The following is a 119,479-nucleotide window of genomic DNA, read 5'->3' as shown; positions in this document are numbered from 1 at the left end:
CTCATTCCAAACCCATACCATTGTTTGAACCAAACGCCCCCTTAACATCGACCGAGTAACCCCTTTAACACTAACGAAATAACCTTTGAATCACTAATCAACCACATATAAGAATTTGTGTTCCTATACAGATAAGATGAATAAAGGGTTAGCTACTGTTTATCATCATTATTATTATTATTTTTTTATTTTTTTTGGGTTGGTAAGGAGAAGGGTCCTACCGAGTCGGAACCTCTCACATGTCCTCCCGCCCAGGATAAGTGAGCTAGACAATTTGGAATTGTGGGTGGGGGGGGGGGAAGACAAGGGAATCCCACTCCTCTAAATTATCACTAGTGGGGATTGAACCTCCAACCTCATGGTTGGAAGGTACTCTCCTTTCCACCAGACCAAGCTTGGCTTGGTGTTTATCATAACTAGAGCATACATGTGCAAAGCACGGGATACATTATACATTATTACCTAAAATGATATGTTGGTGGTAATAATAAAATTTTTAAATAGTGGGATGGGTAGGGTAGTTATTGGTGTTTACAATTTTTTTTAAAAAAATAATAATAAAAAAAAATGTGATCAACATAATTTGAGTGATTGTGGTAAAACGACTGTACAATTATATTATACTTCCTCCGTTTCTTTTTACTTGGAACACAGCCTTGTGGCACGTGTTTTGAGGTCGGGTTTATGTAATGTAAACGGATAAATTATTCGTTATAATTTTTACAAATGATACTTAACCCTATTTTAATCTTCGTGTAAAAATTATATTGATAAAATCGCTCATTTACCCTCACTAATCATCTCCTAAAACTGCGTGCCTAAAAGGTGTGTTGCAAGTAAAAGAAAACGGAGGAAGTAGATTATTAGAGTAGTCAAAATTTCCATCAAAATTAATGTACATTAGGGGATAAATGAGCTTCCTCATATAGTTCTAGTTGTTGAAAAAATGAAAAAAAAAAAAAAAAAAAAAAAACTCCATGAAAATGAAGTAGGGGATTACGAAGAGACATGTGGTAACCAAACTACGGAGTACATACATACATAACCTAAAACAAAGAAATTGCCCTAATTACCCAAAAAAAAAAAAAAAAAAAAGAAGCAAAGTCCTATAACCTTCACAAATTCTCTCTCTCTCGGCAAAGAAGGTGGTTCTTCATACGCTTTGTATCCGTTTTTCATTTCTCTGAGAACTGCAATTTCTCTCTTTCTCTCTTTCTCTCTCCTGCCTTCCTTCCTTCCCCTCTTTTATTTTCCCTCAACCTCTTTCTCTCTCCTCTTTCGTTTGCGATACCAAAATCATAAACCAAAAAACAAAAAAACCCTAATTTCATCGTCTTCCTCAAACTTCTGGGTTCTTCCTTCAACTTCTCTTCACTTTTACTTTCGCATTCACAGAGATTTTTCAATCAGACTTTTAACGCTGTTTACTTTCGTCTTTTCGTTTCGATTTCTGCTGCAATTATTCGGCGTTTTTGAGGTTGGGATTTCGGGATTTTCTCTCTTTCTCTCTCCTGCGTTTGTTTTTCGTTTAATTTTTTGAATTTTTAATAATTTCTGGTAATTTCGGATTAATTTGTTAGGGTTTCTGTAATTCGTATGCGTTATTGTTGATTATTTCGGGTTTTGTTATTGGGGCAGTGGTGAATTTTAATAATCTGGGTATTTTGTGGTTTGAGGGTTTATAAAAGTGTGGTATTGACGATACATTTTGTGGCGGATTGAAATTTGTTTGTTGGAGAAAGTGATGAGGGTCTCATAAGTGTGCTTCTTTGTGTTCTGCAAATCCATCTTTTTGTTCTTCAAAGATGGAGGAGTAGAATTGCGTATTGCACCAATTCTCTAATGCCCCATTGTTTCTCTTTCGGCGAATGGCATTTTTGTTTGCGCCTCCATTGATACTCTTGGTGTGGGTCGGTACTTGTCTTCGCCTTTGGTTCCTTTATTGACTGTAGGATCGCCACAATTAGTTTTCAAAACCCTAGTTTTAATTGTACAGGAGGGTAGCTGTCCCAATTCATTTTTGATTTAGCATTGTTCTGGACAATAAACCCAACATCGCATTCGAGTATTAACTGTTAGCTCTGGAGATTGTGATAGAAGAGTTGTTTTGTGGGAATTCATAGCTAAGAGTTATTGACTCTAATTGTAGTTTTGAACCTGGGAATAAAAAATTGAAGTCGAGTAGGATATTTGGTTGGAGATTGTTATTTTAGGTGGTTGAGAAGGGTTGATGGTGCCAGCTTCATATAGGTTAGTATCTACAAAAAGAGATTGACAGAAGAAGAATTAGAAGAAGAAGAGAAGGGAAGTTCATCAGAGATTCCGTTGGTACGTATATTAACATGTTCAGCTCCTGTTATGGACAAAAGTGAACCCAGTTTAGTTCCGGAATGGTTGAGAAGCACTGGAGGTGGGACTTTGAACCACCAAGTTTCATCTTCAAAATCAGGTACTTGTTAGGAAGCTTGTTTGTATATAAGTGTGTTGGTTTTATTTATACACTTGAATGCTTATAACTGATATTCCTTTTATATGTCATGTTTTTCTGCTAGATGGTCCATTGTTAGCACTTCCGAAAAGAAATAGGAATTTGAATAGCAGCAGTTACTTAGATGCACCCCACTCCTCTGTTTTAGAGCGGAGCTCATCAACTAATTCTCGAAGAATTTCGAGCAGCAATGGCTCCATTAAGCAAGATAAGAACCCTTACTCGCCCTCATTCAGAAATTCTGCCAGAAATCACCGTGCCAAAGATAGAGAAAAGTTAGGCAATCCTGATAATTGGGATTCCGAATATTCTGATCCCTTGGCAAGCATTATTGGGGGAAGGTTTGAGAAGGACACTCTTCGACGTTCTCAGTCTATGATCTCTAGAAGGCCAGATGAGCTCATGCAACGCAGATCTGTCCCGGATTTGAGAAATAGAGGCCATAACATGAACGGCAGTGGGAATGGAACCATTGGTAGTCCTTCAGCTGGCACCCAGAAGGTGTCATTTGATAAAGATTTCCCGTTGCTTGGAACTGATGAGAGGCCTTCAACGCCTGATATAGCCAGAGTACCATCACCCGGAATGAGTAGGGCTGTTCAGAGCTTGTCCATTGGCACCTCTCCATTGATTGGCTGTGAAGGTTGGACATCAGCTCTTGCTGAGGTACCTGTGGCACCCAGCACTAGCATTGTCGCTTCCCCTAGCTTGCAGCCAACTCCTTGTGCTGTTGGTGGTCCACCTTCTTCTGCTTCAACCTCAGGTGATGCAGGTACTCCTAATGGTCTGAATATGGCTGAAGCATTGGTGCAGGGTCCTGTGCGGCCTCAAAATGTACCGCAGGTATTAATTTTGTTCATTTCTTGACGGTACTGGTTTCATATTTCATGTAGCATTGCTGAATAGTGATGCTATTAATCTGTTTTGCAGCAAGTTGTTCCGACTCAGAGGTTTGAGGAATTGCCTTCAGTGGGATCCAAGAAGCTGATACCTATGACCTCCTCGATGCCTAAAAGCTCGGTAATACTTTTTTTCTAAGCTTCATATTTTTTTTTTCTATAAAGAATTTGGTACCAGGTGCTCTGCAATAAAATCTGTTCGGCATGCAGCAAAATCATCTTAGTTAGTTTAATGTGGGAAACCTGGTAGCTGTGTCTATTTTCGTTGTATGATAATTTCAGTAATGAATGCCTGTTAAGTTGGCTGCTAAACAAAAATTAAATGGCTGAGAAGGGGCAATAAGCTACAAATGTATACAAGGGTGTAAAGTTAATATAGGTATTTTAGGGCGAATATGAAAAACTATTCTCTTAAATCTATTAGTTTAGTTTCATTGATTTTTCACCTATTGCAATGTTCATTTAAAATACTAATGAAGAAATCCAGCAAAAATACTAATGTTGTGCTGTAGGACAAAGGTTTGCTGTAGTTATCCTTAAGTGCGAAACCTGATTGTTAAGAAGTGTGGCATTTACCAACTTACTGCTTCATTTACTTTGTTTTCTAATAAATCTGTTCTGTATTTTATTTGAATACTATTACTATGTTTATGTTAATGGGCTCTTCAAAGCATGCTGATGTAGATGTTGAAACTTTATTTTCTATTGCCACTCAATCCTATTTGTTGAATTGTATTCAGATGCACATGCTTGTTTGTTTAGAGAAATTTGATGCATGAGGTTTACTATTACGGCCCGTTTGGTAGGTGGCCATAAATGATGGTAATGGGAATGAATTTGTATGTAAATTTGTTAGGAAATTCAAAGTTCATTTTCATGGACTCATGGTAATGCTAGCTCACCCTTAATTGACCATTTTTCAATAGAAGTTTTCATTCCCACCTAATACCTCCTCGGCTCCTCCCAAGTGGTAATGGAAAATAATGAAAAACACGATGAAAACACATGCTTGAGGATGGAATTGCACTACCATGGGAATTACAATGTTAATCACCTAGCTACTTGTTAGGGGTATATGCGTTCAAATATGCTGTGAAGTTAAGCTTTATGTTTTTACTCTCTCCCCCTATCCCCTTTGCCTGATTTTTTTTAGTGGATTACTGCATCTATTATAAATACACAGTTTATGAGATTGCTTGTCACAAGACTCACAACTGTTGTCTCTTTCCATTTTGTTGTCCAGTTCTTATAGAAGTTGGCTTTTAAGCTTAGTTATTTTTCCTTTTTAGTGGCCATAATGCAATGTCAAACTTATGCCTCTAAATAATTTCTGTTAAAGGGTCAGACAGGATCTAGCTTCTAAGATTTGCATGATTAGTTTATAACTTTTGTGAGTTTGAAGTGTCCTGTCTTATAGTACATTAGGCTCATGTGGTACATTAGATAGTACATTAAGCATCTGAGAGTTTAAAGTGTCCACTCGTCCAGTCTAGATTAATTTCATTAACATTTATTTTCTTTATTTTGTATTTTGGTTGGGGTGGAGGAGCTTATGAGGTTTGTTTCACCCTTATAATTACTAATTTAAGGCTAGAGCCTAGAAGAGTCAAGATGTGCTTTAGATTATGGCATTGTGGATTTACAATTTGAATTAGTCTCTTGTGGTCAACCTTGAAACTAGTGGAGTAAAACTGTTTTTTTTTTTCTCCATATAGTACTAGTATGGTAATCCTGCCTGAATATTATCTATTTAGCTATATGACAATCTTTCTTCAAGTTTAAAGATTGATTAAGGCTTTAGTGTTTGTTTTAGACTATCAATCGTCTGTCAACCATACTGGAAGTCTAACTAAGTTTTTTCCGATAGCTGCATTAATTTTTGAATTGAGTTACTGTATGAGTGTTCCTGTCTGGCTATTGTTTACCTCTTAGCATTGCATTGGGTGGTGGCGCTGTATGACCTAACTACATTATTAAGATTTGGTGAGTCTAGATAGTGCTTGGTGTCGTCTTGTTTTGGGTGGGTCCCACCGGTCTGGAAAGACTAAGGAATTTCATAGTTGGAAGGCAAGAGCCTTTATGTTTGCTTGTGTGTGTCTCATATTTCTTGTTTCTGCTCTTGCTTTATATACGATGGTGTGAATTGGACTGACAATACAAATAAGTTTGGGTGGAGGGAGTTTTCTGTTAGGGAACTGTTGTCTACTCGTCTGTTTGATAGTGCCTGTTTCAATACAGTGCTTGCTCATGTCTAATAGAGGAATATGAGTTAACTTGAAATCCCCTTTCCTGCAGGTACTTAACCCATCTGATAAGCTGAAACCTAAGACAGCTGCTAGACCAAATGAAGGTGTGGCTGGTCCTAAGAATGGGCAGCAGCAAATGCCATCATTGCAACCTGGGAGTCAAGTTGTCCGTGGTGGGAGTGGCCGAGCAGATGGTTTAAATCCATCTTCTTCAAAGCTTCTATTGCTTAAACCTGGGCGAGAAAAAGTAGTTTCTCCTGCTTTGAAGGATGTTCCTGCCCAAGCAATGAAGGCGACAACTGCTGTTAATGGTCCATCTACTGGCTCTAATCCAGTTGCATCTCTTCCTTCTAAGAATCCTTCTCACCTGAAACATTCTAACAGTGAGCGTAAGGCACCTGCTTATAACATGAATGGTGCTCAAGCGGTGGACAAGCGGCTGTCCCATGCTCAACTTCAGAGCCGAAATGATTTCTTTAACTTGGTGAGGAAGAAATCTAAAGGTGGTGCTTCATCTGCTGCCGTGGATGCTGCTTCAGTTGTCTCATCTATTGTGCAGAGTTCTGGTGAAGAGAAGGAAGTGGCCTCTGGTCCAACCAGTCCCACTGATAATAACAGTGAGGTGAATTGTAACGGTGGTTCTTGTGACTTGGCCGAGAGCTTTTCAGACCAAAGAGGGAGTGATTTGAGTCATCATGAACTCATCCATCCAGAGGAAGAGTTGGATTTTTTACGTGCTCTTGGTTGGGAGGATGATGGTGGAGATGATGAAGGCCTTACACAGGAAGAGATAAATGCATTTGTCGAAAAGGTAATTTATTTCTGCCTTGTATTAACGTAGCTACAACATTATCCTTTAACACAGTCGATTACAACCCCACCACCTACCCACGAGTTTAACTTGTATGTCAAGTATTGTTAATTTGAGTGTCGTCATCAATTGTATGTCGAATACTTCAAACCACCATCCCTAATTCTGTGAGCAGGCTGATTGTAGAGAACTGCATATAGTTCCTTAAATTGAAATTTCAACAAGCTGACAAAATTTTTAATGGGTTTTTTTACAGTACATGAAATGGAGACCGGAATCGAAGCTGCTTCAAGGCTTGCAGTTAAAGATGGAATTAAATTCTCCAGCTTCATGCTCTACTGGTGCTTCCTCTGATTCTTCGCTGTGAAGACTCAATTTTTGATTACTATACTGCTTCAGAAAAATAGTGAAAGGTAGATTTTTTTGGGTTTCTGCTTTGCTTTGTTTTTGAATGGGAAAGCTGATCTGGTGAGAAGGATATGATAGAAAGAAAGTGGGTGTCTAGTACTGAACTGAGCGAACTTGGTTTTGCCATGCAATAATTTCTGGCGCCTCATTCTGCCATTCTGGAGTTGCTATCTTTTCTTGGCCATGATGACGGAGGGTGGATGATAGGATTTATTTTGTTTTGTGACGGGAGTTCTTAGAAAATGTTCAGAATGTGAAAAGCTTATGGTTTTTGATCAGTTTATGACAAAAAGTACAATACTAAGAGCTTTTGGTTTTTAAATTCTGTACATGCTCATATTCCCATTCTTAGGATGATTTCTAATGCCTTCCTGTTGCAATGATCTAATTGCTTGCACGTGAAAATGAGATGAAGTTTAATTGCTTTCTTGTGCTTGTACCATCATATTGCAGAATAATCAACAGGAAATAAACAATAGAGTGTAAATTCTTTTGGGTTCCTAATATGGGGTTTTCAAAATACTTTGGAATTCCAGGATTTCTAATTGTCATCCACTGTTTGAAAAAAGTCAGTATTCAAAGTATATTCTTTCTCGAAAATACATTATTACCTAATTGGATGGTTAATAGTACTCTGTAATCAATACACAATCATATACTCCGCAGAAAAAAAATGTGAATTTGGAACTTTGCATGAGATTGGAATCAACAGTTGGATGGGGAGGGGAGCAGGTTTAGATAAGTAGAGTTTGCTGTAGCGGTAGATGCGGAAATGATAGAGAAGTTTGTAGATCTCCCATGGCTGACTCCAGTGGGAAAAGAGGGAAGTGACAGTTTGTTTGAGAGAGATAGAGAGAAGCTCCCATGGCAGTGTTGGTGGCGGAGTGGTGGTTATGGTGGATGATAGAACATACGTATAAAAAGGGGGGAAATTTCTTGAGAATTGAAATGACCATTAGGAATTCTGTGTATGTATGTCAATTTCAATTTTCCGGGCCTTTACAAGTCATTCTTGCATTTGTGTCAAATTCTGTGTTTCAAATTCTTGGTTAACCAAAGATTTGACCAATACTAAAATTTGATACGGAGTATGAATTATCTAAGCTGACCATCAGGAAATTTGAATCTGATTTTAGCATGTCTTGTATATCACATCTTTAATTTTCAATTTTTGTTATGTAAGAGAGGATTAATCGGGAGTGCTAGATCAGTTCTTAAGAAAAATCTCAAGCCATATTCACCATGTTTTAGTTTGATTCGTCATTTGTTTTGTTATTGCGCGAAAGGTTTAATTGCTGGTATTGTCTCATGATCTCTCACTACTCACTCGATCATGCTGCCTTCTGTTGTTTATGTTGGTATTCGTCTTTCATGTAAAGCTAGTACCACATTGTTTAACATTCAAAGTGTCTTTGATCCCTCAGGAGGAGCCTAGAATGTTGAATAGTTCTAGTCATTGTGGTCAAAGTTGCCCTATATCTGGGTGAAATTTGTGCCATGTTTGTGGAACTGTGCGCTTACATATTTTCATTTGTTGAATATGGTTTTGTTTGACAGTTGTTTTTATTTGTTGAATTTTCAATGCCAACATTTTAGATCAAGTCTTGAACATTGGAAGTTGCTCAATGTTTACGGTCTGTTTGACATGATACCATACCCTTTCTTAGTCTGTTTGTACACCTTCAAAATAACATACGAACTATTTCAAAAGACGGACATACAGAAGACAAAAGAATCAGAGCAATCGAAAATATTTTTGAAGCCATGGCGAGCTTTTAAGCATCTTCAAAATTAAATTGTCAAGGGATACACAGGTTCCTTGTTTGCGTAATGTAACCCCCAATTTTGCTCAACTCCAACCGCCTTCAAATTCTCATTGAACATAGATGATATGAAGATATCTAGAACAGTTGATACCCAGTCTCAGACACTACTAGTGCTACATTGCTCCCACCAAATCTATCCGAGGCAGCGTAAATTGCATCCACCATAGCCTCAAATAGACTATAGTACTGAGTGACTCCATCCACTATAGGTTGCTTTGCACTGAAAAGTGCATAATCTAAAGTTATGTTGTAAGGATTTAAAGCAAAGACGTAGTAAGGGTGCACATTGATTAGCAGCGGGTTATTTGTACCTGCTAACCATGTGATAATGCCCTGCATATCTGCACTAGCATCGTTACTGAAGCTCGCAGCAGAAGAAGGGGAAGCAACTCCTAAGACTTTGGCAGCATTTACTGCTGTTGAGATTTTGATATTAACAATATTTGCCGAATTAAGGCCACTCAGTATATTGTTCATTGCTTGAGGGATGAATTTAGCCTCAGGGCTTGGCACCATCTCATTGCCTAAAATGATCCATTGAATATCCACATCTTTGATGTAAGGGACAACATTGTCGTAAACCCACTGTGTAGCAGTGTTTACGTTCATTGCAATGTTCGATACATCATCGTTTTTCACTCCTAGGGAAACTTTAATCTTAGACCCTCTTAGAGCATTGAGAACATCTGTATTTGGCTCTAGCATTCTCAAGAGAGGAATGTTTTCTTTCTTGTAGAGTTCTATCACATCATATGCTGTTGGAAGATTGTCTCCTTTGAATCCGTAGTTGACTCCAATAGCAGCACCTATTTGCATAAACAAGTTCAATACCAAACAATATACATTAGTGATGACAATTGACAAGATACATGTGACGTCGACCCAATACTTTGGGCCTGAATATATTTTCCTACTGGGCTTATAGGTATACACATGCAAACGAGTAAACAACCAAGATGCAATTATATGAACGAGATTTGATTACAGGCTATAGCATATAGAACTTCGGTTATTTTATTCATGCTATCTCCTAAATTTGAACTTGAATTTCGAATAGTTTTGGTAACTTACTTGTCATTTGCAGTTGTAGATTGATGATCACAGTAATTGGCATTACCATGAAAAGGATCAAATGAATCCTGAAAAAGAGCTCCATTTCCTATAGTTTGACGAATAGCTTCACCAAATTTATGAATTATAATTTCTTTAACGGAGGAAAGGTGCGCAATTGCTAATAGTGTCCTTACTAATTTACTTTGGCTTATATAATAGAGATATTCGGAGTATACACAATTACATAGAGCCCTATCTGATCTACACCAATAATCACACAATCACATAATTGCTGGAGTAATTAATCATCATTTACACCTAGAATCTTCTTGGATGGTATTCTTCATAAAGTTGCGATTTATTTCCTTATTAACGGAGCATACAGACAATAAAGTATTACTTCTAATTAATTTTTGAGATATACTTTGATTTCTTACTTGTTTATGTCATAAAGTAATAATATTAATTTTTTCCGGAGTACTTAAAAAGAAAGTCCGTTTTCATACTTGTAATTATTTGAATTTTACAACTTTTTTAAATTTTTTTTTATTTGAATTGTAGGCTATATAATCCACGCTTTTGAGAAAATTTTGAGGTTTTGGGGCTCGGTGGCGAAAAGCCTTGAGACCCTAAGGGATACATATCGGGGTCATATAATGCCATTTGAAACCATATATAATCATTATATATTATCATAAACGTCCGTGGTAGGCTTGATTTTATGAAATTGGTGCAAGTTGCGAACGTATAAAATGACCATTTCAGTACATATTGGATGGTTCCACTGACCCAATTAGACTCCCGGAGGGTATTAGGGACCATGGTAAACATCTCAGCAATTTTTATTTCCGGGCGAAAAAAGGTTTAAAAAATTACAAAATTGAAGGCTATAATCCACACTTTTTGAGGAAATTTTGAGGTTTCGGGTAGGGGTGAAAGTTCGGTATTCGGTTTGGATTACACCCCAAACCGAATCCAAACCGAATTATTTCGGTTTCGGATTTTTGAAACCGAATCCAAACCGAATTTGGATTCAATCCAATCCAATCCAAACCGAAATAATTCGGTTTTGAGAAATGAATCCAATCCAAACCGAAATTTTATGGGCTGTTGTATTGGGCTAAAAATCTGGGCTTTTTATTGGACATATAATTTTGGGCCTTTTGAAGGCCTAAATTTTGTACCTGTTCCTGAACAAAAGCATAAATTTTAAGAAACAACTTTCACAACCATAATCATAATGTCTAGGATTAGTGAATTACAACACTCAAGTCTTGACTAAAAAAAATTGTCCAGCCATAGTAATTAAATTACAGACATTGTCCACATTGAGACATAACAACTTAACAAGTCTTAAAAATAATAAAACAGTCCACATGATAATAAAACAGTCCACAAATCAACAAAGTAGTAGGCAGTAGCTAAAAACATGGCAGATTCATTCTTGGGCTCTTGGCAGCAACTTCATTCAACATGGCAGCTTCATTCTTGGCAGCTAACTCTCAATCAAGCTCAACCAAGTCCGGGTTTTGACCACCAATTGTCATATTCCTCAAGTCTAATAACATTAAAAAAAATAAACAAGTTACATAATATATATGAAATAATGAAAAAAATAACATATGATAATTGTTGTTTTATATTACCTTCTTCAGGATCTTCAACTTCTTGTAAACACTCTTCTATATTAGGAAAGGGAGAAGAACGTAGCCAATTTTGAGCACAAACAAGTCCTTCAACGACCCTCGGAGTTAAGGAGCTCCTAAATGGGTCTAGAACCCTACCACCAGTGCTGAATGCACTCTCAGAGGCTACTGTTGAGATAGGGACAACAAGTATATCACGGGCCATTCTTCCCATTGTTGGAAACCTAGCACTATTAAACTTCCACCACCCCAAAATATCAAAATTTTCAGAATCCTCCTCCGTATCCTCTTCTAAATATTTGTCCAACTCAATTTTTACATCTCCATCTTTCTCACACTTGTGTTTCTTATACTTACTCTTCAATACCTCAATCTTCTTGTGTTTGGGAGAAAATAAGGAATTGTCCATACTTGTGGACATTTCCTCCCTAATCACATCACCAGAAGAAGAACCACGATACTCCTCATACAAAGCATTCAAAGACTCTTTCAAATTATTCACCAAAACAGATGCATGCTTAGAATCATAAATTTCAGTTATCATCCACTCAACATAATCTAACTTATAACGAGGATCAAGCACAACAGCTATAAAAATCAGCATGTTCATTTTCTCCGGATCACCCCAATATTTGTCATATTTCTCCTTCATTTTAGAAGCCATAAGACACATCTCCACATCATCATTTGTAATCATATCTTTCAAAAGGACAGCAACACTCACCAATTCATGGAAAAATATATTGGAAGTCACATGCAAAGACCCAGAGACACGCAAAGTAAGATCATAAAAGGCTTGTAAAAATTCAGAAAACCTTCTAACTGTTTCCCAATCCTCAGAAGTAGGGCAGCCCTTCCCCTCCCTCTCATTTAACTCAATCACATAATGAGGGTCCTCCTCAGAGTACCTCTCAAAAGCAAACTCAAACACTAAAGCAGCATCCAACATTAAAAAGGTGGAGTTCCACCTAGTAGGCACATCAAGGCACAATAACTTTTTAGAGTTGATTTTTTCTTCCACAACACATTTTTTAAACCTTACCAACCTAGCGGGGGATTGTTTGATGAATCTTACAGCTTGTCTCACACGAGTAATAGACTCATTTACAATTTTCAAGCCATCAGACACAACCAAATTCACAATATGAGCAACACAACGCATATGAAGGAACCGACCCTTAAGAACCCCAGCTTTCCAACCATTTATTTTCCTTCTCATATATCCTATTGCGGTATCATTTGAGCTAGCATTATCAACAGTTATGCAAAATACTTTCTCAAGTTCCCAATCAAGCAAACATTTCTCAATTTCTTTCCCAATTTCCTCCCCCTTATGACTTGATAAAGGACAAAAATTCAGAATACGTTTTTGCAAATTCCAGTCATTATCAATAAAATGAACAGTCAAGCACATGTAATTAAATTGTTGAATAGATGTCCATGTATCGGTTGTTAATGAAACCCTTGAATTACACTTTTTTAATACTAATTTCAGCTTTCTTTTTTCAATTAAAAAGGTTTCATAACAATCTTTAGCCACAGTAATTCTAGAAGGGACATGAAATCTAGGCTCCATTACATTACAAAAATGTTTAAAGCCTACTCCCTCAACAAACTTAAAAGGCAATTCATCAACTATAACCATGTAAGATAAAGCATTTCTAATTAAAGTCGGATCATATTTCACATAAGACAATCCACTAGTACCACCACTTTCATTTTTACTACTTTTGAAAGACAACAAACTTTGTTTTGAATCTTTAGGAGTATTATAGGGATACTTACGGCATCTATTTATATGAGCCCACAATGGACTAGTGCCATTTCTCTTTGTACCACACTTGTATCTCATACCACAGTACTTGCAACGTGCTTCCATTCCAGTGGGTGTTTCTTCCTTGATAAAGTGCTCCCAAACCTCGGAACGATCCTTCATTCTCTTCCTCTTGGGTTTGGATTTTTCATTGTCAGATTCATGCTCCTCAATAGGGACATTCCCTTCAACATTACCCATATTTGTGGACATTCTGATAATTTGATTTAAAACAGAAAAAAGAAACCATCACCATCAGTCCATCACAACAACCACATTATATTCAACAAGACAAAAACTAGAACAATCAATCTATCAAACAGAGGCTATTAAAAACCAACGATTTTTATGCAAATCTATGAAAAATAATCAATCTATGAAAAATAATCAATCTATCAAAAAGAACAATCAATCTATCAAACAGAGGCTATTAAAATAAGCAATCTATCACAGTATTACCAATTCGAACATAATACTATAATAGAACATCATATATGCATGCTTCTCCAAAATAACAAAGAAACACAACTATTCAAAGGAATATCAGCAATTCAAACATAACAAAACATGAAATTCGCCAAATCGAAAAGAGAAGTGAAATCTGAAATGAGTACCATGAAATTCGAGCATACCTTTGAGGCTTTGACTCACTGAGAACGAACACTGGAACAGAACACAAGTTCACTGAGGTGGAACGGAACACAAGTAGTGGAACGGAACACAAGTAGTGGTGGTGAAGTGGTGGATTGGTGGTGGTGGACGGACAGAGTGAGGTGGTGAGGGAGAGAAGAGGGAAAATCTAGGGTTTTAGTGAGGGAAAGAGAAACGGCTGAAAGGGAAAAAGGAAAAGAGGGGACGAAAATATTTAGGGTTTGAGTATATATATGTAGGAAAATGGGCTAAGATAAGTGGGCTTATAAATTTCGGTTCGGTGTTCGGTTTTCGGTTTTTAGAATCCCAAAACCGAATCCAAACCGATATAATTCGGTTTTCATTTTCTCAAACCGATCCAAACCGAAAACCGAACAAAACCGAACCGAATTGCTTACTCGGTTCGGTTTGGTTCGGTTTTCGGTTTTTATCCAATCTACTTTCACCCCTAGTTTCGGGACCCGGTGGCGAAAATCTTTAAGACCCTAAGGGATACATCTCGGGGTCATATAATGCCGTTTGAAACCATATATAATCATTATATATTGTCATAAACGTCCGTGGTAAGCTTGAGTTTACAAAATCGTTGCAAGTTGCGAATGGGTAAATGACCGTTTAATGGCATATTGGATGGTTCCACAGACCCAATTGGACTCCCGGAAGGTATTAGGGACCATGGTTAACATCTCGCCAATTTTTATTTCGGGCGAAAAAAGGTTAAAAAAATTGCAAAATTGAATGCTATAATCCACACTTTTTGAGGAAATTTTGAGGTTTCGGGACCCGGTGGCGAAAAGTGTTGAGACCCTATAGGATATATCTCGGTGTCATATAATGTCGTTTGCAACCATATATGATCATTATATGTTGTCATAAATGTACGTGGTAGACTTGAGTTTACGAAATCAATGCAAGTTGCGAACGGGTAAAATGACAGTTTCAGTACATATTGGATGGTTCCACCGTCCCAATTGGACTTCCGGAGGTATTAGGGACCATAGTAAACATCTCGGCAATTTTTATTTACAGGCGAAAAAAGGTTAAAAAATTACAAAATTGAAGGCTATAATCCACGTTTTTTGAGGAAATTTTGAGGTTTAGGGGTCCGGTGGCGAAAAGCCTTGAGACTCTAAGGGATACATCTCGGGGTCATATAATGTTGTTTGAAACCATATATGATCATTACATGTTGTCATAAACGTCCGTGGTAGGCTTGAGTTTACAAAATCGTTGCAAGTTGCGAACGGGTAAAATGACCATTTAATGGCATATTGGATGGTTCCACCGACCCAATTGGACTCCCGGAAGGTATTAGGGACCATGGTTAACATCTCGCCAATTTTTATTTCCGGGCGAAAAAAGGTTAAAAAATTACAAAATTGAAGGCTATAATCCACGTTTTTTGAGAAAATTTTAAGGTCTAGGGGTCCGATTACGAAAAGCCTTGGACCCTAAGGGATACATCTCGGGATCATATAATGTCGTTTGAAACCATATTTGATCATTATATGTTGTCATAAACGTTCGTGATATGCTTGAGTTTACAAAATTGGTGCAAGTTACGAACGTGTAAAATGACAGTTTTAGTACATATTGGATGGTTTCACCTACAAAATTGGACTTCCAGAGGGTATTAGGGACCATGGTAAACATTTCGGCAATTTTTATTTTCGGGCGAAAAAAGGTCAAAAAATAAATTGAAGGCTATAATCCACGCTTTTTAAGGAAATTTTGAGGATTTGGGGCCTGGTGGCGAAAAGCCTTGAAACCCTAAGGGATACTTCACGAGGTCATATAATGCCTTTTGAAACCATATATGATCATTATATGTTGTCATAAATGTACGTGGTAGGCTTGAGTTTACGAAATCACTACAAGTTATGAACGGCTAAAATGACCGTTTAAGGGCATATTGGATGGTTTTACTGATCCAATTGGGCTCTCGGAGGATATTAGGGACCATGGTATACATCTCGGAAATTTTTACTTCCCACTAAAAAAGGTTGAAAAATTACAACATTGAAGGCTATAATCCACGTTTTTTTAGGAAATTTTGAAGTTTAGGGGCCCGAAAGCAAAAAGCCTTGAGATCCTAATTGATACATCTCGGGGTCATAATATGCCGTTTGTAACCATATATGATCATTATATGTTGTTATAAACGTCCGTGGTAGGCTTGAGTTTAAAAAATCGATGCAAGTTGCGAACGGGTAAAATGACCGTTTATGGGCATATTGGATGGTTTCACCGACCCAATTAGACTTCCGGAGGGTATTAGGGACCATGGTAAACATCTCGGCAATTTTTATTTACGGGCGAAAAAAGATCAAATAGTTACAAACTTGAAGGCTTTAATCCACGCTTTTTAAGAAAAATTTTAGGTTTTAGGGCCCGGTGGTGAAAAGTGGCAAAATTGAAGGCCATAATCCACCTCGTTGTTCGAGTACAGATTGGGTTCAGATTATTGTCGGTGAAGGTCTGGTCCTCGGGTTCAATTCGTGCCAAATTCAGATCGGATTCAGTTTCAGGTCCGGGTTGTGTGTGAGTCAGGTTTGAGTGGGTTAATAGATGGTACATTCGGGTTCGAGTTAGTTATCAAGATTTTATTAAACCTATATATGAGTAATAGGGAGCAAAAGGTATATAAGCTGAATCGAATTGTGGGTTTACAGATTTGTACTAGTATATAAGCTGAACAAAAGACATATAAATTTTATAAGACCTTCCATGACTCGGGTACAGGTTCTAATTGGGTCGGGTACTAGTTCGGGTTTAGAATGTTGTTGGGTCGGATTAAATCGGTTGACAATTTCTCTCAGGTCGGGTGCAGGTTTGGGTTCAGGTCAAAAAATATTGGATGAAATCGGTTGTTGGTTAACATTAGGTCAAGTTCAGGTCGGGTTATAGGTCGGGTTATAGGTCACTAATTTCACCCCATTGTCTGGGTACATGTTGGGTTCAGATCATTGCCGGTTCAGATCGGGTTCTTGGGTCAAGTCTGTTTTTAACAGCTCTAACTATAACCATGCTAATACAAGTACAATTTTAGACTATAACTTAGATTATAATTCTTATACTTTTACACTATAACCATGATAATTCTTACACTATAACTTATACTTTTTGTTACATGCTTATCTTATCAATGCGTTATTTTAATTTTTAATATAAGTACATTTATTATTATTAAAAAATTAATTTCATATGACTATATATTTCATTAGCCATATTATCAAAGCTAGTGGGGTATATAGATTGTGTAAATGTTAAAGTGCTGCACTCAAAAAAAAAAAAAAAAAAAACTAACAGGAATTTGCAGGATGGAGTATTTATATCAAAGTCTGACTTTCATGATAAACCGGGATGACATGCGACTTACACAATTTCCGTGTTATTAAAAATTCATTGTTACATTTATAATATGATATAAATAAGTTTCATATGAACTGTAATGTACACCTTTTTTTTTTTGTTAGGCAGCTGTAATGTACACCTTATATTAGGCCTTTATGTTTACTTCCCCTTTTAGCTTAATTGTAACGACTTTGTGCATTCTTACCTTGTTAATGAGATTGCTTATTGTTCTTTAACATTTGCTTGATTTTCAGTTGTTTTATATATTTAACAAGAATCGAACCAATTAACAAAGTATAGAAGAAATGGTAAGAAACTAACATTGTGTCATTTCTTATTTGAACATACATAAGAAACACACAAACAAATAAGAATTATTGAAGCCATTGCAGCTTACATAAATTTTCGACGACTTACATAAACTAAACTAATTCTCGTTACAAGAAGTAGAAATTGTTCATGTAAACTTAAAATGTCAATGGATAAACAGGGGTCGCGTTTGGATAATGAAGTCCCCAATTCTGTTCAACCCCTTCCCCCTTTAGATCCTCGTTAAACATAGCAAATATAAAGCAATCTAACAAAGCCGAAGGCCTTCTTGGTGTTCCGGTTGCTTTCACTTTATCAATCAATTTTTGATTATAAGTTTGTGCAATTTGTATATTTGTATAAGGCTCATTTCCTGCAGTAGGCCACCCAGTCTCAGACACGACGACTGCCAAACTTTCTCCTCCATTTTTATCTAAGGCAGCATAGAATGAATCAACCATAGCATCGAATAAGCTAGTGTAAGTGTACGGACCATCAATTACAGGGTTTGTTGCATTGAAAAGAGCATAATTTAATGGTATATCAGTAGGACTAGATGCAAAGGCAAAATAAGGGTACACATTGATGAAAAGAGGGTTGTTAGTACTTTGGAGCCATTGAATTATCGCGATCATAATTTCTTTGGATTCATCCTTGAAGTCCCCTGCAGAGGGCGGGTAAGTAACCCCGAGTACCCTGCCACTAATAGCTGTCGAGACATGAATGCCAGTAAGTTGTGACTCGTTAAGGGCAGCTTGTATGTTGCCCATGGCTTGGGTGATAAGCGCAGCAGTTGGGTCTGCTGACACCAACTCGTTCCCTATCGTGATCCATCCAATGTCCACGTCTTTCACGAAAGGGACAACCAAGGAGTTCACCCATGCCGAAGCACTAACAGCATCCGTAGCAATGATGGGTACATCTGTATTTTTAATTCCTAAGGAAACTTTTAATCCTGACCCTCTAAGGGCATTGAGCACCTCTGGTTTCGCTTCAAATAATCTTAAGAAAGGGATGTTTTCTTGCTTATAGAGGTTCACCACATCGCTTGGTGCTGGAAGATTATCTCCTAGCAGTCCATAGTTAACTCCTACAGCAGCACCTATTTACAAAAAAATCGAAACTAATCAATTCAACACGAAAAATACTCTGATCCAGTAAAGCTGGTAAATTACTAGTATATAAGATAACCAATTCATTTTACAACTTTGTAACAGAATAAAAATAGGTCCAATAAATTTCAGACAAAAGAAATTCAAGTGAAAAAAAATTAGTAACAGATCTCAAGACAAAACATACTAGTTTGAAAAACTTACTTGTGAAATGTGAATGCAGATTGAAGATGATTACAAAAATCATACAAGTAAAATGAAACGAATTCCTCCAGAAGATTTCCATATCAACTTAAAGAGCTAGATTATATCTTCGTTACACTAAACTCGAAAATTTAACTGCGTTACTTTTGATATTGTTTTAACAACTCAATGACATTCATTCATTTAAACATATATTTATACACATCATGCAGCAGGAATAGCTGGAGTTTGTTACTGTAATAATAATAATAATTATCTGAATGCATTGTATTATATGATTCTGTTGATATATTTCCAAATGATGACATTTAACATTTAATTCCTTGTAAAAAGATAGAATTTCTAGTGTATAAAATAAAGACATATAAATGCAAGAGTAGACCAAGTATTATGTATTTATTTGAAGTAGCACGTCATATGGTTAATACAGAGTATAGAAAATACAACTTTATAATGAAGGAAATAAAAATGAAGACAATTATTATCAACATTTATTGGTTGATTTCATATCAATAATAATGATAAATGCGTTATCCAATATTCCCATAATCACTGGATTATAAAGAGAGTTAAAGGAAACGATCCTTGTAATTAAATGACAGAATCATAAGATCTTCATAAGAACATAATTAAGAATTATTGAGGCCATATATAGCAGCTTACACAAATTTTCGACGATTTGCATAAACTAAACTAATCTTCATCACAAGAAGAAAGAAATTGTTCATGTTACTCAGAATGTCAATGGATAAACAGGGTTCGCGTTTGGATAATGAAGCCCCCAATTCTGTTCAGCCCCTTCTTGCTTTAGATCCTCGTTAAACATAGCAAATATAAAGCAATCTAATAAAGCCGAAGGCCTTCTTGGTGTTCCGGTTGCTTTCACTTTATCAATCAGTTTTTGATTATAAGTTTGTGCATTTTGTATATTTGTATAAGGCTCATTTCCTGCAGTAGGCCACCCAGTCTCAGACACGACGACTGCCAAATTTTTTCCTCCATTTTTCTCTAAGGCGGCATAGAATGAATCAACCATAGCATCGAATAAGCTAGTGTAAGTGTACTGCCCATCGATTACAGGTTTTTTGGCATTGAAAAGAGCATAATCTAATGCTATTTTTGTAGGTTTTGCTGCTAACGCAGCATAAGGGTACACATTGATGAAAAGAGGGTTATTACTGCTTTGGAGCCATCCAACTATCGCGCTCATAATTTCCTTGGTTTCATTGCTGAAGTCCCCTATAGAGGGCGGGTAAGATTCCCCCAGTACACTGTTACTAACAACTGTCGAGACATGAATGCCAGTAAGTTGTGCCCTGTTAAGGGCACTCAGAGTGTTGTTCATGGCTTGAGGGATAAGCGCAGCATTGGGTTCTGTTGGCACCATCTCGTTGCCTAGCGTGATCCATCCAATAGTCACATCTTTCGCGTAAGGGACAACGTTGGTGTTCACCCATTCCACGGCAGCATTCACATTCATAGCAATGTTGGTTATATCTACATTTCTCACTCCCAAGGAAACTTTTAATCCTGACCCTCTCAGGGCATTGAGCACTTCCGGGTTCGGTTCAAATAATCTTAAGAGAGGGATGTTTTCTTTCCGATAGAGGTCCACAACATTGCTTGGTGGTGGAAGATTATCTCCTAACAATCCATAGTTAACTCCTATTGCAGCACCTATTTACATAAAATCGAAAATAATAAAGGCTTTGTTTTCTTTACAGCCTTCGACACGAAATTACTCTAGTAAAGCTTGTAAATTTATAGCAAGATAACCAATTCATTTTACAAATATAAAACAGAATAAAAGTAGATCCAATAAATTTCAGACAAAAGGAAATTCAAGTGAAAATAAGTTAGTAAGAAATCTCAAGACAAAACATACTAGTTTGAGAAACTTACTTGTGAAATGTGAATGCAGATTGATGAAGATTACAAAAATCATACATGTAAAATGAAACAAATTCCTCCCGAAGATTTCCATATCACCTTAAAGAGCTAGATTATATCTTCGTTACACTAAACTCGAAAATTTAACTGATATCGTTTTAACAACTCAATGACATTCATTCATTTAAATATATTTTTGTACACATGAAAACAGGAATAGCTGGAGTTTGTTACTGAAATAATAGTTTACACAAGAAGTATTTGATTCTGTTGATATATTTCCAAATTATGACATTTAATTCCTTGTAAAAAGAGAGAATTTCTAGTGTAATAAATAAAGGCATATAAATGCAAGAACAACTTTTTTCCGGAAAGGAATTAGAATGAAGTCAATTATTATCAACATTTATTGATTGATTTCATATCAATAATTATGATAAATGCATTATCCTATATTTCCATAATCACTGGATTATAAAGCGAGTTAAAGGAAATTATCCTTGTAATGAAATGACAGTACAGAATCATAACATCCTAATTAATATCTTTGTAATTCTCAATGTCCTCTATCTAGCTTGTAAATACATTAATTTTAATTGATGTACTGTAAATGCCACGACACGACAATCTTTGACACAATTTCCATGAAGTATGAAGAAAAAAAATGTTTGGTTGACCGTTAAGAGTTGTTACTTGTTAGCCCTTATGAGTATATTCGAAATATGGTATAAACGTACTAGCTTTTCTATTTAGTATTTACATAGTACTTGATACAAATGCTTTATTCGCGATTTTCAAGTGAAATGATACAGTAGAGGGAAATACTTAATACAAACTACACTTGTTTTCTCAATTCAAAACAAGAGCACATGTAATCTACTCTCATGCTTTTCGATACTACAAATCTGTAGCAAAATTTTTGCCTAGCCAAGTAATTGAATTTCTTATAAAAGATATTGAACCTAAAGAATCATGGAGTATCCAAATACAAATAACTTTGGATTATATAGCTGTTCACAATGAAAGGGATAAAGAAGTAAAGAACGATCCTTAATACTGTAAATGACATTATCGTAAGATCATCTTACAATGCCATATTTAATTTATGACACGACATTAATTGAATACAGGCGATACACAAGCAAGCATGTTTGTTAGCGACTTGCATACAATTTTATAAAGATTATATGTCGAGGCTCAGAAAAATATAACAATTATCCCAACCACCTACAATGAGGAATTTTTTTCAGATTTCAATGCTAACAGAGTTGCACACAATTCTGTGAGGCTCATCTTTGTTGCTCACGACCAGTAGCATATTACAGACATTTACACAAGGTGAACTACTTTACTGCACATTCAAGTAAAAGTAAATTATACAAAAGTCTTAAAGCACCTTCAATGTGTAGCCAGCTACTCGGAATGAGAAGTCCAATAGATCAGCCCACTGTCAAAAAAAGAGTATAAATTTGTGAGCAGACTAAAAACTTAATAGGTTTAATGTACCCAACAATTGATGGCAGATATCTAAATGGCATATAAAACCTGCTAGGTGCAGAGCAAGCATGGTAAAAGTATAAATTGGAGTGTTGATCCTCCAAAGCTTTATCTCAGGTGTATTTTATTTTTTATTTTTTTTGAAGGGAATCTCAGGTGTATTTAAAAAGGTCTAAAATCAGAGTCTCAGAAGAGTGGTAGATTCATAGCAATGGGAATGTGAACATTGATAGGGCAGACATGCATGCAGTTACTAGAGCATACTCAAGCAGGCAGTTTAGTAGCCAGAACACACAGGCACATATACCCAACAGTCAAATGGACATACAAGAGCACTTAAATTGGAGCAAGCAAATTGAATCAGACCTTGTTTATTTTCTCATATTTTTACTTATTGAAACCACCTTAAGAAATTACAGGGTTTCCCCAATTATCAAATTACTTATTGTTCATTTACAACTATACATAATAGAGGCATAAATCCATACAACAACAACAACAACAACAACAACAACAACAACAAACAACAACAAAATCTTAGTCCCAAAATGACTTGGGGTCATAAGGAACCATACGATATAGAGGCATAAAGCCATATGACAAGAACATCATATTTCTCCTAGGAGCAACATTGCATAATCCGAATTTCCAACTAACCTTTTCTAACACAAAATTTATAGACCCAAATGAGAAATGAAAAGGAAAGCACTGCAAGTTCCAAATTAATCACCTGCTTGAGAGAAGGGAAGTAAGTCCCTATAGCCTATAGGCAGTGTAGAGCAAGATAATTTTTTTATAAAGCCACGAACCAACCCTAGGCACAAAGAGTTTCTCATGCCAAGGTGTGAACCAAAGGCACATAGACATCAAACATACAAGGTACTTGATGCTTAGGGTGATTATAGATTAATTTGCATATGAGTATTTAGTACTCTCCTCCTCATGTTATTCTATAAAGAAAGGAGATTATTTAGAAGTTTGGGATGAAAGGGTGTAATAGACTAACTTGGAGGGGTAGTATAGGTATTCTAGTTTCATTAGTTTATTAGGGTTAATAGTCCTTAGTATAAATAGAGAGGGAAGGGAAGAAAATAGATAGGCAGAAATTTGGTATGAGCCCTTCAGAGAGTTATGGCCTAAAGCCATTCTGGAGAGTTGTGAGCTAAACTCACTTTCGAAGATTAATAGCCTTAAGCTATTAAATTATCGTTTGTGACCCTTTTACTATTATCAATCAATTTAAAGCTTTCACCTTTATTAGTTTGCTGTTTAAAATCTGAAATCACTGGGTGACCGAACTCAGTTCATTACAAAGGGAGTTAAAAATAAAAATTAACTGAGGAGTGCGCCTCAAGACAACCTCAATGTTCCTAGGATAGCTTGAGGTGATGAGGCTATCAGGTTAGTATGTATTGCCTCCTAGTGCCAATCATCTGGTGCAAACCAAAAAAAAAAAAAAAAAAAAAAAAAATCATATATGAAAAATTTCCCTAATCATTCAATATATTTAATTAATAACTGAAGGTTACGTTCACCAATCTTGCATCAGTAATTTGTTGATTTAAGAATGATTTCCTCTCAATGGTCCCATAGCTGCCTATGAAAACAATAAATATTACAATTATAACCCCAAAGGAAACATGAAGGTTATAATGGAAAGAACAAGAGAGTTTCCCATAACTTTTGATAAAAGATTCTGTGCCTAGAAAAGGTCTGCTACAATGAATTATAGCTTCTTTGAAGATTAATCAATCTTGGGTTTGGTTGGTCTATGGAGGAGCTTCCTATTGAAGACAATTGATTAGTATTCATTAGTCCCTCGAGATGAATGTACAGTAATGAGTGCTATCCTTCAAAACAGAATTTACTTACGCAATTTTATGATAAGCATCATTTTACAATCTACCAATATAAAATGAGCCTTATCCTAGGATGTTAACAGCTGACACAATTAATTTACAAAATAGAAGATGAAAAGTCTACTCTATTGCTATAAAAACAGATTATAAAAATGTTCCTATGATAGTGCCTTTGTAAGAAGATATCAACTTGAGTATGAGTCTAGCCAGTCATGTTGAGCTGCCAAATCATTTTGGTTTTGGGATTAAGAATTAGTTGTAGTTTTTGCTTATCCCTCCAGGCTTTCGCAGACTGCTCATGGAGAGAAATTTCACTCAAGCAATATTACACACCAGTTGACCATTACACCCTCCCGCCCTTTACAAACACACGCATAGAGACCACACACACACACTACATGAATTAAGGGCAAATACTTATTTCAGCCATTCAATGAACTAATATACTTCCCTCCGCCTCACATTGAGATTTTTCTAACTCGAGAACTTTTTTAAAAAAAAAAGTCTCATGCACAAATTGCAGTATGTCTATCAGGGTAATGCACTAATGCTCACCAAGTGTGACCATTTGAAGTTTCTCTAGTATCAAGGAGACTTCTATGCAATTTTGTTGGGAATCACCACGGTCTCCTAAATAAGGTTATTAGGTGGGCTTGAAAACAATTGGAGTACTAGACATATGTCAAACAATGATCACATTATAAGCACACGCTCTCCCTTCGACCCCCTCCCCCCTCCAGTGGAATGATTTATCTATTGAAAATTCCAATAGTATGTCACATTATAAGCACACTCTCTCCCTTCAACCCCCTCCGACCTCCAATGGTTTATTTTTCTCTATTGAAAATTCCATTAGTATCTAATGCATGACTGACTATACCTAATGCAATCAGTTCCCTAGTCAATGGGTCTTAAGAGCATGCTTTCTTCTGATTTCAATTGAGGTTACCTCCAGTTGAAAAGATCACATGAGAGAAATAATTCTTTTAACATGACCTTCAAACAAGTAATATGATTCAAATGACAGAACAATGTTTGCAAAGAATTTGGAAACCTTTCATACAACATTAACTGAGATATCCAACTAGTGTTCACAGAGGGTTCTTGGTCATGAAAGGTAATTGACAAGAGTTATCAATCTTGATTTTCAGACAATCTATGACCTTAAGCTACCATCTAATGCTATGATGCTCATACCCAGATAGGGGTACTGGTATCAGGTAAAACCAAGAGTCAGCATACTCTTATATGAAGTTGAAAAGCCCTCTCTCAAAAATAAAATAAAATAAAAGGTCTATCAGGGCGTCCATTATAAGTATCTAAACTTTATGGATCTTAAACAGTTCCTCATGAAACTAAACTTTTAAAGCTCAAAACATTTCATTATTCCATGACAAGGCACCTCATTCTTGACTCAACTCAAATCACTCAGCCCTTATCTTGTTAATACACTTGGCTGGAATGATCAATCCCTCCATACCAAATATGCATATTCCATAACCTAATAGCTGTTATAAGGTCTTGATAAAACAAAAAAAGCAACTAAGTTCCACGTGATGTATTTGGATTAATAGGAAGAGTGTACAACAATATGAGAATGGTTATAATCACTTTAAATAATGGGACATACATATTGTGTAAAATGCACTTTATTAACACCAAAAAAGACAGAAAAGAAAATTAAAATGAACATCACAAAAATAATACTGACCTGATTAGCACAAATACACACTGCAGGACACCAGCAACCCCTGTCCATGTTGATGGTCCGGAAGGCACCAAGGCATCTTGTATAAGTAACCCAACTGATGCCGCAAGAGATACAAAAGATACAACATAAGCTAGGAAAAGCCAAAGCTTCAATCTGCAATAGCATTCAGTAGAAGATATTAGCATAATAAAATCATGTTGGTTAGCAGCAAAGTTAATATCCAATTTCACATCCAAGCAGTAGTTCTACAGCATTCTGTCAAACAATAGCTGTCAAGAAAACTTATAATAAGCAAACTAGAGAGTGGTTATAAGTGTTCAACCAGATGGGAGGAAAGGCTCTCTAAAAGAGTGTTATGAACCCCTCAATTCATTTCTTTTCTATAACTCATATTTCCTACTTTCTCCGTTTTTTAATACTTACAACACTTCCCTAAAATGGAAATGGCATAATACATGCAACACACTATAATTGGAAGGTATTTTGGGTGAAAAGTTGTCATATTACCTTCATTTAAAACTCATGACCCAATTAATAGTTAATAATACTCCAAACAATCTCTCGACCCCATTTTAAGTGTGTTAAATAATGCGAGCCCTACTTTTCTTAAATACCGTAAAAAAGTGTGTATTGCAAGTATTAAAAAACGGAGGAAGTATTTCCCTTTTATTCCGACCCTATCAAACATGTTACTTTATAAAAAGACTACTCATAGAACTCTCCCAGTTCACTGCAAGATTGCATGCTATTTTCTCGGTATCTATATCCACATCTGTACCATCATTGACTATACCATCCTAGACCAGCCCATAAAAACAAACAATTCATTTGCAAGCAAAGTAAACTTAATCAAACCTCCCTGATCACTATCAAATGGGATATCACCTCAATCACTGTCCACACAATGACGTACCATGATCAAACAAGAAGAGTTCTCAGAATGATGATAAGATAAAGCAGTAACACTTAAACCAATAAAGATGTCACCTTTCCAAGCACAGCTAATAGCTTAATATGCAGATAACATCATATGATCCCAGTGAGCATTTAAATGTACGATCACATTACAAAGCAGTATCCAAGCAAATATGGTGAGAATGTACATAAAAGCAAAAAATATACTCAAAGGAACAATTAAATCATCAAATCAAAAACTTTAGCTTAAAAATTTTACTGCATTACAGAAAGAAAAACAATCAATAAATGAAGGAACAATTAAATCATCAAATCTAAAACTTCAGCTTAAAAATTTTATAAAAAAGAATAACAATCAATCAATCAATCAAAACCCTAAAAGTAATCAAATTGCAAGACAAAAATAAAAAGTCAGAAGCAGAAATTCAAAAAAAACAGACCTCCACTCGCCTTCATCGTAAGGGGAGTAATCAATATCCTCTTTCCTGACACAATTGAACATCAAAGCAGCCAAAGATGCAAAAATCCCTAATAATTAAGAAAAAGCAGAAACCCTAAAATCAGTGATTGTTGAAAGAGAGAGAAAAAAGCGAGGAGAGAGAAAATGAAGAGAGAGAAAGGGTGGATAACCAGGAAGATAGTGGACGAAGGAGACGGCGATGGAACTGCAAACGACGGCGTCGACCCAAAACCACCAACCCGCCCCGAATACGGCGCCGGCGATACCCGGCCCGAATATCGCCAGTAGCTCCGGTACATCCATTTTTTTTGTTCTTTTTCTTTTTTCTTTTCTTTCTCTTTTTTTTAGTGATCGGTTAATTTGTGCTGTTTTTGTTTTTGTTATTGGTGCACTGGAAGAGTGTGGAAGGTGAGAATGATTAGCTCGCCCCAAATACAATGGTCTTGTTTGGCAATTGGCTGTTGGCTGTTGGCTGCTGGCTGTTCAACTTGGCTTGTTTGACTGGCTGTTAGTATTGGCTGTTTGTAGTGGTTGTTTGACTATTTATTGTATGTAAACATGTTTGGTAAAATCAGCTGTTAGATATTGGCTATAACTATGCAAAACAACCTTAAAGGGCATTATTATGTATTCTTATACATTTATTATCAGTATTATTAATTATTAATTACTAATACAAAATATTAACTACTAATTTATAATTACTTATTATTAATTATAAACTACTAGTTATTAAGTACTAATTACTAATTATTAAGCACTTAATATTAATTACATATTACTAACAATTGTTAATTACTAGTTATTAATAATTAAGTACTAATAATTACTAATTACGGAGTACTAACTATTAATTTTTAAGTACTTATAACTACTAATTTACTAATTATTAAATAATAATTATTAATTATTAATTACTAATAATAGATTATTAATTACTAATTATAAATTATTAATTACTAATTTTTTATTACTAATTACTAATTATAAATTATTAATTAATAAGTATTGATTATGAATTAATAAGTATAAATTATTAACTATTGATTATTGATTATTAATTACTATTTATAAATTATTAATTATTAACTATTAATTATTAATTATTAATTATTAATTATTAATTATTAATTATTAATTATTAATTATTAATTATTAATTATTAATTATTAATTATTAATTATTAATTATTAATTATTAATTATTAATTATTAATTATTAATTATTAATTATTAATTATTAATTATTAATTATTAATTATTAATTATTAATTATTAATTATTGATTATTAATTATTAATTATTAATTAATAAGTATTGATTATTTATTAATAAGTATAAATTATTAACTATTGATTATTAATTATTAATTATTAATTATAAATTATTAAGTATTAATTATTAATTATTAATTATTAATTATTAATTATTAATTATTAATTATTAATTATTAATTATTAATTATTAATTATTAATTATTAATTATTAATTATTAATTATTAATTATTAATTATTAATTATTAATTATTAATTATTAATTATTAATTATTAATTATTAATTATTAATTATTAATTATTAATTATTAATTATTAATTATTAATTATTAATTATTAATTATTAATTATTAATTATTAATTATTAATTATTAATTATTAATTATTAATTATTAATTATTAATTATTAATTATTAATTATTAATTATTAATTATTAATTATTAATTATTAATTATTAATTATTAATTATTAATTATTAATTATTAATTATTAATTATTAATTATTAATTATTAATTATTAATTATTAATTATTAATTATTAATTATTAATTATTAATTATTAATTATTAATTATTAATTATTAATTATTAATTATTAATTATTAATTATTAATTATTAATTATTAATTATTAATTATTAATTATTAATTATTAATTATTAATTATTAATTATTAATTATTAATTATTAATTATTAATTATTAATTATTAATTATTAATTATTAATTATTAATTATTAATTATTAATTATTAATTATTAATTATTAATTATTAATTATTAATTATTAATTATTAATTATTAATTATTAATTATTAATTATTAGTTATTAATTATTAATTATTAGTTATTAATTATTAATTATTAGTTATTAATAATTAATAATTAATAATTAATAATTATTAATTAATAATTAAGGATAAAAAGTAATTTGTTTAATGAAAAGCCAAAAGCCAAAACCAAAAAGCTAGTAACACTAGCTTTTTGTTTTTGGCGGAAAAGCCGGCTTTTTCACCTAGCTGAAAAGCCATTTACCAAACAAGTATTTTGGCTGTTTGACCAAAAGAAAAAGCCAAAAGCCAACCAAAAAGCCAACTAAAAGCCAATTACCAAACAAGGCCAATGTCAAGGGTTATCGAGTTTATAACTTTTATAAGTAAAATGTTAAGAGATTTTCACGAGATAGAGTTCTGCGCAATAGTGATTATTCCAAATTTAATTATATCAATTGACATTAACTTAAGACGATGAAATAGCAAAATAAAAAAATAAAAATAAAAAAATAAAAGTTAAAACACCTAGTGGTCATTTGATTTATATAGGAAGTAGAAAGTCCCAAAATCAAATATTATTCACAAGAATTTCTACTTAACTAGTGGGTTTAGGTAAACAAATTCCTATATTTTGTGAGAATATTTGGTTCTCATAAAATTAAAGTTAAATCAAACCTTAATCCCATTTTCCCATTCGAATCCAACAATTTTTTTTTTTTAATAGCAAAAATATTTCATTGATTAAAAGTCATACGACATCTACAATATTGATTCAACGTTAACAAATACGTAAGATATTGAATCAAATAGAATTTTCCTTCATAAAAACTACGGTCATCGAGTAGATCTTGCACTGTGGAGCATCTCCCGCATATATCGCTGAAAACTACAGCCTTGAAAATAACGGCCCTAGTTTGTATTTTGCATCTGAAACGAAATTTCTTAACAAGGTATAAACATGTTTTGTTTAAAAAAAAAAAAATTAATATGTTAGCATTATGCAATGATTTGCCGGCCAAAACCAACGGAAAGACATTTCGCATAGAACTATATGTATATAAGAACATACTCCGTCTTTGTCAAAAAAAAAAAAAAAAACTCCGTATCTTTTATTTCGTACTTCCAAAATGTAGAAGTAATAACGCGCCGAGAATTACGCAGCCAAAGAAGCGCAAAATTCGATAGGAATATGAGAGCACCCTGATCATTCTCAGAAAGAATATGAGAGCACCCTGATCTTTCTCAGAAAGCCTACGCAATGCTCACACAAATGAACTCAGGATTAAGCAATGGAAGACTATAATAAGCAAAATTGAGATAATCGTCACTTAATATCTTCCTGGTATTTCCTAAACAGATAAACCAGACTCGCACCAATTTTCTACATAGGAACAGATTCAAAGAAAAAAGTTAAAAACACTTCTTACCAGAAGCTAATCCCAGCTACTCAGAGAACTGTAATGATCCAAGGAAACTGCAGCAGCTTCTGTGCAACTACTTCAAAATGATAGTAACACAGATTTCATATAAAACCATCAAAAACACCACCATGGGCAACATTCTTCCAATATCAAAAAACGAAAGGTAACATGAAGCAGCTGAGCATCTCCACCGATCTCCAAGTCTGCGTCATTCAACTATAATAGAGGCCTTCAGATCACAATTAGATGACAACCAGCAAATAAAGTTCACAAATTAGCTAGAATGCCAAGATTGAACTTAACTTGCTGATTTTATCAAGATTGAGGCTCCACAAAGATAAAACTGACAGTCTGACACATGGATCAATAGAAAGAGTGCATCAAAATAAATAATTTTTTAAAAAAAATAACATATACAGGTGCAAAGAAATACACGAATGTACTAAGAGCTCGATCAAGAGTGGTCAGAAAAATAATTTAATTTTTGTATTGATCTGATGTCCGAGCGATTACTTCGGAGCACTATAGGATATATACACTAACTTTACAAAACATTAGCAGCAGGTGTATCCTTCTAGCTTGCTTACAGTTACAAAGGCAAAGTAAAAGAAGCATCTTGCTATCAGGAAATATAAAGGAAGGAAGCACTTGAGGCCCCGTAAAACAAATCAAAGATCAAACCCTCACCCACTGTACAATTGCCCTGAGAACGAATATACAACAAATGATGCCAAAATTTCTCTAAACAAACAAGAACTTCATGTCACGAGGTGAAGCCCAAACCTTCTTCCAGGCATCAATTTGAAGCTCATGCTAGGACAAATGCAACCACATGAGCATCAAGAACAGTGTAAGCCATGATATTTCACCCAGAAGCAGAAGCCATGGAGTAAAAACCTCACCAATCTAATCATCTACGTCTTCTCTTTCAACAGAATTGTGCCTGACCGGCTTCCCATTGGAGAGATAATCAATAGGAACATAGATATATCCCTTTGGTAACCGCCTATTTTTCAAAGATGCTTGGTCAGAAGTCATTACCAGCTCCTTCTCAAATGTTTCAAGGTGCTGCATACAGGCATCAAATAGCATACAACATTAAACATAAAGGCAAATTCCTTGAAAAAGTACCAACTAGGCTCCAAGTCTTCCAATAAAAAATATAGCTTTTGAGTTTTGAGGAGGACTACGACGCTAAAGAATATTATGCAGCTTTAACATAAAAGAGGAGATTTCATAATTCAGAATATCCACGGATAGAAATAAAAAGCATCAACCATATTCTTATCAAAAACAACCTCCCAGTATTAAAGTAGTTGTGAGCCAACTGACAGAACTCTACTAAAGTGAGAAAGAACAGTTGGTAGAAGTATAAACAATAAAAGTACAAAACATTAAGTACCTTTCTAGAATTTAATGTATTATCCATGCTTTGTGAGAAATCACGACTTGCCAAGGCTGCTCTAACAGGAATTTGCTTCCCAGCAAACGAACCCCTGTCTGGCGGCTTTGGTACATGATGGCGTGATGTTGAACTAACTTCAGTTTTTTGATCATTATCTATAGACAGCGGAATCCTGATACACCGCTTTGTTGATAATGCACTATCAACAGTTATGTCATCAGATCTTTGCATTGCATCGCTGCATGACCTAGAACCATGCCCCTTAAGGGATGTGGTAGCCGAGTCCGAACTTTCATGAGATGAGAAGGGACGTTGTACAAGCATGGAGAAAACCAAAGAATCTCGTTTCGAAGCAAAAACGTCATGGTTGCAAATAACCAATTCTCGCTGCAATCCATACAACTGGTCAGGAACTCAAAATAAAATAGTCCTGGATTGCCTCTTACAAAAAAATCAAAGAAATAATTGACATCTCCAATAGCTCACACAAAATAAACAAGATTCATATGCAAAACTAGTAACAAAGACAGCAAATGCCAAATACCAATTACTTGCATGAAATGGCTGATATCAAACTGGTAACACCCCACCATCCAATGAGAATTCACTTAGTTTTATAAACTGGACCTACGACCACCATTTATGTAATAACCATACAGCTGCTATCCAAGAAACTAAAATAGTCTAAAGCAAAAACAAAAAAAATAATGATAAAAATTGCAAAGCAACATAAAGGCCCTCCATACTAAATCTCAATTACCTTCAACTTTTCCCGTTTGACAATCCTCTCACAAAGGAGACGTAATTTTTCCAGCTCAACCTGACCAAAACAAACATATTAGTTTCGTTTAAAAATTTACTATGATTATAAAATGAACTGATCTAGTCACATGCATTGAGGCAACATTTTTCAATCGGGATAAGTACAAAAACACAAATGTGCATGAAAAAATCAGCAGTCATTGTTCCATGCCCACAAGTCCACAATGAGAAAATAAAGGAGCACCCTACCAAAAGTTCCACCAGATATTCTAACTGAGAAAATAAAACAATCAAAAATCTATAGAAGTTATCACGTGCACAAATTGGAAGAAAATTTACAACGAACATCTTCAAAGTAACAGGAAGGTTTAGAACCAAAAATTCAGAAACAATACCAATTAACCAGCCTCGAAGTGCAAAGAGCTGTAAAAATGATGCGTCTCAGTAAGCCAGTCAGAGCAGACATCATGACTGACAACAATTACAGGGGTTTTAAAAAAAAAAATTAAGCCGCCTTTATCCACAGTCCAATATTGTGGAAAAAGTGCCGCATTGTATAAAGTTGAATCTGCAAGGTCCTTTACACATTCAATTGTCAAGTGATTCTAAACTGTTGAGACTAAATCACTGACCTATGACAATGACATCATGCAATTATAACCACGACATAGGCAAAAAAACAAAAAAAATCATGTCACAAAACACTTGCAAGAAAAATTCTAAGAGCTAAGGGAACAACAGACAAGGCCCACCCACACAGGAGAGAGAAACTGCAATGTGGTAAATCTAACAGGGTCAACAGATAGTGTATAAGAGCAAATTTACCAAAAAAAAATAAAATTAAATGGGTAAATCTTCAGGAACCAATCAGTTGAGAATAGACAATATCATAACAAGCAACAAGAGCATATGCGATAAACAATGCAAAAAATTTCTCCGACTCACCCGATGTTGCTTAACAATTTTTAGGTCTTCAGCACCATGCTTCTGAGTTTCAGCCTGATTACCAAATAATGAGGAACTAGTCACGACAAAATTAAAGAGAAAAACAAGGAAAAGTCAAGAGAAATATAGGTTAGACTTTACTTTTGTCCTTTGCTCCAAACTATGCTTACTGCAATAAGCTTTATGCTGCATCTTGCCTCCACCAATGTATTTGGTATACATATAGTAGTCAGCAGATCTGGCACATGATGGATGAAATGTAGACTGACAATTGCCATAATTGCACTACACAGCAAGTGTGAAAGGAAAGTCAGATTTTAACAGCCTCCGCATAAGTCAAAGCACAATTTTCTACTTAGAGCATGTTTGGATTGAGAATAATGTATCAAGGGAATAATAGAAGACAAAAACAAGAAAGGGAAGAAGATGGTTCTAGAAGGAACGAGGTTGTAATTGTATAAGAAGGGAGGTATGAGGGAATTATTTCCCTAATTTTGGGGTAAATAGTTACCCACCACCACACTAGGGTAATATAGTACCCCTAAAATGGGGGTAGTAGTTCTCACACCCTCATCAATTATTACCACATACCATCAATCTCAATATTTTGCCTTCATTACACCTTTAATATATTATTCTCAATCCTAGCGTGCCATAAAAACTCATAGACATTCACCTTTATGCAGACACCAAATTTTTTATGACAGACACAGCACATGTCATTCCCCTTCGGCACTGTTTCCTGACATCAAAAGAGTTGCAAATTTATCAAGTGCTAAAAGACAACAAATACAAGGAATAACCTTTTAGACCGTATATTAAACTAAATCATAGGAAACTCGTTATAAAACATAGACACGGAAGATGTCAGTAGAACTGATTTCAAAGAGTCTGGAGACATACCATTCCTATTACAGGAGACACCTGACCTCTTTTGAAGGTTGAATCAAACACCCACTACACCGATATATAGCAATAGCAGAAATCCATTAGAGCCTTGTAAGAGAAACAAGCAAATAACAGCAAAGTTAAGATATTTTACCTCAGCACAGTATGCATGGACCCATTGACCATTGCTTGATTTTCTAAATGCACCATCTGAAGCCCCACATAATCCACATTCTTCGATAGGATTTGAATTCTCCCAAGAATTAATGGTAGCTCTAGAAACCTTGGATGAAAATGATTCTTCACATAATTCGCAATACCAAGGACCGGTAGATTCCTTCACACTGCGATAGCAATTTAAATGAACAGCAACCTGATAAACCCCAAAAAAAAAACAACAAAAAAAAGGAAATATGTCACAACAATTAAATAAGTAGAATACAGTCCACAGGAATAAAATAATTTAAATTAGGCATACCTTACAACTAGAACACACTAATATAGGATTCAGTAAACTCTCAGAGCGTCTGCATATGTCACATGATTTTGGATGTTCCTTTGGTGTCCCAGAAGAAAACTGAAACACATCAGAGTATCCGTCTGATTTTGCCTTGGGAGCATCCAAGGTAGGGTTGGACACCTTTGTGCGGGGGACTGACAGTGATGATAGGCTTCCACGAACCCTGCCACTATCCACCTTCAATAGATTCTGAAAGGGTAAATGATAAGACATCGATAAGTAAACAAGTGAAAGGGAATACTGCAGAACGGCTACTACATGACAACCAACAAATAGAATGGCTTGTAATTTAAAACCTCTTGCTGTGAAGATTCATCAACAATGTCTTTCCTCAAAGACGAAACTCTAGACGAAGCAGCAGCAGCAGCAGTGGCAGCAGCCAGTACAGCTTGGGCTTCCTTGTGCCTTCTCTCCTTTCTACCCTGCTTCCTTGCTTCTTTAAGCTCATATATGTACTGGTTAACATGAACAGAATCCCATCTACGCTTCCTTACTGAATCCATTTCATTTGGCAAACTATTGACAATCTTGCAAACTAGCTGATCTGCACCAAATGATGACCAAATTAAATGACCCAGCAATTGACGAAATGAAAACAAACATTGAAAAGCAGAATCAAAAAAGGACTCGAAAGACAATGTCAATGATGAAACAGTAAATCAGACATCAAATCACCCTCAAAACAATACTACTGGAACAAGGAACTGACCACTCTTATGCTTCAGAGCAACAGTGTTGCATAACAACTGCTTCTGAAAAAAGATTATTTCTCCTTCCAATTCATTTTCCGGGGATAGGTCAGAAACACCCATCTCATCAGTCTTCACTTCTCTTTTCCCACCATCGTCATCACATACTGAAACATTCTTTTCAGCATTTACAGTCTGCTCCATAGCCAAAGACTCCAGTTCTATACAGCCTACAAATACAAGTAAAGTTTACATTCATCCTACTTTCAGAAATTGAGCACAGACAGAAAAATGAAACCCAACCATTAATATCAGGAGTTCTTCGACTAAGCCAACTTTGCACTTCATCTAATTTCTTCTGGATGTAAGGGTGCACAGAAGAATTGATTCCAGGTTCACTATTTCTGCATTGTAAAATGAGATTCACTAAACAATTCACCCCAAATGAAGAGGAAAATACATTCTAAGCCTATAACAAGCACAAAGATTCTCGTAAAGTGAACTCAAAGAGACACAAGAACCATATATGTGATAAACTGAAAATTAATAGTTAGACAAGAAGGCTTACCCATCACAATAGCCAACTGTATAAACAGAAGAGCAGGAAGGAGTATCCTGGTCCAAATCTAATAATGAACTCTTTCCAGAAGAAGTACCATCTTCTGCTCCATTATAATCAACATCACAATGGCTGTTTGGTTTCAATATAATACCTGAACAATATGTGTCAGCCATTAAGCTAGCTAGCAGTCAATACAGCACAAACTATTTTATAAAATACTTATAAAAATTTTAAAAGATTAATGCTACCGAAGTTTAAGAAGCAAGATCAAGAAAACAAAAATACTGGACATACATAGTTTACCAGAAACCAATTAATTATACCTAGTGGTCTTATTCAATAATTTTGACTTATATACCAGAAAATAATTAACAATTACATTTAAAAGAAACAACGTACTATCAGATGTAGGCGAAGCATCTGCCATTGGACGTTCAACACCATTAGTATCAACCATAATCTGCAAAAAGATAATATAGCCAATTTCAACAACAATATACTCATTGAATCTTATAATAATAAAGGTTACCACCAGTTTTAAACATGAAAAGGTGATACTCAACATGCTGAAAACTATAGAGTGTCTTCACGTTTTCTTTAACTTACAACTTGAGATCATGAAACATCTGGACAGGAAGCACATGGGAAACCAATTTTAACTAATGGCAACTATGACGACAACTTTACTTTAATGCCTATAAAGAACGTCCTTCACAGTAAAGAACCAAACATACAAAAGGCGTATCAACAATCTTCCATGCTTTCTTGACCGATTCTTTTGCGTAGTATATTGCTCTTAGGCACTCTCTCTCTTCATTTGACCCTCATACTATTTGTCATAGTCCCAATTACAATACCAACTTCTGACTAAAGGACTCCTATTTCAAGAAAAGGACTGCCTCCAATAACATTTTCATTTCTCTCCACAATATACAATTACCACTTCTCTTTAATTACATGAGTCAAATCTACTTTCTCTCTCAACATACAATTAATTGCTGTCTTTAACCACAGGAATTTACATCTACTTCTCTCTCAATAGAAATTACCTACTATCTACTTTTTCTCTCTAACCCGTACTCTATATAAATTCAATTGTTGTGCAAGCTAAACTTGTAAGCAATAAATTGTTATGGGCTTATCAAATTAATAAAAAAGTACATGTTATAGGAGATAGTGGAAAAAAAGAAATAATTAAATGAGAGAAGGGGTAGAGCCCTAACTTTTGGTGGTGAAAAGAGAGAATTAATGCGGGCGTAAATATTAGTGGGCCGATGCCATAAAATGAAGGGTGACAATTAAATTGGGGCAAAAGGGGGTATAGATTACCCACTATCACCTACATCTACTATTAAGCTTGGATATAAAACATAGACCAACCAAATACTTACTAAAACACTTTAAAATTCTGAATGTGAAAATACTTTACAGTGAAGATATCAAATACCAACTCCATCACAGATCTCAACCCTAATGTCTTTATGAATAAGACAACATAAAGTAGGATGCAGACTTATCAGTGATTCTTGATACAAGAAATAAAAGTAATAATGTTGCAAAGAAAAGGAAACTAACTCAATTGACCCATAATATTAAAAATCAATAGCCAACCAAAACCAGAACATAATACACTTAACATAAAGAAATCGACAGCACAATGATACAAGATGTCACCTCTTCAATGCTATCTGAAATTGAATCTTTACTCGGTTTTTCATGATCATTCATATCTTCATGTTCTGTTGCCTCCTTAGTTGATGCGCCATTCACCAGTCTTTTATCATTGCACAAGGATACTTCTTTGTCCTCATTCAGAATTCTGATATTTCCAACTGTCCTCCTCCTAGGAGGAACTGACTTGACAGGAACATCATCTGAAATATCAAAGTCTCTCAAAGCAACACCATCAGTCCTATCATCAGTATTTAACTCAGCTTCTGATGGCATCAAGCAGCGAAGTTTCTCTCTCCAGTCCTTTGCTGCGGTATCCAGGTAAGAACGACCTTTAAGCCACTTTAATAGCTTGAAGTACAGATCAGGGCTTAACTGATTGTCCTGCAGTAGCAATTTGATTGTCACAGACCCCAATGAGCATTTAATTATAAGTGTAACTTTATAGAATGAAGATAGATAATGTACGTCAAGCTTAATTCATATTCTATCTGATCCATAAATTGTCATAAAAAAGAACTGGAAATTACAGTGAGCCTTGCTGCCAAAGAATCCTCTGAGATGCCAATTTGAGAAGCAATTTGTTCCAAACTAACTTTTCCACGATTTATTAGCTGAAAAGGGGGGGAAAAACATGTTACAACAAATCTATGGAATACAAACAGAACTCCAACAAAGTGCTAATAAAGTGAAACTCATAGCACGCACCTTCTTAAGAACCAAGCCAATATCAAGAAGGCGAGATGTCTTGACATCCTCACATGCACCCCCTAAGCCCATATCACTTGACTTCTCCCCGTCACCTGATCCTGATTCAAGCTTCGTGTTGGAGTTCGCATCTTGTCCCTGGTCCTTCCACTCTCTTTCTCCCAAATTATTAGAATCAGCATCTGCTACTCCAATTTGTAAAGTAACTTTATCTCCATTTTTACAGCCTATTTTGAGTTTCTTAATTTTATTCTCAGGCAATGAAGCTGGTTCAATTGAGGAACCAAGTAAATCACTGCCAACAGCATGCTTCTGTTCATGACTCTCTAAGGCAACACTATCATCAGGATTAAAATTCCCAGAGTGTTTAGCACAAAAAGCCCTTAGTTCAATCTGTCAAGAAAACAAAATAAAGCAGTTTCAGCCATCATCAAATAGGCTGATACTTGTAGTTAAGCAGCAAAAATATATTCTTGACACCAGCACATATACAATTCCAGATTCAAATTTAAAACTTGCTTACATCATCGCAGCCAAACCTTCCCCAGACCTCAAGTTTATGTTTTGCCTCCCTAGCACAAAGAGGATGGAATGCAGTTCTGCATGACCCTGCACAATAAATTGCACCTTCAAAATGTAAAACTGGAATACAATAGACAACAATATGACAGGAAATGTCTATGATGGTAAGACTGCAGATTAGTTACCAATTAATAAATGTGCTATAGAGAGCAACTATTATGCTAAGGAAAACTCAAACCAGCACAATCTAAACAACAGATAACCCAACCTACAACAGTTTATGCAGCTTAGACATACCTCACCAGGAGACATTTTATAGTATTCAAGCATAAAGACTTTGGTACAGAAATAATTGCATTCATTCATTCAAAGCACATTCCAGCCCTAGAAAAGCCTCAAGAAAAACAAGACCTTAGTGGAGAAAAAAACTGTATAGATATTAAAGACGGAAATATCCAAGAATATAGAACACGCGTTGCTCTCTACTACCTATCCTAGCTCTCACCACGTCAGCAGCATGATTTTTCAGTATAAAAAAGCAAAGATAACCTCCCCTCTAAACAGAGCAAAGTACATCCAAAGAACTCACTTGTGCTTTAAGTATCCAATTCTCAATTCAACAATTGAAAGGCTTTTATTTTTTGTAATCAGGAATTTGATCAGAAACATGAAAAAATTAATTAAACAAGGTCAAACAAACTAAAGATCAGTAAGCAAACAGAAAACAGAATCCAAAGAATGACAAGGGCACAATAAATGCCAACCCTCCAAACAGGAAAAACTAAACAAAAGCTCCAGATACTTGGTTTCCATAACATTAAGTATCCATCAAAACGCTCGCCAAACTAGTACATCTTAAGGAATATTTGAGGAATTGAAAGGAAATTATAATACATTAATCCAAAAACCAAGCTTTTTACACGAAGCCAAAAGTATAAGCGCCAAAAAATCAAAATTCCGAGTAAAGGCCTCTCATACAAGTAAAAAACCTTATCAGTAGGAAAAGGTGTCTAACGAGCCTTTAAAGATAACTCTTTCACTGTATGAAGAGTTTTGAGAAGCACACCAACTAAGAAAAGAACCATTTACGTTTATATCACCACTCCTCTCATTCCAAGTCTCCAAGCCCATAAAACTCATCCAGACACAAAATTAAAATGTTGTCTACTTTATCTAAAGATTTATGAACGATGTTGCGCATTATCATATAAGCATGACGATTGTTTAAAGATTAGTTTATTTTACCGCATCAAACTTAGAAGATCGCTAGCATGGCGTTCTCTCTGCATAGTTGAAATAGGTGCTAGATGAAATATAAATACAATTTTCTTTGTCTTTTTTAGGCTTATATCAACACACGCAAGACGGAGTGAATATACAAGTCATCTACTTAGAAGTCTCAAATTCCTCCACATTTACTTGAAAAAGGTTGTGAGGCTTGAGAAAGTATAACATGGCACCAATTCAAGTAGATATGATTCAGTTGAATGAGAAAATATTGCATCAATATGGTTTGCCCAAATCACTGATATAAAATCTGCATTGAAAATAATTCCATACACCATTCTATAAAAGCTTCATTATAGTGAAACAGTAACAGAGCAACATAACTAAGCAAGCTGCTAAACATACCATCACTGCATCGGACACATGAACCGAGCTTCAATTTGCATAGATTACATACTAACTTTCCCCGAACATCCTTCATTCCCTGACATAAAACTGGCTCCATCAGCCTGGTGTCGTCTATGTAAGCCTCTGGCATCCACATACTGCAAAACAGGTGAGTAAACTCAGCAGAGCCGTCGTTTCCCCTCCCTGCATTCTGAATAGCTTTCAAAGCCCCTCCAGTCTTTGGACAAAAAACACATGGTCTATCACTTCCTGGGGCAGGTCCAGCTTGAGCATCAACAATGTTTTTACACCAAGAACACAGCCAAGAGCCATCAGTCTCTCCTAGCACTCCGTAACACTTCTGGTGAACAACAACTTTACATGAATTGCAAGCAACCAACTGGTTCAATTGGTCTCCTGAATCTCCCATACTACAAACATGGCATAAACTGGAGCTTCCTTCACAAGGCTGAGCAACAATAAGTCTTTCCAACCCTGCATTTGCACCCAAAAGCTTTCTTTTCTTAGTAGGACGTGTTGTCGTCAACAATACCCTGTTCCTAGAACCTAAAACCCATTCTATGCTGCTACAAGACGGCAATGTATACTCCGGCGATGGACCCTTCTCAACTACATTCAAACTATCACTATTTCCATCCTCGGTTTTAACATCCGGCAGCTTATCAATATCTTTGTCATCCTCCACCTTATCTTGCAAGCCTCCAGCATCTGGCATTGGAACATCAGCATCCAAAACCACCTCCTCTTCCTCCTCCTTAATCGTAGCAGCTGCAGGAATATCAGCATCCCCATTTTCCACCTTTTTGATATCATCATTATTATTACCACTACTCCTAAAACCATTTCCTAAAGCTGGAATTTTTAAGAGTGAATTACTACTATCCAATAATGAATCAAATGAAGTAGAGAATCGATGCAACCTCTCAATATCTTGCAATGTCAGCTCCCTAAAGTAATCCTCCAGCTCAGTCCACAACGCAGAGTTCTTAGACTTCTCGGTAGACCCTTTTCGAGACGACTTGGCTTCCGAATGTGGCCGCTTATGCTTCTTCTTACTATCAGACTGTTTCGACAACAACCCTGCCAACCCACTAGGGAGTGTGGCAACAGTTTTAGCCAAAACCTCATCAGAATCAAACGGTGACCGCTCCGACAATGCCTTCAAAGCTTGCGAATAAAAGTCTACAACTAAATTAACACCTCCCAACTTTTCCGGCGAAGTCACCGACGCCGACACCGGAGAACTCGCCGGCGGCGAACTCCGACTAACCGGACACGGCTTCTCCTCCGTTCCACAGCCTCCTTCGGCTCCCCTACCCATCATCCTCCTTCGTCCCTGACATCGGCTATTATCGTTCATCAAATTCCACCACCACTCAGAAATTCCATCGACAAACCCTAACCCTAACCCTAATTTTTCGCCACCTTCTCAATAACAAAATACAAAAAAATCGAGATTCCTTCCACAAAAATTGATGAGAGAGAAAGCCAGAAATGAAATCAAAGGAAGAGATTAAACGCGAAGAGGAAGACGAAGAAGAGGATAAGTTTTGCGATTTAGGGTTAGGGTTTCGATTCGATTTGATTTATTTTTATTTTTATTTTTTTTGGGCGGAATATTTTGTTTTTTCTTCAGAGTTCGATTTCGCTGTCGAAAGGAAGGGCGGAGAAAATAGAGAGAGAAAGTGAGTAATTTTAGAGAGAGAAAGTAAAAGCGGGATTGAAGAGAGAGAAAGAACGGTTCGTGTTTTTTTGCGGAGGGCGGGTAGTTTCTCTCAGAGACGTTTTCTTTCAATTTTTTTGGGAATTATTTATTTATTTATTTATTTGGGGTGTGATATGATAGGGTGGGTTTCATGGTAAGATACGGTGTACTTATTTTTATGGGAGAAATAAATTGGAGATGCTAAATTGATACACGTGTCGTCTTTAAATTGGATTAGAGGTCGTCATCTTGTAAGAGCATCTAACAGCTGGCTCTTTTTCTTTTTACAGTCGGTTTTTTTTAGTAACTAACTCATCAAGTGACTATTCCAATTGCGCTATTATAAGCAATTATTTAATAACGTAAGTAATTAAGGTGATGATTATCGTTAAATATTTTTAGTTTCGTAAATTATGAATCTAGCAAGAATCTTGAGTCAATTTGATTATCAATTTAGATCAATAAAATAAGTTTATATCATATGTAATTAAAAGTTACTACATAAATTCAAATCAGATCTGATAGGCTAAAAAAAAGCAACTCCATTTGCATGTACCCGGTGTACAGTATTTTTACTGTACATCGGGTTTTTCTCACGTGCAACTTCTTTATTGTTTTTTTTTTTTTTTTTTAAAATAGCTTAATTTAAAATCACGGAATTTTATCCCTAAATAAAAAAAACGCAGAACAATGGAGGAGAGAGAAAGTGAGAAAACGCAGAACAATGGAGGAGAGAGAAAGTGAGAAATCGCAAAAATTGCAAAAAACGATCATCAATCGAGGAGAAAAAAGGTTAGAAAACGCAAAAATTGCAGAAATCGATCATCAATAAAGGAGAAAAAAGGTGAGAAAACGCACAAATAGAAGAATTCGATCATCAATCGAGGAGAAAAAAGGTGAGAAAACTTACAAATTGCAGAAATCGATCATCAATGGAGAATTCGACTTTCGATACAACAAAATGCAGCAATCTGATTCACGAATTGCTACAAAAACAGAGGCAAGTTGAGACTGAATTTGAAATCGATTTAAATCGATCGATTATAGAAGAAGAAGAAACTTATTGTTTTGGAGATGAATTCGTACCAATATTCAACCATCCAGACAATGCAGAAGCAATTGATAATGCAGAAGACGCAATACACAATGCTGAAAATCAAGTGGTTCCTGATAAATCAATTGATTCAAATTCAGAACAAACAACCAAAACAAATGCAACTGAAGGTAATTTCTATAAATTTTTGAGATTGTATGCTAAAAAGAACCCTTTGAATACATAATTGTTACCCTTTTTATGCATAAACGTGACCCTATTTATGCCTAAATGTTACCCTCAGATTGAATGCAGAACTTTTGAGATTGCATGCAAAAAGTAACCCTTTGATTGCCTAAATGTTACCCTTTTCATGCTTAAAAGTGACCCTATTTATGCACAAATGTTACACTCAGATTGTATGCAAAAAGTAACCCTTTGAATGTCCAAATGTTACCCTTTTCATGCTTAAAAGTTACCCTATTTTCACACGAATGTTACCCTTTTTTATGCTGGCTGTGGTTATTATCTGATTTGTTTGTATTAAATAACAGATACAAATCCAATTGATGCTTCTGGTTTAGATCTTAGAGGATCATTTGTTGGTGTGGTAAGAGAAACTTTTGAAGAAATTTTGGAATTGTATGAAAAACATGCTGCTATACTGGGATTTTCAATAAGAAAACATACAACTAGATTCAAACAACACACAAAAATAGTAACTGAGAAAAACTATGTGTGTTCTGCTGAGGGAAAGAGACATTCAGGTCAGAAGAAAACAAAGTTAGTTGAAATGGTTGATGAAGAGGATGTAAATGTAAAAGCAAGAAAGCCAAGACAAGTAGCCATTACAAGATCAAATTGCAAGGCATGCATAAGAGCAAAAGTGAATAAAGAAGGACAGTTTGAGGTGGTGTCTCATGTTATTCAGCATAACCACGAGCTAACAAAGCCACAGTGGCATTATTTGCATCGTTCTGAAAGAAAAATGACAAAGGAAAAAACTGAAGCAATCAAAACAATGAAATCTTCAGGTTTAACTACAATGGACACTTACTATTACATGGCTACAGAGGCTACTTGCAATTCAGCATCTGCTTTGGCCTTCTTAGATACAATTTTAGACTTCTTAGGAGATGCTTTAACCTTCTGAGACTCTGCTTTGGCCTTCTTAGGAACAGTTTTAGCCTTCACAGTTTTAGCCTTCACAATGTTAGACTTCCCAGTTTTAGACTCTGTTTTGTCCTTCTCAGGAGCTGTCTTGTTCTTTTTAGCAGGCTCTTTACCCATTCCTTTTCCCCTTGAAGGCGATTTATAACGATATCCACCTATTGAACCACCTATATCTAATTAATACAGAGGATAACCATAAATTACAAATTCACAAATTACTCAGGGGAAAATTTAGAATATATGCAAAAAAATCCTTTTAAATGCAAAAAGTGACCCTTTTAAAAGAATAAAGTGACCCTTTTTACTGCATAAAGTCACCCTTAAAATACAACAAGTAACCCTTTTAAATAAAAAAGTAACCCTTTAACAAGCATAAAGTGACCCTTTTAACTATATAAAGTGACCCTTTTCACTGCATAAAGTCACCCTTTAAACTACAACAAGTAACCCTTTTAAATACAAACGTGACCCTTTTGACAGAATAAAGTGACCCTTTTCACAGCATAAAGTGACCCTTTTCAAAGCATAAAATAACCTTTGGCATGCATATAAATAACATATGTATATATTACTCACACACAATGCACAATGCACATATTACTGGTACTCAAACACATATACACAAACACAATGCAGATATGCATACTTTTTTCATAATCTAACTAAAACCTAACATCAAAATTTGAAGAATAATGAATAAAACTTCTGAAAACAAACATGCAAAATTTGTTTAACATGTAACAACACCACAACACATATATATCAAATTTTGAACCAATTATCACAATGAACAATAAAATAAAGCAAAATTAAACATAATAACTTCAAAATTGAAATTCAATTATCATAATATGCATAATAAATCAACAGAAAACAATAAAAAATAACATGCACTACTAATTCGACATATATAAGCGAAAATTCAATTGAAAATTCGAAAAAATGATGAAAAATTAAATAAACACACCTTCTTCAGCATCTACAGCCTTCTTTGTAATCTTCTTCTTCACCATTGCTGAAACTAACAGTACAAAAAACGAAAACAAAATCAAAATCAAAAAACCTAAAAATCGAAGAACCAAAACAATTTAAACTAACAAAAATCTCAAAAAAATAAGTAAACTAACCACAATTAAGCGATAAACAACTTCACAAGTGAAAGAAAAGTGAGAAAAAGCTCGAAAAAGCTCGAAAAGCAACAATGGAGGAGAGAGAAATCGCAGTTAACTGGTTTTTAGAGAGAGAAAAACGAGGAGAGAGAAAGCATAAATGAGTGAATGAGAGAGAAAGTTCTTTTTCTTTAATTTTGGAAATCACGTGCCAGGACAGTTTTTTTGTCCATTAAATCCGCCATTCAATATCATTATTGAACACCCGCTTTTTTTAAAAATTTGTGAAAAAAAAGTGGACTAAACAACCACTAAATTCCTTAATCGTGCATTCTTTATTTTATTTTGTACTTGTAACTTATTTTAATAAAACAATAGAGTTATGTGCACTGGAAGAACGCCGTACCATTTTTTTCTCTTTTTAGATTTAGATTACGGAGTATATGGTAGTTCAAAAATCAAAACAAAATTTATATATATTTGCAAATGTTTTTTTTTTTTTTTTTTGAGGGATTTTGCAAATGTATTTATGGTATAGAATAATTGTATACATTTACACCATAAATTGAAATAAATATGATTTTATTTATTTTTTAAATATGTGTGTTTAAAGATTATGATTTGCTTTTTAAAATAGAAATCTAATTTCCAAATATGTTAAATAGATCAATTGGCTCATTCTTTATCTTTTATAATAACCTCACCAGGTCGCCCATTCTTCACCCTATTGTAATTATTTCATTTTCGTTATTGCTCTATTCATCTTTTTTTCACATTAAAGTCACTAAAAGTGGATGACACTAGCAATTCACCACCATTTTATTATGTTGAAAGCCACCGCTACATACAAAATCAACCCCTCAAACAAATTTCTCTACCACTTCTATATATACAAAATTACATACCGAGTGTGTAAACCTTAAGGGTTGGACAAAACCTACTTTCACATGGCCAAAGGACCATACATGTGCCCTATTGTGCCTGAAGTGCCAAAACTCAAGCCGCCTAAACTCCTAGTGACTGAAGTGCCAAAATCAGAGGTGCCAAAGATACCCAAAGTACCAAAGCCTCCCAAACTTACATCACTATAACTACCTAAGCCATAGTTCCAAAAAGAGTAAGAGAAGGCCGCGATGCCTTAATTAATTGCCTAGACAAAATATTTGCTTATAATTAGCATTGAATGAATTTTTTTAATACTATCGTGTATCTGTTTAGGTATTAAGATGGTCTGATCCATTTTAGCTTAGGATAATCCTACTTTTACAAGTCTAGATAGATTAAATGCCTCCAAAGGTCTAAATAAGCCAAATACACTTCATGGGCCTAGTTTTGCCCATTCACATGCTACTATATATACCCTTATTGGGAGTCATGGTATAGGAAGTCTCACTGTTAGTATCTAAGAGGATCATCCACCACTTTTCTCCCTAAAAGTTATCAAGTTATACATTGTTTGATATCAAATTTCGGTTAGGGACTCAACCCCGGGATCCACTTTGAGGGGGGAATTCATCTTGCATGTTTGTACGCGACCTGAATTCGAGACCCGCAACCAACACTTAATGGTTTAGATAGACAATTTTATTGCCGAACCAATTTGTTGTGTTTGTGAGAGAACAAGCGCATTAACATATGAAAACCACCAATTCACAACTACTCTATTCAACTAGAAAAATGAGTTTAAAATTCTAACAAATTTAGCCCCAACATCTAAATTTCTTTTGCTAATGAAAATACAAACCGGAAAAAATGAATAATGAGATCTCCCTCTAAAGGTAAATAATAAAAGGAGAAAATCCAAGTTAATATCCGTGATAAACGAGTATTGTTTATATCGTGGCAAAATTGTAATAAAAGTCTATTGATTTTCGTGCTAGACCAATAAACAATTGTTTTCTCAACAAAAGCTCTGACATTGGGCACATGGGCTTCAAAGAGAACACTTCACGCCGTTATTGCTCCATCCATCTACCTTAACCCAGCTTTGAGGGTGAGTTAAGTTCACTTTTGCAATTGTCTTCATCTTTGTCATGAGAGAAACAAAAAAACAAGGTCACATAGTACATGAAAATGGCTTTGTAAAACCTTTAATGGAGAAATCGAAAAGCACGAACAACTTTAATGGAGAAGGAAGCAAACCTTGCCCTTAAGGGTTAACCATGCCCCAATTTCTCTAGGGTTTTTCATTTAATTTGACGCAAAGCCATCATTGAAAAGGTGAAAGAGGGTGAAGAAGATAGGGGATACAAGTTACTAGGTAATGTCAAGCATTCAAGCAGGGAGCCATGACGATAGGTGGTTTCATATTGGTGGTTTCGACTTTTCATTTTTTTTTCAGATCGGGAGCTGCAAAATTCCAATTTGTGTACTACTGTTGGAGTTTTTCTAGCCTTGTAAAAGAAATCAGTCAAGTTTTTCCCTCAATTTTGAGGAACAAAATTTTATCTGAATTGAAGAAGAAACTAGTCAAATTGAAGAAGAAGACACTTACGTGTCGCTGAAAGAAATCAATGTTCTTGGGTTTGTGTAGGTGAGAGGCTGACAGCCACTAACTATGGTTAGTTTTATCCCCTTAACGCCCATCTAACAACATAAGTCCATCCAATTAATGTTGACAAAATTACCCTTACTTTTACACGCGAAAAGACAAATTTACCTTGATATAAACAACCCTTTTTTTTTATTAGAAATACCCGGACATGCATTAGAAAAGACACCAGTTTTATCATAAAACAATAAAAATAAATTTTAGGTAATTTTTGAATGACAATACTAAATTTATGCACTAAACTCCCACTTTCATTAAAAAAAAAAAAGAACCAAAGAATAGAAAAATGGTTAGTCCCTTTATCTTCCTATATCGGGGTTAGATTTTGACCCCCACCCCCTCGCGTGAGGGGCACCTTACCGTATTTGTTTTAAAAAAAGTTTACAAACCCAAGACTATTGATTCATTTCTTCTTTTCCTTCTCTCCCGCTAACACTTTTCTCTCAGGAAAAAAATAAAAAAAAACTCCCGCTAACAAGATACGGAGTACTTCGTATTTAGGGTTTTTGGCGTCCAGAAAACCCAGAAATTGTCGCAGGTTAAGAGGAAGAAGAAGACGAAAGATGAGTAGAAGCTTAGGAATTCCGGTGAAATTGATGCATGAATCCACAGGTCATGTGGTTACTGTTGAGCTCAAAAGCGGTGAGCTTTATCGAGGTACCATGATTGAGTGTGAAGATAACTGGAACTGTCAACTTGATACCATTACTTTCACTGCTAGGGTACTTCATTTTCTCTCTCCTAAGTTTTCCCTTTTTAGGGGTTTTTGCAATCTGGGGTTTGTATAATTGGCGGCATTAATTTGTTTAGGGTTCATTGATGTTTTAATTTGATATGTTTTTATGGTTTTGGAATTTGATTATAATGTTATGCTTGATTATGGTGTTTAGAATATGGTTGATTTTCATGAAAATTGAGGGTTTGTACTTGAGTTCAAAGAAATATTGATAATGTGAGAGAATTAAGTTGAAATTGGTTTTATTTTGTACTTACATTATGGTTCTAATGTGATTTGATTAATAATTGTGTGTAGTGTATGCTATGTGATTGATTGGTTTGGCTTTAGATTTTCAATTTTAAGGGTGTTAATCAGATGAAAAGGTAAGTTAAGAGATTTGGAGGCTATAATCTGTAAATTAAGGAGGTTTAGAGACTGGAGACTGAATCATGACTGTGCTAGTTGTTTCGTGGAACGAGGTCTATTGTGTCTGGTATTCTACACTGGTAATCTGTGCTTAGAATAAGAGCTCGCTAATTAATTTCTTTGGAGTTTTGGTTCTGATCACTCCTTCAGGTGGTCAATGTCACCAGCACTTTTAATTTTAAGAATGAAGCTTTCTCTTGGGTTGGAAATGGTTGCAGGGTCAACATTCAAGACACTTAAGACTTAAGAGGAAACTTGGAAGTGTTCAAGAATGAGAGGGTATAATATATTAATATGCATACTCATATTATCCTAAGGTTTGGCAACTTGCTATTCGTAGTGGGCTAGGTCATCAGAGAACTCTTTTAGGACTCCCACTTTATCTCTCTCACTGATGAGGGATTTTTAATTCGTAGGATTAAGATTTAAAAATATGTCATTATCTGGTTGATAGGCCCGTGTAATTGATGCACGGATCATAACAGTCAGGCATAGCTGCTTAGCAATTGGGATAGGGAAAGGTTTGGAGAGTTTATCCTAATAGGTGCACAGATGAGTTATAGGAAATTGAGCTGTAGGCTGTAGCCAGTACATTAAAGGATGTTGGAAAAGATTGGCCATGAAATATGAATATGGACTTTCTTGTGATTTTGTAGGCCAAGGCCTATTGTGGCTTGATTTCTATGAAGTTGTATTCTAGATTTCAAATTTCCTTCTGGGAATTTAGTAGACCAAGGCTTATTGTTGCTGATGAATTTTCCTGCTAAAAGTTTGAGTTGGGTATGTCTGATGTTTACTACTTGCTAGGATCTTCTTTTTTTTTTTTTAAATTTTTTTTTCAATTGATTATTCCTTTGGTAGTCAATATCTCTAGAATTAGAGGTTTAGATTGAAAGCTTTGCTAAAATGCCAATAAAAAAGGCTGGTCAGTATTTAAAGGTAACATTTTTTTGCTTACCAAATAGCAAAATATGCAAGGATGATAAAGTGGCATTTGAAGTTGTGGGTAGTTATCTGTAAAGGTTGCATTCAGGTAGTTTGGTCTAGGTCTATTTTGGTCGATCAATTTCCCAGTCTAGTTCTTGGGGTGGTGGGGAGGGTCGGAGGGATTGCTTTATCTGGGCTCGTCTAAGTAATATATTTTGTAGGCTGGAAGAACTCTTGTAATTTGAAAAAGATGAAAGGAGAATGCTGCTTACTTAAAAAATCAAGGGGGAGATTTCTGAAGTGTATATGCCCAATAACTTGGTCACTTGGAAAATTATCAAGGAATAGACCTGTGATTAGGACTTTTATGACTTGGTTATTTATTGGTGAGAAAGTGTCTAATTATAGATGTGTGAGCTGGTATGAATAGGAGTTTCTGTAATATTTTAATAGCAAAGGATTGGAACTACTATCATGGCATGTTAATTAATTCCATAGGTTTTAATGAATTAAGGTGCACATTATTACAATCTCTATTCATGAGTTCTGGTACCCTAATTTAGCTGGAAATGGTGCTGAAATACTTTCTTCTCACGCCACTTTAATTAGGATAATTATTCCTGTTTGGAATTGTAAATATATTTTCATCTGAAGGATCTTAAGGCTGATGAATCATGGAATTTCTTCTTTCTATCAATGATATCTGTCATTTGATCTGCAGGATGGAAAGGTCTCCCAACTTGAGCATGTATTCATTCGAGGCAGCAGAGTCAGGTGAATAACCTTCACAATTATCCTCCCCTGAGGTTGTGTATTTTATATTGTGAGGCTAATTGTTATCCGGAAATTCTTTCAGGTTTATGATTATACCAGATATGCTGAAGAATGCTCCAATGTTTAAACGTCTAGATGCCAGAATTAAGGTTTTTAGCCAATTCTAGTCTAGCACTCTCCTTTAATCTTAGTAATATCATCAAAAATATATCACATAAATGATTTTCCCTTAAATTTCCCTCAGGGCAAAAGTGCATCACTTGGAGTTGGCCGTGGTCGTGCTGTAGCAATGCGGGCAAAGGTAAGACACTGTTGTTATCCCCTTCCTCCCTCCGCGCAATTATGTTTCCGTATGCTAACGTGTCTGGTCATCTTTTCTAATGTAGACACAGGCTACTGGCCGAGGTACTGCTGGCAGGGGAGTTGTGCCACCAGTGCGGAGGTAAAAAACTGTCGGATAGCAGGTCCAACTAGTCAGCGTTTAGAGTCTTGCTGCATCCCAGTGTAATTATATGAGGATTTTGGTGTTGAGGCTGAAATTTCTGTTTTGTATCTGAATATTCACCTGAACCCGAGATGTAAGGAAATGATTTGATTTCGGAATGGCAATATCTAGCTTTTTTGTTTTCAATGTTCTGAAAGTGTCATGTTGTCTTGTAGGATTAATACATGGATGAAGGTTTTTGGGTAGTTTATATAATGGAATTTGAGTACTCATTTGTATTGATTCATGTTGAAGGTTTCTCTTTTCTATTAACAAAAATTGATGGGTATAATAGCATATTAAATGAGTTGCCATAGGAAAGTATGATAGTGCTGGAACATGCATGTTTGACTCGTGATAAAATGACTACAATCAATTGGTCTGTATTACCTGACCTAAATTGAGGATCATGGAGGTGTCCCTCCACTCTTCCCCAAGAGTGACTTGGGTTTGATTCTCACCCCATCCCTCGTATCTATCCGTGTAAAAGACCTGACTTGAACAAACCTAAAAGCCAATGAATCACAAGCTAATTAACAATGAATCCCAATTAAACCCAATCCTACTGACCCTATATTATTTTATTTTTCGTTTAAATGAATTAACAGAATAAGTAACCCATTATATTACTTCTTTGAATAAATTTGGTAACCAGTAGACCCAGCAAGGCTATTTATATACAGGCAAAAGTTCATGCATGTTGGCTGTTAGTTGCCTTTTGATAGTTAAAAAAATCGGGCAATATATTTAACATAAACACTATACAGAGTCAAATGTCAGGTATTTGAGGCACTGTGATTCAAATGTGCCAAATTCTGTACCCAAAAGGTTTATGGAAGCTCTATACATCATACTTTTCACACCCTCCACAACACAGCAGAAGGAAGGGAACAAAAAGAGAAGCCAGTATCTAATGCAGTATTGTAATATCACTGCAATACATTAGCCAAGGGCTCTGACACAAGAATGTACTAGTGAATAAACCGTCATGTAGACTTATCTCCAACGTTGAGTTCCCGTCCCTCACTAAGTTAACAAGATGGAAAATGGAGCACAAAATTTGTGACACTTTATACATGATAATCAACATCCTCTTGTACATTCTTCAAAGTTAAAAAGTTTTTACTTAACTACTCTTTGACAATCCATGACCATGGATCCGTAGCTTTAATCACCACTGCTCTCACCACCACTTTCACCTGCATAACCTGATTTTTAACAGTGCTTCTGCTTTCTCACTTTGAGGCTCCCATTTAGAGGTGGGTCATTAATATTACAAATCACTCTCCTTTGGGGGTGAAGATGTGATGCAGCTGTCAGCCTTTGTTTTATCTTCAAGAGATATTATTCTATTAGATAAAACCATGATAAACGGCAATACATTCAACGTATTTCAGAGGTTTTCCAACGGCAGAAGACCAGGGAACATGCCAAATACCACGGCATGGGAGGGAAGCAAGATCAATTGTTTATAATCTATATTCGCCAAAGGAACAATGCACAAGCAAAAATGATGATCCAACAAACTTCAATAGTCTCATTAGATCATCTCTTCCACAACCCCTGTAATGCTTCTTTTAAGGTGCAGAGGGGTCCAACAGATAGCAACAAGCCAACAACCTACTACTTAAGTTGCAAGTCGGTGTCACACTTGGTTATCACTGGCACCATCTTCCACCCTTTCTACAGGCTCACCCACATCTCCATCCATCATAAGTTTAATCCCATCTGCCTCATTGATCTGGCTACTGAGGTCCCCACCTAGTCCTTGTGTCTCCAGTTTGGAGATAGAAACAGTCTCTCCATTGACAAAACCATTATTTTCAAGAGCTTCCCCTACAAGATGATCTGTATCATCCAAAATGCTACTGGCAACATTAGTGTCGTCTGCATTTTGCTCCTTGAAAGCTTCAGATCCCTTAGCCTCAGAAGCAAGAGAAATGCTTTGTGTATGTGCATTTGATGCCACATCGCCATATGTGTGCATGTCATTTTGTAGACTAGTTCCATTGACCGCTTCAGAAGCTTCACCATCCTCCTGAGGTTTTACATCAGAGGAATCCACTTCCATGGCGCTTACAAGCTCCGGAGTTTCATAGCTCATTAGTGAAGCCTGATTAGCTACTTTCTCAGCCGACTCTTCCGAGTGTTTCTTAGCCTCTTCTTCCATTTTTCTGTACTGATCCATGAGCTGCCTGATTCTCTCCAGTTCAGCAACACGATCTCCATAACGTTTCTGTAATGTTTTCTCTACCTCTTTCTGCTTTTGGACTTCTTCCCGAAGACCCTTGATCCTAGATGAAGCTGCCACATTTTCCTGTCTCTGCAAAGCTAGGAAGCAATCCAATTCAGTCCCAGCAGTATTCATCTGTTTGAATGTGAGCTCGATTTGTGTCTTCAGTTTATCAGCCCGCATCTGACATAAATGAGCTATCACAGCTTAGTATCATCACGGTTATAGATATTACAAATACTTCAACATCTGCATGTGCTCTGTATAACAAAATAACTTGTACACAAACACAAAGATGAGCACAGGCTGGCTGTGGTCTTGACCTATAGTCAGAATGAACCAGCAAGATAATAACTAATATCGTGAACACCCCATCGGAAAGCAATAAGATATAGAGCCATGAAGAGCATGTTACCTCACATGCAAAACCATTTATATGTGATAAATCTGTTACTATAGACACAAACAAGCTAGACAAGCTTGCCAAAAATTGTACATTCAAATCTTGTCATAGCCATCATATACACAGCTGGATAAATCCACACTAACCCTTCACATCAAACTTTACACATAAAAGTAGCAGCTTCACAAAGAAAGTAATGTCGCTGTCCTAATCTCCCTAATCCATAGTACTTTACTTAGTATAAAAACAATTCTATATACAATATATTTCTTGAAAGGAAACAAAGAAATTGGATTACCCTGTAATTTGTCTCTTTGGTTACAATGTGAAGATACATTGTCCTTTAAGGTAATCTTTTACTTGATTCATTAATATAATACTTTTTTCTTATTTTGAAAAAAGAAATCTATGTATGATCTTTAGATGCATAACGATTTTTTTATTGGTAATCGGAAACCAAACCATTTCAATAAAACCTCAAAATTACAAGGTAAAATGAAGAACTCTGCTGTCATCATAGTAGTTTGACATATGTAACTAAAAAGAAAACATGACATTTCACTAGGCAAGTACTACTCATAAAACAGGTATGGGCTATGGCTTAAGACAGCCAGAAAGTTGATGTTCACTATAAGTACATGAAGTAGAATGTAAGAGGTCAGTGGCTCAATGATGCTGTGTTTCAATCTATATATGATGCCATGCAAATTAAAATATGAAGTTGCTCAACACATGCTGTCCTTACTGAGAAACCCCAACCCCCTAACTTAACACAAAAGATACATATAAATAAATAGTTGATAAACTGAAACAAACTGTGAATACAAAAATATCATTAAATAGAAATATAACATAACAACCAACCTTATAACCATGAGTAAGAACATCAATCTTTTTCTCAAGCCGTTGTGCCTTTTTATTATCATCATCCATCTTCCTCTTAACATTTTCGAATTCATTTTGTAAGGCAGCAAGTTTCTCTACAGTTCCAGCCACACTGGAGAGACCATAAGCATTACGAGAGGGGAAATACATCAAATCATTTAAGCAAGTCTTGTGTGCCTCAACAAAGTCATCTAAGGTCTCTTCCTGATGTCCCATTGCTACACATAGATACTGCGCCTCTTCCTCAATACATGAACCAGCCTGACATAAAAAATACAAATTATTAAAACATAAGAATATGAATTACAATACTCACAACATTTCATCAACAGCACTCTATCTTACTTTATTCAAGGCTATGGCTAGGGAATTCCACGCAAATGAGGAAACTCACGAACTTCAGTAGTATTAGATATATGCAGCAAACAGAATCATTTCACAAAAAATTCACCTACTATATCCAATTTGTTTGAATGTGCACAGTGCATGGAGCACAAAATGTAACTCATGTTTGAGAATTAATAAGAGGGAAGCAAAGGGAGGAATCAGCAATACAAATTCCATCATCATACCTATATATTTTTTTGGAAAGTGATGCACATGGTAATGGTTAAAGCAATGTACTTTGGTCCTGTTTGGCAAAATGTAGTATCACAGGGGTCACTGTTCGTTTCTCTAGTAGCAATTAACTGAGAAAATGATGTTAGCTGGGAAGATTGATAATTAAAGTATGAGTATTCAATAAAGCAGCTATGGACTTGTTGTAAGTTGTTACCGGTAAAAATCATCAACAACTACTCGCCTACTCTTGCTAGATAAAAGCTACTCCATAATAATTTTAGCTTTGATAAAAGCTACCTCCACCACTAAAACTAGTTACACTGCCCCTGCCACTACATTGCTAAACACTCAAATATTTTATCAAGTAATGGTTTGACTTGGTCAAACCACTAAAAACTAGTGCCAAACATGCCCTTAATAGTTTGCACGACTTCCAAGTTGGGTATAATTAGAATACAGATAGGATCCATCCGTGTAGCATCTACAATTTCAATTTGTTGCATTGTGTTTAGCCAATTATCTTGATTGAAAAGTAAACCTACCTCCCACAATCAATTTCAAAACATTAACTTTCTCTTCCTGGGTGATACTAGACTTTCTGTCAGCCATCAATCACTGAGTACTCTTATACAGTAGTCACAAGTGGGATAGCAAAACAACACAAAATGTAGAACTCAATTGAAGTTATCAACAAAACAAAACAAAAAAGGGACCATATAATTCTCTCACAACTGTAATATACGAACATTGTATTGCTCATCACACAAATCATGAAAGGTGGATATTCTCTCATACATATAATGGTATACTGCATATTAAGAAATATTGAGCATCATATCATTTAATAGCCAAGAGGACAGATGAAATGAGCTAAAAGAACACATCAAACCATGGGAAAGGGTTGCCTCATCATTGGTAAAAGCCCTAATGTTCCAATCTATTACCATTCAAGCAGATGGCTAAAAATTTAAGAATGAAGGATTTCAAATCTAAACCCTAGATTTGAGAGTGATATCCAATGTACTATATATCTTCTTTTTCAAATAAAAAATTAAAATAAAATTGTTCCTAGACCAATAAAAGTACTCCGTATAAAACAGAAACAGTACTTTGTCACTTTTTATTAAGTGTGTCTCAATTTAATGAGGTGTACCTAAGAAATCCCTATCACCTTGGTGAGACTTAGCTGATTAGTGCGCCTTCAGCTTTTTTATACATTACCCAAATCATGTACTATCTTAAGCTTTCAGCAGTCAGCACAGGATCCTAGATTATTAGATCCACTATGGGGTTTGGTATAGAGGTTCCTATTTCATTTGTTCCAGAAAAAGTACCACCAATTTCGAAACTTTGCATTGATGAGCTTAGTGACTCAGATATTTTTAGGACAAGTAAAATTCTTCAAAAGACAATGGAAGGAATATTAAAGAAGCTGTCTGGTAGGAAAAAAAAGCTTCATCAAAGTTTGTTGTGGTGGCTAGTAGTTTATGTTATCCTTAAAGATAAAGGTAGAGAATAGTGCTTCTTAATTAATAGATTCTCAATAGCAATTATGAGTATCATCATCTGATTTCCATGTTGCAAAAAAATTTAAATAAAACCATTGTAGATTAAACAATTCAAATGGAAATGAACAAGGAAAACGGTACATGAATAGATATGTACCTCTTTCAGCTCATCCACTTCAAAATCCTCGATGACAGGTACTGTATTAGCACTTCGCTTAGCTGCTTTCTTCTGCTCTTTCTCACTAAGTGGATACTTGGCATTATCATGCTCTAGCAAACTCAGCAACTCTTTTCTTACCATTTCATCTGCCTGCTCAATGTCAGTAGGAGGGACGAATGAGCTCTTGTCTTCACCAGCTCTCATCAATGAATTCTTAATGAGCTCAACAGAGGCAGAAGGAGGCCGAGGAAGCTCCCTTTGCAGCACTTTCGACCTCTTTCTGAGTAACGCCTGCAGTCTTGCTTCTTCTGCAGCCTTCTCACGGGCTAACCTATCTGACATATCTTCTTCAATCATCTCCTCTGGATCCTCGGAATCCTCAGGTTCTGGGCGAACAACTACTTCATACTCATTTTTGGGCTCTGGTAGACCACTTAAACCCATACGCAGGTTCCTTTTCAGTTCAGCTTGTCTGCGAAGTTCAAGTTTTGCACTATCATGCATATCCATTTCTTCATTAATATGAAGTTCATCCCTGATAGGAGTTCCTTTGGGGGTCATGCTGAAAGAATTTACATCCCTGGAAGGAGTCATACCAATTCTTGGAGTAAGACTTGTTCCTCCAGGAGTTGCTGAAGGAGTAAGCATCGGATTAGGAGTTTGAACATCCCTTTTCTTTGGAGTGATGCCAGAAAAATCTGATGGATGCAAATCTGGATTGTCTCCTCCAAGCAATGGTGTTTGAGATTCCCTTAGTCTTGCCAGATTTTCAGCTTCCATCATGATAGCATCACCCTTCCCAGCAGGGGTTCTCTGAGGAGTACGCATGGGTGTCATCCCCTGTCGAGGTGTCTGGGAATAATTTGCAAGAAGAGCATGGGTTGCACCACTCCCATCTGCAAGTTCCTGATTTCCAGCCAAAAGATCAGTAGCATAACCCATTCGTGCAATTTCTTCCAACTCCTGGTCAGAGATCTGTGGAGGAGGAAGCATCAGTTTTGACCTTTTTCTAACTGTCTCTGGATCATTAAGTTTGTTGGCTTGCATTATCGCTCCTGGAGCATCTTGCCTCTCAGCAATCTTATTCTTTGCAATGTCCTGTTTCCTTAATCGGGCTTCCCTATCCACCCTTCTTTCTCCTTCAAGTTCATCAATTGTTGTGGGAAATGAGGGTTGCTCTACAGGTCTTTCTTCTTCAACAACATCATAAAACCCTGGTGGAGGCCTTTTCTCAAAAGGGATCTCGGCATTATAATCTATCCCTTTTCTTTTCCTCTTCCTTTGCCTGACGTCTATACCAGCTGCCTTGAGTTCTCTTCTTTTTTGCAAAGAAGCAAGCCTTCTTGCCTCTTCAAGCTGCTTCTCTCTAGCTTTCCTTTTAGCCTTTTTACCCCTTGTATTGGCTAACCGAGCTCTAGCTTCAGAGAGCATTTCTTTCTCATCTTCATCCATATCAACAGGATCTGGCCGTGCCGGTTTAGACTCTGGATTAGGATCAATTTCTCCAGGACGCAATTTACGTGGGTCATCTCCAGGTTCATAGTTATCATCCTTAGTACAGGCTGCATCAAGAAGCTTCTCATAACGCTCAAGACATTGAGATGGAGTCCGACCAACAATAGGTGCTATAGTTCTCCACTGAGTTGGCATAAGCTTTGCAAGATGAAGTAGCTTTTCATCTTCTTCTCTAGTCCACTCTGTCTACAAGTTTCAGGGAGATTCAAAATCAGAATCACTCCTAAGGCTTGTTCAAGTTATTTTAAAAGAAGGGAAGAACGTAAAAAAGTAAAGAAAAGCTTCACTAAACCCCTCCCAATGTACTCGATACCAAGAATGGCAGAGTAATACTGCATTCAATTTAATAAACAAACAAACTGAAAAAGGCAAACCAGATTGGGGGAGCAAATACAGCAATAACAAAAAGGCTACCAAAAGGTTACCAATATCCCGCGCCTCCAACAACACCCCTGCTTATGAACTACACAAAATGTGGTCACATATTCTCTGGAACATCGCAACAACTAACGTGTAATGATATCCAATAACCACAACAGCTTTTCTAGGTATACAAAGTAAACGTTCGAACATCCATCACTCCCATGAAAGGAGTTCCCCTCACCCTCTCCCTCATTCTCTTTCTCCGCCCTCCATTTAGACAAATTCTTCTATCTAATCACCATCTAACTTCTGCCAGTGTGAATGTGTGATTAGCATGACTAGGATATCAGCAATTCAGCATACATGCAATCTTCGCTACCCACATTTTGAAATGCATATAACTCCAGAATCCAAGATCAAATTTAGTCAAGTAATCACATAATTACACTCATGATAAATAGGATGAACTAAAAATCAATCCTTCAGCTTTGAAAACCTAATGAAGAAGCACATTCCAATCATCATCACCCCAACACTAATTCAACTTCAGAAAGCATAAAAAATCACCAAAAACAACCTTAACTTATATAAAACCAAACCCAATAAACTTGAAAAGCGAAGATAAAATTGATGGAAAAAATCATGATAACACTGAATAATCATTCAAAAATGAAGAGAGATAAAGTAAAGAAGATGAATACCTTCTTAATGGAAGGGTCAAGCCACTCATACCAACGAGCTTTACACTGTTTAGCAGATTTACGAACAAGGAGAGAAGAAATTCGAGCCCATTGATTCTTCCCATATTTCATAACAGCAGCTTTAAGAATTTCATCTTCAGTGTTCTTCCAAACACCTCCTTTGATCATAATCCTCATCTTGAACCCCTTTTATTAATCAAACCACAATCAAAATTGTTTTTTTACTGGTTATTTGTGTTTTGATTCAGCGAAGTTCGAATTGAGAAAAACCCAGAAATTGTTCGCTTTCTTAATGGGATTTTTCTGGGGTTAAAGTGAATTGATGGTGGATTATTTGGGTTAATGAGCTCAGAAATTGACGTCAATGGCGGATTCAGAGGAAAGGGGAAGGAAGGGAAGAGAGAAAAGAAAGGTAATTTTTGGATTTTTCGTTGGTTTTTCTCTCTAGTGGTACCACTTAACAAAAATGGATCATTCAATACGTAGTAATGTAGAATGAGTGTGCAGCGGCCTAGCGCGACATGAATATGGTTTGATCCGGCATTAGTATAAGGCCCTGTTCTTTTGAGTTTCTGGACAGAGCAGATTTCAGCAAAGCAGAACAGAGCAGAGCAGATTTCAGCAAAGTAGAGCAGAGCAGAGTAGATTGAAGCAGAGCAAAGCAGAGCCGAGCCGAGCAGAGCAGATTTCATTATTATTATTATTATTATTATTATTATTATTATTATTATTATTATTATTATCATTATTATTACTAATATTATTAATACTATTATTATTATTATTATTATTATTACAATTATTATTACAATTATTATTATTACTACTACTACTACTACTACTTTTACTACTACTATTATTACTATCATCATAATCATTAAATTTTATTATTAAATATTAATTATTATTAATAATATTAATATTATTAAATATTAATTATATTATTATTATTAATATTAATATTATAAAATATTAATTATATTATTATTATTATTAATATTATTATTATTAAATATTAATTATATTATTATTAATATTATTATTATTATCAAATATTAATTATATTATTATTAATATTATTATTAATATTATTATTATTATCAAATATTAATTATATTATTATTAATATTATTATTATTAAATATTAATTATATATTATTATTATTATTAAATATTAATTATTATTATTAAATATTATTTATTATTATTATTAAATATTAATTATATGTTATTATTATTAAATATGAATTATTATTATTAAATATTATTTATGTATTATTATTATTAAATATTAATTATTATTATCATTAAGTATTAATTATTTATTATTATTAAATATACATTATTATTATAATAATTCAATATTATGTATTAATTTTAAGCAGAGCAGAGCAAAGCAAAGCAGATTTCAGCAGAGCAAAGCAGAGCAGAGCAACTCTAAAGAACGGGGCCTAAGAGGTTTATTGGTAGGTTATGAGTTGCATTTTTCTCTCTAGTTCCGTCAAGCAACATTTCATACATTCTCACCCCCTATGATGTCGTAGACCCATTTCTCAACATTCATGATCGATTTTTCAACCCATATTGTATTCTTACTTGTTCGTCCACAATGTGAATAACGATTTACAAAGATATGACAGCAATTTAAGGGACGACGACACTAATTTTGTGTTTTGACGAAGAAGCGAGAAAGATGTGGTGGCAATTGCTTCATCGACAGAGGAAGGTTCGACATGATGCTTATAACTTAATTGAAGCAATAACAATTTGCAAGCAAATTGCAATGTTGTTGTGGCAGTTACGAAGGCGAGACAATAATAGTCATCATAGCAACGAGCTCATTAGTCACCACAACACCATGTTCTATCCTCCCACAAACCCTTGAGAAATCAGATTATCAAAACCCTTCTCTTAATGAATTATGAAATCATGGAGATTTGGGACCCAAATATTCAATTGTATGCAAATGAACTTGAAGAGTGAACATGTATTATTTTAATACTTACGTTACTAGTTGTGGGCTCGGTCTTCCCATTTATTGCAAATTATTATCTGGTAACAAAGTTTTAAAAAAAAATGTTATCCCCCAATACTCGTACTTCATAATCATTACGAAGTATTTGAGGTGTACATAGTTCATAAATTTAAACTTGAATTTGCATCCAAATAAAAATTAAATAAAGAAATTTCATTTTAGTTTACATTCCATGAAAAACCCTATTTGATCCATACATTACACTACGTGAGGTTTCTATCCGATTCGATCCATACGTTACACGACTCTGTACTAAGTTTGATTTGTTTTTGTTGTGAAAAAAAAGTAAATCACTTTATAAATCCCATAATACCCAAAAAAAAAAAAAAAAAAAAAAAACCTTGAAAAATTATCCAGGCTAATTTTAGAGCGATAAACCGTTTATTCGAGCCTTGACTGAAAGAGGAAAAAGAAAATGGGGTCCTTAGATCCACCCTCAAATGCACAAGGCGGCAAAACCCTAATTCACGACGATGTCGACGATAATCAGCAATCCACCGCCGACGTTCGGTCGGAGCTTTCGCCGGCGGCTAACGAAGATGTCGGAAGTCCACCGGAAAACGACGGCTTGAAGAGAAGGAAGATTGGAGTGCTTCCTTTGGAAGTCGGAACTCGCGTCATGTGCCGTTGGCGCGACTCCAAATACCATCCTGTTAAGGTCATTGAGCGCCGGAAAGTGTCTGGTGGTGGTCCTAATGATTACGAGTACTATGTTCATTATACTGAATGTATGATTTCTCTCTCATTTGCACTTCAATTTTTATTTTGGGCATTAATTTGTTGATTGTGGTTGAAATTAGGGTTTGATGATAGTTGATTGTTTAATTTTCATGATAATTGAGGTTTGTTTGGTTTGGTGCTGAATTTTGTAGTTATTTGAGTGATTTGGGGGTTAGCTTTTGCCAAGATCATCAGTGCTACAATTTTTTATACAAGCAGCTAATCTATTATTGATTTGTTGTTTAGCTTAAGAATATCAAAGAATAGTATCTTGAATGTGAATTTGAGAAAAACTTTGTTTTGACTGCTGAGTTGAAATTGATTAATGTGACTTATATGGATTATTCTCTTAATTAATTTGCTATTGTTTTTTGTATAGGAGAAGCTACTGTGCTTGTTTGTAATGTAAATACGATCATGCATTTGTAATTGCTCATAGTATATGCCCTAAAAAAGAAAAGAATCAAAATGAATATGTTTAAACCATAGAAGCAGATGATAATCACATACTCCTTTCACCAGGAAATAGATATTATGTTGTTTCTATTCTTCATCGATAGGTATACGCTACTCGGCTTAAATAGGCATGCAATCCAATCATTTAAATCACGAATCATAATTATGTGTATGTTCTAGAAAAAGTGATGACATCTTAAAATGGTAGCTATTTTATTTCCAAAATCCATACAGAGAAGCATTTATAAACCTTCCATGGACTGGATCTATGTTTATAACGCTTGGATTTAAACGCTGCTAACAACCTTTTTGGATAGCTTAATGGAAACATTAAAAAGGGAAAGGAATAAAGAGAGGGAATTTGGTCGTTTTGTATTATGTAAAAGTAAGTATGGAGTCTAGTATTCTTTTTCTCTTTTCTTTTTTTTCTTTTCCTAATTGAAAATGAAAGAGATGAAAAATCCGTCCCTACTCTCTGTATACATTCATCCTTCATTCTTCAGTATTATTTCCATATCCCCTTTTCCCCTCTCACCCATCCGCAGTCATTGCCACCCACCTCAATCCTCTTTTCTGCCGCTGACTTATTCCCTTGCTTACATTGGCAAAGATTGGAAATTGAAGTTCATAGGTAGCCTATTGGAGGATAAATTTGACCTAAAGTGCAAACTTTAAAGCATGAATTTGTTTCTCTTCCCTTGGTTTGGTTAGTGGGCAAGTTTTGACTGTTTGTAGGAGGAGGGGAGGAGGGTTGCATGGTAGTTTTGTCTTGGAAATACTTAAGGTGATTGTATTTGTCCTGAGAGGAGTTGAGGTTGTGTTGTTTGTGGCTAAAAATCTATTGACTATTAAACCTGGCTTAATGAAGGAAACATCAAAGCTACCTTATTAGTGGAATTGGTTTTGTGTTGGTGTTGTGAGCAAGGGGGATGAGGTGGAATCCATTGGATGTGTGGGGCTGGGGAATGTGGTTAGGGATTGTATAAAGAGTGCGAAGCACTAACTAAGGAAAATAAGCTGATCCCTGATTATGTCACTTCTAACCAAGTAACCCCTAGTTTGCACTTCCTTTTAGGATTAGGTGGGTGGAGTGGTGGTTGGGTAGGGTGTCGGCAATATATTGTGGAACAAGTATACATGGAATGTGCTTGAAATTGACTGCTTTCAGTGATCATTTCATCACGATTATCATACTGTCTATCTTTGATGAAGGTTGCTAATAGCATGGTCTTTTGTCATTCTTGTCAGTTAACAGGAGGCTCGATGAGTGGGTTAAGCTTGATCAACTTGATCTTGATTCAGTGGAGGCTGTTGTTGATGAGAAGGTAGAAGATAAGGTAAGTCTATTTGGATACCTCTATTATGTACTTTCGCTGTAATAGAATGATGAAATTGGCAAACCTAAAGCTTCTTAAGCCTTGCATAAGCTCTTTTTGTGCTTAATGTTCTTTAGTCCTATGAAGGGTTATGTCATATTAAAAGACCATCTTTAACTAATTATTTCCTTGCAATCCCCCATCTTTTTCCGCTGAATTTTCTTTATCTATACATGCTATTCTTGCCCTTTCTACTTTCTGGTTTTCTCCCCTTTTATTGTTCTTCTCTCTGTAAAATGTTCTTTAATCGCATGTAATATATTTTGGCTTGGAATCTATTGCCTGCCCTCCCCTTTTAACCTGTTGAGTGGATGTTCTGACAAAGGGTTTCTCCTAGGTTACAAGCTTGAAGATGACTCGCCATCAGAAACGTAAAATTGATGAGATCCATGTGGAGGTATGTTTGATTACTGTATCTGCTAAACTCTTCATGTTATCTATGTTTAGTAGAATTGACTTGTTCACATTTGATTACGATGGAGAAGTTGAACTTAGTGAGGATATGAACATGACTGAAGTGCAACAACATTGTTATAACTCTTTTCATGTCCATATTTCTGCAAATACTGCTGCTTTGATGGCAAACTTTGTGTTCTCTGTAGCAATGATATCTTATGTCTACGTAAAAATAGGCAACCTAGAGGGAGTAGTGATAGGTGAACTTGTTTTGGTTATATTTTCCTCGTTATTTTCTGTTTTGTTATGATATGTGTATATCTGTTAAACTTACCGTTGCCTTGAATTTTGAATGAAATGTGAAGTTTATTTATATCTTGATATCGTTAGGAAAAGCTTATAAATGGGTTATGCTATATATTACATTTACTCATGTGGGAGGTTCCATATCAAGTTGGGTTTTACTTGTGGTGGTTGTGACCGAGGCTTTATCAGCTTGTGCTGAGTTATTTCTCACTTTGATGGCTAGACGTGGTAGGATGGCTTGGCTTTGGGATGTTCTTGGATTAGTAGGAGGTGTTTTGAGGGCTGTTCCATACTGTCAATTGTGGCTTTGGCCTTTTGGGTGAGTTTCTGTCAAATCAGTGGCTATGGAGAACCAATAGGCCACAAGGGTTTTTGTTTCAATCAGTCTGAACTGACGTTTTGTGGCTGTGCTTGTTTACTTGTTACCAGTCTTGGTCAACCCATAGTAATCAAATTTGGCCTTTTAAACCTGAACATGGGTGTTTGTGTTCAAAGTTTATTTATCTGCCACTTGAATTTCTTTGAAAACATTACAGATGGGCTCCTCCCTATATATATATATTTATATGCTTTTAAAACTATTGTGTTGCTATTTTTCGTTCATCAAAATATGTGACATTGTTGGACTTGTTAGTTGGACTTTATGATTAAAATCTACTTTGTACTTTACCAGTTTTCTTGTATTATTATAGCTATCCCATACAATTTGCTCTTTTGGTTTACTCCTATTTTCTTTTAAAACCACATAATTACGTCAAGGCCCCCTCATGTGTATTACATTTTACATGAGATGTGATAGTGTGATACTACATGCAATATCCTTCAGACTTTTCATCTTCGTGCTTGTCAACGTTAAGGAATTGATATGTCTGTTGGGTTTAGTTTATATAGTATGCAATTTATCTTACTATGTAGTTTATATAATGTGTGATTTATCTCACTATGTTTATGGGATAATCTACAACTTAACAACGTGATGAAGTTGTTGTAGTGACCAGTACTGAAATCTACCTTTAAATAATGTGCTTTGATGGCCTGTCCTGTATAGGTCTGTACTTGATACTAGCCAGTGAGTGTTAGAATTGTTTGGAGGAATTGAATTTTACCAGCTCAGCATATAAAATCTTGAGCAGTGAGTATTATCAGTAGTTATGAAATGACATGTATTCAGATTTTTTTTTTTTTTTTTTTTTATCTCCACCATTGGTCAGTGGAGTTTAGGATGAATTGTTTGCCTTAATAAGGATTTTTTCCTAGTGATTTAGATGTAAGCTCTCATGCCTAGATTTTAATATTTTCTGTTCAAGGTATGTTGTGCTTATGAGGTTTTCAATACTTAATGTTCAGGGTCATGAGGAGCTTGATGCGGCAAGTTTACGTGAGCATGAGGAATTTACAAAAGTAAAAAATATAGCAACTATTGAACTTGGTAGATATGAGATTGAGACTTGGTACTTTTCTCCCTTTCCACCGGAGTACAATGATTGCGTGAAGCTGTTCTTTTGTGAATTCTGCCTCAATTTCATGAAGCATAAAGAACAATTACAGAGGCACATGGTAAGCTTTATCCTACTCGCTTTTTTATGTCGCTAGAGAAGTGATTGCAGGATTGGAATTGATTTGTTTATTTTACTTTGGTGTCTAATAATTTTGAAGAATTGTGCATTTATACCCATGACCTTACACGGGTATGGTCGTTTGGAAAGATAAATGAAGGTATACAACAACATAATTGTGTGTCAATTTTGTTATGCTTTTGAGAGGTCATGGTCACCATGATAATCAATGTAGAATGTGTTTGATGACTGACTGGTCTGTAGTTTTTGAATTTATGATTGGTTTGGTTCTGCAACCTTTTTTTTTTTTTGTCTTTTTTTGGGTCCAATTTACTCTGTGGTTTGTTTATGATCATTTTCAGTCATGTATTTATCAGTAATTCAGTATCTAATTTGTTGCTGTTTTTATCTGAGATACATATATGAATGTTAATGTATAATTTCCCCTAAAATTGCCATTCCTTAATGTTTTTCTATCAGACCTTTTTTTTTTCTGGTAATATCAATCTTGTGCTCTAAATGTCCAATATTTATTTCTGATTGCAGAGAAAATGTGATCTTAAGCACCCCCCTGGCGATGAGATTTACCGGAGTGGAACTTTGTCAATGTTTGAGGTCTCTTTCTCTCTCCCTCTCCTCTGTAGTCTCCGCTTCTGCCCCTGTTTTGGTTTCCTTCTCTTGGGTAAGGGAGAGTGGATTGCAATTAAGAACATTGGTTAAATGAGATTTTAGTATGTCAATTCTTTCAACACAACTTGTGTTCTGATTTCCACATCATTTTCGATGCTTTATACAGATTGATGGCAAGAAAAACAAGGTTTATGGGCAGAATCTTTGTTATCTGGCAAAGTTATTTCTTGATCACAAGACGCTTTATTATGATGTCGACCTTTTTCTATTTTATGTTCTCTGTGAATGTGATGATCGAGGTTGTCACATGGTTGGCTATTTTTCGAAGGTAATGCTTTGCTATTTTATTTGTAACTGTTAGGAAGCTTCTTCTTTTGAGACCCTCTAGTCTGGCTTCGCTTGTTTGACAACTTATCTTTGGCTTCACTTGTTAATTATGCAGGAAAAACACTCCGAGGAATCCTATAATTTGGCTTGTATTCTTACTCTTCCTCCTTACCAGAGGAAAGGCTACGGCAAATTTCTTATTGCATTTTGTAAGCCTCTGCCCTTGTCAATTTTCTCTAGTAATTTTTGCTTTTTTAGTCATATCAGTTCAGTGCTTCTAAAGATGCAATGCAGGAAGGGCTGTTACAGTCTTACACAATAGGGAATCTATACTTGGCATTTTGCTAATATATGCATAGCCATTTTTTCGCTTTGTTGCTAACATCAGCTGTGGATGCAACAGCTTATGAACTTTCCAAGAAAGAAGGTAAAGTGGGCACACCTGAAAGGCCACTCTCAGATCTGGGGCTGTTGAGCTACAGGGGATACTGGACACGTGTTCTTCTGGACATCTTGAAGAAGCACAAGGGAAACATATCTATCAAGGTTTGTAGATTGTGAAACCTTTTTCTATCTCATTGTTTTGTAGACTTGAAACTTCTTAGGATCCCTGTACCTATTATAGTGATTTTGGCTAAAACTTTTGCACTTTGTTTTCCTGCTCAATTTTGACGGATATGCGGTTTCTTGTTCTGCAGGAGCTCAGTGACATGACAGCCATCAAAGCAGAGGATATTTTATCTACTCTCCAAAGTCTGGAGCTGATCCAATATCGCAAAGGGCAACATGTTATATGTGCAGATCCAAAGGTTTTGGATCGTCATTTAAAAGCTGCTGGGCGCGGTGGTTTGGATGTGGATGTTTCCAAGCTGATCTGGACTCCTTATAAGGAGCAAGGCTGATGACTTCTCTTCATTGCCCACCCCAAAAACGTCAGCTAGCTAATTGTAAATGTTCAATTAAAGTACAACTAGTAGGAACTTAGAGATCGAGCTTAGTTGTTTTACTACTGACCCATGTAATATAATTTCGAATAATGTAAAATTGTATGTTGCTGATAATCCATCTGTCGCATTGCTTTCAGATTCAATATAATCTGTTTGCCCGAGGTCCATTTTTTATTTTAGATTAGACTATATCAATCATTACTTGATTAAACTGTTTCAGAGTGCTAATGTTTATTTCAGATCAGTCATTTTTTCCACTGATTATGCTATTACCTTGTGCAATCTATTTCCCAACAGATTTGCAGATCTGCATTTCATAACAATGATAACATATTTGAAAAATACAAATGGTACAAATTAAAGAGCACTGCATTACAAAAAAAAAACTTGAACCAGTACTTTCGTGTAACACTATATATTGCATAAGAGCAAAGCCTTTTCAAATTAAAGGGAGAAAAAATCAATCAACTATTGCATTTACAACTTTATCCAGTCAAATTTTTTTCTTAATTATTTTCTTTTTCTTAGAAGTCATACAGTAGTTGATTGAAGTAACAAAGCACAACTCTGTTGAGTAACTTGAAGCTGTAAACCCTTCAATGGAACTCCACCTGATCTTCTCTTCCACAAACTCGTGTTATCGCCATTATCATTCTCCTGCTGCTGCTGCTTCTGCTTCACTACTGGCAGTGGCGGATCCAACTCTACCAAATTTACCAAACAACCCTTATCATTCTCATTATTATTACCACCACAATTCCCTTCATTCTTGGATCTAGATATCATAATACCATGATCATCTCTTACACTTCTAGTATTTAACCTTGTTCCTCTACTCCTAACACTATTACTACTACTATTACTATTTTTTGTACTTCTTCCTGCAATGATCTTCCCTTGGTGAGTCCCATTCCTAGGCACGGCGGCAGCAGCGGCGATGACGGTTTTTGGACTACTACTGAGGCTTTTGGTAGAGAAGAATCTTATAAGGTTATGATACTTGACAATGCTATTGCTGCTGTAGTTGCTGCTGATCTGATCACTTTTGATGTTGTTACAAGGACTAGTAGTATTACTAGTAGTAAAACCACTAACAAAACTCATACTTGGAAATCCAACCACTTTGTTGTTCCTCTTGACTTGGCCCATGCACCCAACTCTAGGAGACAAAGGCTCATCGGAGACGGTGGAGGAGGAGGAGGAAGAGGTGGAGGCGGTACGACGGTGCGAAAGCTTAATGACTTGTTTGGTTGATGAGGAGCATAACATTGGTAAGAATTTGCTCCTTTGATGGTGGTGGTGTTGTTGTTCATGTTCTTGTTGAAGTTGTTGGTGTTGGTTGTATTTGTTTCTCATTATGCTTCAAAATGATTTTTTTTTTTTTTTTTTTTTTTTTTTTTTTTTTTTTTGAATGTTATCAAACAAATTGGAAAAACCCAATAATCCAATATATATATATATATGAATATATTGATGAAGATTTTTGTCAAATTTTTTGTAATCTATGAACAAGAGAGGAAGAAAGAAGGAAAAATAAAAAAGAGGGTAGAGAGAACAATATGGGGAAGATTGTGAAAATGGTGGGATTTGAAGAAAAGGGTGTAAAGGTGAGTGAATTAGATGTGAAACAGTGAATGGAAAAGTGGGGGCCAGCTGATATAGGGTGAGACAAGGTAGCCCATTTATTAATGCAATGAATTAGTCAATCTCACTAATCTCTAACGGCCACTGTTACATTGCTGTTAATTAATTGGGCTGACCCCCTGACCGCGTTCATTTTTCAAATCATAATCAACCATTAATGAATACGAGTAACGATTAGTTGATTGCCTCCTTGTTTAATGTTTGTCCCATTTGTATCGTTTTCAAATACTTCGTATGAAGAGAGTGAGGAGTAGCTCAAGTGGTTAGAGCTCCCCTCCCGATTCTAGGTGATTTTAGGATCGATTCTCATCACCTGTCCTTACGGCTCACTAATAACCAAAAAAAAAAAAAAAAAAAAAAAAAAAAAAAAACAACTCCATATGAAACTTAGATACAGTAAACTAAGTATTTTAAGTCTTTTGAATGGCAGATCTCAAGATGTTACTCTTTAAACATTAAAGATTATAACTATCTGACTAATCATTATTGATCTTATAAAATACAAGTAATTTTTTTTTTTTTAATTTTTTATCATACAAAATTTATCTCTTAAAAGTTTTGGACACGACACCAATTTACTAATTATCAAAAATGATGAAAGAGTAGCCATGAAGGCCCATGATCCATGATCTAATTAAAGAAAATTAGAAACAGAGAATGGTGCATTAGTAATAATCCATGATCTAATTAAACAGACATGGTAAAAGTAAAAATATCAAGGGTAAAAAATGAAAGTAAGGGACCATAACATTGGAGACTGCATTAATTTGCCTGAATGCCAAATACTTGTGGCAATTAGCACATGGTAAAAATGTAGCATCCCCCTAAAAGTTCTTTTTTCCAGAGATTAACATGACATGAAGCAATCAAATTTTAATAATGTCATTAATGCTTGAAATAAATACTCAATTAAATAGTGTAACAGCAAAGGTAAAATTTGTTTTACATAAAATTGGAAAAAAAGATTAATTTTTTACTTTGTAGTGTTTTTTTACTGCTCTGTGCTCTTTGTTGCAGGGAACGTACGCATGGCCTGCAGCATGATGCCATGACAAATAATTTAATATACTGGCCTACTGGAGTAGTACTACTATTATGCTAAATTATATGCCATCAAAATTTGATAAAATTTAAAAAAATTCAAAGTTTTTGGGAAATTGTAATGGAATGCCAAGCCCACCTTATGAGAAGTGTTAATCATAGCGTTAAGTTTTGTGTGTTTGATTTTATGGGGCATGCGTCATTATGTAAGACCAATCTCCAATGTTACTACTACGAGTATTTAAAACAAAATCATGGACTATACTACGAATTACATTTATGTAAGAACAATCTAAATAAGATTCATGTTTCTTCAAAAAAAAAAAAAAAAAAAAAGAGATTCATGTTAATTTAGAATTCTAATTTATTTTTTTAAGGGCAATTTAATTCTTGTAATAGTAAACATGGAAACTCATCCTTGTTATTGTTTTACCAATGATTGATACGTGAGTTGAACATAGATTATCGCTCTTAAATCCTCATTGAATAAGTTGTGATGATTTAGCTTAGCTACCTATAAAAGTTTAAAGTTTAACTCTTATGACAATTGTTTTTTCTTAGTTAATTGTATCAAATGTTATAGACTTATGAAGGGTGTATTTTTTCGTCCTTATCATCCTCGTTAGTTAATTGAAAAAAAGGCGACTTAATTTGAATTTAGAAGTTGAATTTATTACAATGATATTAAAAGATCTCGTGTCTATCTTAGAATAGTGTAGCATAAATGTAGAACAGTAAAAACAGTAGACAACAATTACATATAGGAGAAAATCAAGGGAAGAAGAGAGAAAGAGATTCGATCATTAGAAGTCAATACACTTCATATGTCAATTTTAGCAAGTCTAGCCGTTTCTCATCACTAACCTTAATTGGTTGCTTATTCATACATAATTAATAAATAGTATGATAAAATTTCGTAAAGTAGGTGAATACCTGCCCTTTCCGACTTTGGTTAGTCTACGATAATGATATATATTTGCCTTGATTGTTGACTGTATGGAGCAAATTACACGTTTTCAAATTTATTTCTTGTTTTTGGTGAATATATATATATATGTTTAGTGATTCATGAGTTTGCTGAAAATGATAGAAGTCATGAAAATGTTCAAGAGTAAATAAGGGGTTTATTTCAAATGACTTGAATGATTCATAAGCAATAATTTCGACCAAATTTTTTTTAATAAAGTATGTGTTTGTATCTAAATTAAACAACAAATAAGTGCGTCCAATTGATTGATTTAGGATAATGATTATCAGTATTAGTAAGTCTCTCTTAACAAGTCCTGTACGTTGTCTTATCTATCTTTTGTGAATTAGTAGTTAGGTCAATAAATATAATCTTTACTTTGTACAGTGTAGTTTGATGGAAATAGCTTTGTAATTAGGGAAAAAAGTAAGGGTGTACATCCATTCCTTAAACTAGGTAAATAGTTAATCTATAGCTTGTTACTTTGTTAATTAGTTATGCATGAGTAATGATATGAGATGCAACAATCAATTTTAACTTTATTAATTTTGTCTCAATTAGGCCGCATCTATTTTTTATTTTTTACAAAATTGACTTATTATAATTTTTTCACTATTCTTTACGGAGTATTAAAAAACACAATTATTTAGCTTTATTTTTTTAAAAAATAAAAATAAAAAAAAAATTAACATCTTATTGTCCATCTCTACCAATACATGCATGATCTCAGCATGAGTCATATTATTGGAAAAATGATCATTTTTAGCTTGCTATAGTTGAAAATTCAGTCAAATATAATGTGTAATATATATGTGGTCTTTATGTCATTTTGAGATAATATTAATACCAATAAGGGTATACCAAGTCACACTAATTTATTTAAATTCCTCTATGAGACGTTTACCACAATTAAATTCATAACATTGTACATATATAATCTACGCTTCTACATCTACATGTAATTTGTACGCATATAAAGGATACAAGATCGATTTGATTTCCACACACCACACCAGTGTGTAAAGAACACACATTCATCATGTTTATTGGCTTGTACAGATCAGACATGGAAAAGCACCATTTACACCTTTGCAAGTTTATTATACAATACTTCACAATTCCAAATTCAAATAATAAGATGTGCTATACATCAATCAATGTATATAAGCAAGCATAATATGAAGTATTACATAAGCAAGCATATTATCACGGCTTTATGAGTCTTAATTCAACACACACATATATATATATATATGTATGTATGTTGCCGTTTCTTTAAGATATAATATTTCACTAAGCTAGCTACGTACGAAATTCATGTTACGTTCATAAATTGCAAACTATAGATTATACAAAGTAAACGTGTTTCCAAGAAAAAAGTAGGAAACAAAATAAAAAAGAGAGTTGGTTGCATTGTAGTAAGTTTTAGTGGTTGCAAAATGTAAAGGCCATGGTTGGTGGAACAATGCACATGCAAAAGTACGCCGGTGTTATGTCGCAATTTTTATTTTAAAATAAGATGTTTTCATTTCAGATATGTTCACATCTTCCCCGACCTTCTTCACATGCCTCATTCCTCCTTTCTTCATCTTCATCTTTATTTCTTATTTAATTAATTGCTTCATTATTCTAAGGTTTTATTTTACCAACAAACAATTAATTACAACTGTTCATCACTTATTCTAATTACATATTGGTGCTTAATTAATTAACTTTGACGTAATTTTATATGTTGTTTAGCTTATTTAAGGTTTGAAGAATCTAGATCTATTCTAAGTTGATTCAATATATCTTATAACCTTGTTAAACTTCTCCTAGCGGTAAGAATCAAATTTTAACTTTTAACCTTAAGACGTGGATTTCTACCTCATTAGGACTTTAGGAGCATTCTGAAAGTAGAGATACCTTAGCTTTCGCTTGATCCTTAATATGTCTTGCCTGCTAACTCGAGCTAGGTTAGCCCATACATGTAGCTAGCATGGATGATGAATAAAAAATAAAGTAAAAAACAATGTATATATATAGGGATAGTGCATGGGAGGATTCAACCACATTAGATTCCACCTGAGAAACATAGATCGATTCATTAAATGCAAAAGTGATTAGTTGTTAAGATATTGTCAATGGTTAAGTATTAGAGTATCAAACACTAATGCTGTGTTTGTCGGCCTCTTTTGTCACCCTAGCGCATCCCCTACTACCCTAGCTAGGTTAGCTTTATTTCATTCTAATAACGCATATTTGTAGGGTTAATTGTAATAAATAACAACCATAAGGTATAAATTATAAATTAAATATACCGCCAGTTAATTAAGTTTGAATATTATATGATCAACCATTGTTATGTAGTAGTATTCATGTGTCTCGAGGGATAACGTGATATGCTTTTTTCGTAGTATGCCAATATATGATGCTCCTACTTACTTCTACCTTAAAAATATCTTTTTCTAAAGTTAATTTTATGTAGACAATTATGTATTCAAGTCCACAACTAACCTTACCTTTAAGAAAATAAATAATGTATGTTTAGAGTCTAGACTTTCTGAGAACTCGCAAATTTTACATATTTTGCAACCTTCAACAAACTCAATATGCTAGGGGATCAAATCAAATGAGAACCATGTGATTACTATCCCTTAAATTAATTAAACAAAGTGTAACACGGTTACACAATAGAGTTGCAAAATCAATTAGGTTTGGTTAGTAGCTAGGCCATTTAGTTTGACACCAACTTTGACCGGTTTATGATCACCTCTAAAATAGAACAAAAATCTAACATTATGTAGCTGTTAATTAAGATCATTGGCCAAACAAAACATTTGGATGTTCATCACATTCATACAGCTATTGTTTAGCGTTTACTTAGGCGACCATGACGGTACACATGTACGTATGCTAATTAAGCAAAAAAATATGTAATGAAACGCAAAAAAATTAAAGTACTTGTATTAATTTACAATAGTACACCAAGGCACCAACCAAAAGTAAAGTGGCAAACAAAAAAAGGATAATTGAAAGAATACAATAAGAATAATGAAGTAATGAGACAAACGAATGAAACAAAAGCTTGTTAGAAGACGATGAATGAAAGCTCGTGTAGATTGAATATGGACAGCCTATGCAATCGAACATGATTTGTTCTCTTTCTCTTTGTCTCCTAACATTATTGTTATCTATAATGTTTGTGAATTGAATTTGTTTTCAAGATAATTTATCTTAGGCTTAAATGATTGAATCTCTTTTCAATTATTCAATTTTTAAAGTTTCAAAAGGTAGAAAAACTTCTTTCCCATGTAGGAGAGAACAGAAAAGTGCATGACTTTTTTTTTTTTTTTTTTTTTACTTGTTACCATGCTGCCTTAATAGAATACAATACTGTATATGGTTAACAATTTTACTCTGTATCAAACGAAATAAGTGTAGCTATTTTTGGTGCAAAATAGAACGCGAACACATGAGTAGAATACTCACAGTGTACCCGATAATGATTTTACCTGTGGACACGCTGATGTATGGAGATGTGACCATGTAACCAGACGCAGATAAGAAAAAAAAAATATATATATATAAAAAAAATTTAAAAAAAAAAAAAAAATCGTGTTAATTTTGGGATCTAATTTTCACTTTGGTCTTTGGGCACTAAATCATGCATGAATGAGCTTACAAGATATTTGTATAATGTTCTGAAAAGGAGTTAAGCAATTGCTAGGAGTTCAATAAGGTCATGAACAATTAGCCTGTGGCTTAACCTAAGGTATAGTAACGACTTTCATGGTACCTTACATACTCTCAGTGTCTCAGACCTTAACAAAATTCAATAGAGAGAGTCATAGGAGAGATTTAGTCATTTAGAACAATTAAACTATTATAACTTACCATTCGTGCAAAGTAATTTCAGGAGAGGTGGTCTTAATGTACATCTGACAACATTTTGCAAGTATATCAAAGAATTATAATTGTACATCATTTTGTGGTTCTTTGGTTAGTGGTGCAGCGGAATCCTCCTGTTGCTTTTTGTCTTCTGAATCTTCTTTAGGTGAAGCCAAATCTTCATTTCTTTCTTCTTCCTGTGGAGAAGCATCAGCATCCTCGTGTGGAGACTTGGATTCAGAAATTACCATGTCTGAGTGTGAGCTTTCATCAGTGCTATCAGCTTTTCTAGCTTTATGTTCATCTGTTTCTATTTCTTTCCCAGGATCTGTTTCTATTTCTTTCCCGGGCTCAGATTCTTCCACAGTTTCTACAAGGCTCTGATCTAGCGCTTGTGAAAATGAAGAGGTTGATAGTGATGGTGCAACGCCCTTTCCCTTGGCAAGGCAAACATACTTGAATACAAGCTGTTTATAATTATTCAGTAAATCTTCAACATCACGCAACGTTAGATCCCCAACACTAGCAAATACATATGGAAACTCCTGAAAAACATTGTCAATACTATGATCCTCTTTCAAAATCATAGTTGCACCTTTCTCCTCAAGATCAGAGATGGACATATTTTTTGTCATTGATGATTGATCCTTACTAGGTGGATCATCCTGGCCGCTAGATTTTGTAGCAGAAGAATCCAAGGGTGTTTGAGATTGTTTTGTGGAGTCACTATTAGAAGGAAAAGTTTGCTGAAATTCTTCCATGGGGGGTTTTGAGCTGGAAGTATTGTCAACAGTATTCGTCGTAGTCTGAAAATCAGTCGTCAGCCCAGATAGAAGTGCTTGAGCAGAGTCCATATTCCTTTGAAATTCATTTTCATCCATTGAAAGAGCTTGAGCATCAATGTTTGAGATGAAGGATACAGCTGAAAGGATGTTTGTGAAGTAGTAAGCTGTTTCTGAAACTAATCGAGACTCACGCCTATAACGCTGTATGTATTGCAAATTCAAGTGCAGCTGGGGAGGATTTGCCTACAGAAAGATGCATGATAGATAGCGTAAGTTTGTATTGGATTAATGAAAGTTATAATGATGCAGCACCCTAGATTTCTAGGTGAATGCTTCAAGCATAAATGTAAAGAAAACACAATAATCACAAAATTGAATGGTGCTGTAGAGAGTTTGCCTTCCCATTGTTATAAAATCAACCTATAAAAGGTAAAGTTTGTTTTCGTCCCAACTTAAGGGCTTCTGATTTCATTGCAAGTGAATGTAACACAATTGAAAGTACTAGAATCAAAAGTGGTTTTTCTTTTTTTGACATACAAATAAAGAAACTAGATATGCAAAAGTCACACCAGCACATGCAAGGAGGCAGAAGCAGAAATTACTTGCATAATGCAGGACTGACCTTTATAGTGACATAAATAAGAACTGGAAGAAATTCATCAGCTCCAGGGGTATCCTCATTTGCAGTGACAGCAGCATTGTGCAACAAATTAGTTATGACTTTGCAACAGTTAAGAATACAGGCAAGCTTTTCCCTGGGTGCCTTGTACATATTAATCTTCTGCAGCTCCTTTTGCGCAAGCTGCCAACATTAAGATAGCACATAAAGCTTGAGAAATACTCCGTGTCTCAAGATGGTAGCTGCATTCAATTAAGTACCGTTTCAAAGCAAAAAAATCATGTTCTATAATACTATATGATTCAGATTTCATGTATGTTACTACTCTCATGCAATTAGCAACTTTACTTAAGTGATTTCAATAAATTCCTGTTCTACTTTTATGCATTTCATGAAGAAATTGATACTATGGCCACAAATGACACGAAAAAAAAAAGCACAAGAAAGCAACGGAAAAGTAATATGGAAGATTGGAAACAAAAACCTCAAGATTTTTTTGAAATTACAGAAACTGAAAAGTGGCATTTTTTTCAAAAGCGCAAACACTCAAGTACTCAACAGTCAGAGAGGTAGTAAATAGTCCACATAAAGTGAAAGAGTTAATGACAGCAATCTAACGAGTATCATACTTGAACAGAAGTCCAAATTTGCAGTAAACTTGTAAACATCAGACGGAGTGATGTTTCCATTCTAGCAATTTTCTTATTCCTGATTTTGTGACTGTACTTTGTTGGATGCGTGATTATCCATTCTGTCATATCAACAAATGACAAAGGTCATACAAGATACAACTAAGCATTTGGATGCCTCATTTATACTCTTATGACCTGAGACAACTTAGATACCTTGAAAAGGGCGAAAACTGAAAGAATAATAATAATCCCTCTCTAGTTGTCTTACTTTAATAGAACAATTTTGGTCATAGGTTATTTTTAAGGATTTGGCTCAATACACCATAATTATCCTAAATTAGATATGTAATCATTGAGAGCAAGCATTTTTGTTTTCAATTTGCGATGCATAAAATCCTAAATTTAGTCAGATATGGGAAATTTCATAATTTAGCTTAGTAGATAAGAAGAGTGGCAGTTGATTTGGGACTATTTGAGTGATATGGAAGGAGTTTTAACTTTCCCTAAAAATGTTTAAGTGCAGTGAGATACAGTCAAATCTGATGCAACTCTAAATGAGGAGAGCTGAAATTTAAGTCACTAGTACGACAAGTCATTCTATTCCAAAGATGCTGTTCGAGCTGTTACAGATACCATAGTATGAAAAAAAGCATCAACTTTTCATACTAACCAGCCATGATGACTCATTTTGAAAGGGTGGCTTGATATCCAAATGTTCTGGCCGGATGAATTGTTGAACTAAAGCAATCTTTTCAGTAAGCTGCTCATCAATCTTTACATCGTCAGGAAATGAAGCAAAAACACGAGGAAATAATTTTGTCATGACATATTTCTCCAGTCCCTGCAAGTGAAAATTGTGCAGGTCAAATGTAATTGTACCCATCATTGAATCAAGATTGTGTCTAGGGGACAAAAGAGCGCATACAGACAAGAAGCAAGTTAACTCACTTCACCAGCACTTTCAAGCTCCTCTTCTGAACAACCACTCCAAAGTGGATGAGCCCTGAAGGCAGCTTCCATTTTGGCAAAGAATTGCTGTACTGCAGCACTATCCTTTTCTGGATCAGGAGAATTGTTCGAGAAGGAGACAATGAAACTGCCATAAGCAGACATCACTTAAAGCTTAACACGTGTAGAGACTGTAGACAACTAGTTATAAACAAGTAAACCCTTGTTGACAGTTCAAAAATGCAAACTCAGCCAATACTGTGATTTAGGCATGACAGAACAAGTCGGGAAGAACATCATAATATTTCAAAATTGAAAATGATAGTAAGATAATGTATTATCAGTCAAAATTCTCAAAACCAAAATGCTTCAAAGGGGGGTCTGAATCCACCAATTCTGAAAACTCAAAACCTTTCCAGATATCATATAGTCGTCGTATTATATAATTATCACTCGTTTTATGTATTATATAATTATCACTCGTTTTATGTAGATAATTGATATAGATTTCTGTAGCTCTATAACTAAATCTAGAACACGGGGGCCCCTTTATATTTTTCATTAAATTATGCACCAAAATACAAAAGGCCAACAAAGTACTCCCATGAAAAGCTCAATCGTGGTTGATAATCATAACAGCCTTTCTAAGCTGATAAATTAAATGTGCTTTACATGAAAACATATACTCAATTTCTCACAACCTCATTAGATTCACAGTGACAGGTAATGGCAACAATTGCAATAGTGAGTGTTCAAGAAGCTAATATGTTCCACTATCACATCTAACAGCATCTAATTACCTAAAATTTCACATAATACCAACTTTGGACAAATTTCAGTTAAGACATTTGAACTAATTAAACAAAAAACCTGCATAGTACTTGAAAATTTCAATTCATCAAATTAACTGACAGTTCATGTGTTCATATATCATTAAGTTCACTCATCAATAAATTAATTGAAAGAAAACCCTGAAAATCAACACAAATCAGTATTATTTCTTAATTTCTAAGATTAATCCAGAAAAGGGGTAAGCAAATGCAGCTAGAAAAACACATCTCATAATACCAAACAGCTAATTTTATGAAAAAAAGATTCAATTCTAGGGATTAAAAACCGTTGAAACATTGCAATTGCAGAATATTAAACAACAAATTCAGTAAAATTAAGAAACTGGGAAACAATTCCCAACAAAAATTAATAAAAATCAAACCTTTTAATAGCTTTGACAAATTCAGCGGCGGAAGGTTGACGCATCCGGTCGAGAAAATCATGCCAAGTGTGTTGCACCGTTGATGAGCTAAACATCTCACTGTTCTCCATTGAAGCTAAAACCCCACTTTTGATCGATCAAATGCTGTAAATATTGATCAACAAATTCAAGCAATTGAGAGAGAAAGAGGGAGAGAAGTCAATGCAAAAGATGGTTTTGATTGATTGATTGATTTTGGGATGGGTTTTCAGTTTTCTTCTATTCCGTTGTTAATTCCTAATTTTTGTGTTTGTTCTTTTCCTTCTTCACTTCTAGTATGAGCGCATATAGGCTGGGCTCATTTTGCGCTTTCATCAGACTTCACGCCACACGGTCTGACGTGAATCGTATTCGTTTGTTTTGATCTAGTCTGATCTAGTCTAAGTTTACGACGTGTTAGTTTGTTTTGATCTAGTCGGTACTAGTCTAGTCTAATTTTACAATATATGTGAATCATAAATTGAGATTTTCCTATTAGACCGGTTATTTCGGGAGAATTTCTGGATTCTAGATAGAAAAGTGAGCAAGCACGGGCCTTTGATGTAGAATCTTATACTTGTATATGACTGACATCAGTAATAACAAATACGAAGTATAATTATGTGGAATCTTATTACGAGTATAATTTTATACTATTGTTATGAAAAATGAGATCTGTAATGGATACCATTGCTTGATCCATAGATTTGAAGGGTAGAGATCACATTCTCAACCACTAATTCATAAAGAAGTGTAGTTGAATGTATGGTAAGAAATTTTACTCTCTTAGATAGTGAAGCAAGACTGACATAGTTAACTACCAAACCATTAGATTAGAAAATTTCCATCATCAATAAATTCAATTACAAGACAGGATAAGCTAAGAATATCAAGTAAACAGACATGTAGTTTTGCCTATATGGGGCGCTTTAAAAGAGAAACAACATGCTAAATATAGCAATGCCTTAAGCACGCCCCTGCCTCCTATACAGAGAACCAAAACTGTTTTACACTCGAGGAATCAGTTACATGTCAGCAGTTACGTGTTGTACATATTCGTGCACATTCAACACCCTAGATAAGCAAGGTGTAGGTCTTCCAGAAATCTGCTATCCATCTGTTGTACAAGGTGAGCCAAACCCTTGTTCAAGCTTCATGCCCAAATCTAACTCGTCTTTGCCACTCTGGTAACACACACTATTCTATCCATGTCTCAAAACTCCAGAATGGTAATTTTGGCCCTTGCTTGTATTTAAGTACTAGTAGACGTTTTCATTACAACGATACACCCCATATTCCTTCATCTCCTTCACCACATTTTTCATGGACAAATTTCATCTTCTCTACTGATTGGCAAATTCCACTGCAGCTCCAATCAAATGATGCTACACAGACATTTCCTGCCTGCGCCTTCCATTCACAGTCTGTAAAGCCAAAAAAAAGGGTGTGAGTAGGCAGGCTTTTAGAGGACATTGTTCGCAGTTCAAGCTTTGCAGCTTTAGTCCTAAAGGTATCTCATTTGAATGCCTTGATTAGGGACTTCAGATATGAGTCCAACCAAAGTGATAGAGAATATGATAAGAAAATGTTTGGATGATTAAAACTCTTAGATAGAAACCTCTTAGATAGAAACTTCATGTTGCCATCCAATCATCAGATTCAAATATTATTTGGTAATCTCCAAGTGATCATGTCTCGAGTTCAGATATTTCAAGCAAAGCATACATAATTCACTTATGTCTGATCCTTGTTATTTATTGTGTTTCAACAGATTGCCATGTAGCCTATGATTGCAACAAAAAATAACAATGAAAATACCTGGAGGAGTTCCACAGCACATGCTACGCTCATCAATATGTTCCACATCAAGACCAATAAACCATGAACCAAGGGACACATCTTCATTTGCAAATTTGTGCAGTATAGGCCTGTAATTGCAACATAAAAGTACCATTTTATGACTACTATTGAGCAAAGCATTACTAAGAAAAAAAGCGTCACATAAACTTGTAGGAATACCCTAGAATGTTCAACATTTTAGCTGTAAATGTCAAATTTCATTACTGCACCAGTGTACCGGGTTTGGAAAATGCTTAGCAAATATATAACTCATGTAATACTAAATTCTACAGCCCCACGTAAATTGTGAATATGTATTTAACCCAAATTAGATGAGAAGATGAGAAGCTGAGAAGCATAAAGAGGTTAAAAAATGCATTCAATATAAAAGAAACACATCAGGATAAAAGAGGAACAGAACTCACTGATTAATTGAAATATATGTTGCCAAATCCTTGGAGATGGCATAGATCTGTCCAGTTGCATGGCGAAAATACTTGTTTCCTTCTTCCCCGAATTTCCAGAATTCTGGCTCATGGTATTTAACATTCCTATGAAACAAAGTAATTGTATGAGTGAGACATTGAAAATCATGGCACGAATGCTCCCAACAGCAAATAGTACCAAATGGATGACCAATATACTGAGGTCCTGGAGTCTTACTTTTCAGCGAGAACGGGACCAGATTTCATACAACCAATATACACTCTTGGTTTTGATCGATAATGAGCAAGAGTTGATGCAAAAACTCCTGCAATTTAAAAAATAAATAATTAAGAAAAAAACAAGCAGAAAAAAGTGGAAATCATGGTGGTGAAGGACAACATGTGCCAGATGCAGAGTATCAGAAATGGCCTGACACGAGAAAGACTCTGTAGGATAGTTTTATAGATATACCTAAATTTAAATGGACATCGTCATCCACCTTGACATAAAAATCAGCATCCCACTTTGCAACTGCAGTGGTAAAGAATATCTTCGTTTTTGCAGACAATTCATGATATCCTTCAATATGCTCCTGAAATTGTTTTTGGATAAGATTCTGACGATGACCACAAAGTTAAACACTACATAGTCATATTAAAGTAGGGGCTAACGATGTTACCAGCCTAAGAAAGTCATTATGTTGAGCCTCCTCTGAATCAATAGCTCGATCTAAAATGCTGTTTGATGTAGCACTATTTCAAAAATGTGTATTTCAGTCAGTGCACTATTCAAAATCACAAAAAAACTATCTTTTACCAGTCATATGAAAATATTTCTGCATTGTTATAATATAGATGAGTTCACCACCATATTCAATGTCCTTTTCTGGACCACTGCAGGCAATAAAATCCTAGTTCAATTTTGTAAACCAGGCAAATCACAAGTTGCAACAAGCTCCATACCAATTGCATAAATGTTTCTATATATTAAGTGTGTGTAAAAAACATACTTGTATTTTTAGGCTTTTCAAGTTTTAACCCTTTAGGCACTCGGACGTTTGATTGTACAACTCCCTTGAATGCCAATGATTCTAAAGTTTTAATGAATCTTGTCACTCTTAGTCCCTTTTTATTGCATAAAAACTTATATTCTGATTGCAATCAAACTACACCAAGATTATTTAAAATTTTATGGTTGTACATTCAATTATTTTGAAACACTTATCACCAGAATTCTGAGCATTACACAATAATAAATCAATAGACTAACGGTGTATTTGGATTGAAGGAAATGGAGGGAAAGGAAGGGAAGGGAAATGGAGAGATGAGGTATCTTTCATTTGGATAACAAATGAGGAAGGAAGGGAATTGGAGGGGAGAGAAATGGAGGGATTAAATTGTAGGAAATTGATCCCTCCAACAATGGAGAGATTTGGAAGGAAAACTTACCATTCTTCCCTCCCCTCCTCTTCTCCTCCCTCCCTTTCTTTTCCTTCCCCTTTCTCTATCCAAACACACCGTAAAGGAAGTGACCTCTTTGCAATTATAGGGGTAAGGCTAATAGAGCATCAGTGTAATATATGATGAAGGTAACATTCATCTGAAACTCACCCTCACCCCACCAAAACAAAAGAAACTACCCTATTTGAGATCAGCAGTAGAGGCATTGAAAAATGGCAATGTTTGTCACATTACTCCGTATAAACTAGTAGTGATTTTGTAAAAGCTTGACTTCATGATCTCCAATGATCAACAGGAACTTTGGACAAAATAAGAGATTCAAACAGTGGCAATATTATAGAGTTGGTGGCCTGTTTACATGCATAAGACAATCTGTTATCTTTGTCAATGTGTAGACATGTATCCATTCTACTTGTACACAGAGCGACCGAGTGTTAAACAACTCACACATAGTAGATTTCAGATTACAAAGTACACACACTACACATAAGATGAGGCTTCACATGGACCACACCCACATAAATACATAATAACTCCCCAATTTTAAATGAAAATCACATAAAACTAAAACATAATTTTCAACAACAAATGTTATTTTTCATGAAAATGAGCGGTTTCCTTTCAAAACAAATAAATTGAGCACGCGATGAAGAAATAAGGAAACACTATGAAGCAGCAATCAACAGACCTGTGACCAATCATAAATCGTATCACAATTCCCTTATCTTTTTCCAACTTTCGCAATTTTTCTCCTGAAGACACAACAACCGCGGTGAGTACAATGCACACAATTAAGTTCAACGCAAACACAGCAACGAAATAAACCCAATACCTTGAGGCATCCAAGTCTCCCTAACCGAATCACGGCGCCTCCTACTACTAAAAGCAGTATTAACCCCAATAACCACAAAAGCCTTTTTCTTAGGTTTTCCATCTTGAGTAGTGATCCCAACAGACTCTCTAGGATGAATTAGCTCCTTAGAACTTCTTGAAGCAGCCAATTCCATTTGAAGCATTGAAATTGACTTGTCCAAAGACCTAAGCATTCTCCCAATTATCAACACAATTACAAAACTTGTTAAAATCTATTCAAAACTAACCAAAATTAACTTAATAAACAACCATTTAATATACTCACTTGATTGAATCATGAGTTTTTTGTACTTCATCCATTACATCTGTATTTTCTCTAGGTTTCTGCATCAAATCAAAAGCTCAATTTTTCCCCAGATTCCATTTCCAAAGCTGAATTTCTTTTACCCCAAATTTAAAAAAAAAGTTGGAACAAAATCTGAAAATTTTCATACCTTTTTTGTCCCACAATCTTCACAAATCACTTTGAGCTCTTCATTCCGCTGATGGCTTGAAATCAGCTTATTATCAGATTCTGGTGGTTCCCACAACCTTTATTTTTCAAAAAAATTGAATCAAATTGGCATCTTATCAGCTAACCCAACTCAAATTTAGCAAAAGCTAATAACTTTAACAAGATCAAATCAAATTAAATGCAAACACCCAGAAAAGAAAAGGAGCAGAAATCAAACCTGTTACTAAAGAGCATTCCAATGAAGAAGAAAGTGATGCAAAAAAACGGAATCCATTTTGTAGAGATTTTACCACTACCTCGATTCTTCATCATTTGGAATTTTAAACCCCAAAAAATTTGAAAAAAAACAGCTCAAAATACTTGAAAATGGGTGTTAATGAGCTAAGTTAACAGTGATTAATAGTAGAAAAAAACTGAAAATGGGGGCTTTTTTTTTTTTGAGTCAAGAATTTAGGCGTAAAGTTGACAAAAGCGTCAATGGAGTTTAATTTGAAGAAAAGGGAATAAATTTCCAAGGAATTTCTGGGTAGATGTGAATTAGCAGCCGATCAAATTAGTCTTCCCTGCAATTACAATTGAATAGACTAATTTAGTATTGGTCAATTTTCTAGCAAATATGACTTCTTATTTTGTGTTCTTAAATAAAAGTCTTTATTCTAACATACTAATGATTTTATGTCTCATTTCCTCTCATCTTCTTTTGTTGATTGTGGATTTGGACCAAAAAAAAATAATGATGTGTTTGTTTATTCTAGGTTTTTAGGGCCTTGGAGCCCTTTTTTTTCTTTGATGGTCCTTGGGCCTTGATTGAAGCAACGTGATTGACATGTCTTTATCAATTATCAATTATCAATGAGAGTGCTACTTCGTATTCATTTTCTAAGTACTACGTATGTACTTTGGATGTACATAGTTAATGAATAATGAGTGATACAATCATATAATACTCCATATGATAATGAGATGTGTTGATGTGTTGTATGAACCATATTAGATTGAGATTTAAAGTGAATTGACTCGACAAAGATTTGAGATATTGGTTTCAATGTATATTTTCATTGCCTGAAAAATAATAATCATAGAGTAAATGTGGTTAAAGAGAAAAGAGATATGACAAATGGAATATTGTGATTTAGATTTTTATTAAAAAATTATATTTTAAATAATAAATAAATCTATATTTAGTGATTGGCAAGTGGCAACAACCACTAAGGCACTAACCAATGTGGCAATGTGTAAGCCTAGCTAGCTCCTTGATGAGTACCATTACGGCATTACCATTCACGTTGATAAATTCGATTGCCAAATTAGTGGTAAGTCATTGAAAATTGATAATTTCTTATAAATTCATGGATCAATCAAAATTATTGCCCATACATAGAAAAAACAAAGTTGAGAACTACTAGTGTCTTTTGGGCGTAATTCTTGTTTTCATAACCCCACGAATTTTCTAAATTCATGCATGCTCCCTCCTTTATGCCTTTCTTCTTACCAAAAACTTTTTATGCATCATTCTTCAATAAATGCAGAATGCACCTTTACTAGTTCCAAGTCTTCCAACATCCAAGTACATTTGTATTGTGTAGCTCTTTGTTCACAAAGAATCTTTGCTTTGATAAAATTATATTTATTGTAATAAAATGCATGTTTATTTTATCTTCCCTTAGAAAAAGGGGAAAAAACCATTTAGTTTTATGTGCGACTTATTACAATGTACATACGAGTATAATATGTCAATTTTTAAGAGTGGAAAATAAGAGAAATTTTCAACAAAATTTTGAAAGGCAAGTACCTCTTATGTAGCTAGTACTCATAAAATTCATTTTAATTAATGCACAACATCAATTGTTTTATTTGTACACATTATGTACAAATCTCATACAATATACTATTACCTTGTAATTTATAGTACGGAGTAACATATAAAGTGAAAGAGGGTTTTGGGAGATAAATTTTCACTTTCCCAAAATACCCCTTTCATCTTTTATAATTTTCAAGAAAAAGCTACCATGACTTAAAATATAACTACTATTTAAAAAAAAAAACAAAAAAAAAAAAAAACTACAACCCTTTATTTATTTAATTTACTAGGGAAATCATATTTTGCATGAATATTCTAATGTACTCATATCCTACTTTTTAACCTCTATGATTTCATCAATTTATAAATCCCTAATATATTTTTTTTTTCTTATTAGAATATGGTTGATAATATTTCAGGGGGAAAAAAAAAAGAGAGAGAATCGAGCATATAAATTTCTTATGTAGTTATGTTTGCACACTCAATTTGCGTGTGTCTCACAGCTTGTAAGATATAAAAGAAAAAGTATATCCATGTAATAAAATAAAAGAAATAGACACATATCCACGGCCTATCTTATACCTCAATTTTAGCCATGACAAAAAATGAATTATGCTCAACAATCAACATAATAGTTTTTCACCAAAGTATAACTATATTATTCTATTAAATTTTCAGGGTATTAATGAATTCAAATTGAATTATTCTAAAGAATAATACTAATACTTCCTATTGTATCATCTCATACAACAATCGATAGACAAACTAAGCTATTAATACATTGAAATCGAGGTGGTAGATCTTCATATTTCTAAGGCTACCAAAAACTAAAACATTTGGAGCTATAGCTATATAAAAGTTTGTGACTATATATAAGTGGCTATAATGTATAAATTCTATTCTTTCAACATATAATATTGTTTGTGCATGCTGATTTCCTTAAGTAGTTCATTAACATCGTTAAATGAGGTTCCCCCTTCTTCTATAGCTTTGTATGCTAACTCACTGAACTCCTTAACCTTTCTTCTAATTTCTTTTGCTTCTTCTCCTCCTCCCATTACCCTTTCTATGGCTATATTAATCTTCTCCTTTTCAACCAACTCTGTTTCATCCGTTGCCCACGTTTTCCACACCATATTTCCTACCTCAACTCCGATTTTAAGGACTTGTGTAACAAGTTTTTCGTTGTAGAATTGATCCGCGAACAATGGCCATGTGATCAATGGTACACCCGCGCACACTCCTTCTAGAATCGAGTTCCATCCACAATGTGTTAAAAACCCTCCTATTGCTGGATGCTCGAGGATTAGTAATTGTGGGGCCCACCCTTTTATAACAAGCCCCTTTTCTTTATTTTCTAACAAGGTCTCTTCAAACCAATTAGGCAACCAATGTTGTTGCTCTTCTTCAATTTCTTCTTGATCATCATCTTGGCTAATTTGGTCATTATTATTATTTTCACTAGATTTCATGACTTTCCCTAACACCCAAATAAAAGAGCACCCTGAATCATTAAGAGCACTAGCCATTTCTATGAGCTGAGATTTCGTAAACCGGCTTAAACTCCCAAAACAAATGTAAAGAACAGAGTTAGGCTTCTTTGAATCAAGCCATTGTAAGCATTTATGTGCATCAATCGAACTCTTGTCGCCTCGTTCGACTTTATCGTCTAACGTAGGCTTATTGAAGAGAAACAATGGACCAATGTGCCATGACTTGATTCCCATCTCATTTCTAAAATAATTCACGTAAGCAGACTCTAAACCATAAAAACTATTCATTAGTACACCAAAACTGTTTTTTTCAGCTTTTCTAAGTCTTTCAAACAATTCATTAAAATCGGTGTTTTCCTTAACAAGATCTTGAAGTTGTGATCTTGTTAATGTTACTTCATCGGGCAAATTCGGAACAACAAAGGGTTCACGCTCGAATTCGACACGGTCATGAGGTCGAAACTGCTCTAGATTGTAACTAACACAACAATTAAAAAAACAACCACCACTAAATGCCAACCTTGGAATTCCTAGCCTTTTTGCTACATCAACGGTCCAAGGGTAAAGATAATCGGACACAATACAATCTGGTTTGTTATCAATTAACATCCTCTCAAGCATAGGGTGCAACATTTCGATGGCTCGAAAGAGCTTGAACGTAGTCTCACGTGTCGAAGTCGATACAAGGTTGTCACACCCTTCAGGGAGGCCTACTTCCTTTAATGGTAAAGAGATTGTAAGGAATGTGATTTGGTGCCCTGAGTTATCGGTGTCTCTGGTGATTGTGTCGTTGAAACGGGAGGCGTTCGCCGGGGTGGTGATTATGGTGGCTTTGGTGTTGCCATGGGTTGCAAAGGCTCTAGCTATGTCAACCATTGGCATCATATGGCCTGGTGCCATATAGGGTAAGAATATTATGTGAAGTTGATGGTGTTTGTAAGACATGACTTTGTTTTAACATGAACAAATTAAAATAATTAATGAAGCAAATTAGAGGGTTCATTTAAAATGTATTTGTTGCATAATGTATTAAAGGACCTTGAGGATTAGAAAAGTTGTTGCCATGATAATAGGGTCTAGATAGTTTAATAGTATGTTCAATTTTTCATTTTTGTTTGACATTTCCTATTTTAGATGGGGTGAATAATAATGGCCTAACAAGTGGTTAGATGTTTATGACAAGAAAACCTATGGTCAAATCTTTTTTTTTTTTTTTTTGTTCTTTCCATACAAAAATTATTGTGTATATGTTAGTCCATAAATTCTAAAAAATTATGAGATAGATGATGAATGAATGGATATATAATACAATCCGAATTAATTCGAATATTAATTATTTTTTCGTCCAATATTTTAAATTTGCATTTTATACTTGATTTTAAAGCATATTGAAAATTAATTTATAGAAGATTAAATAATAAAATATGGACCAAAATTGAACTTTTAAAGTTGGTAACCATCACAAAACAAAAATACGAAGTATAATACATGGAAAATTAGTTGATCAATCCATTTATCCATCAATACCATGTTTGTTTTTTTCTTCAGCGAGACATAATAAGACATTCATACACTTTGTACATAATGCGGAGTATCATTATATCGGCCAAGGTAGAAGAATCTCTTGGTATACTTCATTTGTATTTTTGGAGATTTTTATTTTATTTTTTATTTATTTATTTTTTTTGCATTTTATGTTAGTTTAATGGAGTATTTATTTCTTCACCAAAAATAAAAAAAAAAAATAAAAAAATGGAGTATTTAATTTTCATTGATGTCTATGGTTTTGTATTAGCGAGAACATATGAAAAAACCATTGATTTTAAGTAAAAAAATTTTCCCCCCATCATGTTTCAATTTATTTAACCAGTATCAAAATTTCCAATTTGTTGTTCCATTTAAAAAAAAAAAAAAAATTAACCCACTTGCTCTATCATTAATTCATTATTAGCCAAAACAAAGATAAGAATAATATTATCAACTATAAAAAGATTCAAGTATATCAACCTAAGGTAGAAGAATTCCTTGACATGTGAAGGTACAGTTTGAAAATGGTTCATTGTGTGTTTTGTTCTAAAATCCGAGTTTTGTTGCTTAAATCTATATCTAAATCTATACTAATCTATACAAAGACGTTCCTAAGAACATCCACGTGTCACGTAAACCCTCTTCACTATACCACGTCACTTACTTAACTATTCATTACGCCACGTGGCTCTCCTTCAATTCCATTTGTTTTTCATTCCATGTCATGCACTCATCATAATGATAATAATAATAATAATAATAATAAGTTCTCCACAAGAATTGAACCCTCAACCTCTAATTCTAGAACTAAGTATCTTACCACCAAGTTATGTAATTTTTTATGCAATTTTTTTAATACAAAATATTAATAGGTAGCAAATGACAATATGAACAACAAATTTAATTACAAGAAAATTATATCATACATTACAACGTATATTAATGTTCAATTCCATATAATAATCCGGGGCATCGCCCGAGCCCAAAAACTAGTTATTATTATTATTATTATTAAAACTCTAAAGTAAGGAGTGTCATTCCGCCATGTGTCAATTTTTTTGTTTTTATTTCGCCACATCATTTTTTGTAACATATAAACTTGCCACATAAGCAATTCAATTTAATGATATTTCAATTATTAGTAAAAGAAAAAAAAGTTTTTTTTTCTCCAATTCAAAGTTTGTAACCAACATTATTTATAATGGTCTTAATGAATAATTATACTATATCATTATTGAATTAATGAGTAATTAGCCACAAATTATAATCGTTGGAAACGGTTCACTTACCCTGGCCTCTTGGAACAAGTTTTGTAGGTGAGTATTTTGATTTTTCATTTGTATACAACATAAAAATTTGATACATCCTATATATATCAATGCAATTAAATAGTTATTATTTTATATTCATTCACTTAGGGTCTGTTCACATTTACTGAATTGAGTTGAACTGATCTGAACTGATTGGAACTGATCAAACTGAATTGAACTAAACTTAGAGCTGAACTGAACTGAACTGATTCGAACTGATCGAACTGAATTGAACTGAACTTGGAGCTGAACTGAACTGAACTAAACTAAACTGAATATTTTATGAGAGAAGGAAATTATGAGTAGAACTGAACTGATTGGAGCTGAATTGAAATTAAGCTGAAGTGAACAAGCCCTTAATTATAAAGATTGTTGAATATTAACCTTATAAATTTAGTTTTTATCAAACTTACGAGTATAAAATTATAATGATTAGGGGTACAGAAATACTTGCGTGGACCTGGTCCACAATAATATTATTGTGGACCCGAGCTTTATACACACGCAACTGACATTGCATTGAACATAGTGACCCTTATTTTTAACATAGTAACCTTATTTTTAACATAGTAACCTTTATTAAAAGTTGTATAACGTTTAATACTATTGTGAACTTGAAGTCCGACGTTATGATCCTAATTTTATCATAGTGAGCTTTATTATTTATATTGACCTTATAAAATATATCATAAAAAAAATTAACCTCTTATAGCCTATATATTACAAAAATGACTTTTATTTTCAACATAGTGACCTTCATTTTATCATAGTGACTTTTTTTTTTATAAATAAAATAATCATAGTTTCTCTAATGTTAGTGGTCCACAATAAATTAATGTGAACTAAGTCCATTTAAGAATTTGTATTAGGAGTATTGCCTGGGCCAATAACTAGTTATAATGTATTAAAAAATATACATAAATGTGGATACATTCGATGTATACTAGGCCCTGTTTGATTCACCTTAAAAAAATAATATTAAGTAAAAATAATTACAGTTCAGTAAAATTAATTTCAGTTCAGTAAAAATAATTTCAGTTCAGTAAAAATAAGTTCAGTTCAGTAAAATTCAGTTTTCTTAAAGAAGAATTATAATAGATTATCAGTAAAAATAATTTCAGTTCAGTAAAAATAATTTCAGTTCAGTAAAATTAAGTTCAGTTCAGTAAAAATAATTTCAGTTCAGCAAAATTAAGGTGAATCAAACAGGGCCTAACTCGTCTAATTGCAAAGTACTCCGTAACTTTTAACCTATTTTGGTCTATATACGAGTAGCTTGTACGATATTTTTAATTTTTTATCATAATTATAATTAATTATTAGTTTAGGGATAGGTTTTATAAAGGTGATATGTAACTTCTATGACTTATGAGTGTTTTTATATAATACGAGTCTTATAAGGAGAACAATAAATCTCATACGAGAACAAATTTTTATATTGATGTAACTTTTGATTAGCTTAAGGCAAATTCAATATATAACAATAATAAGTACTATGTAGTCTACATACTCTACAATCACTATAATTAAAAGTTCAATAAGTCTTGTATAAGGCGGGGGTACGTTAATTTTAGGCGGTCAGTTTGACGGTAATTTTAACTATTATTATATGGTAACTTTTACCCCTTAAAGGATACCCTAATATTTAATTTGCCGCTGTTTTGAATTCTGATGTTTTTTTTTTCATATTTTTGTTTTTTATCATAACTTTTGATTCCAAACTCTGATTAAGTTAAGTTATAAATTCTATAGTAAACGACGTGTACCACTATGTACCATTAAAGCAACGTACTGCAATGTACCACTATTAATTAAATATATTTTATATTTATTTCATTTTAAAAACATGATTCAACTCTAACTAAGATGGTAAATTGCATTATTGTTTTGATTTGTGGTTTAAGGATCAAATATGTATACTCATCATACCTTTTTTATTATTATTATTTACACCTAGAGATTAGTTAAAAGTTATATTGTATAAGGAAATCATGACATTATAAATGTCAAATCTATATCAATTTTCTATCCCATGTATATTCTTCACCAATTTTGTTTTTTTTTTAATTCCTTTTTTGGGGTGAGGACTTCACCAATATATATAATTGTGATAATTGTAAGGAAATTCATTAAAAGCAGATATATTTCTTTTTAAACCTTTCGGTCTCCATAATTCGTATTAGGTAGCTGTTTCAATTATTTTTTTGACGAGAGTAGTTGTTTCAATTAAAAGACTTTGGCTCCTCAGATTAACCAGCCAAAGCAATCTATTGAAGAATAAAACAAAAAAAAAATGTATAATCATAATAAATCAAAGGTATACAAAGCAGCACTAATATCTTTTTTTTATGATATTTATTCAGTTTTGAAATTTTATTTGGGTTTATATTACATCTGTTATAATGGCTACCAAATTATTGTAGCCATTGAATATAAATTCTGTTAAAGATAATTTAAATCTTAATTTTTTACTGTTCTAACAGATTTCCTTTTTATCTTTTACAATATTTACCTAGCGAAAATTCTGTTTCTTTGAATTTCACTGTACTTTCATAATTATCTTATTTTTCAAACACTCAAACTAATTAATTAATTTTATAACAATTGTGATTTTATCATGTTTTCCGCTTAGATTCATCTTTTACCTATCGCCTAAAATTTCTGATTTCTGTAACTACTTAGATTTTTCAATTTTAAACAAGTGTACGACATATTTTTTACCCTTACAAGGGTCATTTTCGTCATTTCCCCTAATTATTTACTCTACTGCTGAAACAAATGCTGCGGTTTTCCAAAACCACTGTCTTAACCCTAATTACACTGAAAGCTGGTTTTACTTTTTCACGCTCTAATCAAATTCTGTTTTACAGCTCAACCAAACAACACGCGCTGAAAATCGCGTGGATAATTAAGATATTTAATCACTGTAATTATCATGACAAGGGTAGATTAGTCATTTCACTGGTCGTCTCTTCTCTACCAAATTCATCCACCCCTCTCTCCTTATATTACGAGTGTGAGAGTGAGATTTTTAGAGAGAGAAAACAACAAACAAGAAAGAGAAAAAACAACAAAGCAAAAAAAAACACAAATTAAATTCTCTGAAACAAAACCCTAGAAAAATCCCAAAATTCAATTGAAATTGTTCTTGATTTTGCCCTTTTTTGGGTGAATCTTGTCATCTGAATTTCAATGGCGGATCAACGTCAACGACGAAGCTGCACTCAGCAGAAACAGCAGCAGCAACCGCAACCGCAACAGCAGCAACAACCACAACAGCAGCAGCAGCAGGCGAGGGAATTGAGTGCTGCATTAGCGAAGACTATACAAGGAAGCTTAATTCATGTACCAAAGATCAATTCTAGGGTTTACTTCTTTCCTCAAGGGTACATAGAACAAGCTCTGAACCCAGTTCCTCTTCCATCGATTGATACTTCGAGATCTTTCATGCAGTGTCGTGTTCTTGATAGACATTTTTATGCTGATACTGTTACTGATGAAGTTTTCGTCAAGTTTCGGCTTATGCCGTTGAAGTTGAACAGTAGGTTTGTGGTGGAAGATTCTGGAAGTGTTGATAATGGTGATGAAGAAGATGAAGAGAGTGAGAATGTGATTGAATCGTATGTGAAGAAATTGACGGCTTCTGATGCGAATAATGGAGGTGGGTTTTCTGTTCCGAGGTATTGTGCTGAATCGATTTTTCCGCCGTTGAATTTTGAGGATGATCCGCCTGTTCAGAATCTGGGAATCATTGATGTTCATGGAGTTGAGTGGCCATTTAGGCATATTTACAGGGGGACTCCGAGGAGACATTTGTTGACTTCTGGGTGGAGTAAGTTTGTGAATAACAAGAGGCTTGTTGCTAATGATTGTGCTGTTTTTATCAAGAATAAGGTTACTGGTCAGTTGTTTGTTGGGCTTCGAAGGGCGTTTAAGAAGCAGATTACCCGTGTTTCGCCTTACGTGGTGTTGCCGCCCCCGAAACGCCGGACGTTTGAGGTGTTTGCGAGGAATGTGAGGGGGAGGGTTCCGGAGGATGAGATAGTGGATGCGATTCAGAAGGCGGCGAGTAATGTCCCGTTCGAGGTTGTGTATTACTCGAGGAGTGGGTTGCCGGAGTTCGTGGTGGAAGCTGAGAAGGTGGAGCAGGCTTTGGGAGTGTTCTGGAATTCTGGAATTCGGGTTAAAATGGCCCGGCAAATCGAAGATGGAGGCCCGAAGCCGACGTGGTTTAATGGGACGATTGCTTCTGTGGTGCCTGGTCCTGATCAAGGGCCTTGGCCTGGTTCTCCTTGGCGGATGCTTCAGGTATTGCCATTGCTTACTTTTGTTTATTTTGTTATGTTTATGTTATTATTAGCTGGTATGTAATTATTATGAAATGCAGTTGATTGATTGTAGGAATGGTAATAGGAATTTTATGGATGTTTCAAATAGTTCATTGGAGATGAGTGTGCTATGATTGTTATTGACATTTATCATATATAGTGTTTAAATGTTTGAATCTGTCTGTGTGTTTAAATGTTTGAATCTGTCTGTGTGTTTAAATGTTTGAATCTGTCTGTTTTACTGAACTGTTGTCCTTATAATGAGATTTAATTTCGGAACTTACTCTAGTTTATCATAAGGTTGGTCTTAGAAAAATTGAATAAAAACAAAAATAAAAAACAAATAGGACTTGTCTTCCCCTAGATTTTCTGATATACATGTAAGTTTGTTTAGCAAATATTCTCGTTTTCTTGTTTCATTCGGATGTCTGCTAATCAATTCCTCTCTATCATATTCGTATGTTGAGTGTTGTTAGACTTTTTTTCCGTTTAAGATTCTGTGATGGTGTTATTGAGCAATTTATGTGTAATTGTGATTCTTCTTCCAAAGAGACGATACAAAAGGACTTATATTTCAGCCATTTAGGGTTTAACTAGTTTAGGACTCAATCAAATATCTATGAATATTTTCTTGGCCTTTCGTGGGTGCTTTCTTTAGAGAATTCGATTTGAGATTTTGCGAGGAAGTGATTGTTTTGGGAAAGTTGATGACTTGATGTTGGTTTAAGGTCGGGTGCTACCTCTATAGAGGTTTTAGAATTTGCTGAATTTCCCATTTATCTGGTTGGTCAAAAATAAGTAAATTGATGAATTATCTACTACTTTGAAGACTTGAATTGATTTAAACTGGATAATATTCAGATCCTGTGACTTATCTGATCACCAAGAGATGGATTGTTACACTTTGCATTCAGCAATTTTAACCTTATTATAGATTCAAGAGATGGATTGTTACACTTTGCATTCAGCAATTTTAACCTTATTATAGATTCTTTAATGTGTCGTGCTTTAGCAACAATGTTGGGAGTTATTTAATGATTTCAATCCACCCAGAAATCGTAGTCACATGGGGAACTTTTGGGCTCTTCCCTCACCCGGTCAACCCCTTCTTCCCTCATTACTAATTAAATTCTGATATTCCAACATGCTCCCAATCATTTGCCTAGAATGTTTCGCATGTTCCTCATTGCTGTTTTCTGAAAGTATGACATTCTGCTTTATATTATGAAATCTTTGTAAGGCCTTAATTGTCCAACTATATGTGGCGGCAAAGGGTATTGTTGTGATGATTACAATGTGTTGATCTAGTAGTTTTTGTCAGGCATTTTCTTGATCCTTCAATTGTGTGGAAGTAAATTACACACAGTTCCTATTCCAATTTCAAATGATACAGAGAAGGGAGGGGGGTTCTCGAAGGTTTTTGAAAATTGACTTCACATTCTAATGAATTATTTAGTATTATGACACAAGTGTATGAATAGCTTTTGATTTAACAGTCGATTTATTTTGATACTGCTAAATGAGTGTTTCCAAAGATATTTTTCTGAAATCTAGAGAAGTCTTGCATTCACTCGGCATCAATGCTATTTGTTTCCTTTTCACCAAGACATCATTATATGAACTGTTGTGACAATTTTTATATTCGTGTTTAACTTGTTTGTTTTTTGTGCAATGAGCTTATACAAGGTGTTGCTGTTTCTGCTTGGGGGCAGTCCTTGCGTGCTTGGCTAACATGTCTTTATCTATATTCTTTGCAGGTTGGTTGGGATGAGCCTGAAAAGATGGAGGAATATAAGATGCTTAGTCCATGGCAATTGGAGTGTATTGCTCCAACACCACCACCTATTCATCCTACATTTAACCAAGCCAAAAAGTTAAAGGGTGTGCAGAACTCTGTAATGCTAGCTGATGGGAAGGGAGATATTTCCTTTCCTCAAATAGGATTTAGTTCAATGATGATGGGTGGCCCGTTAAGCTCATCCTATATAAATTACAACAATTTTCCCGCAGGCATGCAGGGAGCCAGGCAATTTCCTAGTTTTTATCTACCTAGTTCATCTACCACCATGAATGACAGTTCTCATCAGGGTGGTCGTGATGATAATATGGACAGTAGTGTGTCACAGAAAGTGGAAGTTGTGTCCACAAACCCGAATGTTGCCAGTTCATCTTGTGAGACACCTTCACCTGACAGCCACACCAGTGTGCAACTCTTTGGTTCAACGAGTACTGGGCGTCATTCATGCAACGTAACTAGAGGTGTCACTTCATTTCAGCTGTTTGGAAAGACCATTCATATGGAGCAGCCTCTTGCAACTACGGATGACATAAGCTGTACAGAATGTGATGCTGAATCTCAGAGACCCCCGGTGATGAAACCATCGTCTATGTGAATGGCGATTTGCAATATGTTGGCGATTGGGGGAAGGTTGTACAGGTATACATCTTGATAATTTTTGATAAAATGTTTTATTTATGCTGACTGCATTTTAGTATCCTTCTCAAAAAGCATGTACAGTTGCTTTAAAATGTGTCTTATCATTTCTTCTGTTGATGTAGGAACTTCGTTGTGTATTAAATACACCTTATTGGTTCTAAGGCCATCTCTGCACCTAAATATCTCATCTGTTAAATGCATAAGGCTCCTGAATTGGTTAGCTTTTGCATTTATCACATAGTCTCAATTACCTTGAGTCCTTGATAATGGTGGCATGGTTCTTTAGCATTGCATGTGATGAAATCATATGAGTTTTTGGCTGACCAATAGCTTGATATATTTTTGCAATTTTGTTACATTTGTCTTTTATATATTTTGAAAAGGTATGATGTGTATGGGTAGTAACTCTATATTTGCTTGTAGTTAAATGCTTCTCATGCAACAAAGCAAAAGTGAAATCCAATTAACTTCCTGTAGGGAAATTAAATGCACAAGTCTTACATTATAGACCATTGCAAAGTCTCCAGGAAGTGACAGTTTCTTTTTTTCTCAGTTTCAGGTATGTGGCTCGGTGAGTAGAGGCACGCACCACGCAATTTTTAGTTTAGTATTGGACCTATGTAGCTTGCTGATGGTAGTTCGTTTTTCACCTAGTATGGTTTGTTTTGGCGCTGTAAATTTTTATTTTAGAGACGCTTATCAAACTAAGTTAAAATAATTTGCCTTGTGGTGGTGTGCTTTTAGATTTGGACATGATGTAAATTTAGTCCACACCTTGAATGGAGAAAAACCATTAGGGCTTTGTCCAAAACAGGGTGTTGAGAATGTTAATTCTTTTCAGTAAGTCAGACATTCTTGATTGACCATGCTTCCCAAGTTGGCGTACTTTTTTTTTTGCGTGGATTTTCTTTCTTTTGCATGTCATAGCAGTTGGTAGTTGCCGTGTTTGCTTCTCCATTTGTTAGTGTTTGTTGTCGTAGGCTACCAGTCGATTCTTTGATGGTATCAGTATCAGCATGATCTTTTACTACTTATATTCGATTGTATGTTATTCGAAACAACCTTGCTGTCATAGATTGATAAGAATGGTAATGAGTAGATCTTCTATCTATGTCAATCTCAGATACATAAATGGAGAGGAAAGTCAGCAGAGGGAAAGGTGGTAAATGAATCAAGTGGTTCAATCATGTCAAATTATCATGTGTTTACAAGTATATACATTAATATTGTGATCTACTACTTGTATATGATCTTATTTTGTATAGAAACTTTATTTTTTTTAGGACCTTGTTTTGAGTACAGTTTCGAAGTATACATTTGTTTTCCTCTTTTTCATCCTTCTTTCTTTTTTCTTTGTTATTATCGTCATTGTCGACAATGTTGACCCATTGTCACTACTCACTAGTGACGCAGATCATGAAGAGGAGTCCTACTTCGCATCCATTTTCCAAATCCTTCCCAAATTCAAAATGATAAATGAACGTATATTGGTGTTCATTCTTATAAGACTGTATTTGTTTAATATCGTTTTAAACTCTTTAAGTAACAACTTAATAATTTTCGTCAAAAAAAAAAAAAAAAAAAAAAAAAAAACCCTTAATAATTACAGTTAGGAAATATAATATACTACCTTTGTTTTAAATAATTATTATACTACCTTTGTTTTAAATTATTTACAACGATTTGATATAAAGTTTGAGTAGAAAATGTTCAATCATTATTAAAACGGAGGTGGTAATAAAAAGAGTTTGAAATTGGAATAAATAAATTATAAGAAAATACTCCATATTTAATAAAGAAAATTTATAAACCCAAACGTTGTTTTATTTATTTTATTTATTTTATTATTTTTTTTTTTTTTGAACCAATAGATTAAAGGGAATTAGGGAGAGTCAAAAGTTACAGCAAAAACTACAGAAGGGGGATCTCTTCAATCCAAACCCTCAAGCCTACAAAGTCCCTACTTATATTAGCAAGCTTATGTGCTACAACATTTCCCTTACTACCCACAAAGAAAAAACCAAAGAAGTACAAAGGCTAGCAAGCTGAAGGATGTCATTTTAACCCAATTGTTTTTTTTTTTTTTTGAAAGATAACCCAATCGTATTTAAGCTTAAGTAAATATAATTATAATTGATAATTAATAAAATAGGATTAAAAATACAAGATATTACAACACCCTATGGCTAGGGAACTAATTGCTTTAAGCCAAATCTACTAAGTGAGATTCAACCTCTAGCCTCACGCCTGCAAGTTGCCTGCAAGTTGGAAAACTAGCCAACTAATCTAACTTCCTATCTCCCTTAGTATTGATTCTTAACATGGCCATCATTAGAGCTGTTAAAAACTGACCCGACCCAAGAACTCGACCAACCAGCAATGATCTGAACCCAACTGGTACCCGGACAATGGGGTGAAACTAGTGACCTGTAACCCGACCTGAACCTGACCATATGTTAACCGACAACCGCTTTGATCCAATACTTTTTGACCTAAACCCGAACCTGCTCCCGACCTGAGAGTAACCGTCAACCGATTTAATTCGACCTAACAACAATCTAAACCCGAACTAGTAGCCGACCCAATTAAAACCTGTACCCGAGTCATGGAAGATTTAATAAAATTTATATGCCTTTTGTTCAATTTATATACTGGTACAAATCTGTAAACTCACAATCCAATTCAACTTGTATACCTTTTGTTCTTTATTACTCATATATAGGTTTAATAAAATCTTGATAAAGCTGATCAAATTATGGAAGGCGTAATTATATAGGTTCAACTTGAGCACATCGATATTTATTGGAATTGAACTTGAACCAAAACCCAATTCAACACTAACTCGAACCGAATGTCCCATCTATTAACCCACTCAAACCTGACTCACACACAACCCGAACTAAAAATTGAATCCGATCTGATTTTGGTTCGAATTGAACTCGACATATGTCCGAAAAGGTTAACGACCCAGAATAAACTAAACTGAAATTGATCCGACCCGAACTTGAACCTGATTTAAGACTATATTGACCCGACATATAACCAGATCCTAATTTAACACGAGACATGATTTGACCATACCCAAATCCGACTTGGATACCCGAATCGACAACTTTACAAGAATACACGAAATCGGAGCAATTTAGGAGGTGTCGGGAGCTGGTGTTGGAATTTTACAGAACACTACGGGATGAATTCCGGGATCATATAATATTGTGTGGACCCATATATGACAATTATCCGGTGACGTAAAGCCCCCGGGCCCAAAACCTCAAAATTTTCTTAAAAAGCGTGGATTATAGCCTTCAATTTTGTAAATTTTTGACCTTTTTTCGCCCAGAAAGAAAAATTGTCGGGATGTTTACCATAGTCCTTAATACCCTCCAAGAGTCCAATTGGGTCGGTGGAACCATCCAATATGCCCTAAAACAGTCATTTTACCCGTTCACAACTTGAAGTGATTTCGTAAACTCAAGCCTACCACGGACATTTATGACAACATATAATGATCATATGTGGTTTCAAACGGAATTACCTGACCCCGATATGTATCCCTTAGGGTGTCAAGACTTTTTGCCACCGGGCCCAGAAACCTCAAAATTTCCTCAAAAAGCGTGGATTATAGCCTTTAATTTTGTAATTTTTTGACCTTTTTTCGCCCAGAACTAAAAATTGCCGAGATGTTTACCATGGTCCCTAATATCCTTTGGGAGTACAATTGGGTCAGTGAAACCATCCAATATGCCCTTAAACGGCTATTTTACCCGTTCACAACTTGAAGTGATTTCGTAAGCTCAAGCCTACCACAAACATTTTGACAACATATATATTCATATATGGTTTCAAACGACATTATATGACCCCGAGATGTATCCCTTAGGGTTTCAAGGCTTTTCGTCACCGTGCTCCAAAACGTCAAAATTTTCTCAAAAAGCGTGGATTATAGCCTTCAATTTTGTAATTTTTTGACCTTTTTTCGCCCGCAAATAAAAATTGCCGAGATGTTCACCATTGTCCATAATACCCTCCAAAAGTCCAATTGGGTCAGTGGAACCATCCAATACACCCTTAAACAGTCATTTTACCAGTTCACAACTAGAAGTGATTTCATAAACTAAAACCTACCACGGACATTTATGACAACATTTAATGATCATATGTGGTTTCAAACGGATTATATGACCCCGAGATGTTTCCTTTAGGGTCTTAAGGCTTTTCGTCACCGGGCCACGAAACCTCAAAATTCCTCGAAAAACGTGGATTAAAGCCTTTAATTTTGTAATTTTTTAACCTTTTTTCGCCCGGAAATAAAAATTGACGAGATGGTTAGCATGGTCTCTAATATCCTCCGGGAGTCAAATTGGGTCGGTAGAACAATCCAATAAGCCCTTAAACGGTCGTTTTACCCATTCAGAACTTGTAGTAATTTCGTAAACTCATGTCTACCACGGACGTTTATCACAACCTATAATGATCATATATGGTTTCAAATGGCATTATATGACATCGAGATGTATCCCTTAGGGTCTCAACACTTTTCGCCACAGGGCCCTGAGACCTCAAAATGTCCTTAAAAAGCGTGGATTATAGCATTCGATTTTATAATTTTTTGACCTTTTTTCCCTCGAAAATAAAATTGTCGAGATATTTACCATGGTCCCAAAAATCCTGCGGGAATCCATTTGGGTCGGTGTAACCATCCAATATGTCCTTGAACGGTCATTTTACGCGTTCGCAACTTGTAACGATTTCGTAAACTCAAGCCTACCACGGACGTTTATGACAACATATAATGATCATATGTGGTTTCAAACGGAATTATATGACCCTGAGATGTATCCCTTAGGGTCTCAAGACTTTTCGCAACCAGACCCCAAATTCCTCAAAAAGCATGGATTATAACCTTCAATTTTGTAATTTTTTTGACTTTTTTTTGCCCGGAAATAAAATTGCCGAGATGTTTTCCATGGTCCCTAATATCCTCCGGGAGTCAAATTACGTCTGTGGAATTATCCAATATGCCCTCAAACGGTAATTTTACCCGTTCACAACTTGTACCGATTTCATAAACTCAAGCCTACCACAAACGTTTATGACAACATATAATGATCATATATGGTTTCAAATGGCATTATATGACCCTGAGATGTATCCCTTTGGGATTCAAGGCTTTTCGCCGCCAGACCTCGAAACCTCAAATTTTGCTCAAAAAGCGTGGTTTATAGCCTTCAATTTTGTAATTTTTTGACCTTTTTTCGCTCGGAAATAAAAATTGCCGATATGTTTACCATGGTCCCTTATATTCTCCGGGAGTCAAATTGGGTCAGTGGAACCGTCCAATAAGCCATAAACAGTCATTTTACTCATTCACAACTTGCAGTGATTTCTTAAACTCAAGCCTATCACGTATGTTTATGACAGCATATAATGATCATATATGGTTTCAAACGGCATTATATGACACCGAGATATATTCCCAAGGGTCTTAACACTTTTTGCCACCGGACCCCAAAACCTCAAAATTTCCTAAAAAAGCGTGGATTATAGCCTTCAATATTGTAATTTTTTGACCTTTTTTTGCTCGGAAATAAAAATTGCTGAGATGTTTACCAATAGTCCCTAATACCCTCCAAGAGTCCAATTGGGTCGGTGGAACCAATTAATATGCCCTTAAATGGTCATTTTATCCGTTTGCAAATTGCACCGATTTTGTAAATTCAAGCCTACCACAGACGTTTACGACAACATATAATGATCATATATGGTTTCAAACGGAATTATATGAGCCCGAGATGTTAGGATCTCAAGGCTTTTCGCCACAGGCTCCTAAACCTCAAAATTTCCTAAAAAATCGTGGATTATAGCCTTCAATTTTGTAATTTTTTGATTTTTTTTCGCCCGAAAATAAAAATTAACAAGATGTTTACCATTGTCCCCATACGTTCCGGGAGTCCAATTGGGTTGGTGGAACCATCCAATATGCCCTTAATTGGTCATTTTAACCGATCACAACTTGCAGTGATTTCGTAAACTCAAGCCTACCACAGACGTTTATGACAACATATAATGATCATATGTGGTGTCAAACGGCATAATATGACCCCGAGATATATCCCTTAGGGTTTCAAAGCTTTTTGTCACAGGTCCCCAAAACCTCAAAATTCCTCAAAAAACGTGGATTATAGCGTTCAATTTTGTATAATATTTAATCTTTTTTCGTCCGGAAATAAAAATTGCCGAGATGTTTACCATGGTTCCTAATATCCTCCGGGAGTCAAATTGGGTCGGTGGAATCATCCAATATGCCCTTCAACGGTCATTTCACCCGTTCAGAACTTGTAATGATTTCGTAAATTCAAGCCTAGCTACCACGGACGTTTATGACAACATATAATGACCATATATGGTTCAAACGGCATTATATGACACCGAGATATATCCCCTAGGGTCTCAACACTTGAACTGAAATTGACCCACCTGAACCTGAACTTGGTCTGAAGCTAGGTTGACCCGACATAAACCTGATCCTGATTTAACTCGAGACCTAATTTAACCCGACCCAAACCCGACTTGAACACCTGAATTGACAGCTCAAACTATCATAAACATAATCAATCAACTAGAGTTTAGGTGAATACAAAAAGATAATTTTTGATGTGCACCAAAATCAAATAAAGATAACTCTAATTAACCTAGCATTTTATTTATTAAATTAAATCAGTATCCGCCAAAGCCAATATGATCATAATTAAGAATTTGGGTTAACCTTTTGACTTTTGGCCGTTTTTCACTTGAATAAAGGATGTACTTCGTACTAGTTAGGAGAGTGTTTTGCAAAATCAGTAGAAGAACCTCCTTCCAGAGCTCTCTTGTCTTCATCAAATTCTCTCTCTTCCCACATTCACTCACTGTAAATCTCCATTAATTTCAATGGCAGTCTCTCTTTCAATCTCAATCACAAGCACAAGCACAAGTACCCTTTCTATAATTTCTAGTGCTAAGCAAAAATACCCTTTTTCTAAATCCCACAAACCCTTAATCTTTCCTATCCAATCTTCTCCCAAATTTAACAATCTTTCTATTTCAAATTCTCTCTCTTCTTCTCCTCCTCTTCTTCTTCTCAACCGCCATGATTTCAGGTGCTGCTTTGCTAACATTGTAAGCTATTTTCTCTCTCTCTCTCTTTTTTATAATAGTTTGTTGATAAAGTTGCAAACTTTCTGGGTTGTTTTATCTTTAAATTGTTACTGTTATGATGGGATTTATTTCTTCTTTTGAAAGAATTATGTTTGAATAATTACTTAATGAAACTGTTGCTGATGTATAATATCATAAGCTGCTGGAAAATTTTGTTGATTGATTGATTGAATTAGTTTATGATTATAGAAAACTATCATGATGGAATTCAATTTTTGAAAGAAGTTATGGCAAAAAAGATTAGTAGTATGTCATTGGTATTGATATGTTATGATGAAGTATCATAAGCTGCTGGAATACTTTGCTTCATATTATATTAAGTTTATGATGCCAAAATTTTAGCTGCAATAATGGTTGATACATTTATAAATGATTGATTTGCAAATTGTGGAACTATAATGTTTTGGAAATTCAAATTCTCCATTTAATTAAAAGTAAATGGATGTATTTCAATGTTTGAAAATCATTATTGGTATTGTAGATGGATGAAGGAATGCTAGAGGAGGAAGATGGGGAAAGAGGGGAGGCAGGTGCTAAGAGGATGTGGGAAAGTGTTGAAACTCTCACTAAATATTATAAGGAGGCTGTTTTAGCTGGGGATTATCAGACCATTACAGAAATAGAGACTGTATTATTAAGACTAGAAACCGAAAAGAACAAAATGGAAGAGAGATTATCAACATTGACAGAAGAGATAACTTCTGGGAAGGAGAAGTTTATCAGACTGCAAGCCGATTTTGATAATTTTAGAAGGAGATCAGAGAAGGAGAGACTTTCAGTCCGAAGCAATGCACAAGGTGAAGTTATTGAGAGTCTTCTGCCAATGGTGGACAATTTTGAGAGGGCGAAGCAACAGATCAAACCAGAAACAGATAAGGAAAAACAGATTGATACGAGTTATCAAGGTATTTACAAGCAGTTTGTAGAGATCATGAGGAGTTTGCGTGTTGCTGTCGTTGCAACAGTAGGGAAGCCTTTTGATCCATCGGTAAGCCTTTTTATCATTGGTCACTAACTATAATGTTTACTTACCTTGTGCTAAAAGCCTAAAACTGTTTATTTTTTCACTAATTTAAGGTGGCGTTAATTGTGTTATTGCTGGAAGCTTATCAGTCGTATCCTAAGCATGCTTATTATTGGTTGTGAACTTGTGATAGTGAAATTGGTTGTGAAATTTGCTTTATGTACTTCTGCCCTTTCATTTTCTTTTTCGTTTTTCCTAATAAGCTTTAGATGGGCTGAGAGGAGTGGAGTTGGGCGGGTTGGGCCTCTACCAAGATATCCTTCCTAGAGCCATTCAGTACAAAAGAAGTTAAGAGTTACAATTAAGAATGACACTGGTTTTACTTTGCAAACTTATAATATCTTGATTCCAGCGTGTTTTTCTCTCCATTTCTATGCTTAATCTTCATTTTCTACGTGCTGCTTGCCTTTTTATCTGAAGTGCACCTACAATTGCATTGGCCGAGCTCACTCAGTCAAGGCTAGCTGCATTTGCCTGCCTGTTCACAGTGTCATGTTTAATGGTTTAGATAATGCTCCTTGCTCCTTGATTTACAGTGAGAATAATATAGATTGCCGGATCATCATGTCACTTCTAGATGGTAGTTTAGTTAGGATTTATACGATGGCAGTTGAGGCAAAAACAAGGGTTGTGTTGAAATTAGATCCTCCATGCTGGGAAAACGATTCTCAATGGCCCCTTCACTTGTTTCCTTGTCAGAAGGTTCTTCAGCTTTGGCGACATCAGTCAGTGTGGTTTGTAGACCTATTACCACTTCTTGAACTATAAAAGCTACTTCGTAATTCTTAAAAAAAAGAACAAAATTATTGAAGATCTGTTCAAGTTTCTGCTGAAGTCAATATTTAATTGCTGCCTTGATCGACAATGATATCAGTAGTATATAAAACACAATGATCGAAAGTCTACACCATTAGTATATATTAACAGTATTTCTGTGGAAGTTTGTATGTATATAATGTGTGGCTCTGATACACATTACTCTATTAGTGTTAAATTTAAGAAACTTAAACTCGTTTTGTTTCTTGTTGTAGTTGCACGAGGCCATTGCCAGAGAGGAGTCTGAAGAATTCAAGGAAGGCATTATAATTCAAGAATTCAGACGTGGTTTTCTCCTTGGTGATCAACTTTTGAGACCAGCAATGGTAAAAGTTTCTTCAGGTCCTGGTAGGAAGATAGATAAAACAACCACTCAAATATCTTTGGAGCAACCCGCTGCAGCTGCTGGCATGGATGAACATTGATACACAATGCGATATTGAATGTGAAGAACTTTCGGCTTAATATCTATACTATAATGATTCGTTGGTCGTGATAGTTCATGACCTATTTTAGGTTTCTTAGCATTCATCCACCTTTTTGTGAACATACACACACAGTGAAAGAATCCATTATTATGTCATGCTGCATTTTGCTGAAGTGATGTTTACAAAATGTATGATTTGTTCTTTTTGTTGAAATTTGAAAACTAGAGTAATTTTGGTCATTGCTACTAACTGAATACACAATTTAAACAGATTACATTCATATTCCGTAAGATTTTAAAGATATTATCATTTTTTTTTTTTTATATATGATATTATCAATATTTGGTGTTTGTTTGGCATATATATAAAAAAATAAATAATAATAATAATAATTTTTTTAAAAAAAAAAAAACAAACCAAATTCAAATAAATAGATGTTATTATAGTAGTAAACCTACAAGAAACTTAAACCCTTTGCACCAAACTAAAATTATTCAAGCTTATTATGTTGATTTTTTCTGCTCTGCTTATTGATGAAGGTTGGAGGGGGCAACCCAGAAAAATACTTGATCTCTTTTCCAGTTAGGATTTCTTTCCTTTAAATCTTTATCAAGAGGGTATGCTGGAGTATACGAACATGATATAGGCTCAATTGTGTTATTGTTCAAATTGAAAACCCCGCGATCATTATGCCAAACGTCTCCATCCCAATAACACTGACTTGGATCAATGAAGTAGATGGAATTGGGGTGTAAACCTGGATACTTATTAACACATAGAGAAAATGTCTGATCGTGACCAATAAACAAACATCGGTCTTCTAATGTTGTCAAACGTATCAACTCCTTCTCAGCAAATCGAACCTTGTAAATGTCGAAGTGCATAGTCTTTATTGGGGGTTCATGTCCCTTAGGAGTATCTTCGTGTACCATAAGATACCTAACAATGAGCAGGACATGATTAGACTCGCTATCCTCAAATGTTGTCAAGTTAAATTGTCTTTGCCAAATCTCTCTGAAATCTCTGAGTTCCTGACTCTTCTCTTGTTCAAAATGATCCTTAAGTTGAGTCACAATATCATCAACTGAAAATTCATGTACCAATTGCCTCTTATCATCAAGAAAGTCAAACACCTCAATCCCTCTCAGTTAAAACATAAAACAAATTAGTAGCATTCAAGGAAGCTAGCGATATTTCATGCGGGGGATAATCATCCCGCACTTTAACCCACCTCGCGGTCTTAGGAGCATCCCAGATGCGTAAGCAAGCAAGAATTGATTGGAAGCCACGCCGCGCAAGAGCGGTGAGAACACAATTCACATTGCGTGGGTCCGAATGCGAGAGGGCAAGGTGACGAATACTTGGAATTAAAATAGGACCCCTAATCAAGGAAGGCAGGCGGATGGCATTCATATCCTTGGCACTGAAATAAGGATTGGCTAAATAGATGGGGCACCTTTCATCTCCATGATCCTCAAAGGCTAACCATTCCCCTACCGATGCAAAGCACCTAGCTGTGTCGGGTATACCAAGACATTCCCTTCGCTTTAACCTTACAACCTTATTCTCTACCAGGCTATAGAATGAGTCCACAATACACCCGGTCTTCTCATCTAGTTCCGGAGTGAGGTTTAACCACGGGGTTCTCGGGTTTGGAAGACACGTCTTACCATCCACCACCTCTAGTGATGAAGACGATGACAAGATGCTCAGATTGGCTGCTTGTTGTTGATGTTTTGATAAAAGTTGTCTGGTTCTAACTACTCTTGAAGTTGGTGTAATCAGTTGATTACAACCGAGTGATACTGTCAACCTCCTTAACATTCTGAAGCCATCAAAACAGGGAATTACATTACAAATTACAATTCATTCGGAGCTAATAACAAAGGAAACTGAAAACACAATACCTTAATGCCATATTAATTTCCAAAAGCCTGCAAAAACAGTGATTGATTTAGTAATTAAGAGATATAATACATAAAATTGTTAATGTAAATTATGCTAACATGGTCATATACATATCAACATATGGCATAATCCAATTTCATGATTTTGTTCTGACATTAAAGCAGTGTTATATAAATCAAACCCTGCAACAAGTTGTTAAAGATCCAATGTTTAAACTAAGGTTCGAAAAATTCTTCTTGCTTAAAAAATATGAATGGAAATTTTGATGAGTCGTTTTAATCTTTCATAATTTCAGTATTTGTTAACAATATTTCAAAAATCCACCTTATACTTATACTGACAATTTAATTGACGATAAACAATTTAACACTATAGAGTAAAATCGATATGATTGAAATTAAATGGAGAATTCAGATGTTACCTCAGAACGAAGATGCTTCAATGGCAAGAGGGGAAAGGAGCAGCGAGCCACCGCAGAAGTGAAACCTAAAAAAGGGGAGAAAGAAAGAATAAGGGGGCGTTTGGTTCAAACAATGGTATGGGTTTGGAATGAGGAATGAAACCCGAGTGGTATGGGTTGGAACTTGATACTTGATTTCATGTGTTTGGTTTTTATCTATAAATGATAGTTTTCCTTTTAATTTTAAACCTAAAGGTATGGGTTTGAAAAATGATATTTCAAGAAACAAACACAAGGTATGGGTTTTGATCATTCCAAACCCATACCTTATACCTAATATGCTTGAACCAAACACCCCCTTAATAAGATGGGCATGGGCTTTTCAAAAAAAAAAGATGGGCATGGACTATGTTGTGTAGGCCTATATGTTGTGTTTAACTGAGTTGTGTGTTCAAGTGACTTGTGTCTAGATCGGGCCATGAAATTGTCATGTTGTGCTAGTCTTGTGCCAATTTTTCATTAAATCAAGTCATGCATAGCCCAATTCATCTATCGTACCATATCAAGTAGAGGTGATAAAAGTCGCATTAGCAAGTTTGAAATCTCTAACAACATAGCCAATAAGAAAAGTAAGAAGAAAAATGCCATTAAATATTTAAAAACCCAAGGATTTTCATTTGCTTGTGATGTAATTGTCTGACAAGTAACATTGAAGACACTAAGTAAAATAGCCTAAGCAAATAATAAATTTTGGATTAAAATCTAGGGGGGCCAAGCCCAGCCTTGCCCCTTAGAAGATCCGCCACAGACTACGGAGTATATAAGTCGGTATTCAACATTCTTCTCTCTACTTTAGCCCAAACATTAATTCTCTCTGCTGCCTTCAACAAGGTGCTCATACGTTTCCTAATTTCTTTTTTTTTTTATGAATGTCTTTTTCTTAAATTTTTCATTCTTAATATTTGATCATCGTCGTTCTTCCAATCCCTGTTTTTTTGCATTTGATTTCGTTCAATTCCATGCTTTTTTTTTGCATTTGATCATGTTCTTCCTTCGATTTCATCTTTAAGCAGTAAATTTATAAACTGAAATTAGTTTAGTTTATCTAGTACTTTTCACATTTTCGTTGAATGCAAATAGATTTTTGATGATATGTACTCTTCTAAAATTGGTTGATGATATTCAAAATAACATCACACTCATTACAAAATATTTATCTAAAATTTAATGCGATTTTTATTTTGATTTTATTGTTTACCCTAGCTAGATTTTTTATTTAGTAATTTTAAAGTTTACGTACTATTACACTTGATGGTGGCGCTATATGCGACAACTAAATTATTATTGATTATTGAGTCTAGATAGTGCGTGCTCGGACAGCTAGTATACTGAAAATAAATGGCGTGTCTTAACGTACGAATCATGAAGCACACGGAGTGGATGAGCAGCTTCCCAATCCAAGTGTCTAAAGCCGCCTTTGTAAATACATTAGTACTGGTTCTTTTACTTTTTGTTTGTGAATGTTGGCACTATATAGGTATTTTATTAAGTACCTATAGCTAACAAATCTGATTTACAGTTGTTTCAAAATTATTGTAGTCTGACAACTTTCAGTCTCCTCAACGCCTAATGTTTGAAATATCATGCATTATTATATAAAAGAATATTTCAAAAAAATATCAAAAGAATATATTAAAAACCGTATATTTATAAAGAATACTAAAATCGATATATTATTACATGTAACTATTTATGAATTTATAATTTACATGAAACTATTTATGAATTCATAAATAGTTTCATGTAAATTATAAATTCGAATTAACAATTTACATGAAATTATTTAATTTACAAATTAGGAACAAAACTGCCTATGTATGCCCGAGTTAGTTTTAGTATACAGAACATGGATGATTACTTGATTAGATAGCTCACTAATCAATACTAACATTTTTTCACAATAGGAGTGTACCGTTGTTGAAGAGTTTTCACTTCTTTGGATGATAAGGCTGCAACAGTGCTACCATGTCGTTTGCAAAATGAAGTTAGGGTATGTTTCTAGCCGAATTAAATTTTTATAAATTAAATTAATTTTTATTTTTAATTAATAAATATTTATTAATTTTTTTAACTTTACACCCAATTTCAGATTGTAGGATCGACTCAGGACAAGGTGCTCGCTGCTTTCGACAACCAATACAATTTCAAATATTGCTATTGTGACGATTGTAGTAAGTAAAATTTTAATTATTAATTAAATAAATTTATGTTCTTATCTTTTATAATAATAATAACAACAATAATTTTATTTAAAAATAATAATAAATTTTTTTTTGGAGGAGTTGATGCAAATAAAGTGGTAATTTTTCATCTTGTATGTCGTAATTTAGTTTTGTAATTTGTACAGGTCTTTTCGTACAGAAAGTGCGTTCAAAGACCATGTTGTTGCCAAACATATGCCTAAGCCCTTTTTCTTTTGCATATTCTGTATCAAGTAGAATTTCCTTTTAACAATTTACGTATATATCTATCTATATATATATGTAACACAAAATAATACGGAGTAACATTTACAGTTCATTTTTCGACAAGGAGGCATACAACACTCACATGAGAGAAAAGCACCCGAACATGAAGTCCAAGTGCTTGTTTCTCGAGAGGCAGAGGAACAAATAGGGCAGGAGAAGAGAAGAGTCCATTTGGAAAAACTAGAGAAAAGTCCATTTTGGAAAGCTAGAAAAAAGTCCATTTGTTTCATGTTATACTTAACTGCTTGATTTAGTGACGATTTTGATTAGGTTGTGATTAATTAAATAAAGTTATACATCTATAATATAGGTTGTGATTAGTTTCTTCTTATTTTGCAAATATAAAATTAAGCTTAAAATATAACAGAAGAGCGATGAGTACATTATAATTATGTATTACACCTATTGGGTAGGAATAATTATCTCGTTTTAATGATATTTGGTCAATTTTTTTCCTTAACAAAATATAATAATATGAAAATATTTAAGAAAATAATTTAAAAAGTGCATACATAGATTAGAGTTTATAAAAATAATAATATTGTGAAGCTATGTTCTTATACTCTCTTCATCTCATTATGTTCTTTGAATATTTTATAAGGAGAGAAACCAATTAAAATAATAAAAAAAAAAAAAAAAAAACCAAAATTCCCAACTTATATTAAAAAAGAAATCCTAATCAAAATATTAAAAATTGCACCGGAACTTAAAGTATTGTGCTATTAATACATTTTGTAATAGTGGAAAACATAAATAAGTATAGAATAAATAGCTGGAAAAAAAAATAGAATAATGTTATTTTCGTCCAAGAAATAAATTGAACAATGTTATATTTTTGTCCAAGAAATACTTCGTAAGTTATAAGTACTTAAGTAGGAAGATTTCTAATAAAATAATATTTTGTAATTTGTGAACTTTGTAGGTCTTTGAAATTTTTTATAATAATAATAATAATAATAATAATAATAATAATAATATAATAATAACAATAACAATAACAACAATAATAAATTCATCGGGTTTTTTTAAAAAATATTGTGTCACAGCTCACAAGTACCTTATTAAAAATAATAAATCATATTAATAATTATAAAGAATAAAATATATGTATTGTTCTATTTAAAGATATGGCGAAGTAAGATTTATAAGTGAGTCAGTAGTAAACTTGGAAAATATTTTATACAAACAAATAGTATGTGAATCAAAAATACCATAATTTTATGATTTGGTGAATATTTTGTGTATAACTTATACTTCCTCCGTTTTTTTTTAGTTGACACTGTTTGACTTGTACGCTATTCACACAACACGCTTTGACTAGCTTTTGTGGTATATAGATTCGATAAAACATATTCATGTGGGATCTTGTTTAAATCGTCTATATGTATATTTTATTTATATCCACTTTTTATAATTTTATAATGTTGATAATTGAAGTTATTAAGCATTAAAAACATGCGTTGGCAAGCGTGATAATAAAAAAGTGTCAACTAAAAAAAGCAGAGGAAGTAATATGTAATTAATGGCAATGACTAAAAAAGAGAAAAGGAAAAAAAAAAGATGGATTTTTGAAGAAAAAACAGCACCTAGAAATGACACGTGTCATTCCTGGTGTTTGTTTTAGTATTATGTTATTGATGGGTCTATACTTTAAACTAAAATTAGGCTAAAAGGGTTGAAGTTTTGGGTATAGAAGCAGTAGTATTTAAAGCATCGATGAAGCAAAATACTTATTATACCGACCGGCCCGTGATTTTGCATGTATTCCGAACTTAATACTTTTGTAAGCAATATATTAATTAATTAGTTATCTAATGCCCTGAGAAGATTCTTTGTGTATGCGAGTTCTATACTATGATTTTATTTGTCAAAATTGTGCATTGCACGGATCTAATCTAGTTGTTTATTTATTATTTCCTCTGTTTCTTTTTAGTTGACACGTTTTTTTTACTCACATTTGCCAATGCACAATTTCAACCATTCATATCTTTAGTTACCGATAAGCAAAAATTATGAAAATTTGATATTTTGGAAATATATTTATCGTTAAAAATCTAACAAGATCTCATATGACTATATTTTGCATTACGTATAAAGCACAAAACACGGTCAAAGGTGAGTGTGTGAATAGTGCTAAAGTCAATATGTGTCAACTAAAAAAAAGAAGTCAGTAATACTTTGTACAGTACTTCGTATATTATTATTGTTTAAAAAAAGGAAATTGCGACCCCGTGAAAGAGGTAGAGCATGAAAAATAGGGATGGGACAAAAGGCATGACATCCAATTGGGTCCGATTTGGGTCGGGTTGCCCCTTAATTAGAACTTAGAAGGGTGTATAACTATAAGTTTATAATGTTGCCTCCCAGGCTCCCACAAAATTTACCCTCAGAAATGGGCAACATTCTGGGTGTGACTACCACCAAACCTAGAAAAAACACACTTTATTTTGTGAACTGCTATTTGACGCCCGCAAATTACTCAAAACGCCCGCAAAATTACAACGAAATTACCACTCTACCCTTGAACCACTCTACCCTAAACCATTCTCTTCAACTCCCTTCAAACCAAAAAAACAAAAAACCACCACCACTTTCACCAACACCCAACCCCCTTACCACCACCACCACAAGCACCCAAAAACACCACCGGAGAACCGCCAAGATGCCGAGGACGAAGAACGTCGGACGGTCGAGGGAGGAAGACGGCGTGCCGGAGGAGCAGGTTCGGTTTTTTTTTAACGCTTGACCGAATCGCCCAAAATAGGCGGTTTACCCATGGTCAAACCGCTCAAGATATCCGGTTTGACCATGGTCAAACCGCCCAGTGAAAACGGTTGACCGTGGCCAAACCGGATTCCCTGGGCGGTTTGACCGTGGTCGAAACGGATTTCATGGGCGTTTTAACCATGCTCAAAACGCCCAGGATATCCGGTTTGGCCACGGTCAACCGTTTTCACTGGGCGGTTTGACCATGGTCAAACCGGATATCTTGAGCGGTTTGAGCACTGGAATTTAAATTATTATTTTTTTTTAATTTAAATTTATACTAATAATATATTTGTTTATTAATTGTTTAGATTAATTTTAATATTTGTTTAGTAAAAAAAAATATTTATTTGAAGTTCACGTTTTATGTATAATTTAAAAAAATATTAATTATATATATTTGTTTAATTTAAGTTCACGTTTTATGTATAAGAAATTAAATAATATTTCGTATATGTTTAGCTTTATTAATTATATGTTTAGGAAAAAAATGATATTGTATATGTTTGTTTTTTTATATGTGTAGCTTTATTAAATTTATGTTTAGAAATAAAATAATGTATTTGTGTATTTGAATTTTAAAATAATTAGGTGTATGTTTAGATAATCAACTAGTATAGTTTTATATTTTACGTTGAGTTTAATTAATATATTTGGTAAATTTTAGTTTATATATTAATAGCATTATATTTAGGAAATTAGATAAAAAAAAGTAATTGCATTTATATTTCTATATATATTAAATTTATTGAATCGTATACCAATTACGTTTATTAATTAAATGACAGCCACGAAACATGAGGAGGTTAAACATCGAGTTCACACATGTCAAAGGATCAGGTCCTCGACATACACGATCTCGAGGTGTTGATGCTTCTGTTAGGAGGGAGAGGGCAGCTTCTCGAGCGGCGGATGATGACATGTACGATTATGATCCTGATCATGACTACATGGAGGATGCCTCGACTTCCGCAGGAGGCGAGCACGAGGAGGCGCCATCAGGGGTTTTCGTCATGCAAGGTAGAGGAGGGAGGTTTGTGGCTTCTAGTAGTGCGAGTACGAGCACTGGCCGTACTCGTAGGTCTCGTGCTGCTCGAGACGCGGATACTACTTGGCTTGTTCAGGAGGCGATGCCGGGGGGTCCAGTTGATGGGAGTCTTATTCCCAGCTACGCGGCTCATATTGCGTCACGTATTTGGGTCGGACAGGATCGTGAGCCGTTGAGGTGCCACAGTAGGATTCAGTGGTGCAAGTCGCTGCAGGAGTGGGAGACAGAGTTGAGTGCTGATTTACGTGAGCGCGTTAGTGTCACTGGACTACGACACTTGCCGTCTATCATGCATTCCCACATTGATTGGCCTCTGATCTCTGCGTTCGTTGAACGGTGGCAGCCGGATACGAACACTTTTCACCTCCCTTTTGGTGAGATGACCATCATGCTACACGACGTCGCTTACATTCTTGGGATCCCCGTTGACGGGGACTTGGTGGACATGGTCAGCGACAGTGCGTCTCTCCAGGCTGATTTTCAGGAGTTGCTGGGGTTGAGTAGGGATGAGCTGTTGGTGAAACCAAGAGCAGTTTGGGAAAACGGTGCTGTTGCGGTGACTACCATTTATGAGCGGTGCAAGTTGTTGGATCGGGTTCCCGACGTTCAGTTCATGGCTTTCTTTGTTACACTCTTCGGTAGCACCTTATTCGTTGACAAGAGTGGTAACCGCCTTCTTCTCTCCTGCATTTTGGAGTTGAAGAAGTCTACTGACGATCTCGACCGTTACTCTTGGGGGTCAGCTGCACTTGCTTTCCTTTATCGTCAGTTGGGTATCGCCTCCCGTGTTGAGTGTAAGGCCATTGGTGGTTGTCTCACGCTTCTCCAGGCATGGATATATGAGTACTTCCCATCCTTTCGGCCATGTCAGGGAGCTTTGGTGGTACAGCCTGGTGAGGCTCGTGCCTCGATGTGGGATACTAGAGCACAGTCCAGGGATGAGCACCGACTCGCATCATTTCGGGCCCGACTTGATCAGATGACTGATGCTGAGGTATGGTTATTGTTTTATTAAATGTGTAATATTGTTTAACGTGTTGTCATGTAACGTAACATTCTTATTGTTATTGCATATGCAGGTTAACTGGCGGCCCTACTCTCTCACCCCTGCGCAGGACGTCCCGAGGACCACTTACATGGGTTGTATACAGTGTCGGGACATCGTCGAGCCGTATAACCCAGACAGGGTCTTACGGCAACTTGGTCACGTGCAGGGGATACCGCTCCCTGGTTTTGTCCTTGACGAGGCGTATAGCCCTGCTAATGTCCGGTCGTACAGCGTCACTTTTCGGGGTCAGGTCTTATGGAAGAAGTTCGGTCCTGGGAGCTGCTGTCTCGGCTTGCATGTCCATCCACCTCTACTAGATGAGATTCCCACATGCTCACCTGACTATTTGCCATGGTTTTTTACGTACTCCCATCCTCGGCTTATCTGCGATACTGCGGAACTAGCCCCTCCGGCAGTTCCAGAGAGGACGAACACTGATTACGTAAGTATTTTATGAAGTGCATCATTGTATTATTTTATTATTGTACAAAATATTATACGTTATGATTATTTGCTTTGTATTTTGCAGTGGATGGGTCGTTCCATGCATGTGATTCGGCGATTCATTGCAGACACGGGCGGTGAGGTCACCCCAACAGTGGTTGAGGCCCAGGAGCTTATTGCGGCGTGGGATGCAATGATGAGAATGTAATAGAATTTAACGTAATTTTTAATTATAACTAAAATTGTAATTAAAAACTAATTAAAACTGGAATTTAAATTGCGTTTTTAATTACAAGTAGAATTTCTATTAATATTATGCCATGTTGCTATCCTACTTGCATATCGTTGGTCCCAATCTTGGACGCTAAATTCACGAACGTCATACCAAAATCCGGCTATTGGGGGAACAGGGAAATTAGGAGACATTTGCAACCGCACGTAGTGATAGTTCCCCACCGTTAGTAGTGCAAGCTCCCTACTCGGGCCCGTGGAAGTGGACGGGGCACTCCACGGTAACACAGTGATGCATGGATACACACCTACACCATCAATGCCTGTACCGAATAGCATAATGACAGCGTTGAACAGATTTGCGATCGGGAACAAGTCTTGAAACACTGCCATCCAATGGTCGCCTGTGCACCTACCACCAGTCCACGTGATACGACGAACCTCATTTTCCAATTGATCACCGTAAATGTGAGAGTAGACGTTAGGATGCCTGGTTATCTCATTCGCAATCACAGTCCTGGCCAATATCCATTCCTCCTGGTTACCCCAAAAGAATTCTGCAACACAACGAAATCCGCAGTTGCCATCACCGATAGGGTCTACCCATCCTTCCAAATACGGCAACATGACATTTGGAAACCAATCGACGTACAAAAACTCGTCGATGTTCATCTGATTACCTGTAAATACATCATCAACGCATTAATTACATATTCGCCATTCAAAGGCCTCTTCAAAAGTTGGGAACATCGTTGACGTTATAAAGACTGCACTGTAGTCAACTCCATCACCCCCATAATCCGGCAATGACGCCTAAACAAAGAAATAACATGAAATTTAGCATAATAACCATGATAATAATGGAAATAAAAAACATAATAATCACAACAATGATCACAACTTAATTCTACTTATCATAAAAATAACAATAATAGTAGTAGAAATAATAACAATAATAATAATAATAATAATAGAAATAATAATAATAAAAATATTAGAAATAATAATAATAATAGTAATAATAATAATAATAGAAATAATAATAATAGAAATA

General features: G+C 34.8%; 14 protein-coding genes and 3 pseudogenes across 17 annotated transcripts in view; 5 read left to right on the top strand and 12 right to left on the bottom strand.

The window, feature by feature from the left end:
* Nucleotides 1–1,071: 1,071 nt before the first annotated feature.
* LOC145614963 (uncharacterized) lies at nt 1,072–7,356 on the top strand. The gene is made up of 5 exons (XM_081670041.1): nt 1,072–2,449; nt 2,553–3,331; nt 3,419–3,508; nt 5,683–6,444; nt 6,701–7,356. The coding sequence occupies exons 1-5, from the start codon at nt 2,359–2,361 to the stop codon at nt 6,809–6,811; spliced, it is 1,833 nt and encodes a 610-aa protein (XP_081526167.1). The 5' UTR covers nt 1,072–2,358; the 3' UTR covers nt 6,812–7,356.
* Nucleotides 7,357–8,753: 1,397 nt separating this feature from the next.
* On the bottom strand, nt 8,754–9,834 carry LOC145613535 (glucan endo-1,3-beta-glucosidase pseudogene; annotated as a pseudogene).
* Nucleotides 9,835–17,662: 7,828 nt separating this feature from the next.
* Nucleotides 17,663–18,902, bottom strand: LOC145613534 (glucan endo-1,3-beta-glucosidase pseudogene; annotated as a pseudogene).
* Nucleotides 18,903–19,553: 651 nt separating this feature from the next.
* On the bottom strand, nt 19,554–20,765 carry LOC145613533 (glucan endo-1,3-beta-glucosidase pseudogene; annotated as a pseudogene).
* Nucleotides 20,766–21,747: 982 nt separating this feature from the next.
* Nucleotides 21,748–27,510, bottom strand: LOC145614844 (uncharacterized). Its single transcript, XM_081669905.1, has 4 exons — nt 27,323–27,510; nt 27,133–27,220; nt 25,778–25,930; nt 21,748–22,157 (listed from the first exon to the last, which is right to left on the bottom strand). The coding sequence occupies exons 1-4, from the start codon at nt 27,453–27,455 to the stop codon at nt 22,124–22,126; spliced, it is 408 nt and encodes a 135-aa protein (XP_081526031.1). The 5' UTR covers nt 27,456–27,510; the 3' UTR covers nt 21,748–22,123.
* A 3,568-nt stretch (nt 27,511–31,078) lies between these two features.
* LOC145613145 (uncharacterized) lies at nt 31,079–42,694 on the bottom strand. The gene is made up of 19 exons (XM_081668209.1): nt 40,922–42,694; nt 39,291–39,376; nt 38,768–39,160; nt 38,590–38,673; nt 38,063–38,443; nt 36,788–36,848; nt 36,395–36,539; nt 36,130–36,230; nt 35,847–36,056; nt 35,434–35,681; nt 35,096–35,326; nt 34,772–34,990; nt 34,633–34,686; nt 34,406–34,471; nt 33,871–34,014; nt 33,730–33,783; nt 32,783–32,842; nt 32,020–32,409; nt 31,079–31,685 (listed from the first exon to the last, which is right to left on the bottom strand). Exons 1-19 carry the CDS (start codon nt 42,282–42,284, stop codon nt 31,524–31,526), a joined length of 4,452 nt encoding a protein of 1,483 aa, XP_081524335.1. The 5' UTR covers nt 42,285–42,694; the 3' UTR covers nt 31,079–31,523.
* Nucleotides 42,695–44,721: 2,027 nt separating this feature from the next.
* On the bottom strand, nt 44,722–46,188 carry LOC145613072 (uncharacterized). The gene is made up of 2 exons (XM_081668129.1): nt 45,803–46,188; nt 44,722–45,008 (listed from the first exon to the last, which is right to left on the bottom strand). The coding sequence occupies exons 1-2, from the start codon at nt 45,846–45,848 to the stop codon at nt 44,722–44,724; spliced, it is 333 nt and encodes a 110-aa protein (XP_081524255.1). The 5' UTR covers nt 45,849–46,188.
* A 2,707-nt stretch (nt 46,189–48,895) lies between these two features.
* LOC145614902 (small nuclear ribonucleoprotein SmD3b-like) lies at nt 48,896–52,053 on the top strand. The gene is made up of 5 exons (XM_081669972.1): nt 48,896–49,217; nt 51,288–51,340; nt 51,423–51,489; nt 51,585–51,641; nt 51,727–52,053. Exons 1-5 carry the CDS (start codon nt 49,059–49,061, stop codon nt 51,784–51,786), a joined length of 396 nt encoding a protein of 131 aa, XP_081526098.1. The 5' UTR covers nt 48,896–49,058; the 3' UTR covers nt 51,787–52,053.
* Nucleotides 52,054–52,547: 494 nt separating this feature from the next.
* LOC145614163 (cell division cycle 5-like protein) lies at nt 52,548–60,624 on the bottom strand. The gene is made up of 4 exons (XM_081669169.1): nt 60,154–60,624; nt 57,572–59,275; nt 55,325–55,606; nt 52,548–54,240 (listed from the first exon to the last, which is right to left on the bottom strand). Exons 1-4 carry the CDS (start codon nt 60,328–60,330, stop codon nt 53,470–53,472), a joined length of 2,934 nt encoding a protein of 977 aa, XP_081525295.1. The 5' UTR covers nt 60,331–60,624; the 3' UTR covers nt 52,548–53,469.
* Nucleotides 60,625–62,512: 1,888 nt separating this feature from the next.
* LOC145614295 (histone acetyltransferase of the MYST family 1-like) lies at nt 62,513–69,050 on the top strand. The gene is made up of 9 exons (XM_081669323.1): nt 62,513–62,916; nt 64,613–64,701; nt 65,078–65,137; nt 66,790–66,999; nt 67,545–67,613; nt 67,795–67,956; nt 68,071–68,164; nt 68,359–68,501; nt 68,654–69,050. Exons 1-9 carry the CDS (start codon nt 62,604–62,606, stop codon nt 68,855–68,857), a joined length of 1,344 nt encoding a protein of 447 aa, XP_081525449.1. The 5' UTR covers nt 62,513–62,603; the 3' UTR covers nt 68,858–69,050.
* Nucleotides 69,051–76,088: 7,038 nt separating this feature from the next.
* LOC145614910 (vacuolar protein sorting-associated protein 9A-like) lies at nt 76,089–80,997 on the bottom strand. 3 transcript variants are annotated; one of them, XM_081669982.1, is made up of 5 exons: nt 80,622–80,997; nt 79,409–79,556; nt 79,131–79,301; nt 77,832–78,011; nt 76,098–77,452 (listed from the first exon to the last, which is right to left on the bottom strand). In XM_081669982.1, the coding sequence occupies exons 1-5, from the start codon at nt 80,729–80,731 to the stop codon at nt 76,505–76,507; spliced, it is 1,557 nt and encodes a 518-aa protein (XP_081526108.1). In that variant the 5' UTR covers nt 80,732–80,997; the 3' UTR covers nt 76,098–76,504. The 3 variants fall into 3 exon arrangements, with proteins under 3 accessions (XP_081526110.1, XP_081526109.1, XP_081526108.1); XM_081669984.1 differs by lacking the exons at nt 79,409–79,556; nt 80,622–80,997 and adding an exon at nt 78,458–78,579 and having other exon boundaries at nt 76,089–77,452; nt 79,131–79,269; XM_081669983.1 differs by lacking the exon at nt 79,409–79,556 and having other exon boundaries at nt 76,097–77,452; nt 80,622–80,743.
* Nucleotides 80,998–81,444: 447 nt separating this feature from the next.
* On the bottom strand, nt 81,445–86,331 carry LOC145613120 (beta-1,3-galactosyltransferase 7-like). 2 transcript variants are annotated; one of them, XM_081668176.1, is made up of 11 exons: nt 85,909–86,331; nt 85,672–85,768; nt 85,503–85,561; nt 85,197–85,411; nt 85,053–85,116; nt 83,584–83,656; nt 83,376–83,496; nt 83,142–83,229; nt 82,904–83,029; nt 82,458–82,567; nt 81,445–82,063 (listed from the first exon to the last, which is right to left on the bottom strand). In XM_081668176.1, the coding sequence occupies exons 1-11, from the start codon at nt 86,001–86,003 to the stop codon at nt 81,915–81,917; spliced, it is 1,197 nt and encodes a 398-aa protein (XP_081524302.1). In that variant the 5' UTR covers nt 86,004–86,331; the 3' UTR covers nt 81,445–81,914. The 2 variants fall into 2 exon arrangements, with proteins under 2 accessions (XP_081524302.1, XP_081524303.1); XM_081668177.1 differs by having other exon boundaries at nt 85,197–85,402; nt 85,909–86,330.
* Nucleotides 86,332–88,388: 2,057 nt separating this feature from the next.
* LOC145613071 (scopoletin glucosyltransferase-like) lies at nt 88,389–89,930 on the bottom strand. Its single transcript, XM_081668128.1, has one exon. It carries the CDS (start codon nt 89,928–89,930, stop codon nt 88,389–88,391), a length of 1,542 nt encoding a protein of 513 aa, XP_081524254.1.
* A 4,941-nt stretch (nt 89,931–94,871) lies between these two features.
* LOC145614868 (auxin response factor 17-like) lies at nt 94,872–99,516 on the top strand. The gene is made up of 3 exons (XM_081669934.1): nt 94,872–96,130; nt 97,908–98,587; nt 99,141–99,516. Exons 1-2 carry the CDS (start codon nt 95,015–95,017, stop codon nt 98,541–98,543), a joined length of 1,752 nt encoding a protein of 583 aa, XP_081526060.1. The 5' UTR covers nt 94,872–95,014; the 3' UTR covers nt 98,544–98,587; nt 99,141–99,516.
* A 5,906-nt stretch (nt 99,517–105,422) lies between these two features.
* LOC145614749 (uncharacterized) lies at nt 105,423–108,291 on the top strand. The gene is made up of 3 exons (XM_081669817.1): nt 105,423–105,745; nt 106,266–106,772; nt 107,840–108,291. Exons 1-3 carry the CDS (start codon nt 105,518–105,520, stop codon nt 108,047–108,049), a joined length of 945 nt encoding a protein of 314 aa, XP_081525943.1. The 5' UTR covers nt 105,423–105,517; the 3' UTR covers nt 108,050–108,291.
* A 285-nt stretch (nt 108,292–108,576) lies between these two features.
* Nucleotides 108,577–109,989, bottom strand: LOC145615578 (uncharacterized). The gene is made up of 2 exons (XM_081670653.1): nt 109,960–109,989; nt 108,577–109,877 (listed from the first exon to the last, which is right to left on the bottom strand). The coding sequence occupies exons 1-2, from the start codon at nt 109,968–109,970 to the stop codon at nt 109,187–109,189; spliced, it is 702 nt and encodes a 233-aa protein (XP_081526779.1). The 5' UTR covers nt 109,971–109,989; the 3' UTR covers nt 108,577–109,186.
* An 8,490-nt stretch (nt 109,990–118,479) lies between these two features.
* The window catches only part of LOC145613070 (uncharacterized), a 1,354-nt gene continuing 354 nt past the window's right edge, over nt 118,480–119,479 (bottom strand). Inside the window, exons 2-3 of the mRNA XM_081668127.1 lie at nt 119,199–119,238; nt 118,480–119,105 (exon numbers count right to left, since the gene is read on the bottom strand). Of these exons, the coding sequence (XP_081524253.1) occupies nt 118,480–119,105; nt 119,199–119,238 (666 nt within the window). The remainder of the gene's footprint in view (nt 119,106–119,198; nt 119,239–119,479) is intronic.

This window comes from Chenopodium album, chromosome 25 (genome assembly GCF_948465745.1).
Source record: "Chenopodium album chromosome 25, dcCheAlbu1.1, whole genome shotgun sequence".
Taxonomy (NCBI): Eukaryota; Viridiplantae; Streptophyta; class Magnoliopsida; order Caryophyllales; family Amaranthaceae; genus Chenopodium; species Chenopodium album.
Note: the sequence above shows the minus strand (reverse complement) of the source record. Positions and strands in the feature narration are given on the sequence as shown.

What these genes read in the sequence shown, in the direction of transcription:
- LOC145614844 (XM_081669905.1), bottom strand. Translation starts at nt 27,455, where the DNA reads ATGGATGTACCGGAGCTACTGGCGATATTCGGGCCGGGTATCGCCGGC. An exon ending in CTTCGTCCACTATCTTCCTG is followed by an intron (nt 27,221 to 27,322) that starts GTTATCCACCCT and finishes CTTAATTATTAG; the next exon opens with GGATTTTTGCATCTTTGGCT. An exon ending in TGTGTATTTGTGCTAATCAG is followed by an intron (nt 22,158 to 25,777) that starts GTCAGTATTATT and finishes TTTTTTTGACAG; the next exon opens with TGGGCTGATCTATTGGACTT.
- LOC145614910 (XM_081669982.1), bottom strand. Translation starts at nt 80,731, where the DNA reads ATGGAGAACAGTGAGATGTTTAGCTCATCAACGGTGCAACACACTTGG. An exon ending in TTTGTCAAAGCTATTAAAAG is followed by an intron (nt 79,557 to 80,621) that starts GTTTGATTTTTA and finishes TGCTTATGGCAG; the next exon opens with TTTCATTGTCTCCTTCTCGA. An exon ending in TTATTTATGTCACTATAAAG is followed by an intron (nt 77,453 to 77,831) that starts GTCAGTCCTGCA and finishes ATCTTTCTGTAG; the next exon opens with GCAAATCCTCCCCAGCTGCA.
- LOC145613145 (XM_081668209.1), bottom strand. Translation starts at nt 42,284, where the DNA reads ATGAACGATAATAGCCGATGTCAGGGACGAAGGAGGATGATGGGTAGG. An exon ending in CTTTGGCAGCAAGGCTCACT is followed by an intron (nt 38,444 to 38,589) that starts GTAATTTCCAGT and finishes TTGCTACTGCAG; the next exon opens with GACAATCAGTTAAGCCCTGA. An exon ending in ATGAATCTTCACAGCAAGAG is followed by an intron (nt 35,327 to 35,433) that starts GTTTTAAATTAC and finishes TTACCCTTTCAG; the next exon opens with AATCTATTGAAGGTGGATAG.
- LOC145614749 (XM_081669817.1), top strand. Translation starts at nt 105,518, where the DNA reads ATGGCAGTCTCTCTTTCAATCTCAATCACAAGCACAAGCACAAGTACC. An exon ending in GGTGCTGCTTTGCTAACATT is followed by an intron (nt 105,746 to 106,265) that starts GTAAGCTATTTT and finishes TTGGTATTGTAG; the next exon opens with ATGGATGAAGGAATGCTAGA. An exon ending in GGAAGCCTTTTGATCCATCG is followed by an intron (nt 106,773 to 107,839) that starts GTAAGCCTTTTT and finishes TTCTTGTTGTAG; the next exon opens with TTGCACGAGGCCATTGCCAG.
- LOC145614902 (XM_081669972.1), top strand. Translation starts at nt 49,059, where the DNA reads ATGAGTAGAAGCTTAGGAATTCCGGTGAAATTGATGCATGAATCCACA. An exon ending in ATTCGAGGCAGCAGAGTCAG is followed by an intron (nt 51,341 to 51,422) that starts GTGAATAACCTT and finishes AAATTCTTTCAG; the next exon opens with GTTTATGATTATACCAGATA. An exon ending in GTCTAGATGCCAGAATTAAG is followed by an intron (nt 51,490 to 51,584) that starts GTTTTTAGCCAA and finishes AATTTCCCTCAG; the next exon opens with GGCAAAAGTGCATCACTTGG.
- LOC145613120 (XM_081668176.1), bottom strand. Translation starts at nt 86,003, where the DNA reads ATGATGAAGAATCGAGGTAGTGGTAAAATCTCTACAAAATGGATTCCG. An exon ending in ATAATGACTTTCTTAGGCTG is followed by an intron (nt 83,497 to 83,583) that starts GTAACATCGTTA and finishes AAACAATTTCAG; the next exon opens with GAGCATATTGAAGGATATCA. An exon ending in GGTCCCGTTCTCGCTGAAAA is followed by an intron (nt 83,030 to 83,141) that starts GTAAGACTCCAG and finishes TTTGTTTCATAG; the next exon opens with GAATGTTAAATACCATGAGC.
- LOC145613071 (XM_081668128.1), bottom strand. Translation starts at nt 89,930, where the DNA reads ATGTCTTACAAACACCATCAACTTCACATAATATTCTTACCCTATATG.
- LOC145614963 (XM_081670041.1), top strand. Translation starts at nt 2,359, where the DNA reads ATGGACAAAAGTGAACCCAGTTTAGTTCCGGAATGGTTGAGAAGCACT. An exon ending in AGTTTCATCTTCAAAATCAG is followed by an intron (nt 2,450 to 2,552) that starts GTACTTGTTAGG and finishes TTTTTCTGCTAG; the next exon opens with ATGGTCCATTGTTAGCACTT. An exon ending in GGCCTCAAAATGTACCGCAG is followed by an intron (nt 3,332 to 3,418) that starts GTATTAATTTTG and finishes TCTGTTTTGCAG; the next exon opens with CAAGTTGTTCCGACTCAGAG.
- LOC145614868 (XM_081669934.1), top strand. Translation starts at nt 95,015, where the DNA reads ATGGCGGATCAACGTCAACGACGAAGCTGCACTCAGCAGAAACAGCAG. An exon ending in CTCCTTGGCGGATGCTTCAG is followed by an intron (nt 96,131 to 97,907) that starts GTATTGCCATTG and finishes TATTCTTTGCAG; the next exon opens with GTTGGTTGGGATGAGCCTGA.
- LOC145614163 (XM_081669169.1), bottom strand. Translation starts at nt 60,330, where the DNA reads ATGAGGATTATGATCAAAGGAGGTGTTTGGAAGAACACTGAAGATGAA. An exon ending in AAGTGGATGAGCTGAAAGAG is followed by an intron (nt 55,607 to 57,571) that starts GTACATATCTAT and finishes TTTTTATGTCAG; the next exon opens with GCTGGTTCATGTATTGAGGA. An exon ending in TTCTTACTCATGGTTATAAG is followed by an intron (nt 54,241 to 55,324) that starts GTTGGTTGTTAT and finishes CATTTATGTCAG; the next exon opens with ATGCGGGCTGATAAACTGAA.
- LOC145613072 (XM_081668129.1), bottom strand. Translation starts at nt 45,848, where the DNA reads ATGGTGAAGAAGAAGATTACAAAGAAGGCTGTAGATGCTGAAGAAG. An exon ending in GGCTGTAGATGCTGAAGAAG is followed by an intron (nt 45,009 to 45,802) that starts GTGTGTTTATTT and finishes TGTATTAATTAG; the next exon opens with ATATAGGTGGTTCAATAGGT.
- LOC145614295 (XM_081669323.1), top strand. Translation starts at nt 62,604, where the DNA reads ATGGGGTCCTTAGATCCACCCTCAAATGCACAAGGCGGCAAAACCCTA. An exon ending in TTGATGAGATCCATGTGGAG is followed by an intron (nt 65,138 to 66,789) that starts GTATGTTTGATT and finishes CTTAATGTTCAG; the next exon opens with GGTCATGAGGAGCTTGATGC. An exon ending in CAAATTTCTTATTGCATTTT is followed by an intron (nt 68,165 to 68,358) that starts GTAAGCCTCTGC and finishes TGGATGCAACAG; the next exon opens with CTTATGAACTTTCCAAGAAA.